Raw genomic sequence first — 126,587 nt, forward strand, 5'->3', positions numbered from 1 at the left:
CACAGCTGTGCAGGCACACCTCTTCATCAGGCGGTAGATGGAGATTTGCAACAGAACTTCCCAATTCAAAGTCAAAATGGAACGTACTCACGTTCCCAATTATGTTTTTCCTGGACATTTCAGATACCTCCTCTCCAGTGGCACCATCAGACCATTTTCTGCTTTCTTCCTCCTGCTAGTTCGTGGATAAAATCTATCCTTCTGCCCTCTCTGCAGTTTTGTTTCCTCCTGCCTACTAAGGACCTGCCTGCCCTGGGTCTCCCTGGCAGCTGTCTGCTGGGTGGGAAGGGAGCCTTAGAAGGTGAGCCCATGGATTAGGTGTCCTCCTGGGACCAGGAGGGTGAAGAGACACAGAGAAGCTTTACCTCGTCATTCATTCTTGGCACATATGAGATGTCGTGGGACTTTATGAGTGCTAAATCAGTTGTATTGCCCATATGATTTGATCGATCTTGTTAGACCTGACAAGAAATCAATTGGCAAAAAATATATGTACCTTCCCAGAATGGGTTCTCCATCTTAAGGTAAAAGAACAGTCTAACAACCACAGAGGAAGATCCAAGAAACAGTCTTGGTAAAATATCACTGAGCCCATGGTCCTGGGAAGACGCTACTTTCTGACTTCCAAAAACCAGAAGTAAGTGAAGAGGGAAATGGACAAAAGGGACGCAGTAAATTCAGGGATGTCACCACCAGATGACCCTCTGAGCCTCAGAAAAGGCAAACTGTGTGCCCAGACATGCCCCAGGCTCTGACCACAAACACTCACAGACGATAGCAAGGCAGAGGAGCCATTCTGGAGACTCAGGAAGGTACCTGGCCATACCCAAGTCCAAGGTCGCCTAGCATGATAAAAAGAGGAAGACTGACTCGGATCCGAAGTATCCTGACTCTGCCTTTCTCTAGCCGGGTGCCCTGCAGCCTGCAATGTTCCTTCCCTGACCCTCACAGTGCTGGTCTGTAAAACAGGGGTAAGAGGACCTACCGTACCAGACAGTGTGAAGAATGGCATGAGGCTGACATGAGATAATACACGCAAAGCACTTGCACAGCCCTGGGCACTTGTGGGCACCGTGCAGGCTCCTGATCTCCTTCCATCCCCAGTGAGAAGGGCAAACCCAGTGTTGGATCAGCACAAAGGCGGAATGACTCAGTGAAAGAACCCGGGCCACACACCAAGGTTCACCTATGGATTCTGACAACATAATTAGCTGTGATAGCCTTGATTCTTTGCCTATAAATGACCCTGCATCAGAATCACTTGTGGTGCTGTACCAGTCAGCTCTGGCTGCCATAAAAGAAAACCATAAACAAGGTGGCTTAAATACGGAACTGTATTTTCTCACAGCTCTGACACTGGAATTGCAAGATCAAGGTGCTGGCCAATTTGGGTTCTGGTGAGGGCCCTCTTCCTGGCTTGCACATGGCAGCCTTCTCACTGTGTCCTCCCACGGTGGAGAGAGAACAAACCATCTCATGTCTTTTCTTACAAGGCTACTAATCCCACGTGATCAGGGCCCCACCCTTTTGACCTCATTTATCCTTAATTACTTCCTTGAGGGCCCTATCTCCAAAAACAGTGGGTGGCTAGGGCTCCAACATATGAATTTAGGGGAGACACAATTCAGTCCATAGCAAGTGCTTAATAAAAACACAGATTCCTGGGCCCCATCGAGGCCCATAGAATCAGAGCCCATGGGGGTGGGACCCAGTAAGCTGAATGTTCAACAAGCCTCTCTTCCCCCCTCCAGGTGACCACCCTGCACAGTTTGATTTTGAGAACTGCTGGGTATGTCACAGGCAGGCTGGGGCTGCTGTGTCACTTGCTCACAGAGCAATGGAGCCCTTTATAAGAGTGACTTAGCTACCAAAGTGTCCCTTGTCGGCCCAATTTAACAGCAGCCCATATATGAGCAGCTATGGCTGTTCTGCCCCCACTTCCAACCACGGGCCTCTTTATGCTGCTGCTGGGGAGCCTCTGTGGGTTTGAGAATAAAAGTCAGAGGGAACTTTTAGAGACCCTGTTGTTTTAGAGGAGAAAGATGGGAAGAAGCTGAAAAGCAAGCGTGGTTCAGAGGCCAAGCACAGAACAGGCGAAGGCAATGCCAGCCTGCTCTGTGGCCAACACCCATCACCTACCCCTACGACGGTCAAAACTCTGCCAGGTTTAGTCAATGTTTTCTCACCTTTAATCACTTTGGTCAATAAGACTTTAGATATTCATCCTTAGAGTTCAAGAGGAACATTTTACAGGGGAGGAAGCAGAGACACTAAGAGATCTAGGGATTCTGGTTTTAAATTAATTTGGGTCTTTAGCAGCAAAATCCACACTGAACGAATGAGAGACCCGTACTTTCAGAATGGGAGTATCTAGAGAATTCGAGGGTTATCAATCCATTAACATTTCTGTGAATTGAGCAAACTGAGACTCTTCCTTTCTAACAGCCCCCAAAACAACTGCATGGATGGAAGGGGGTCTGGGTGGGGGAGCATCTCCCTAGAGCACAGGGCGCCTCTCATGACCACCAGCCTGAGTGGAGGCTCTCCAGGGGTTGGCAGACCCTTACGGTGTCCCGAGGGTCCCAGGGCTGTGTGGGCTAGGAGGGAAATGGGCTGGGAGGTGAAATGAGGTGCAAGGAAAGAGGGGAACAGGTGAGAAGGAGAACCTCACCTAGATTTCTTTAAAACTGCCTTTGGCAACAACGAGCTGTCACGACACACCAGATGCTGGCGAGCACGGGGAGCAACAGGAACTCGCATCATTGCTGGTGGGAACGCAACACGGCGCAGCCAACGGGGAAGACCACACAGGGGTTTCTCACAAAACGAAGCCCTCTCACCCTGTGATCCAGCACCAGCCCCATCTCACGCGGAGGCCCCACTGCTGCCTGCGCCCTGGGCGCTGTCGATTCTCTGTGGAGACGCAGCCCCTCCTGAGAGGGACCTAAGAGGCAGGAGGGCTGGGTTCTCCACAGACAGTCAGGCCCACGGCTGAGTCATGACCCTCTTTAGGGCAGCCCGTAAACGATGATGGGCCAGCGTCCTCTGCACCCCTGCCCCTCACTCCAGCCCCCAGCTCCGCGTCAGCGTCAGCGGCTACACTAACCCACAGCCTGAAGCAAACCTCACACACACATGTCTTCACACACACATACACACACCCCAATTGACACACCACCTACACACACATACCATCACGCACGCACACGTCCCTCTGGTGACAGTGGGCCGCACGAGTGATCTGGGGGAAGGCAGACCTCTACAGAGTAGCCCTAAGGAAGCACACGGAAAGGGTTTCCACGCCTCTGCACACCCCACACACGAGGGTGTTTGGAGATCAGAGAAGGGGCTGACATAGCTGAACGTATACACAAAATACACAGTGAAGCTTGTCCCCCTTTGCAGCTAGCCTCCTGCCCCCAGGCCCTGCGGCCAGATGGGGAGCCAGCCCAAACCACAGGGAGGGAGGCCACCTCCTCTATGTCCCTGGACGAGAGCTGGCCCATCGCCGAGTGACTCACAGACCCCAGCTGCTTTCTCCTGCGGGCCCGGCCTCCCGCCAACAGCCGCCTGCTCGGGGTGGCCCTGACCGAGTGGATTTCATTCTCAGTCAATGAGCTCCATCACAGAGATATTCTTCACTAGGTGACAACACATTTCAGGCAAGGGGTGGTCACCCATTTAGTATACTAGCGCTTTGGGTCTAAATCAGTGGCCGCGGGCCCGGGCGAGGCAGTGCGGTGTCAGACCCGGTGTGTGTTCTCTCTGGTTCAGCGGGTGATGTATTGGAGTCAGGCTGATGAATCTGCTTTAGCAGATGATCTATTTCCATTTCAAGCCAGTAATTATGTTTTAATGTGTGATATATCCCTTTCTGGATGACATGCATTAAATCCCTAATAACTGTGTATTTATTTCACCGCGTTATGTATGCACACAGCCATTAATATACATTTCGACGTTTAGCGCATCCACTCTACCATGCCATGTATATCCCTGACTCTCTCTGAAGTTTAGAAATGAATGGCATCTCATAAAACACCACTTCATTAAGAATCAACAGGAATAAACCAACCAGAAAAATTTTTTATTGATGAAGGTTGAACAGAGAAATATCAAGTTCACTTCTCACAGGAGAACGAGACAATGAAATCTTTCCTGGGAAATTCTGGATGTCAGGAATGCACTTCATCTTGTCAGCGGTAGCACAGCCAGGAAAATAGATAGCCCGCTGTGAATCACTGCCCAAGAAGCCCTCACATCTCAACAGCTGGCAGTGCCTCTGTGTCAAACTGCCTTGATATTTCCATTCCTGAGCAGCCTTTTTGTAGGTAAGTCCTGCATTCCAGTCCCTTCTGGAAGCCCTTGGGTGTTGAGCTTCCGGAATCCTCTCTTCCCCATCACAGCTGGCTTCCCCAGAGCCGATGCTGTGATGGAGTCTGAGCAGGGGTACCTGGCAGGCATGAACGCCTGTGGAGGGCACGATGCTGCAGAGTTGCCCCACGGGGCCCGCTGGCCAGCTTCCACATCCCTGCCCCACATGGAGGTGGTACCCAGGACGGCAGCTGAGGCAGCTCTGTGGGCAAGATAGGTCCTGAAGGCCTCCCAGCATCTGGGGCTGCAGGATTCCCCCCCACGAAGGGGGACCGGCTGGCCACCTCCACACCCCCCTACAAAATACACAAAATACACCCCAGCTCCACTCCCTCTAATGAGGCTCTCTCCAGGAATTTCTCCAGCAATTCCCTCCCCTGTTGACCTTGTCATCTACAAGGAGAATGCTGCAGATGCTCTCCTAGTGAGTGGGATTTAGATCAAGGTCAAGCTAAGGTTTCCTGACAAATGCCATATGATATCACTTATATGTCGAATCTAAAATATGACATATGGGACTTCCCTGGTGGCACAGTGGTTAAGAATCCTCCTGCCAATTCAGGGGACATGGGTTCGAGCCCTGGTCCAGGAAGATCCCACTTGCCGTGGAGTAACTAAGCCCATGCGCCACAACTACTGAAGCCCGTGTGCCTAGAGCCCGTGCTCCGCAACAAGAGAAGCCACCGTAATGAGAAGCCCGCGCACCGCAATGAAGAGTAGCCTCCGCTCGCCGCAACTAGAGAAAGCCAGCGCACAGCAACAAAGACCCAACGCAGCCAAAATTAATTAATTAATTTAAAATAATAAAATATGACATATAAGTCATATTTTAGACCTATCTATGAAACAGAAACAGACTCACAGACATAGACAACAGACTCGCGGTTGCCAAGGGGAAGAGGGGGTGGGGAAAGGATGGATTGGAATTTGGGGATGAGCTGATGCAAACTATTATATGTAGGCTGGATAAACAGCAAGGTCCTACTGTATAGCATGGGGAACTATGTTCAATATCCTATGATATAGCATAATGAAAAAGAATGTATATGTGTATAACTGAGTCACTTTGCTGTACAGCAGAAATTAACACAACATTGTAAATCAACTAGACTTCAATAAATTTTTTTTTAAATGAAGAGCTTTTCTGCTTGTTCCCCAGGAACGTGCCATTCCCAGGTACCCCCAGTCCTGCCTGTCACCGAAGAAAGATGTGATCGCTGGGAGGAATGAAGAAAGAGCTCCTGTGAAAGCAAGTGCAACCCTTTGCAGCAGAGGGAGGGTCCCTGGGGATGGGGAGCTGGCTGCATACGTGGGGGTCACCCGAGCCTTCACCTTCCCTTGGAGGTCTCGAACTGTGCCTTCCTGAGGTCGTGGGCTCCCGGGACAGAAATCCTTCCTCCTCTACCCTCAGGCCAGGCTCCCATAGCACTGCTGGCACACAAGCCCGACAGCTCTTGGTTGCTGGCTTGCCTGTGCCTTGTAGGGTGTGGGCACATCCCCAGCCTCTACCCACCAAGATAACACCCCCCAACCAGCCATAACAGCCAAAAACATCTCCCAACGTGGCTAGATGTCCCCCGAGGCAAGACTGTCCCTGGTTGAGAACCACTGCTGTAGGCGTATTGTTATCAAATGGAACATAGCCAAAAGTGATTTTAAAAAAACATAATAATTATGGAAAATATGAACAGCATGAAAATAACCAATCTGAAAGTCTAGATTTACACTCTAAGTACCTCATTCAAATCCTCCAAGAACTGCACGGCACCCAAACAGCCTTCTTCCGGGGCAGCTGCCACCAGCTCGGGCTGCACAGCCTGGCGGGGTCCCTCCTTCCAGCTCCATCTCCACCCACGGGATCAGCAGATTCCACTCATCTTGCCGTTGCCATAAAGAAATGCCTACTTCCCAGTTCCTGCAAAAATAAAATAGGAGGAAGAGGCGAAGAAGGAGAAGAAGAAAGAGGAAACTATTAGAATCATTTCAAAGATTTTAAAGACATTTCAAAAACAGTTGTTTTTGTTTGTTTGTTTGTTTGTTGCGGTACGCGGGCCTCTCACTGCTGTGGCCTCTCCCGTTGCGGAGCACGGGCTCCGGACGTACAGGCTCAGCGGCCATGGCTCACGGGCCCAGCCGCTCCGCAGCATGTGGGATCTTCCCGGATCGGGGCACGAACCCGTGTCCCCTGCATCGGCAGGCGGACTCTCAACCACTGCGCCACCAGGGAAGCCCAAAGACAAAGGGTTTTTTTTCATTTGAATGACTCATCATCCCCATCACCTTTAGACAAGTATTTTCACTTTTATACATTTCTATCCAGTGTGGGCCACGTGTATATTTTTCAATGACTATATATCAACTACATGTAATTTTGTAGCCTGATTGTTTTACTTAACCTTGTATTATAAGCCTTTTCCCAAGATGCAGTATAGTTTCAGAATTATAAGTAATCATGGTTAGCAATATCTCAACAATGGCAAATCAGTTAGGAGAAGCTCGGTTTCGTTGTGATTAGAATCAATTCCAGACTATCCCAATGAGGTTTATCCTGTGCTCACTCCAAGTCCAGTGAGGGTCTGGATAGCTCACTCACTGTGACACAACCTGACTGTGATATCAGAGTCCCTGCATCAGGGGAAGAGCCCATGGAGAACCCCCAGCAGCTTTACCTGCTCCCCCCAGGTGACCCAGACCACGTCTGCTCCCAGCCCAGCGGCCGGGATTAGTTATTGCCATGGGGCTGGGAAACATTTCCTGTGTATCCAGGAAGAGAGGAAGTGCTGAAACTTCTGTGCGCCCTGATGGTATGTAAGGTACCGTTAGTAAACCGTTCACTCCCATTGCTGAACTTTATTTCCAAAAGCCAACGTTTTATAACTCAAACTCCCTAGTCCTCGTAGGGGAACTCTCAGTTACTTAAATCCTTGATTGCAAACGTCACTGATCGTCAGGGGTGAAACTCAGAAGGTGGTTCTGTTATAGCCAGGTTGGGGACCACGACATTTAAGTCACAAGTAGTTTTCAAGGCAAGGGTGATAGATGCCTCAATTTCCAATGATCTATGACAGGGGTTCCCAAGCTCAGAGCTCTGGATCCTTGCTGGGAGCCTGGGAAATCATTACAAGGGGCCTACAGATCTGTACTCAAACCAAGCATTGATTGAGCACTGAATAAGTAGTAATGATTGTGCATACAATTTGGGGAATATATGTGACGCTACTGTGACTTACAAAATATAGATGCACTAAACACATTCCTACAATATTTCTGACTTTATGAGTTGGCTCAAGATAGACTATATCAGTCAAAGTCCCAGAAGGAAATAAATGGACACTCAAAGGGGGTGATTGAGGAGTTTACTGAGAGGACTATTAATCCAGGGAAATCAGGAAAAGACGGTGATGCTCCCCAGAGCTAGGAGGAGTGGAGAGCCTTCCACCTCTAGATGAGGGGGCAGCGGAGGGGCTGTAGCCAGTCGCAGCTCCACAGCTGAAGGGGTCAGAGAAATTAGCACCACGACCTCATCCTCCTCCGGGCTCTCCCCACCCCCACGGGGAGCCTAGGACCCAGGACCTGGTGAGTCAATATAGGGCAACCTCTCAGGGCTCAGAACAGATGGAGAAGGCCAGAGAGTGTGTCTGGAGAGGCAAAGAAGAACTTTGGCACTGATGTTAAACATTCATCTGTCATTATGTGAGCACCTACACACTTCTTTACGTTAAAAAGTGTCCTCATACCCTGAAGAGCTGGGAAGCATTGAGCCACTTGCCAAGCCCAGGTTACCCCTGTAGCACTCATTCTGTGATGACTCGGACAACAGAGCCATGTCTCTCAAGGAAGGCAAGTTGTTCTGCAAAATTCCATTCACCGCAACTTCCTTTAATCCATCCCATTATCATAGCATGCTGTGTTAGCCAGGATTCCCTATAACACAGCCTGAGCAAAGATGATGTGCTCACGTTTGATTGCAGGTGCAACCTTAAGGAAGCAAGAGCGACAGGGAAAGGAGAACGAGGTAGGGAAGAGGGGAAAGAAGATAAAAGGTCATGCTTTTCAGAGCTGGCTACACTTTCACGAAAAACACACCTAGTTGCTTAGTCATAAGAGATGTTATGGGAATGTCTAGAACCTCTGCATCTCGGAACCATTCATCTGGGAAGGAAGTGGGAGGATGCTGGCTACTTGCATGTACCTTCCCTCGTTGATCAAAGTCATCCCACGGGGCATTTTCTCCTCACGCATCAAGGCTGTGTCACCAGCACTTCTGGGCAGCCACGGGGGAAGACAGATCTCACGCCCACAGCCTGGCACCTCATCAGAGTTCTGAAGTGGGGGAAGGAACCAAATTCTCTATGGATCCATTGGTCAGCTCCAAGCCTTGGATGTTACCTGCCCCTGTGCCCACTATCACAGGACAGGAAGAGAGATACCTATAGCCCATTGATAGACGACCACGTGGCCACCATCACCAGGGAAACAAATCTCAGCCCTCTCATTCTTCCTCTGCTGCAGGACCAAGACAGAGCATCACCTGGACCATAGAGCTGATGCACCCAAGGCCAATTCTCTTGACACTCCCATTCCATTCTCAGCACCCAAAACACATTATCATCATGCACTACCCAAGCAAAGACTATAGACGTTCATCATTGCCTAGAGAACTCCATTTTCACCCAAGATGTGTGTGGGGGTCTATGTGATATATCCGTGTCAGTGGGTCCCCAAGACTACTCTCGAACTTGATGATTCACTAAAAGGACCCACAGGACTCAGGAAAAGCTGGTATCCTCGTGGCTATGGTTTATGATAAAGAAAAGATACAGATTAAAACCAGCAATAAGAAAAGGTCGTGGTTGGAGGAACCAGCCCCAAGCTTGCAGGTGTCTCTCCCAGTGCAGTTACAGGGGAACACACAACTCCCAGCAAGTGTGTGACAACACAACGCATGCAAAGTGTTGCCAACCAGGGAAGCTCACCTGTGCCGTGGTGTCCAGGGTTTTATCGGGTCTGTCATGTAGTCCAGGCAGCACACCTACAAGGCAAAGAACAGCAGAGATTGCCAGCGAACTACCAGCAGCCAGGAGAGGGGCCTAGAACAGCTTCTCCCAACCAGCCTCAGAAACCAGCCCTGCCAACACCTCGAGCTCAGCCTCCAGACCTGTAAGACAGATCCTCTCGTGTAAGCCACCCTGTCCACCTAGCAAACCAACACAGCTAGGATGTCTACTGCAGGGTCCCCGCCTTGGACAGATGCTTTTTCTCATATAAAGTTTTCTCCCTGTATGAGTTTCCTATGGCTCCTGTAACAAATTATCACAAACGGTGAATTAAAACAACACACATAGCTTCTTTTACGGTTCTGGAGTTTAGAAGTCAAAAACCAGGACTGGGTCAAATCAAGGTGCTGCTAAAGCCATGCTGCATCCCTGGCTCTAGGGGAGAATCTTTCCCTTGCCTTCTCCAGCTTCAAGGGCTCATTCCTTCTGGAATGAGCCACAGCAACTGCCTTCAGCGTCAAAGCAAGCAGCATAGCACCTGCTTCCACTGTCACGTTGCCTTCTCCTGCAACCTAAGAGTCTCCCTCTGGCTCCTTCTTACAAGGACGTTTGGGATACATTTAGGGTCCACCTGGATTATCCACGGTAACTGCCCCATTTTAAGATCTTAACTTAATCGTATCTGTAATGTCCCTTTTGCCATATAAGGTTAACATCCACAGGTTCCAGGGATTAGGAGCTGGGCATCTTTGGCAGGCGTTATTCAGCCTTCCACACTTCTCCCCTGAGCTTGCAAGGAGATTTTATTATGGATTAAAGACCTAAATGTAAGACCTGAAACCATAAAACTTCTAGAATAGAACAGAGGCAGAACACTTTTGGCATAAATCATAGCAATTTTTTTTTTTACCTGTCTCCTAAAGCAAAGGAAATAAAAGCAAAAATAGGGCTTCCCTGGTGGTGCAGTGGCTGAGAGTCCGCCTGCTGGTGCAGGGGACACGGGTTCGTGCTTCGGTCTGGGAAGATCCCACATGCCGCGGAGCAGCTGAGCCCGTGAGCCATGGCCGCTGAGCCTGTGCGTCCGGAGGCTGTGCTCCGCAACGGGAGAGGCCACAGCAGTGAGAGGCCCGCGTACCGCAAAAAAAAAAGAAAAAAAAAAAAAGAAAAAAGAAACAAATGGGATTATGTTGATTTTTAAATGCCAATCTCACATTCCTGGGATAAATCCCTTTTGGCCATGATGTATTATATATTTATATATTTTTAGATTCAAACTGCTAAAGTTGTGTTAAGAACATCTGAGTTCATCATGTCTATTGGTCTGTGGTTTTATTTTCTTGTATTGTCTTTTTCTGGTTTGGGTAGCGATGTAATACTGGACTTTGAGAATGATTTGGAAAGTATTCTCTCCTCTTCAGTTTTCTGAAAGTTTGTTTAGAATTGGTATTACGTCTTCCTTAAATTTTGGTAGACTTCACCACTAAGGCTATAGTTTCCTTTATGTGAAGGTTTTTAACTACAAATTCAATTTTTTAATAGACGCAGGGTGATTCAGTATATCTACTCCTTCTTGGGTGAGTTTTGATAGTTTGTCTTTCAAGAAATTTACCCATTTTTATCTAAGTTGTGGAATTTGTGGATGTTTTTGGCATAAATTGTTCAAAATCTTCTTTTATCCTTATCATGTAGGATATTTCCCTTTTATCCCTGACACTGCTAATTTGGGCCTTATCTCTTTATTTCCCAATCAGTCTTGCTAGAGATTTATCAATTTGGTTGACTTTTTCCAAGAAGTAACTTCCAGTGTCATTGATTTTCTCTCTCGCTTATCTGCCGTTTCCATTCTTGTCTTTATTGTTCCCTTTTCGTCTGCTTAGCTGGAGCTTCCCGTGCTCTTCTTTTACTAGTTTGCACGCTAGGAAAAATCACGGATAAAAACGTGACTTCTGCACGATATGGAAAACACTCTTCTGTCGGCCGCTTGCACTTTGTTCATTCATTGTTACAGCCACATGCTTTGCAGCAGAACAAAAGATATTCCCTGCCAAGGCGGACAAAGTTTCCTTTAAGGTCAAATTGGACATGCTCTATGTCTGGTCATTATCAGCCTCCATCTTCAGAGAATTTGTCCTCATTACCTACCTATAACCTTAAACCTAGATTAACTCAAGATCCCCTTAAACGTTTGTTAGAAGAAATCTTAGAATATGCTTTTGCAGAAAATCATGCCTGTCCCCTTAGAGTTAGGAACAATGTTTGCATAGAAAATTGAATTCACTTACCAACTTGCTATAATTAACCCAGTAACTTTGACCTAACCGATCTCTTCCAAGTAACATTGCCTCTATATAAACTGAATCCATTCTCTTGCTAGCTTACAAAATCTCTCATATTACAGGTCTAGATCTTTCTTCTTGCCAGCTATGCAAGTAAAGTTAAAATGGAAGCGTGAGCATTCATTTTGGAAAGCAGTGGGAAATATTCTTCACAGCTCACGCCTTGCCAACAGGCCCCTGGGAGAGGCATTCGGATCGGATGGTAAAGAGTCCTCCACTCGTTGGGCAGTTTTCATTTAAGCTTTGGAATCCTCTGAAGCCCGTGCACGTGGGCTGATCTGCGGGACGGCAGGGAGCTGCCCGGGCTGCAGTGCTTAGGGCGCGACAACACTCCTGGGTGTGCCCTCACCCCTGTGAGACCCCCTGCTCCTGTGGTCCCCGGCTCCCTGGGATTCCCGGTGCTGCGCGGTGGGACTGGCTTCTCTCCTGTCCTGCTGCCTGCCTGAGAAAAAGTCAGGAGATCATCAGGAAGCTCTGGTTCCAGGAAATTACACAAGGTTTTCTCTTTGCTTTAAATTTGATGTTATAAAGAGATGTGAGCAAGGAGAAATCAATCGGGCAGCCTTTGCCGGGAGTCAGGGGGCCAGGGAGTCACGTGATGAGGAGACTGTGGCCTCATCTCTGCTCTGTGGGTGCGTCGGAGCTGCAAGGAGTCACAGCACCATCTCCTTCTGCAGCCCAGCTGTTTTTTTGAAGTACAGTTGATTTACAATGTTGTGTTAATTTCTGGTGTGTAGCAAACTGGTTCCGGTATATGTATACACACATTCTTTTTCAGATTCTTTTTTTTTTTTTTTTTTTTTGCTGTACGCGGGCCTCTCACCATTGTGGCCTCTCCCGTTGCGGAGCACAGGCTCCGGACGCGCAGGCTCAGCGACCATGGCTCACGGGCGCAGCCGCTCCGCGGCATGTGGGATCTTCCCGGACCGGGGCACGAACCCGTGTCCCTGCATCGGCAGGCGGACTCTCAACCAACCACTGCGCCACCAGGGAAGCCCTTCAGATTCTTTATCGTTATGGTTTATCACAGGATATTGAATACAGTTCCCTGTGCTATACAGTAGGACCTTGTTGTTTATCCATTCTCTGTATAATAGTTTGCATCTGCTAATCCCAAACTCCCAATCCATCCCTCCCGCTCTCCCTTCCCCCTTGGCAACCACAAGTCTGTTCTCTGTGTTTACGAGTCTGTTTCTGTTTTATAAATATGTTCATTTCTGTCATATTTTAGATTCCACATATAAGTGGTATCATATGGTATTTGTCTTTTACTCTTTCTGACTTGCTTCACTTAGTATGATAATTTCTAGTTGCATCTATGTTGCTGCAAATGGCAATATTTCATTCTTTTTTATATTCCACTGTAGATATATACCACATCTCCTTTATCCATTCATCTGTCAATGGACAATTAGGTTGCTTCCATGTCCTGGCTATTGTGAACAGTGTTGCTATGAACATAGGGGTGCATGTGTCTTTCTGAATTATAGTTTTGTCTGGATATGTGCCCAGGAGTGGGATTGCTGGGTCACGTGGTAGCTCTATTTTTAGTTATTTCAGGAGCCTCCATACTGTTCTCCATAGTGGCTGCACCAATTTACATTCCCACCAACAGTGCAACACCACTGTTTGATGATGTCATCGTGATGTGTCAGTGATGTCACAGTGGCCCTTCTCTCCTTCGATTCCCCCTTCCTTTCTCTGTGATGTTTTCCTTCGTCCACCACCAGTCACCCCCGTCTTCCCCAGGGTCGTCTGTTTCTTTCCAGCAAGCCCTACAGGCCTCTACAACCAAAGGAAGCCACACGCACATTTCTTTATCCCTTTCATTTTATAGGGAGCACCTCTGACTAAAGGTTATCGAGCGCTTACAATGGGCCAGGAATGTGCACCTTTTGAATTCTCAGACAACCCTATGAAGCAGCAACGATTAGGACCTCCATCTGACAGGTGGGCAAGTGAGGCTCAGAGGAGGGGAAGTAACTCACCGAAGATCTCTTGACCAGAAAAGAAAAGGTTGGAATTTGATCCCAGCCCCACTCCAGAACCCCACCTCTTAGCGCCCACACTGTGCGTTATGCATTTTCCTTGTCACTTAATGTATGCTATTGTTACAAATAACAGTGGGAAATGTTATATTGATTGTTAGTAGAAACATGCAGAGGGACACACCTAGGACCGCCTCACCTGCCATTACTTTTCATGGGAAAATCTGCAATGTGTGGCTTTCCAGGAACACGCCTGTCTCCTAAAGCAAGGGCCAGCTGTGTCTGCGTTTCAGCCCCATGGCCACCCTGCAGGTCAGGGCCAGCCAGGGCCCTGTTACGGAGACAGACCCGGCAACACTGGACTGTTGGAATAGCCAGGCGTTGGCTGACACGGCACACGACAATTGAAATACAGAGAAACCAAGCCAATTCGCAGTCGGGCTGACGTCCCAAGTCACCATCCTGATGTCATAACCCCAGATCAGAAGGTCAGTGTTGCCCTGAGTCTGTCAGACGGCTAACTACCCACCTTGCAACATCCTCGGGGGACAGGGGACAGGTGGGTTTGGAAGAAAAGGTGATGGAGAAGACCTGGAGGAGGTAAGCCAGCCAGGGCCTGGGGTGGGGAATGTCAGGGTCGCTCAGGGCATGGGGTCCATCGAGAGAAGCCACCACGTTCCACGTCATTCATAACAGGCCACAAACTCACAATGGGGTATGACTGCTCCCCAAAAGTAAGGGAATCCATGGACTATATTTTTGGAATGGTGGTCCATGCCTGCTTTGAACGTGACCTCCTGGAATACGCGAGCACTTAAAAGCAGGCCCCATGCATGGGGGACACGCTGACCCGCCCACAGCCAGGAGCCCGGTGCCCGGCCACCCAGCGAGGGTCCAGGAGCTCCGGCTGGGCCAAAGCTGGAGAAAACCCTCCCTTTCTTCACCACATCACCACGAGCCCCTCAACCCCGTCCTCCCATCCCCTGCCCCGCAGCTGCCTGCAGATTCCCCAAGGCCCATCTCCCCACCCGGAGGGTGGCAGGGCTCGACCTCCCCTGGGCACCTGCCCTCCCCCGTTCCCTCCCCTACCAGCCCTGCCCCTCCTGCCTCCTGAGCAATCACTGGTTCCCAGGACACATCCCTCACCACCAGGTGTCCCGAGGCCTTCTCCATCTCACACCACCACATTCAGATCGCCTCCTCCCCCTGCCGACCTCTGCTTCCCCCATCACACTGTCCCTCTCCCTCCCCAAAAGTAGAAGCAAATACAGTGATGGGGACTCAGGTAACCTGGTGGCCAGTTTTAGGGACATAAATAAAATAACGAATCACAAGAGGGGGCAGTGGGAAACATGCTCTTCGGTGGCCTTGTCGGGGGGCAGGGGGAGGGTCTCTGAAACCACCTTCTGAGTGACAACTGCCCAGTGACTGAGCGCTTTAACCAGGTGACTGTAGCCAGACACATGATCGGCTCTAATTTTATTCCCGACATACTTCATGGGGAGAGAGAGAATAAATGGTCTGATGAGAATCTTTGCACCAAGAAGCTGTTTGTTCTCAGAATCTCTTCAGAGATTTCCAATAGAAAATGCTAGAAGGATGTAATTCTACAAGGAAGCTGCACGGTTGTCTTATCTGAGAGCTGGTCAAGTAGATGCACAGTCTGGTCAGAAACACAGGCTCTGTGAGCTTCTCTGATACTGCCAGTGGTCCCCAGGGTCCCGGGGCTGCGGGTGATGGATGGGGCGGGAGCTAGGCACACACGGCTGACTTCACTCCCGCGCCTGGCCTGCCCTCCCAGCTCGGCCTGGCTGCTGCTTACAGATCCAGTTCTGAGTAGATCATCCTGAAAAACAGCTTGAAACCAACACACCGTCTGCGGCTCTAAACTGGAAACTTTGGACAGAATTTAATTTTTTAAAACAGTTTAGGGGCTTCCCTGGTTGCGCAGTGTTTGAGAATCCGCCTGCCAATGCAGGGGACACGGGTTCGATCCCTGGTCCAGAAAGATCCCACAGGCAGCGGAGCAACTAAGCCCGTGCACCACAACTACTGAGCCTGCACTCTAGAGCCCATGATCCACAACTACTGAGCCCACATGCCACAACTACTGAGCTCATGTGCCACAACTACTGAGCCCACATGCCATAACTACTGAGCCTGCGCTCTAGAGCCCACGAGCCGCAACTACTGAGCCGCGTGCCACAACTACTGAAGCCCGCGTGCCTAGAGCCTGTACTCCGCAACAAGAGAAGCCACAGCAATGAGAAGCCTGCACACCTAAATTAAGAGAAGCCCGCGCACCGCAACGAAGAGCAGCCCCCACTCTCCACAACTAGAGAAAGCCCGCGCGCAGCGACGAAAACCCAACGCAGCCATAAATAAATAAATTTTTAAAAAGAAGAAAAGAAAACCATTTAAGTTACACTGGCAGACAGTTGCCAAATGTCTGCAAGAAAACCCGCAACTTATCCCTAAAGCTCCACACACCCCTCGCCTTCGGCAGCTGCCCCCCACTCCCTCCCCCTCCCGTGGGGGAGATCTGTGGGGAAGCCCGGTCCACGCTGGGTCCTCGCTGGGGAGCCGGGTGGCTCAGCCCCAAGCGGGCTCCCTGAAGAAGGCGGGGGAGGGGCTGCACAGCACAGAGCGCGCGTTAGAATCACAGATGTTAGACGTGGTTTACTTTTTTCCACCAGAAAAGATGTCATTGACTGCAGGCTTGACCAAGAAGTTTCTTTTAATTCTGGAAAGGACACAAAAGAGTGATCTGGGTCGTGCTTAAGAGCTTGGAGCAGAGGCGCTGAGCACGGGGCCTCCAGCTCCGGAGAGAAATTAAGGTCCAAGGGAGGGACGTCCTTTATGAGGGAGACTCTGGCCGTGCATGTGCATCTGTGGGCAGAGGCCAGGCCGGCAGCCTGGCAGTGCTGGCCACCCAGACTCCGCTTCTCTCTTCCTGGGCTTATGGGTCACGATGCTGACCTGTTACAGGAATGAAATTCCACACGTCTCTTGCATGGTTTGGGGAAGCATGCATACGCTCTTGCAAATTATAGGGATTTAGGCATAGATATAAATATAGACCAAGACACCCTCAAACATGGGGCAAAGGGGAAAGAAGGACTTCACACCCCGCCAACTGTTGGAGATCAAACTGGGTCCTCCCTGAAACGCGTATTTCGGAGCCCTGACCCCAGTACCTCATGACGTGGTATTATTTGGAAATAGGGTCTTTACAGAGCAAATCAAGTTAAAATGAGGTCAGCAGGGGAGCTCTCATCCAAGATGGCTGGTGTCCTTATCAAAGGCGGAAATCCGAACACAGAGTCAGACGTGCATACAAGACAGGCAGACATGCATTTATGTGGCGATCAAGACCCGTGTCTACAAGCTGAGAAGAGAGAGGCCTCTGAAGGAACCAACCCAGCAGACACCTTGATCTGGGACTTCCCACCTCTAGAACCAGGAGACAAGAAATCTGAGTTGTTTAAACCACCCAGTCTGTGGTAGTTTTTTGTGGCAGGCCTAGAAGACTGATACACTGGCATATAATAGGCCCTCAATAAAATCTGAAGATGAAATAAATCATATAATGGTAACTACTTGGAAAACTCCCAAAAGGGACGGAACCCCCAACTACTACGTAATCCTTTTTCCTCCCTCCTGGAGCAAGTGACACCAACAGAGCTGATGGCAAGGTCCACCCAGGTGCCAGCCTTCTCCAGGAAGACAGGCCCTCATCCAATGGAAAATACGAACACATGCTTATCTCCTAATTACCGGCCCTGAGGAAGGAAACCCTGCTTGCATGCTCTTTCTGATATATACAGATTAGAGAGAAAAGAAAGCGGTAATTGGATTTCTCCAACATCGACAATCTCTCCCGAGAGATTAGGGAGAGATGCACCCTTTGTGCTCCGAATAAGGTAAAGAGGTTGTCCTTGGTTTTCACCTCAAGTCTCTAATGGCTAAAAACACGACAGAAATGGAGAGAACCCCTCTGTGGTGTTGCTGGTGAGGGGGCCAGGCTTCTGTCTGCCCGTCCTGTGAGAAAGCCCCTCTGCCGTTGCTCTGTGTGCCTCTGCGTGCACCCCCAGGGCAAAGCACTGCTCAGACAATTCTTTTTTAAAGATTTTTTTTTATGTGGACCATTTTAAAAGTCTTATTGAATTTGTTACAATACTGCTTCTGTTTTATGTTTTGGTTTTTTGGCCACGAGGCATGTGGGATTTTAGCTCCCCGAGCAGGGATCGAACCTGCACTGTCTGCATTGGAAGGTGAAGTCCTAACCACTGGACCGCCAGGGAAGTCCCTGCTCAGACAACTCTAAGTCACCCCCCCCCACCAGAGGCAGGGCCGAGAAGCAGAACAAGCTGGAAACTCTCCGACCACTGCCCTTGGTAGAACATATAGGGCCTTCCAAACACATGAGCCAGTTTCTATATCTTGGTGTCTTAAAATTTCTCTCTGTGATTAAAAGAAGTCAAAGTGTGATCTGGTCCAGAGAACAGAGGCAGCCTCAAATATGGCGCACCCTAGAACAACTGGCATACCCTATGACCGAGGCATACCTTATAACCACTGGCACAACCTATAGCCAGTGGCATATCCTATGACCAATGGCACACCCCATGACTGATGGACTTACAGGGGCTGTATAGGAATCCACAGGAGAACGTGTGGAGTTTTGTGATACACACCAGGGGGTCTGGTAGCATTAAGGAAAGGAGACATCCATTCACAGGAGATGGCATCCCAGTTGTATCTTAGAGGCCTGGAGGCATTTGAATCGGCAGAGAGGAGCGATCTGGACCTCCAGCTCTCGGTGGGAACCCTGCCTTCCCACCCCCAGTTGACGCTGTGCTACAATAATGGCCTTTCTTGCAGAGAAATATGCTCACATTCCTCTGCTGCTTGCAGTCCTACCATGGCCTCCACTGGCTCCAGGGTGAAGCCCCGAGCATGGCAGCCAAGGCTCCATGGGTCCTGCCTGGTCTCTCCACACCCGTGCCGGGCCATCCCAACCTCTGGCTGCAGTGCTCACCTCCCTCTGCACACCAGTCTCTGTGCCTTTGCCTCTTCATTCCAGGCCACCTGGGGAACTCCTACATCCTTAAAAATAATAAAGTCCCATTCAGATTGATGTGACCACCCCCCCCAAGAGGGGAAAATCCTCTCTCCCTATTTTCTGGCATGCACACCTCTGCACTAGCAGACCACACACCTATCACGTGATCACAGGGCTGTCTCCTTTGTGAAACCATAAGCCACTTTGTCAGAATGGGTCCTGGGAGGCCAATTCTGAGATAGAGATAGAGATGGAGATGGGGATGGGGATGGGGATGGGGGTGGGGGTGGGGATGTGGTGGGGGTGGGGATGGGGATGGGAATGGGGTAGGGGTGGGTATGGGGTGGGGGTGGGGGTGGGGACAGGGGTGGGGGGTGGGGATGGGGATTGGGGTGGCGATGGGGGGGATGGGGGTCGGGGTGGGGGTGGGGGGGATGGGGGTCGGGGTGGGGGTGGAGTTGGGGGTAGGGGTGGGGATGGGGGTGGGGGGTGGGGGTGGGGTGAGGTGGGTGTGGAGTTGGGGCTCAGGGTGGAGTTGGGGATGGGGGTGGGGGTGGGGATGGGGTGGGGATAGGGATGGGGGTGGGGGTGGGGATGGGGACGGGGACGGGGGTGAGGGGGTGGGGATGGGGATTGGGGTGGGGATGGGGATTGGGGTGGGGGTGGGGATGGGGTGGGGGGATCGGGGTGGGGGTGGGGGTGGGGGTGGGGGTGGGGTTGGGGATTGGGGTGGGGACGGGTGGGGGGGGTGGGGATGGGGATGGGGGTGGAGTTGGGGGTGAGGATGGGGATGGGGGTGGGGATGGGGATGGGGTGGGGATGCGGTGGGGGTGGGAGTGGGGATGGGGTGGGGGTGGGGATGGGGATGGGGTGGGGATGGGGTGGGGGTGGGGGGTGGGGATGGGGTGGGGATGGGGGTGGGGAGGGGGGTGGAGTTGGGGATGGGGTGGGGGTGGGGATGGGGCTGGGGGTGGGGCTGGGGGTGGGGATGCGGTGGGGATGGGGTGGGGTGGGGATGCGGTGGGGGTGGGGATGGGGATGGGGATGGGGTGGGGTGGGGGTGGGGATGCGGATGGGGTGGGGGTGGGGGTGGGGATGGGGATGGGGTGGGGGTGGGGGTGGGGATGGGGATGGGGGTGGGGTGGGGATGGGGATGGGGGTGTGGATGGGGGTGGGGATGCGGTGGGGATGGGGTGCGGTGGGGATGGGGTGGCGGTGGGGATGGGGGTGGGGCTTGGGGTGGGGATCGGGATGGAGATGGGGCTGGGGGTGGGGATCGGGATGGGGATGGGGTGGGGGTGGGGATGCGGTGGGGATGGGGATGGGGATGGGGACGGGGGTGGGGGTGGGGATGGGGGTGGCGGTGGGGATGGGGGTTGCGGTGGGGGTGGGGATGGGGGTGGGGATGTGGATGGGGTGGGGATGGGGTGGGGGGATGGGGGTGGGGATGTGGATGGGGTGGGGATGGGGTGGGGATGGGGTGGGGCTGGGGGTGGGGATGGGGTGGGGATGGAGGTGGGGGTGGGGTGGGGAGTGGGGGTGGGGGTGGGGGTGGGGGGGATGAGGGTGGCGGTGGGGATGGCGGTGGCGGTGGGGATGGGGGTGGCGGTGGGGGTGAGTATGGGGATGGGGTGAGGATGGGGATGGGGGTGGGGATGCGGTGGGGATGGGGGTGGGGATGGGGGTGGGGATGGGGATGGGGTTGGGGTTGGGGAGGGAAGGGGAGAGAAAGGAAGGGAAGTGGAGGAAAGGGGAGGGGAGGGGAGCACTGTCAAGAGGGAGGGGTCAAGCCGGATGCAGTCTAAAGAAGACTTCAGCTGACCCTGCGTGGAGGCTGTGAGCCAGGGATCACCCTTCAGAGTTGATCCAAGTTGAAGCCAGAGAGCAGTGACTCTGTTACCTCCCTCCCCCCACTTCAGCGAGTCACTGGAGGGGGAGTGGGCGGGAGAACAGGGGTCCATGAAATGGATGTGACCTTGGGGAGGCTGCAGCCCAGGCATCCCCATAGGGGCTGCCGGCTGAGAGGTGTCTGCTGGAGCTAAGACCTCCATCACTGGGGGCGGGGGGGAGGGGGATGTATGTGGTGCATCGCAGCATCCACCACACTCCCTGAGGGAACAGTCCAACTCTCACTCATTACTAGGCACACTATCTCTAGAAAGGGCATCTAACAAGTTCTATTATCTTTAGGACAATAGAACTACTACTCCATTCTGCCGTCCAACGTGTCCCCTGTGGCCTCAAGGAGCTTTGCGACCTCTTATCTCCAGTGCTAACCACAGCCTGCTGGTGATGAAGAACCTTCCAATTTCTCCAGATCGCCAAGGACAAGACTGCACAACCCAAGGGCATAGATCAGGCAGTGCTGTATGTATTTGAAAAGCCATAGCTCTGTGCCTAAGATGTGTATACAGCATAAGGTCCATAGAATATAGCCCACTAAATGTTCTGGTTTTCATACTTAAAACCTGGTATGGATTAGATGCTCTTTTGAAAGAACTTCAGTTAAATCTGCTGGTCAATCTTAGACTCCTATGAAGACAAGTGAAACAGCCAGGTGGGATCACAGTCCTATACCTTGGCGCACTGGTCTGTTCTCTGAGAAGCGGTGTTTGCGTTCTCAGCTCTCCTGTCAGATAAAAACTGCCTTATGTAAAAGAAGGTCATTTCTCTACATCATCCTGCTGGTGGGGTGCACTGCGGCTCACCCCCAATCTCTCCAACTGAGAATAATGCCAGCTCCAGCACCCCACCTGGGCTCCCCTCCAAAATATTTCACCTGACAGCGAAAGCCCAGCCAAATACCATCTTTTCACTCTCATTTCTCCTCTGAAATCCTGCAGCATTTGTAGATAGATCAGAGGCTTAACCTCGATCACATATTAACGTATATAGTTTTCCTAATAAGACTACAAAATCTCAAGGGTCGAGAAGGTGCTGAATATTTCCTTCTGGGCACCTGCGCATTCAAGGTGAGATGGTAAGGCAGCTCCAGCCCATCAGTGCGGCGGTGGGCACCTTGGGTGTAGCAAGTGAAGGATGGGGTTTCTATGATCCAGGCTCACACACCACAGTGCAAAGCGGATGTTAGAAACGGGATGGATGGAGAAGGGAGAGGAGGGGGAAGCATCTCGGGCGGATGGAGAGGGGAGGGACCCTCCTGCCCTCTCTCCATCCCCACGCACCCACCTGTGCCCACTCCCTGATAACACTCACTCCCAGAGGCACTGCGGAAACGTTTTCATCCTTACCATCCATTAAAGCCGGCAAAGTACAGAGGACCTTTGTCTTTATGAATCAACACAGCAACTTCTCAGCTATGGTCCCTTATGTAAAATTTCTAGATGACTCAATTAGTTCCATTTATTCATTCACCAAAACCTTATTTTATCCATTTTAAGCTAAAAGCTTTCTTAAATGGATGACACACCTTCATGCCTTCTTAAGCAGTGAGTACTGATCCTCTACCCTCTTCCTTATTCAGAATCACCATCGTGCATACGAACTCCTGTGCTGAGCTGACCTTTCTAACCATCGGGGTCAATCCTACAGTTGGGGTGCAGCCCCTTGCCCCCCTCTGAGTTGCGGCTTCTGGTGGGTGAGTCACAGGGGGGTGGGGTGGTGAGAGAGATAGAAAGAGAGAGAAAAAAAATTGTAGCCCTGAGACAGGGAGGCTCCTGGACCCCCCCACCCACCCACCCAGCACGAGGATTTGGTGACAGTCACCTCAGCCCTCCTGGGTTCAGGCATCTGGGCACACCTCCCGGGCGAATTCCGCACAGTGAGAAAGTTGGGTGTGTGGCCAGCAGGGAGGGGGGGGTCCTTGGACCCAAGCTTGGCCCATGGCTCTGAGTTCTTGTTTCCAAAGAGCCAAGAGGGTTTTAGGGGCACACTGTCTCTGAAGGTAAAATCGTAAAATAGTTTGCTCTCTGTCACCCAAATCCCATTTGGTTCATTACCACTCCGTGCTGTGATAAGGTTTTTAAATAACCTGGAAGCGTTAATGCATGTAATCTGTCCTCCCTTCCCTCAGATTTCAGCTCGGAACTGCCCTCTGAGGATGGATCGTGAGCGCAGCACTTTGCAGCCACGCGGGCCCCGCACACTTGGCGCTCAGCCCGGAGCCAGAATCCGCGAGCCGCCCAGGACCAGAGCGGACGGCGGTGCTAGGACGCCCTCTGGTGTCCGCCTATGGGACACGCGGCCTGGAAACCTGCTTCCAAGGGTCAGACTGACCGCGGGCATCCGGAATCACACATCTTGACGGGTGACGCTCCCCCAACCCCCGGAAACCTAAGCAGTCGGAAAGCAAAGGCAGGGAAGAGAGCGAAGGACCAAGTACCCAGAGACGGCCCATCTCACACTCTCGCATCCCTATCAGCTTTCCCCCTCCCGGCAAACTCGACAGCTCAATTTACATCCTCCGTTTGGGGACCAGGAAACTGAGGGTCAGAGGTTAAGAAATACACTGAGGGGCTCCCCTGGTGGCGCAGTGGTTGAGAGTCCGCCTGCCGATACGGGGGACACCGGGGCAGGAAGATCCCACATGCCCCGGGGCGGCTAAGCCCGTGAGCCGTGGCCGCTGAGCCTGCGCGTCCGGAGCCTGTGCTCCGCAACGGGAGAGGCCACAACAGTGAGAAGCCCGCGTACCGCAAAAAAATAAATAAATAAATAAATACACTGAGGTTCACACAATAAGTGAGGACCCAGGATTGAAATCTTGGCCTCCAGATTTTCAGCTCAGGTCTTTTAAACACCGTTATGTACTAATTAATGGAAGGCATGAGTGGATTGCACCAAAAGAAAGCTTCCTATGGTTTGGAGAAGCAGGATGTGGAGAACAGGCACTTGACCTTCTTGTGTGCTCACTGATAAAGGAAAAGAGACACGCCTCTCACAAGCACCGTCAAAGTGTCCAGCGATGTCGTGTACAGGACAGCATTCTCCACAGTGGGCTTACCATTCATATTCTTGTTTTCACTAAGAGATGATTTTGTTGTTAAATTATAAACCAAAGATTAACTTACCCAACCGAGCAGTCATTTATACACTTCCACCACAAACACACATACACACACCCACCTTTCTACCAAGAAATTACTCAAAATCACTACTGAGGTCTACCAGGGCAAGGAAAGTCGCCAAACGTAACAAAGTTTAAGGTAAACACTGAATAACGCTTTAGTGTAAGTTTGTCCCATACAATGTTTGGAATGTGCTGCAAATATTGCATGGGACATAGTTATGCTAAAAAATTATTTGTTGTTTATCGGAAATTTCCATTTAACTGGGTGTCCTGTATTTTTTTCTGGTGACCCCATGTGAAAGCTGACTGGGGCAATCTTCAGGGTCATAAAAGCAGCTTTAGGAAGCCAGGTATGTGAGGAATAGCAATGGGGGGGTCTCAGAATGTGGAAGGTGTACAGAAAGAGAGGTAAGAGGGCACATCAACACAGACACTGCTGGGGGCCAGCCCAGTGCACTGTAAAACAGAGCTAGACAGAGAAATAAAGTTCTGCCCAGAAAATTAGGACTATGATGCCCCTTCAGAGCAAGTCTTTAACATTCGACCAGTGTATATTTACCAAAGGTGGAAAGAAATGACTTTTCTATTAGTAAACATATTATATCTCTTTATGTTCCAAATAAGACATTCATTAAATGCCTTGAGCATCATATAGCATTTTACCCTATTTGGAGTGGACGGCAATGAATTTTTTTATGAGTCTATTATCACATGAATGGGGCTAATAATTTACATTTTGTTCATTATGTCAGGATACGGGGAAGCGGGTACTGTGTTTCTGAGTTACTTAAATATTGTCTAAATATATATTCTAGATCAGCACCCCAGTCAGGTTCCTGGCAAACCCATCCCTTAATCCAAATGTGAACAGCATCTCATTACGTACAGCATAGCTTATGTTTTTGCTGGGGCAAGGTACTGAAGAATATGAATACGGCAGATGACTTGAGCTGGCTTTCCAAGTTCTTAATTGATTTGTCTCCACCCAGTTTCCTTTCTATCACCATCCCTAATTTTAAAGTAAGTATTTTCAACTTCTATGCATGGAAAAATGTGAGTATATATCCCCCTCGGCCCACAAAATCATCAAAATATCAATGAGATGCCAAACCTCCCACAAATTTTGGAGATGAGGGCCAGAATTATTTTATCTGAATAGTGAAAACAAAAACCAAATACTAATCTTTAAGGCCTTTCAGGTGCAAAAAACTAAAATCAACGTTGTTTATTAAAGTATATGCTAGTCAGGAAGAGCCTCTTCATGCTTCTGTTTGGCCATGACAATAGCAATTCACAAGGTTTTGTCAGAATTAGAGGAATTGATCACAGAAAGCATTTAGAACCGTGCCTGGCAGAGTATAAGTGCTTAAACCAATCCATGTCATTATTATTATTGGTGTTGTGCTACGTGAAATAAGTCAGACAGAGAAAGACAAACACTGTATGACATCACTTATATGTGGGCTCTAAAAAATACAACAAACCAGTGAATATAAAGAAAAAGCAGCAGGACTCACAGATATGGAGAACAAACTAGTGGCTAAAGGTGGGGAGAGGGAGGGGGGAGGGGCAACATAGGGATGGGGGAGTGGGACGTGCAAACTACTGAGTGAAAGACAGGCTACGAGGATGTATTGTACAACGCGGGGAATAGAGCCAATATTTTGTAATTACTGTAAATGGAGTGTACCCTTTAAAATTATATTAAAAAATAAAAAATAAAGCCAAAAAAAATTTTTAATAGAAGGCATCAGATGACATCCAAGGGAAGATACTTGTTCTAGGTTTAAGCATAGTTCCAGTCTTCTCCCTCTTTTCCAAGCTAGTTGGGCAGATATTGAGAACCCTCCACCCCCAGGGTCGCCGGTCAATTCAAGGAGAAAGTTCATGGAAGGTTCTATGAAGCAGCCCGGCATGTGACTCCACGGATCACAGGCTGCTGTGGTCAAAGTCAGCACACAGGCCGTTGGGGGTGGTTTGGAGGCACCAGCGTTTCTGAGCACCTGAACCGTGAATGCTGTGTTCGTTTGCTAGGGCTCTCGTAACAAAGTACCTCAGACTGAGGGGATCGCACGACAGCAATGCATGGTCTTCCCGTTCTGGAGGTCCCTGGGGACCGGCCGTCTGTGGTTCCGGGTCGAGGACCTGGTATATTTAAGTCCTCCTCTTCCCCCACTTGCTCCCTACCTGACGGGGTCCCACCCCCAGCCCCCCGTGTGAATAAGAACACTAGGCCCAGACAAAGAAAGATAAATATCAAATGATATCGCTTAGATGTGGAATCTAAAAAAAAAAAAAAAGATACAAGTGAACTTATATACAAAACAGAAATAGACCCACACTTACGGTTCCCAAAGGGGAAAGGAATAAATTAGGAGTTTGGGATTAACATATACACAGACTACTATATATAAAATAGATAAACAGCAAGGACTTACTGTATAGCACAGGGAACTATACTCAATATTTTGTAATAACCTATAACGGAAAAGAATCTGAAAAAATTGATATGTGTATATATATGTATAACTGAATCACTCTGCTGTACACCTGAAACTAGCACAACATTGTAAACACCGTAAATCAACTTTACTTCAATTTTTAAAAAAACCACACACTAGGCCCTCCGTAGATCTGAGGATGATATAATCAAACTACCGTGAATGGCCTGGTTCAGCGCCTGGCACACAGCAAACATTCAATACATGCAGGGCCTGTCCTCACTTGTAATAGGATTAAATGGATCCATGTCCGGACCTGGCACACTGTAAATGCTACCTATGGCCATCATTACTACTTATTATTGAATTTTACAAAGTAGAGTACGATTGCAACCATCAAGGCATTTAACATACAGCTCGAGAGTTGAGCAGTAAACCCACAGGAAGGTGAATCAGGCAGAGATGGCCATGACGAGGGACCAGTATCAATGTCAGGGGTCCAGGAGCTGAAGCAGGATTTGTGCTGAAGAGGAATGGGTCTGAGGACATCAAAGCTAGAGGCCAAGGTCCTTTACCCGTGTTTAAACGGTGTGCTTGAACAACTTAAGATTAAGGGGAAGGGGGGAGGAGGTTGGGGGAAGGATGGAGTGTGAGGTTGGGATTAGCAGATGCAAACTATTATAAGTAGTATGGATAAACAACAAGGTCCTCCTGTAGAACACAGGGAACTATGTTCAATATCCTGTGATAAACCATCATGGAAAAGAATATGAAAAAGAATGTGTATATATATATATATATATATATATATATGTATGTATGTATAGTTGAGTCACTTTGCTGTACAGCAGAAATTAACACAACACTGTAAATCAACTATACTTCAATAAAAAATATTATTTAAAAATGAAAAAAAAATTACTAAGGAAAAGAAAGATTAAGGGGGAATTTTCATGAGTTTGTGCTTTAGATCCAAAACCCCACAGGAGCCAGCAGCCCACGGTCCGAGTGGTCCTGGTTTGTGATGTGTGATGATCCAAGACCCACTGTTCACTTTTTCCAGTCCCAGGAGCTCCCCGCGTGTCCAGGCTCCCGAGTCCTTTGCTTCCCATCCACGTTTGCAGCGGCCCCATCACATCTGCCAGCGGTCAGCAGCCACCATCCAGGAGGTCAGCACGTCCCAGGAGCATCAGATGGACACAGACCCAGCCCGTTACCACACGCCCCTAGATGCCCCATCAGAGCCGCCGGGCTGGGCCGGGTGAGGGCGCAGTGGGTGTGGGAATGCAGCTTCCTCACCCAGATTGGCTTTCTCTGCACGTTCCCTGAGATATTTCAAAGATGACGACTTGGGTTCAAAAGGCAAGCAAGCCAATTCCCTTAATGCCTGGAGACACATGTATCCAGGCCTTCAGAGCCACCACGAATTCCCTTATCTGCCTTTGGCAATGAGCTCTTCTTAGAAGGTCTTCACGAATTCCTAATGGTCGGAATTGATTTGCTACATTTTTCGTGTTAAAAAATACTTAAAAAATTAATCTCCAATCTTGGGCTGCTATTCATTTCAAAGCTCCTCCTCCTTTATTACAGGCATCATTTGTTATTTCAGTCAGACCCCCCAACCTCCACAGCCTCCCACACGCCAGAGCACAACACGATCACTGCTTTCTACACCCTCCTCGGCCCGCTGTCCTTTCTGCTTAAAGACTTGACTCCCTCATCACCCAGTGACTGCCGTCACGAAATATCCAGTTGGCTCGAAGAGGTCATTTGACGATCACTAGCATTAAAACGGGGGATGGGGTAGGCGCGTCCTCTGACGCTGTGAACCCAGGCTTCTCTGGCTTCAAGCTCACAGGTGCCTACGCGGTCCCCTCCCTCTGCCCATCATGCATCCCACCTTGCCTCCCTCCCGTATCTGCGGTTTATCAAAGGTAGCAGGTGGTGGAGGTCATGGGAACTGGTGATGCCTCCCTGCCCTGGCCACTCCCTTGCCTCTGCCCCCAGGAGCTCCCAGCTCAGCCCAGATCTTTCCATGCTCTGTACCTTGTCCATCTCTTTTCCCTTAAACAGAGTACTGTGGCATCAGAAGCCCACAAACATTAGCTGAAAACTTAATTAACTGGTGCTTAATACGAGAGCACTTACTGATTTATTAGTCAACATCCATGAAGAATGTCTCCTACAATTAGAAAAGCAAACAGGTTCCCTCTCTAGCATCCTCTGGGTGATTCTGAGGCCGGGCCCGGGCTCTGGAGGAAAGCATTGCCGGCAATTTCCCAGGATGCCCTGAGCCCGAGAGAGGGGGTTGGAGGTCAGGTGTGTCAGTCGGGGCTCCAATAGCAGGCCCAACAGGAGATGTGCATGGACGTGAGGGCAGGGGCCAGAGAGAGATTTATTTTAAGGAACTGGCTCACATGATTGGAGGGACTTTGCGCATCTGAAACTTAAGAGTGTTGGCTGACCATTTAGGAAGTCAGGAAAGAGTTGGTGTTACAGTCTTGAGTCTGAAATCTGCAGGGCAGCCAGGCTAGCTGGAAACTCAGGCAGGACGTCTATGTTAACAGGCTTGCGGCAGAATTCCTTCTTCCCCAGAAACCCTCAGTGTTTGCTCGTAAAGCCGTCAGTTGATGGGATGCAGCCCAACCACATCAGGGAGGGTGGTCTCTTTAATGTCAGCTGATCGTAGATGTGAATCACATCTACAAAACACCTTCATGGTAACATCTAGACTAGTGTTCGGCCAAACAACTGGGCACCAGAGGCCAACCAAGTGGACACATAAAATAACCATCACAGGTACCATGACTCTTCCTTCCGTTTTAGAAAGGGCTGCTCATCTAATCTGCCAATGCCTTTGGGTACGCTTTGAACAAGGCTTACGCCATTAGGTTCTCAATGGGACCATTTCTTTTGGGTCTGACATCTTTGTTTACTTTTTTTATTGAAGTGTAGTTGATTTACAATGTTCTGCTAATTTCTGCTGCACAGCAAGGTGATTCAGTTAAACATATATATACATTCTATTTTTATATTCTTTTCCATTACGGTTTATCACAGGATATTGAATGTAGTTCCCTGTGCTCTCCATTAGGACCTTGTTGTTTATCCATTCTCTATATAACAGTTTGCAACTGCTAACGCCAGACTCCCACCCCATCCCTCCCCCAGCCCCTCTCCCACTTGGCAACCACAAGTCTGTTCTCTGTCTGTGAGTCTGATTCTGTTTCATAGATAAGTTCATCTGTGTCTTATTTTAGATTCCACACATAAGTGGCATTGTATGATATTTGTCTTTCTCTGTCTGACTTACTTCACTTAGTACGATCATCTCTAGGTCCATCCATGGAGCTGCAAATGGCATTATTTCATTCTTTTTTATGGCTGAGTAATATTCCTAAATGGGACCACTTCTTAACAGACTGTGGAATTAATAAAGTTGATGCTTGATTGTAGAATTTTAAAACCTTGAGGAATTTAAAAACTCAATCGGAAAGCTCTGGGAAGGTCCAACATACGTCTAGTGAGCACCTGGTTCATTCCTCTACTTCTTGGAGGTCCCGCGTTCACCATTTTTAAAGTCACAAGAGACTCCTCCCTGATGCCTGAGAAAGGGGAAGTGGGAGAGGGATCTGACGGAAAAATGGAAGGTAATATCCAATATGCACTAAGAGCTTAATACACAGGAATAAATGGATGTTCCATTAAAAGCCAAAAGGCAACAAGTTAAATAGGCCTTCTCCTGCTTATGGCCTGTACACGTGGTGATATATAGATGCAATAAGACTTAATTGGTTTTGTCGAGACGGCACAGAAGAAAAAACTACAGATCCCAATTGCTGCCCCTAATTAGAATTTCAGAGAAACTGATTACCCACTCCTCCATCGTGTTCTAATCTTCTCGATCAAATCTGTGCACCCAGCCTTCCTGGTGAGTCCTCTGATACCCCTCCCATTGGGTCTGAATGATTAGGTCACCCTTGCAGATCGCCACAGATGCTCAGCCCGGGCTGACTGGAGCGCCTGACCCCTAGCATCCTCCAGCACTTACACATGACCTTGTGTTATTTACGATGTCATGTGGATGTCTTGTCTCTGCATCAGAATTGCAAATGTTTAGAACAGCAGCCATATCTTACCACCCACTATTGTGGTCAACAAATGCTCCACGAATGATGCTCCTTTACACAGACGTCTGCAAAATTTTAGACACCATCATGACAACAGTGATTGTGCAGACAGCCAACAGAGCACTTCTACGTGTTCCCTTATTCGATTCTCCCCACATCCCTGTAACATAAGTGACTTCATTTCTCATGTGGTCAACAGGAAACTGAATCTCTCATGTCTTCAGTTACAGACAGTGCTGGAAAACTGCACAGCTACATGTTAAAAAAATGAAATTAGAACATTCTTTAACCCCATACACACAAGTAAACTCAAAATTGATTAAAGACCTAAATGTGAGACCAGACACTATAAAACTCTTGGAGGAAAACATAGGCAGAACACTCTCTGACATAAATCGCAGCAGTACCTTTTTTGATCCACCTCGCAGAGTAATGGAAGTAAAAGCAAAAATAAATGAATGGGACCTACTGAAACTCAAAAGTTTTTGCACAGCAAAGGAAACCATAAACAAAAGGAAAAGACAACCCACAGATTGGGAGAAAATATTTTCAAATGATGTGACCGACAAGGGATTAGTCTCCAAAATTTACAAACAGCTCATGAGGCTTAATATCACCAAAACAAAAAACCCAAGCAAAAAATGGGCAGAAGACCTAAACAGACGTTTCTCCAAAGAAGACATACAAAAGGCCAAGAGGCACATGAAAAGATGGTCAACATCGCTAATTATTAGAGACATGCAAATCAAAACTACAATGAGGTATCACCTCACACTGGTCAGAATGGCCATCATCAAAAAATCTACAAACAACAAATGCTGGAAAGGGTGGGGAGAGAAGGGAACCCTCCTACACTGTTGGTGGGAATGTAAGTTGGTACAGCCACTGTGGATAACAGTATGGAGGTTCCTTAAAAAACTAAAAATAGAACTACCATATGATCCTGCAGTCCTGTCCACTCCTGGACATATACCCAGAGAAAAACATGGTCTGAAAGGATACATGCACCCCAATGTTCACTGCAGCGCTGTTTACAATAACCAAGACATGGAAGCAACCTAAATGTCCATCGACAGAGGAATGGATAAAGAAGTTGTGGTGTATATATACAATGGAATATTACTCAGCCATTAAAAAGAATGAAATAATGCCATTGGCAGCAACATGGATGGACCTAGAGATTGTCATACTGAGTGAAGTAAGTCAGACAGAGAAATAAACATATCATATGATATCACTTATATGCAGAATCTAAAAAAAATAATAATACAAATGAACTTATTTACAAAACAGAAACAGACTCGCAGACTCAGAGAACTTATGGTTACTGGGGGGAAGGGTCAGGGGGAGGGATAGAGAGTTTGGGATTGACCAAAAAAATTGTATATCCCTATATTGTACACCTGTAATTTATATAATATTGTAAGTCAACTATACATCAATAAAAAAGAAAGAAAGGGAAAAAAAAGGGGAGAAGAGGGAATTCCCTGGTGGTCCAGTGGTTAGGACTCAGTGCTTTCTTTGCCATGGCCCCGGGTTCAATCCCTGGTCGGGGAACTAAGATCTCACAAGCCGCACAGCTCAGCAAAAAAAAAGAAAAGGAGAAGAGACGCAGGAGAAAGCCATGTGAAGACAGACACCAGAGGGCAGGTGGCCATGGGGTGGCAGAGACAGAGGCTGGAGTGATGCAGCTGCGACCCAAGAAAGGCCAAGGACGATGGCCACCACCAGAAGCCAGAAGAGGGAGCCTGGCCCTGCCAACACCTTGATCTTGGACTTCCAGCCTCCAGAACTGGGAAAGAAGAGATGTCTGTTCTTTAATCAACCCAGTTTGTGATAGTCTGTGCCAGCAGCCCTGGGAGACTCACACAGGCGCTTTGTTTTAATTTGTTTTATTTGCTTTAAACAGTAGGCAGAGGGAAAGGGGAATAAGGAAGGAGACTGATAGTATAAGATAAAAATGAAGGATTCTTCTTGTTATTTCTATCACCTCATTCCTAGTCTCAACGGGCCGAATAAGACAGAATCGTCTGTGTTCATGGGGAATTAAAAGCCAGCAACGAGCATCTTCCGGGAAAGTGTCCTATTTCCTTAGGCTAAGATCAAAGAAAAGAGGCCTGAAAACCCCGTCAGTGCTCCTTGAAGCGACCAACCTGACTCTTGGGAAATGGAGACTGATGTCAGCACATGTGGGATCTCGGGGCAGGGGCAGCTCTGAAGCACTTAGGCCAGGAGAGGAGGCCCTACTGTCCTTGAAGCGTCAGTCCACCCTCTTTAAAAAGAAATCTATAAAAACTGATCCTTCAGCTCAGCTGTGACAGAGACTGCTCATCAATGCCCAACATCCACTCTCCTATTTTTCAGTCATGGAACACTGATTTTTAGCTGAGCCCACTGTCCCCCGGCCACACGACTCCATTTACCACCGTCGCTGGCAGGTGGTTATTGCCATGCAATCAAGTTCAAGAAAGTGCTGGATGGTGCTTCCGTGAAATACCCTGAAGAGGGAGGAGTCACTCCCTTTCTAGCCACTTTCTTCTTCCTGCTGGCTGGAGAGCATGTGTGTCAGCTGGCGCTCCAGCCACTACTATGGGCTATGAGGACCAGGGCCACAGTCTAGGGACTGTAGGCCAGAACGTTTGGAGGAGCATGTCCCCGAGGCCCTCAGGGAAATCGTGATGCCAGCCATGGAGGGCCTGCCTACAGGAGAAAATAAAACCTTATGTATTGAAACTACTAGTGATACTAGTTTTTTCCACAAGCAGTCAAGTAAGTAGATCCTTTTATTTACAAATAAAAGCTCCCCTCTTACATTAGACCGATAAAGATATGAAGGGGAAGAAAACAGGCTTCTACACTAAGTTGTGGGGGTTTTTAAAGATTTTTTGATGTGGACCATTTTTAAAATCTTTATTGAATTTGTTACAGTATTGCTTCTGTTTTATGTTTTGGTGTTTTGGCCCCGAGGCATGTGGGATCTTAGCTCCCCGACCAGGGATCAAGCCCGCACCCCCTGCATTGGAAGGCGAAGTCTTAACCACTGGACCGCCAGGGAAGTCCCTACGCTAAGTATTTTTAACCAACCTCCTCTACCCCTGAAATCTTGTTTGTAGATAATTAGATGCATGAAATGGGAATATTTTCTTACTTGCCTGACGGGAATCATTATTCACCCTGAAGAAGAAGTCATAGAGCTACTACAAGAGCAGTTTAAATTCTTTCTTTCTGTTTCTTCCCTGCTCTTATCCTTAGTACATCTCATGTTCCAATCTAATAGTAAAATCGAGCCTCTGTCTTCAGCTGACCTGGGGAACTTCTGCTCCCAGTTCTTCATTACTGGATAACATTGTCATTTCTAAAGTGATTAAAAGAATTTGATCCTATTAAAAATACAACTTTACCAAATTTGAAACTAGCAAATCTATGTCCTTGCATCTTCTGACAAAGGGGATAGAGGGTCCAGCATGTCCTTCCCACACAATCGTTTCTCTTGTTCTTTCAGTTCTTTGGTCCCTGAGTTCAGCCTCTTCCACATATGTGCTGCTTCCAGAGAGGAACTCAATTTGCTTTCATTTTAACAGCTTCAGAGACACAGTTCAGATGCACCGACGAAGGAAATAAATCACCATATTTAGGATCAGACTGGTAACACATGTACGGAGAAAAAGAGCTGGAGTCTGAGGAAGCCTGAAGTGAACTGGGCATTGCAACTGCCTTCTCCCAGACACAGCACCATGAGTCACCCACCCAGGACACATCCACCCAGGGGGACGTGTCCACCCAGGGGGACACATTCACCCCGGAGGACACATCCACCCAGGAGGACACATCCACCCAGGGGGACACGTCCACCCAGGAGGACATATCTACCCAGGGGGACACGTCCACCCAGGAGGACACATCTACCCAGAGGGATGTATACACCCCTGAGGACACATCCACCCAGGATGACACATTCACACAGGGGGACATGTCCACCCAGAGGGACACATCTACCCCAGAGAACACATCCACCCAGGGGGACACATCCACCTAGGAGGACACATTCACCCAGGGGGACGCATCTACCTAGGGGCATGCGTCTACCCCAGAGGAGACATCCACCCAGGGGGACGCATCCACCCAGGAAGAAACATCCACCTAGGGGGACACGTCTACCCCAGATGACAGGTCTACCCCAGAGGGTGCGTCCACCCAGGCAGACACAGATGGCCTTTCCCAGATGGCCTTGCAGCTGGCGTTCCACATGTGACCAGGGTCTGCCCAGGCAGGAGGCAGCAATGGGAAGGAGTAGCCCCATCCTGAGAAGTCATCTTGGGCAGCACAGGGTTGCAGCCTTGTGTTTTCTTCAGGCTGTAGCAGCAAGGGCAGGAGCTACGTGGTGGGCTGGGCCAGTGCTTCCGCATTTCCGGTTGGCTTCCAGGCATTTCTCCTGGTGATTGTGTTCTGGCCCTCCTGGGTATTCTGAAGCCACCAGCACTCGTTCTTTTAAAATCTAACTTGGTACAGCCATTATTTTATAATAATTTTTTTTTTTTTTTTTTTTTTTTTTTGCAGTACTTGGGCCTCTCACTGTTGTGGCCTCTCCCGTTGCGGAGCACAGGCTCCGGACGCGCAGGCTCAGCAGCCATGGTTCACAGGCCCAGCCGCTCCGCAGCATGTGGGATCTTCCCGGACCGGGGCACGAACCCGTGTCCCCTGCATCAGCAGGCGGACTCTCAACCACTGCGCCACCAGGGAAGCCCATATTTTATAATACTTTTAAGTGGAGTATACTCTATAAAAATATTGAATCACTGTGTTTTACACCTGAAACTAGTATTGTAAATCAACTGTACTTCAATTAAAAAATAATTAATATAAATAAATAATGAACTTGCATTCTGTGGTCTGTAACTAAAACCCTGATACATGGGAAAGTGGAACATTGGGATGCTGTATTTTGTATGCAAACCCCTGCTCATTCCCTCAGGAATTCTATACTAAACCTATGTATTATTCTTCAAGCTCTCTGCTGCTGAATATTATTTAAATTTGAAAGTATCAAGAGCAGAAGCAAGTTTTGATGCAGGTATTTCTTAAAATCCCCTCCCAACCTAACTCTGTTGAAATAACTTATCTCGTTTTCAATGTATCCTATCTGTAGGTAAACTACACGCTTTGCAAATGGAAAACGAGAATAATCAGTTCTGAAGGACAACCTCAATTTGGCCAACCTCTAACATTTATTAATAGAATACACTTTGGGGGGAAAAAAAGACAAGCTTGAGAAAGTGAAAGATAGATGTTGTTTGAATTGATCAATAGTTTATAAAAACTCGAGCATGAAATCTGTGGACACGGTTGTTCTTACAATCCTGTGCTTGCTTCATTTCAAGGAGAGACTCCCTTTGGAAGTGATACCCACAGTCTATGCCCACCGGGGGCCCTGCCAACTATGCTGAGCATATGATACTCATGACACCTTTCTGCAAATTTTTTAATTCTCCACTTTCTTACCTGTCTGACACAAACAACAGGTTTAAGCTGGATAATCAGTTTGTGCTTGACCAGAAGGAGGAGATTAGGTGGAGAAGCAAACTGGTCCGTCAACAGGAGTGTCCTTGTTCTGTCCCAGGGCTGAGCCACAAGCCACACGGCTGCCCACCACGCTCAAGCTTCCCCCTAAACCCTGAACCCAAGGATACCACGGCGACGCGCGGGCGGGAAGAGCCGAAGGCCCTTCCAGGCAGCCCTGCGGCTGCTCTACTTTACTATTCAAGTGTAAAAGTTTCATGGATGCCCTTAAGAAATCAAAACGTGTTTTCCGGCACGTAACTGTTTCTTTTCTCCTCTGCTTTACAAGAAGACTCATGAACCAATAAATACCACGCCCGCCCCACCCCCACCCCGCCCCGTGGCAGGTCCATCCCTGAGCTGTCTCACCACCTGCTCCTCCGGGAGGGACACAGCCTTGTAATAAGAGGCATCCTTAACGAAGGACCTGGAGGAAGTCGGGGTATTAACAGCAGCGTCCTCTCCCTCCAGGGAGGGGCTCCCCCTCCAGCAGTGGCCCCTGCGAGGTGGGCGGTCCTCACAACATCCAGCCGCCTCTCCCTCCTGCGCGCCTCTGCTTCCCGGCATGTCAGTGGTCCTTTGAATGTCTCTTCCTGGGAAACTCTGGCGGCTTCGTGGACAAACAGCCACACAGTCCTGTGATCACACAGGACTCCTCACCCAGGCAGAAAGACCTACACCTGCCGTCCTGAAATTCTGAATAATTTTCGCACAGGGGTCCTGCCCCCAGTCAGCGAGGGGCCTGGTGATGAGACGCGGAGTCCAGTGTGCAGAGAAGAGCCTCAGCGAGGCCCTGCCCTCAGGAACAGAGCCCCGGGCGTCGGGGAGCAGTAAGTCCTTGGGCCGAAGGAACACAGGAAGATTGCCAACTGCTTCGAGGAAAAGCGAGCCCTGAGCTGGGCCTTCCATGTCTGCAAAAGTCAGACTGGCTGAGAACGCAGGCTGAAGGAAGCAGGTTCTCCCCTGAACCTGGACACCCAATCCCTTAGTGAGAGACACGCTGTTCCCTTTCTCCTCATGCAGATCCCTGCATTCCTGCAGACCGAGGGGCTCCTGGTTACATTTCTTTTTTTTTTTTTTTTAAACATTTATTTATTATTTATTTATTTATTTTTGGCTGCGTCGGGTCTTAGTCACGGCTTGCAGGATCTTCATTGAGGCGAACGGGGTCTTTCCTTGTGGTGCGCAGGCTTTTCTCTAGTTGTGGCGTGCGGGTTTTCTCTTCTCCGGTTGTGGCTCGCAGGCTCCAGGGCACTTTGGCTCTGTAGTTTGCAGCACGTGGGCTCTCTCACTGAGGCCCACGAGCTCAGTAGTTGTGGCGCGCGGCCTTAGTTGCCCCGCAGCATGTGGGGTCTTAGTTCCCTGACCAGGGATCGAATCCGCGTCCCATGCATTGTAAGGCAGATTCTTTACCATTGGACCACCAGGGAAGTCCCTGGTTACATTTCTAACAGCTATTCTGTTCCAGGAATTGTGCTGAGCCCTTTCCTTTCCATGTATTCCCTCTTTTAATCCTTCCAACCACACGAGGTATGCATCACGACCCTCCTCTTACAGGTGAGGAAATTGATTGGGTACCAAGCTCACAGCTGCCCACTGAGACCCCAGGAGCACTGTAGATAACCTATCAGCTCCAAGGAACCCAAGGCCTGTGTGTTCACAGGGTCTCGTTATGCATTGAATGGCCTCCCCGCAAACCTGTATGTCGTAGTCCTAACCCACAGTACCTCAGAACGTGACCTTATTTGGAGATAAGTAGCTTTGTGTTTTTCAGTTTTTTGGGCCACGCCATGCGGCATGCGGGATATTAGTTCCCCAACTAGGGATCGAACCTGTGCCCCCTACAGTGGGAGCGTAGAGTCTTAACCACTGCATCACCAGGGAAGTCCCAGGAAATAAGTAGTTTTGAGGATGTAAGTAGTTGTGATGGTCACCCTGGAGCAGGGTGGGCCCCTCCTCTGAGATGACTGGTGTCCTTAAAAACAGGGAAAAGGTGGACCCAGACGCGCACAGAGGGAGTAGGCCATGGAGACCAGAGTTCTGCTGCCACAAGTACGGCCCTGCCAACACCCTGATCTCGGACTTCCGGCCTTCAGACCGTGAGACAGTGAATTTCTGTTGCTTTAAGCCCCCCTGTTTGTGGTACTTTGTTACTGCAGCTCTGGGAAACTGATACAGGTCTCCTCAACTGTTTCCAGGGCTTCACTATATCATCACAACACCCCAGAGAGAGTCGTGGGACCTCATCATATCCACGCCAAGGCCACTGGAGGCCCAGGGACTCACAGGGACCACACAGCACAGCAGGAACAGAGCAGGGACCAGAACACTGGCACAGCAACTACGTTTGAGGTTCTTTTCACCATCACTTGAAGTCTTCTAAGGAAAAATGTATTCAGTGGTAGAAATACTTCAAAGGTTTTATTGAAATAAAGTGACAGCAGCACAGCAGCATAGACTCAGGGTTGGGGCTTTTGTGCTTTGGGGAACGGAAAAATGTAGATGGGACTTCCCTGGAGGCCCAGTGGTTAAGACTCTGCGCTTCCAACGCAGGGCGCGTGGGTTCGATCCCTGGTCGGGGAACTAAGATCTCGCATGCTGCGCAGCACAGCCAAAAATTTAAATAAATAAAGCATATGTATTCTTTAAAAAAAAAAAAAAAGAAAGAAAAAACTTAAAAAAAAATCTAGTCTGGATCATTCACACATCACTCAAAATTTCATTTTTCCAATTGAGAGACTAAATATGTGAACAGACAGCAGCCAGACCACATGTGACAACCTGCCTCGGACCCACAACCTGCAGCGTGTGAAATAAAATTCATGTTTTATGGCAAGACAAGAAAAATCTAAACATGAAAACTCTTCTCTGCCCTTTGGCCTCCTCTCTCCTCACACTGTGCACTGTGTACCTGCACCACGCATCGATCAAACCTCCCCCATCAGCAGAAATACCTGCTCAACCAAAAAGAGCCACGTTCTCCCAGCACCAAGACAACCCCTTAAAAGAGAACGTTCCTCCTTGAGCTCGTAAGGGTCACGTGACCCCCCGCGAGGGCACTTAGATCTGGATTACGCAGGCTGTCGATAGTACATCATTTAATGTACACTCTGCTCTGTCTCAAGAAAACGCTTCTATAACTATGCCGTGACTTGTAAAGGGCAGAACAGTTCTCAGAGCTTTCTGAGATGCTCTTCCCGGGTTATCCTCCTCAAATTTGGCTCAGATAAAATTTTCCAATTCTTTCTTAGATCGACTGATGAATTTTTCATCGACAAGCATCATCAGCCCAGGAAGCCAAACCGCACGAGCAGCAACCAGCCCAAGACAGCCAGGATAACGGACAGCTTCCCTGATTTCTGACCCCACTTCCAGCTCCGGACCAACTGGGGGAAACCCAACATGCTCCCCTAACCAATCACGTGGGGAAGCTGGCTGCCCTAGGTCCCCCGCGCCCACAGTCTCCACCAGGGCGCCCCGGAGCCCCCTTCCCCTGGATGGACCCCTGCGCTCCACCGGCGCTAAGTAAGCAGCCTCTTACTTACGCGGTTCTTCATTTACTTCCATACAACGAAGTTTTATCTTCTTTACCACCAACTAAAAGGAAAGCCGTTTTCATCTTTAATGTTCCTCTACGTTCTCCAGAAGAGGGGCTGCCATGAAAAACAGCCGGAGGGCAGGGCAGGGGGACAATCACAGTCCCCCCTGGATAACGAATGGGCAGAGCCCACGCGATGGAAGGCTGACCACAGTCTCCAAAGTTCTGAACCAAAAACGTCTGAAAGTAAATGACCTTTAGAAACTCTTTGCCCTAACCACAAATAGGATGCCCACTAAAACTATTAAAATGAATAAAAATTACTTTCCTCTTTAAGAATATCCACCCCACCCCCGAAAAAAAAAAGAATATTCCCCAAAGCACACAATTGTGACTGGAGATTAAAGAGAACTGGGGGTTCTCACTCAAGAACAAAGGATGTCGGCATAACATCATATCGTTCTTATTTTTATCATACTTGTTAAAAGGAATCTGTTTTCCCTAAAAAATAAAAATTGTTGTCCCAGTGACCAGCACACTATCAATCCCCCACCCCCACCCCAGTTAGCACTGTAGGAACCCCTGGCATCTCTCAATCTTTTCCTGTCAGGGATTTTGTTCATATTTGAAATCAAACTCCAATGGATAGGAATTATGTCCTGGCAGAAAAACTGCATAAATGCAGCCTGCAGACTGTAACACACTGAACGTGTGCATCCTCTCAGATGATGAATGAGAGCATAAGAAATGAAAAATTACGGAAAGAAATGCCCAACAGCCCATTTTCTTAATTACAATCTTCCTGCAAAATATACCAAAATACTTGCTGTAACTTCAACTTTCCTTAATTTTTTTTATCACCAATGACCATCAGAAGCACAATTATCATTTCTCTTCAGTTCACAGTAAAATAAAAGTAATTATTCCAAAGTAAAAACAAAAAACATCCTTTTTAGAAACCTCAATTTCCCTCAGTCTACCAAGAGCAAGATGAGAGAGGGCCCTCATCCGACAACCCGATCCGAAGGCGGCTCTCCCTGGGGGATCCCAGTAGGAAGGATCCCCCAAACTCTGTCCTCTGGACCACTGGTGCCGAGAGGTGTTCCTGTTTCGGGGGGCAGGGTGTAGACACGGAACGCAGTGCACTATATTGTGCTCAGAAGGACACGACGCATCCCAGCATATCAAAAGCTCTCGTCAACTGAGTAAAGAAAGATGCGTTCTAAAAAAAAAGAAAAAAGAAATGTGCTTTCTTTAACACAAGGTTTCCTAAATATATCTGAGCTTGGAACTTGTTTTTCAGTTCTCTGCTATAACAAGCACATCGGAAGCAGTTGCTTGGTATTAAGCCACAGTTCACTTGTGAGCAGGCCTGAGTAATTTTTGTTGGTCTCCATGGGGTCTCTGGTTCAAGTCCTGTGTCATCCAGCAAGCCCGACTCTGTGTGGTGGACACAGACCGGAATTCTGCTCATCATCAGTCACTTCTCATCCCACGTGGTCAAGAGGACCTGGTCGTGGGGAGGCCGGGGAGACGCAAACTGCTTGGTCTAAAGGTCTGTAACTCTCATCCCCACAAACCCATCTCTGATGTTGGGGAAAGAACACCAAGTCCCTTTCCCATTCTATTCACACCAGCAACAAGCATCCCCCTTGGGTAAGGAACTGAAGAAGCAGATGTCCAGTATTTACAGCCCCAAGGCTTTCTAGAGCAGTCCGCTGGAATGGCAGAGTTTAAGATTTAAGAAAAAATATATACGCTCAAAAATGTATATCCCTTTGTGTGAATGTATCAGTGATTTTTTCTTTTTTTTAAGAAAAAACAAAATCCTGAAAAACTATCCCCAGGTGTGCTTTTTAAGCCCTATCGACATCATTATTCCGTTTTTATGTAGCTGATTTCCTAATGTGACATTGTGAAACCAGGCACCTACTTTACTATGCCATGAATATAACAACTTCTCAGGGCACTGGCACAACAAACTTAGTACACATATCATTATGAGTGGTTTAGTGATCACCACCAAATTACAGAGGATGGCTTCCTCCTTGGAAGGGACACTGTTCAGAAAGGCTCGGCACAAGTGCTGTCAGTTCTTTAAAAGTTACTCAACTGTAGATCAACCCGGACATGAACGGCATATCACCAGGAAGTTCATAATGCTATTCATCTTTGCCAGTAGGGGACGTTTAAGTTACATATACTACTGTAATCACGTTCTTAAACTCTAATTCAGAGCACTGTAATGATATCACGCAATAATGTTTTGATTACCTATAACGTTTAATTTATCATAGACTAAGAGCTAATGAATAAATGTTAAAACATACTAATTCAGCTCAAGAAAATGACTGCATAATCAGAAATGCAAGTTCAGTATACCATCCTAATTAAGATGAGTCATGTCAGTGGAAAATACCAGTCACTTGTACCTTTATAGCTCACAAACATTTCTCTTGATAGCTTATTTCTAATTACTCTTTAGAGCACTTTTTCTACACTGTGCTGTATCATAAGTCCTTCTATAACAGCTCTCAAATACCACTGATTATGGACGAATCATAGGAGCTCTTTTTCTACAAAAGAAACAAAGCACAGAGCTAAGAAGAGTGAAAAACACCTACTGCTTCTCAATTCAGCAGGAGCAACTGTCTTTCAGTTTTAAAACTGAAAACTAACTGCATCCACTGGCCGTATATTCTATTATACTAAAACCCCAAAAGCCCACTCCCCACCTTCATCTGAAGATCGTAGGCGCTGGCTGCTCTGATTCCTTTTGCCCACTGTTCCACAGGGTAAGGCTCGAACTTTCTGCCAGTCTTCCCTGGCTGCCTCTGCCAGACCGTCTGGTCTCACGAACAACTTTCCCAAGAGAACTCTCCAGAGCAGCCCTCGCGTCTGGCTGACTCTCCTCTTTTCTTCCACGTCTGCTCAGACTCTAGAGAAAAGCTACAGCTCTTGGCTGAAACTTCCAGGCACGGCTGTACCAACCTGACCATCCATGTTTAAAATTGTTTCACGTGCCGGAGGACTTTGTTCTCCAGAGAAAGACCGAGTTCTGCAGCCAGCCCCACCTTGGATGCCTCTACTCCATCCGAACCGGGCCTGTGTGTTAGTGAGGCATTTCATTGCCATATCAGCCCCTTCTGGCTGCTTCCCCACACCTCCACCCGGCTGGCGTCTCTCGTGGTCTCAGCTGGGTGTCACTTGCTCGGGAAGCTGCAACGCCACCCAGGGCCCCTGTGGTGTGTCTCAGCGCACCCCGCACTTCTTTCTCTCGTGGCCCTTCCACAGTCTGTGATAATCTGCGATTATCTGCTTAATGCACAGCTCTCCCACTGGAAAGGAGACTCCACCTCAGACTGGCACATCCTGGGGCTAACAGGCACTTAGCAAACGTGCGTTGATGGAACGGGGACTTAGCACAGTACCCAGAACCCAGCAAGCACTCGACAAATGATGGCTTTTCCCAGTTTAAAAAAACAAAAACCGGAGGCAACCGCACAAACCCAGAGGGTGTGGTTCTATAGACTACAGTCTGAGAAGTGCAGTGAGAGCTAGACCACAGCCTCCTGTGGTTTCCTTGACAATGTCCCCATCCCCTCCTAGCTCATCTTTCCAGGAACTCTGGTCATCGGAGTTGTCCAGTAAGGTGGGATTCCTGCGGCCACTGGCTCCCCTGGAGCACATAACCCCCATCAGCAGGTGAGCAAGAGAAAGAAATGAACTGATATTAACAAGGACCAGCAACAAGCCGACAGCAATGCCAGGGTCTGAAGGCAGGATTTCAGCTGGCCCGTTCTCTGCTCAGTCGCCAAGTTCAGCCACACTGCCGTGAAGAGGGACACCAAAAGCACCCCTCAGAACTCGTTCTCATCTGGTCACCACGGCCAAATTAGCTATAAGCACGAGGACAGACTACTCAGGCCAAAGTGTGTCTGATGGGAAACCATTAAAACTGTATCTGCAGTAGGTGCTAGTGCAGCCACGAGTGACTTAAATGGCGCTCTGATCAATTACTACAGTTGATCTGACCCCTTAATATTGAAAATATAGCCAATGCCGTATCATTTAAATTTCATTGGCCATCATAAACTCTTGGGTTTGTAATTATTAATTTTTAACAATGTATAGCTATATTCCTCTTTTATCAATCAAAAATTTTTGAAATTCTTAGTAGCAAATACTGTTAACTTATATATATATGATTGTACACACACACACATAACCAGAAATAATCTGTCGCATCCCAAGCTAAAAACAAGGGGGTAAAACCTGAGAAATTAATCTTCAGAGAATAAACAGCTGCTTACTTTTGAGACATAAGACAGGGTAGAAAGAACTAATATTTTAACATGAGAAAAATCCTTCCGTGATACCAATATCAAGCGATAGGTCTTTTCCTCCTTTTAAACAAGATTTATTTCCATCCGACCAAGTGAAATTGATATAATTGCCAGTTAGAGCCCCACACAATTATTTTGCCAATCAATTTATATTTCTATTTAACAAGCGTGACAGTTACTTTTAAAAGAAACATTATGAAATAGTCTTTAATCAAGTAAAGAATTCTTTAACAGATAAATATTCTTAATGGCGCTCTCTTGTGGTTTGAAATAAGCTACACGCTTGATTGACCTCACAAGCCTGTTCAGCACAATCGTACTTTTTACAAATGAGATAAAACGCAGGGATCATAAAAAATGAATTCATCACAAAACTGTCGGTACTGCAGTCACACGAGAGCTCGTCAGGCGTATTAGTTAAGTTGGAGAATGAACTGGCCATCGCTACCATAAAATATACTTACGTCTTCAAGATTGCTGCGGGATCATTTCTTCCGCTGGGCTCTCCCGCTGACCACACTGCAGACGGTGACACAGCGGAGGGAGGTCCTCTCACACACGTGTGCTACGGCATCGCACACCCACCTGTCAGGTATACGGAACACCTACTGGAGTCATGGCTTAAGAGCCAGATTTTTTTTTCAGAAACCTACTAAGTTCTTAACAGCTTTACTGAGATAAAGTTAACTTGCTACAGAATTCACCTACTTAGTGTGTATAACTCAATGGCTTTTAGTGTATTCCCAGAGCTGTACAATCCTCACTAGGATCAACTTTGGACACTTTACTCATCCCAGAAAGAAACCCCGTATACCTATTGGTAGGTACATTTCCTCCTAACCTTCCCCACCCCCCAACCCTCTCCCAGGCGACCACTGATCTATTTGATATAAGAGCTAGATTGGGGGAAGGATGTTGTGTACAATTTTATTTTTTATCTTTTTAAAAAATGTTTATTGGAGTATAGTTGATTTACAATATTGTGTTAGTTTCAGGTGCACAGCAAAGTGATTATTATACATATACATATACCCACTCTTTTTTAGATTCTACTCCTATATAGGTCATTACAGAGTATTGAATAGAGTTCCCTGTGCTATACAGCAGGTTCTTATTAGTTATTTATTTTATATATAGTAGTGTGTATATGTCGAACCTAATCTTTCAATTTATCCCTCCCTCCTTTCCCCCATAAGTTTGTTTTCTACATCTGTGACTCTATTTCCATTTTGTAAATAGGTTCATTTGTACCATTTTTTTAGATTCCACATACAAGCGATATCATATGATATTTGTCTTTCTCTGTCTGCCTTACTTCACTTAGTATGATAATCTCTAGGTCCATCCATGTCGCTGCAAATGGCATTATTTCATTATTTTTTATGGCAGAGTAATATTCCATTTTATATATGTACCACATCTTCTTTATCCATTCAAGAGATACATGTTATATCGTTAAAAAGTCTTAAAGTTATGATGGGTAACACCCCAGACACCCAAAACCCAGCTTTCATCCAAGGATACCCAAACACACAACACTTCTCACTATACAGCATACCCAGCCTGGAAAAACCAGGGATGGAGTCTTCCTGTGAATAGAAATTTAATTCAATATTTAACGGGCACCCACCACGTGCCACGCACTGCGAAGGTCCTGGGGGCACAAAAATCAGTCCCGTTTTCCAGAACCTCAGCCAGGTGAGGGACAGAGGGCATAGCTGGTGCGTGGGTAAGAAGAGGCTGACTCGGTGGGGAAGGTCCAGGAAGGCTTCACACATCGATGATGCTGGAGCCGAGGGCGAGAGCACTCAGGGAAAGAAACCCCTTCTGGGGCTGATCCCTTCAGGATGCTGTGCACCAACCTCCCCTTGAAATAACACCGTGATACCAAAGGGGAACTTTCAGATCCCAGTGTGTTCAACTAAACATGTCTATGGAACACGCATAGCCAAAACTGAGGCATCCTCACACTGGCCATACAGCAGCAGCTCCCAGCACAGAGCCAGGTGTAGTGTGCACCTGTTAATCCCAAACTCCTAACTGATCCCTCCCCACCCTCTCCCCTTTGGTAATCATAAATTTGTTTTCTGTCTGTGAGTCTGCTTCTATTTTGTAAATCAGTTCATTTGTATCATATGTTTAGTTTCCGCATATGAGTGGTATCATGTGATATTCCTCTTCCTCTTACTTCACTTAGCATGATAATCTCTAGGTCCATCCATGTTGCTGCAAATGGCATGATTTCAGTGAATGCATACTTTAGACCAAATAATGACTTCTCTGCTTCCTAACTGTGTGGTCTCAAGCATGTGATTAAATCTCCTTGAGCCATAGTTTTTAACCTGGAAAATGGGGGAATAATAGTAATGCCAACTTCACAGGCTGCTAAGATTAAATAAGGTCACGTGCACTCAGCACTTGGCCAAGTTCCCCACACACTGTGCTCAGCTCGGGGCCACAACCCAAATGGACTCGGGACTTTGGCGACTGGGTCACAATCTTGCTCTCATCTCCAAGGCCCCACCCCACCTGGATGATGCCAGCACGCACCAATCTATCCAACACGCTCATCTCAAAATTCCCTCATCTCTCCCATTTCCAATGGCCTCTACACCATGCCCACTCACTTCAGTGATCCTGTTCTCACTGAGAAGTGCTCCACCTCTGAAATCTTAAACACTTACATCTTCCCTATGAGCCCACCCCCCTGACCTTGAAACTCAGGACCTTCAATACTCCCTTTCCTTTACTCCCCACCCACCCGGACTTCATAGACTTCAAGGACAGAGAAGCCCCAGGACACCTGCCCTGTCGCCACACTTGCCCAGCAAAACCCCACCCCTAAGGAAGCCAACTCGCTGCCTTCCTGCCTCTTCCGTCCGGGCTCCATGGAAGTTCCAGTGAAGGGCGTCCCCTGCCTGCCCTGTGGATTTGTTCCACTAGAAGGATCGGGTGCATCCTGGGCTTCTCCTCCCCTCAACTCTGGACCACATCATCTCCCACCTCTGCGAGGACCTTGATCAAGGAGTTACCTACCCCTCCCCCATTGGTATCTTTTTTGGTTTTTTTTTGTTGGCTGCATTGGGTCTTCGCTGCTGCGCGTGGGCTTCCTCTAGTTGCGGTGAGCAGGGGCTACTCTTCGTTGCGGTGTGCGGGCTTCTCATCGCAGTGGCTTCTCTTGTTGTGGAGCACGAGCTCTAGGCGCGTGGGCTTCAGTAGTTGTGGAACGTGGGCTCATTAGTTGTGGCTCACGGGCTCTAGAGCACAGGCTCAGTAGTTGTGGCGCATGGGCTCAGCTGCTCCGCGGCATGTGGGATCTTCCCAGACCAGGGCTCGAACCCATGTCCTCTGCACTGGCAGGCGGATTCTTAACCACTGCGCCACCAGGGAAGCCTCCCCACTGGTATCTTGAACTTCCCTCTCCTGTTTTCTTCTCCTACCCTTCACATATTTAGGAAAAAAATCATGAGCCTCATGTTCTTTGATCCAGACTTGGCTAGAAAATTAATCAAAGCAGAAGTGGAAGCCCTCAGGAGGAGGTGATAATGCTCCCTCCGCAAAAACTGAGAGGCTGTTCCCACAGGTGGGCTGTAAAGAGCAACCCAGAGCCAGCCACCGCATCTTGTTAGAAAGGGAACGTGGGCAGATACTCACACACCAGTTAACCAGGTTTTCCTTAAGTAAGGCGTTCCTGTTATATTATCATCATCATAAAGTTATGTTTACATCTGTCAGATGGGGTAAAGTGCCTTCTTGTCATATCTACAGGTTTAATAGTTGTAAAAACTACTGACTTGTAATTTTAGAATGTTTTGTTAAAGTGTGCATTGGTTGAAATTTTTTATAGAAAACTGTTCGCTGAGAGTTATAAGGCATTTTATAAGGCATCACAGAAGGTTGATTTTACCCATCGACTCCATTAATACTTAACTCATTGCTACATTATGATCTAGTGCTAATTCAATCTGAAGAAGAGGTATGTGTAGATTTTCTTAAAATTACTAACAACTCTAAGCGTTTTTCCTCCTTATAGAATGACCAATGCACACTGCAGAATCACATCCCATTTCTACATACAGTATCTGGCAGGTTTATTGAAAAAACCAAAAAAATTATAACTCCAATCTACTAACAGCAACGAGGCCACTGCAATTCTCAGCTAGATGAGGAAACAGAAGAGAAACCATCTGCATAAGGAACAGCCAGAATTTAGATTCAGATCTTTCAGATTCAAAAGTCCTTCCTCTGCTCACCAGGGTTTTCAGCCCCAGCTACAGACGGGCATCACCTACGGGGCTTAAAAACAGAAAGTGAAAAATGAATGCCTTCCTTGTTCCCTCCCTCTCCCTGCATCCTGATGCACGTGATCTGGGAGGGGTCTTGGCCGGAGTTGAGGGCCCCTCATCACACCAGTCACGTTCTCATGTATGACTCTGTCCCACCAATGTTATGTTAAAACAAAATGCTCTGATGAAGATTCTGTAAGACGAGAAACAAAAGTACAGTCTCAGATAATCTTGTCCCAAACAAGGGCAACGGGAGCTTTACAAGTTCTGTGGTTGAAGGACGGGTTACAGTAGTTCTAGCTCAGCCGACGTGGGTGATACTGGGCTCCTGACACAGGGTCACTTGAGGGGCAGCTAAAACAGGAAGTGGGCACGACCCCTCTGAAGCCCGGGGCCGGCACTGGCACACAGGAGCGCATTGCTCTAGGAGTTTGGGGGAAATGCACCTGCTAGCAAGGCACCTGGCCAATCAAAGCAAGGGGGGACCAAGCAGAGGCAGAAACAGTGCGTTCTCTGTGAGAAGCGCAGAGACGGTGAAGCTGGGGAGGCAAAGAGCCCCAGTGGGAAGATGCCCACCAAGACGGGAGACAGGAGGGGCCCCGAGGGCCCCACGGTTCCTGAACAGAAGAGGAAGGCGGCGGAAGCGGTGTTAGGGGAGGTGACTCCTGCCAACACGCAGGGTGCACAGGGCGCCTGCATGGGAGTTGGGAGAGTTGGGATACAGGGGCTGGAATACCAGGAGGAAGCAACCCGGCCCCGGGGCTCTGAGCAGAGCAGACCCCAGTGGGGTCCAAAGCAGAGTTTGGACAAAGGAAGAACCAAGTGGCCTGAGACTCTCCACCGCGGAGCTGGAGGGCCCAGGGCTGCTGAGCATCAGGTGCAAGTGGCAGGGCCTGCCTACGGCCCGGGAAAACCGACTTCACAACACTGAGCGGAAAGATTCCTGTATCACCCCAAACTTCTTAACCTTAAAAAGTAAAACCGGGCTTCCCTGGTGGCGCAGTGGTTGAGAGTCCGCCTGCCGATGCAGGGGACACGGGTTCGTGCCCCGGTCCGGGAAGATCCCACATGCCGCGGAGCGGCTGGGCCCGTGAGCCATGGCCGCTGAGCCTGCATGTCCAGAGCCACGGGAGAGGCCACAACAGTGAGAGGCCCGCGTACCGCAAAAAAAAAAAAAAAAAAAAGTAAAACCAAATGTTTCTTTACAAAGGCAAATTTTCAGAGAATAAAACATACTTCATGACCTTGAAGAAATACCATAAATAATAGTTTAAAAAGTAACCTAAGTATTATATGAAGAATGGGGTAAAACTAAATCTCCTAATTTAGGAAATTACCTTTCAAGCCAGCAATCCACTCAGCAGATGTCAGAGTAGCTACTCAAAGCTTAAAGCCATGAATTCTGAATTCCCAGGAAGGGGCGGTGGGAACCACGAGGCGCGTCCCTCCACCCGGCCCCCGACGCTCACAGGCCCATCCACACCACTTTCGGCGGCCGAATGGTCACTGCAGGACAGGCAATCCACATCACTTCAGGAAACTTCCTCCCCAAAACTTGGTGTCAATCATCAGAGCCTCCACAGACGTGAAACAAATTTCAGTATTCTTTGAAAGAAGTTCAGGCACAAAGGGGAAAACCAAAAGACCACTACAGCACAAGAGGAGATCTTTATAAAGAGTCTAACTGCTTTTATTACAATGGTGCAAGGTAGTATTTCATCGAACACTCACCAACAGCAAACCGGCATCTTCTATAAAACAATTCCAGTAAGTTCAAACAAGAAAATGAAAGGATACGTTGTCTATACTAATTGTCACACAACACTGCTTAGTGTTTAACCTCCCCATCCTCCAATAAAGCGTAACCATTTCCTAGCAAACACATGACCAGAAAAGTGTGCTCTGCTTTATTTTGTTTGCCTACACACACATCAGAACATGCCTCACAATTAGAAACGTTTTATGACAACACTCCATGACATGGACATCTACGCGTGCTCGGGATCAGCCAGTTGTACCAAATACCATAAAATACAAAATGATAGGAAATATAAACATCAATTTGTATTTCAAGTTTATAACATTTTATTTACAAAAATAGTCTGGGAGGAAAAGGGTTGAGAGCCCCATACTCGGCCCTGGGTGGGGAGCTATTTTGCGCCGTGTTCTAGGGTTTTCCGTAACAAATCTGAGAGTCGCAGCTGAATTCCTCCAGAATTGGATCTGTGGACTCGAAGCTCGGGTGGAGAGGAGAGCAGGGCGGGGGGGCGGGGGGAGGCTGGGCGCGGAGATGGCTTTGCTGGGCTGCCCGGCACCACGGCACGCGCGCTATGTACAGGAGCCGGTCTCCTCCGGGTCTGAAGGACACTTGCGCACCTGCCGCGACACCACTGGAAGGGCGGTGTCAAAGCCGCCACTAAGACATGACTCCAAAGACGGGGTTGTGGCGGCAGATACTGGGGCCGTACTCCTCGTAGCCCTTCTTGGTGTGACAGACCTGGAAGAACTCCGGCTGCGAGAGGCAACCAGCAGAAGGAGCATAAATGCTCCAGAAGGGAAATGAAACCAAGTCAACGACCAAGCAAATGAGAAACTCTCCTCACCCCAAACCTCCATCCTCTCCCCGATGGCCTCTGTCACAGATTCTGACCTCTTCAAAGCGGGAGCTTATTCCATTTTTTCCAAACTTATTCAGCTTCTATTTAGGAACAACTACGTGCTCGCCCTAAATCAGCAGTTTGTTAGCTAGTCCCAAATTTGAGGCAAGAAAGTAGTAATTACTCGGAAAAGTCACTGGAACTAATGATTAATGCAAGATGTTTTAGGTTATTTTTGGATTCTCTTATCCATATTCTCTGTAACCCCTAATTGGCAAGGATGCCTACGAATTAGCTGTGCAGTTTAAATGGTCATTAAAGTTATTTCTTCTATCTCCGAATTAAACGTGCGGCTGTTTAGAGCCACACACAATTAGAACACACATAATTTAACCTCCAGAAGACAGTATTTATTCAAACTCAGCAGAGAACATAGAGATGAAAAGACAGCACAATCTAGAAAAGGACTTACAGTTGAGGCCAGCATCGAGCCTCCGAACCACACCGCATAGCGCTGCATATGATGTGTTATCACCTGGACCTCCACGGGCTTGGGCTGGAAGGGGAAGTGATGTGTGCTGACTCACCTGTGCAGATGCCCTTCCACACCCTGACGCCCTTCCACCTACTGGACGGGGCTCCACTCTGAGGGCCTCCTCCCATCCCGCAAGCCCTGCCCTCAGGTTCAAGCACCTCTGCACTCCGCCCTAAAAGGAAGGTTCTCAGCTGCTCCTGCTGCCAAATCCACCTGGCCCCCAGCCCCCAGCCCCCTCCCACCCCCCACCCCCGCCCGGCCCCAGGAGGTGAAAAGAACAAAGCACACAAGTCAGGGCAGGTTACCTCTATCTAAAGGCACTTTAAAAAGTAAAATATCCAAGCAAATAACCCAACTGCTTTTTTTTAACTAAACAAATTAGATGTTGTAGCATTTAGAGAGAATTCCAAATAACACTAAGTGTCCCAAAAATACTATAAAAATTACACTTTGCCAACAGTGTGATCCCACTAGGTGAGGACACACAGGTTAGCTCCCATTCACCCCACACCAAAGCCCAAGCTTGCTTGGGTAAACTGAGTAAATTCACCAGCTAGTCAAGAATTATTATCTTGGAGGAACAACACAGCATGAATGCCCTGCTCGTGTTAGTTATCTGAGTTTAATGAGAATGTTCCCAAAGGACGTCAAAGTTCCTCACTGTGAACTGACCCATCTCCTTGGGATGCTGGTCATTACACTCCACACCTGACCTCTTACACAAAGGAAACTGCTGGCGTGCGTGGGCCGGTGGGCAGCGTAAAGCTGCGCAGCTGCCTCACGAGGTCCGTACCCGCCCTGACCGCACACCTGGGGTGAGTCCAGGTGACAAACCTCTGAAGTCACTTCACACGGTGGCTGAGAGTGGCTGCAACTTGCACTTCTCCCTCGCTGCCCAGACGGGCACGCCCGCCGGCCTGTGCTGGCGAGGGGCCTCACCTTTATTCTGCCGCCACTGAGCTCCTCGCTGAGTCTCAGTCTGGCGTCCACCACCCTTTTTAAGTCTCTCTGCAGGCGACGTCCAAAGTCCCTGAACATCGTCGAGCCCCCCGAAAGAACGACATTCTAAAAGACACAAAGCAGAGGTTTCCTTGCATGAAATCACCCGCCCACGCTGGCCTAGTGACCTGCCCACGACACACCCCACGCGCCCAGTCGCTTGTTTAAATAACACACTTCAATCTATGTGAAAAGATGATCACCGAAGCAGAGCTAATGCTATCGAGAAAGTATAAACTGTACTTTTCTTCCTGTGTCACAAATTCTTTCTCTTGGTGCTCCTCCTCAATTATAACCAAGTGAAAACACACTGCCTGTTCCATTTCTCAAAGGGCCATCTTCTACCAACACCCCTCCCCGTTTTCTCTTGACAAACTGCAAATCTAGATCTTTCAGACAACATCCTGCCCCAGGATCAACATCACGAATAATCACTGCTGCACCCGGTCACCCGTGGAGAAATCGCTCAGAAACAACAGGAGACGGTTCGGCTCCTATCAGGGTCAAGGGGCCACCAACCCATGCTGCTCTCAGGGGTCACCCCTGCTCACCGACACTCCTCCTCGACCTGGCCAGGAGCTGAGAGAACCAGGACCAAGTCCCAGACAGGTCAGGTGGCAACCTTACTAGAGTAAAACAAGGGCATTCTGATCCCCACCTTCTTGAAGAGACAGGTCTCTTCACCTGCTAACACCTTCACATAAACTGTGTATCTGTTTGCTACTGAGAATCACCATTTAAAAGCGTTCTTGATATTCTGGGCATCATATCTTAGAATAAGCCTCACAGTTCAATTCTCGACTTCATAAATTATATTGATAAAAAAACTTTATCTAAATCCATCCTGCTCTTCCAATTCTGTCACATGCACTGCTAGCACTCTTTCTAGCATTTTTCTCTCCAGTCCAGGATACAGTCTTGGGTCAGTTGCTGCAATTACTTCTCATATCTCTGTAATGGATTTTTTAATTTAAAAATTAACTCACCAGGGTATGAAAACGATTGTTCATTAAGATCAGAAGCATTGCATTGCTTTCAAAGGTGCAACACATAAGATTCATTTTTTCATTCATTCACACAACAATAAAAACGGTGCTGTGGGGCTTCCCTGGTGGTGCAGTGGTTAAGAATCTGCCTGCCAATGCAGGGGACACGGATTTGAGCCCTGGTCTGGGAAGATCCCACATGCCACGGAGCAACTAAGCCCATGAGCCGCAACTACTGAGACTGTGCATCTGGAGCCTGTGCTCCACAAAGGGAGAGGCCGTGACAGTGAGAGGCCCGCGCGCCGCAATGAAGAGTGGTCCCCACTTGCCGCAACTAGAGAAAGCCCTCGCACAGAAACGAAGACCCAACACAGCCAAAAATAAATAAATAAAAATTTTAAAAAAAAGGTGCCGTGTATACACTGTGTATACGTGGTCAGATGATTTTAGACAAAGTAGCCAAGATACTACAACAGGAAAAGAATAGTCTTTGCAACAAATGATGCTGAATAATTAATATCCACAGAGGAGAAATGAACATTTGCTCACTTGCCTTACTTCACACACACAATTTAACTCAATATGGATCACAGATTTAAATGCAAGGGCTAAAACTTACAGAGCTTCTAGAAGAAAATATTTTCTTAAAGTCTTCATGACTATGATGTAGGCAAAGATGTCTTTGATCGAACATAAAAAGCGTGAACCATAAAAAATAAAAACTGATAAATTGAACTTTATAAAATGAAAACTTCTGTTCTTCAAAAGATACCACTAAGGAAATGAAAAGACAAGCCACAGACTAGGAAAAAGTATCTGCAATACATACGTCTAACAAAGGACTTATATCCAGAATATAAAAAGAACTCTTACAACTCAATAATAATATAAACAAGCCAATTGAAAAATGGGCAAAAGATTCAAGCAGACATTTCACAAAAGAAGATGCACACATGACCGATAAGTACGTGAAAAGAGAGGCAACAGCATTTGTAATCAGGATCATACAAACCAAATCCATTACACACCAAGTTTAGGTTAAAATACAAACAAATGAAACTCTTGCACATCGCTGGTGGAAGTATGAATGATACAACCACTTTGGGAAAAGTTCAGTCGTTTTTATAAAGTCAGTGGTTACTGTTTTCTTTCCTAAAGACTTTGGCACTTCTCAAATTTTCTAAATGCATTTTAAGCCAGAAACGATCATCCTCTCTCACCTGTAGAGTCTACGTTTCCTACACTAAGACGGTGTTTTATGGTGCTGTCCGCTGACCTGCTGAAAGGCCGCAGAGCCCAATTTGCACAGCACCTCCTCACTCAGTGCGGCTTGTGCCATCTGCTTACCCAGACCACCGTGTGGACTGGGTTCTTCTACAGACTGCAGCTTACTCTGCTGCGTAACTGTTTATCCCATGATGCCAAATAAAAGCCTCAATCGTAAACTACCTCTACAAAAGCAAGGGCCCTGTCTTTATGCTAGTAAAGAACATCCTAGCACACATCATCATGAACACTACACACAGCCTGTTAGCCACCTGACGTTTAAGCCAGAAAGACAAAGTCTATGTTAATAATAAGCTCGTTCAATACCTTATATAGTATTAAAAATAACAAAAACCGCCAGTCCTGTGACGCTAAGTATATTCTGTGCTGGAGACTCTATTCGTACTCTTATCCTGTCTGACAGACACGCCGTGCCCCTACCCACCATGCTATTCCTCCGTTAACCAGAGGCACAAAGTAAGATGCTCACAGCGAAGTCTCCACCCCCACCGCTCGCTACAGGTTAAGATGACAACTCTCCCAGCAACCACCCCTACGTGGAAATTTTGAAAGGCTTATACCTCTTTAGGGACAAGAGCTTTTTTTAAAATAAAAAAATTCACAGCTTTTTAGGGAAGCATGCAACTTACTCTGTTACAGCACTTCTGAAACTTTTTTTAAAATATTTATTTTTGGCCACGTTAGGTCTTAGTTGTGGCACGCGGGCTCTCTAGTTGTGGCGCATGGGCTCAGTAGTTGCGGCGCAAGGGCTTAGTTGCCCCACGGCATGTAGGATCTTAGTCCCCAACCAGGGATCGAACCGGCGTCCCCTGCGTTGCAACACGGATTCTTAAGCACTGGACGGCACAAGAGCTTTTTTACTCTTAGACGGAACCCAAAGACTGCAATCCCAGCAAAGTTTGAACAAACTTACTTCTCAAAGATGGGCCGTATGATGCCCCGCCCTGTCCTAGAGGAAATCCAACTCCAAGCTGGCTCGAAATGGCTGCCTGACCGTAGGAGACGTAACAACCGACGACAAATGTCTTCCGAGAATTACCTGCATGTCTCCTCCCCCAGTTACTCCTCTTCTCCCCTCAGCTGCTGTAACCTGGCCTCTGCCCGCATCCTCACCTCGACCCTCGTCCTGCGTGACCTCTGGGCGTCACCTGACACGGCTGATGGCAGCTGTCTCCCCTTGACTCCCAGAGTGTTCTTTCTCTTCTCTCTTCGACTGCTCCTTCCTGGCTTCTTGGATGGTTAACTCTGTGTGTCAGCTTGGTCTGGCCACAGCACCCAATGACTGACCCACACGGCAACCTCGGTGTCGCTGTGAAGGTACTTTGCAGATGTGGTCAACGCTAAGAGCGTCCTCCCTAACGCGGACTGGGCCTCTTCCAAGGAGCCAGAGGCCCTGGGCGCAAGAATGAGGCGCTGGCCTCAAGCCCGACACACTCCCGTCAGGGTCTATCCTGGTGCCCACGTGAGGCCGGGCCCTCCTTGGAGGCTCAGTGCACATTTGCTCAACGTTGTCAAAACGGTGTCAAAACAGTCACCATCGGCCCCTCCTCACTCTCTCATAACAATAAGCCTCTGGAAGTTCCTCTCCACCTGGCAGGTCAGTGCTCAGCTGTGACATCACTCTTCCCTCCCCAGCAGCACACGGATCCTGCCATTCCTGGACACCTGGGCAGGAAGCATCAACTACGGGGCTGCGCGTGGAGCCGGGGCTGGACCAGCAAGCCCTGGGCCTGCTCTGTCCACCACCTGGCCCCAAACCACCCGCTCATCTGCTCACACGTCACACTGCACTTGGGAATCTCACCTGAATAGAAGGCCTACTGTGAAAAGGGTTGAACAAACCAATAACGTCTTAAAACGTGTATTTCGCTCTCTCAAGTATTAAAGATATTTCAACTCGTTCACCATTAAGAATAAAAATACATATATAACTCACTTTGCAATAGCTCCTCCGATTTAAAAGGTATTAACATACTTACATAGAACCCAATTCAAGCAATCTGTTCCAGAAAAATAATTCCTTGAACCACATCAAGATGCAGTCACGTCTGCTTGACAACACAACGAATGAGATGTTTTAACAACCCCCAGCCCACTGCCAAAGCAGGTCTAAAAATATTTATTTGCCAGCCCCGCTCTCCCTCCTGGACTTGGTGCCCACCACCTTCAGTACCACTCTGGGCTCCACCCGGAGCAGGGTTCTGCAGCCTCTGCCCTGCGCCTGCGCTCCCACCTATGCCAAGTGGCTTGCACCCCCACCTCATCTCTGCAGGCCGAGCCCTCAGACCAGCTCCCTGCCACCTTCTCCAAGCCCTCCTTGAGCCCCTCTCATTAACTTTCCGTGACACCTCAATAAACGACATTTAGCTTGTGGTGGTTCCCGTGAGAATTATTTCGGTATTATTTTTAGCGTTTTTATAAGCTCTTCAAGACAAGATCCATCTCTCATACATACTTAAATCCTCTAAGTTAACAACAATAGTGTCTTGTATTTAGTAGAGACCCAGCTGCATTACAAAGCAACTCAAAATTGGCTTTGCCCTCGAGTAAAGCATGAAAGCTACTAAACGCTGACTAACCCCAGAGCGAACTAGTTGCTAACAGTGGTTCTCAATTTAGCTGCACATTAAAATCATCTGGGAAGCTTTTAAAATCCGGATGCCCAAAACAGTTACATCAGAATCTCTGGGGGTGGGACCCAGACATCAGTATATTTTAATGCTGCTGGGGTGACGCCCATGGACAGCCAGGGCCGAAAACGTCTTGTTTCAAGCAGCACCTGCTGCTTGCAATGACTTGGCTTCGTGGGGAAATCACAGGCCTCCCAGACTTGGCTCTCACACACGAGTCCCCTCCAGACCCGACCTCCATCATACTTAGAGACTGAACAGAAAAAGGGGGCATATGAATACCCTTCTGATCTACAGGCCAGACTGAAATAGAAATTAGATTATAACTCCTTTTGTCCAAAATAACTGTTTTACGTTTTTGAAGATTCTAAATTTTCAAAGTCACATTTCATTCTCCACCGACTTCTTTCCCTTGTGCACCAGCCTGAGGAAGGTGTTAACTCAGGACCAAGAAGGTCTCGGGTGCTTCCTCCTGCCCGCTTCTCTGTAAGCAACTCCACCTACAGTTCCCAAGACTGAGCCTGGGAAACATAAGAGGTCCAGGCCCGACTGGTCCAGACAGCGCCTTTGGGAGAAGGTGAGGCAACGGGGAGACCCCTTCCTCTGAGGCTGAGAAGCAGAGCCCTTCCCGCGGGGCCTGTGGCTTCCCCTCTGGCTGGTTCGGCCACCTCGGCCGCCCATCTGAGCCTGTGGGCACTACAGGGACAGTGCACCGAGGCAGGAGTCAGGAAACCAGCCTCCTGGAGGGGCACCTTGCCCGGCCACGGAATCCAGCAGGGCACAGCAGACGGGCTGCTTCCCGTGGGCAATCATGAGTTTCTTCGGGTACGAACCTGCTTCCTACTTCTTTAGTGGTTACTGAGTACTTTTTAAGCCCCACGGCACGTGTCTGGGACACTGACAAAAGGGGGCCCAGCAGGTAGGAAGAAACATCGGTAACAGAGGAGGGAATGACAAAGTAACGGTAAGACTGGAGAGGAAAGACGTGCTACCTAAAGACACGTGAACGCAGCTCTCCAGAGCGAGACGCCCACGTGCTCTGCAGAAGCACTTGTATGTAGTATGTCTCTAATTACTTTCAAAATCCCACAAACTGTACATCTGTGCATTTCATGAACACAGATGTCGCGGTGGAAGGTTCTTTCCACAGCAAGCTCACGGCTAAACTCTGGAGGGGGAGGAGGAAAGCGGGACCAAAAGTTCACAGTGAATCCGAAGAACAAGGCCGCCCGCCCGGGATGCTGCCCCCGGAGCCCGGAACACGCGGTGACGGCCTCTGGACACGAGGGGGCAGAGCAGTGGCCGGCGGGGGCCACAGGGCCCTGCGGTGAGAGGAGACTTTCCCAACAGCAGCCCTGGCTGCAGTCAGCGAATGAGTGCGTGAGGCCTGAGCCGGAAAGTGTGAGAATCGCGCTTCCCACCTACATCCCCAACGCCTGTTTTCACATACAAAGTTCCTGGGAACACAGACCCTCCTGGTCACTCACGTGTTCTCTGGCAGCAACACAGACCGAATGGCCCACAAAGCTGAAAATACTTACCATCTGGCCCTTTGCAGAAAGAGCTGGCCAACCCCTGGTCTAAAACCACCACGGGGAAAAGCATGACGACAGCCATTATTACCCAGCAGGCAAGCACGCAGGAAAGGGCATGTTTAGGCTTCGATGTTACACCTGCATTCACTCATCAAGCCCTTTGTTCTGGAAACAAGTCCCTTTCGTGGTGGCCGTGGCGGAGGTGCCAGCAGACAGTCCTCACCCTCCCCACGCCCAGGGCTGGCAGTGTGGCTGGGCCACGTGGCAGCGACGGGCCACAGGCGGGAGCCAGGTGCCTGCCAGCCGGCTCCCACGCAGGGGTGACCACCAGCGTGACACTCCAGGGGAGCCGCCTCACAGGGGACAGTCCGTGAACACACAAGTGAACGTGTGCTGCGAGCACCGAGACGCCAGGGCTAGCTTCTCACCTGCTGGGTGGCAGCGCAGACCGGGCCCCGCTGTGTCCCTCCTTCCCCACGGGGTACAGAGCCCAACAAAGGAGAAAAACACGGCCCACCCCCAGTCAGCCCCCCACCAAGCCTACTGAGATCCTAAACCACTCGCAAGCCTACCGTAACTCGGCCAAGGTCCCGCACAGAAGCACTAACACGGCCGGCGGAGCAGGGCCAGGCAACCAGGGCCAAGCAGAAAGCCCTCGAACACCTCAGGGAAGAAATGACTTTTCCAGGGGGTGAAGCAGTCGAGACAGGGTTTCCCTCTTTGAGGAATCGTCTTCCTGCCACATTTTACATAATCTTCAGTGTGATGTGGTGGAAAAAGCACGAGTTTTCAAAGGTGTGGCAAGTGGACTCAAAATCCAACCCTGCCACTTAGCTAAGTGATCCTACCCGGAGCTTAACCCCTCTCAAAACTCAACTGTCTGTCGGACAGCTACACATAAAAGAATGAAATTATAACACTCTCTAATCCCATGTACAAAAACCAACTCAAAATGGATTAAAGACCTAAATGTAAGACCAGAGGCCATAAAACTTCTAGAAGAAAACACAGGCAGAGCACTCTTTGACATAAATCATAGCAATATTTTTTGGATCCGTCTCCTAAAGCAAAGAAAATAAAAGCAAAAATAAACAAATGGGACCTAATTAAACTTAAAACGTTTGCACAGCAAAGGAAACCATCAATAAAACGAAAAGACAACCGATTGAATGGGAGAAAATATTTGCAAATGATACGACTGATAAGGGGTTAATATCCAAAATATATAAACAGCTCATACAACTCAACATGAGAAAAAACAAACGACCCAATCAAAAAATGGGCAGAGGATCTGAACAGACGTTTTTCCAAAGAAGACATACAGATGGCCAAAAGGCACGTGAAAAGTTTCTCAACACCGTTAATCATCAGAGAAATGCAAATTAAAACCACAATGAGCTGTCACCTCACACCTGTCAGAATGGCTATCATCAAAAATACCACAAAAACAAATGCTGGAGAGGGTGTGGAGAAAATGGAACCCTTGTGCACTGTTGGTGGGAATGTAAATTGGTGCAGCCACTATGGAGAACAGTATGGAGGTTTCTCGAAAAGCTAAAAATAGAACTACCTAATGATCTAGCAATTCCACTTCTGGGTATTTATCCAAAAAAAATGAAAACACTTGGGGCTCCCCTGGTGGCGCGGTGGTTGGGAGTCTGCCTGCCGATGCGGGTTCGTGCCCCGGTCCGGGAAGATCCCACATGCTGCGGAGCGGCTGCTCCTGTGAGTCATGGCTGCTGAGCCTGCGCGTCCGGAGCCTGTGCTCCACAACGGGAGAGGCCACAGCAGTGAGAGGCCCGCGTACCGCAAAAAAAAAAAAAAAAAAAATGAAAACACTTAACTCAAAAAGATATATGCACCCCTAAGTTCATAGCAGCATTACTCACAATTGCCAAGATATGGAAGCAACCTAAGCGACCATCAACAGATGAATGGATAAAGAAAAATGTGGTGTGTGTGTATATATATATATATATATACATACACACACATATACATACATACACACATACACAAGGGAATATTACTCAGCCATAAATAAGAATGAAATGTTGCCATTTGCAGCAACACGGATGGACTTGGAGGGTATTATGCTAAGTGAAACAAATCAGAGAAAGACAAATACTATATGAGCTCACTTATATGTGGAATCTTAAAAAGAAAACAAACCAGTGAACATAACAAAAACAAAGCAGACTCACAGACATACAGAACAAACTAATGGTTACCAGTGGAGAGAGGGAAGGGGCGAGGGGCAAGACAGGAGTAGGGGATTAAGAGGTACAAACTACTATGTATAAAATAAACAGGCTACAAGGATATACTGTACAAAAACAGGGAATATAGCCAATATTTTATAACAACTAGGAATGGAATATAGCCTTTAAAAATTGAAAATCACTAGGTTGTACACCTAAAACTACATAATATTGTACATCAACTACACCTCAATAATTTTTTTTAGATGTCCAAGACCAGTTTGCTCCACTTGACCCAGGTCCCTCTAGCTTTGCCTCCTTTTCCCATCTCTGGGGCTCAGGGCCATCATCTAATAAACAAGGAGCCCAGGTTACAAGGCCATCTCTACTTCCTGTAAATGTACTGAAAGTGAACTAAACTGTCTGATGAGAAAAAATCTCACCTATGAACAATCTGTAACTGCTGGCAGAAGTTTCTTTTCCGTTAGGATGAAATAAAGACTAAAGAGTGGGGCTTCCCTGGTGGCGCAGTGGTTGGGAGTCCACCTGCCGATGCAGGGGACACAGGTTCGTGCCCTGGCCTGGGAAGATCCCACATGCCGCAGAGCGGCTGGGCCCATGAGCCATGGCCGCTGAGCCTGCGCATCCGGAGCCTGTGCTCCGCAACGGGAGAGGCCACAACAGTGAGAGGCCCACGTAACACACACACACACACAAAAAAAACTAAAGAGTGCACACCTGTTCCTTGCTTTCATGGACAAGAAGACACAGCTGATGTTAAGTGAGATTTAAGAAGTAGGGAGAGCAAGGCATGTATTTTACTAAACTTACTAATACTCCCACCTGTCTCTAGTTTCCCTTTCTTGCACATTTTGTTGGAGGACAGAGCTGTTTAATTAAGCACATGTAACAATAAAAATAGAATTATAATTTGTTTTCACCCATAAAAAGTTGTCTACATAGGAAAATGTTTTCCAATAATAAGAATAACATTTGTTAACTCTAAAATTTCAATCTTAAAACACAAGTAGAAGGTAAAAGTTATGCATCTTCTACCCCCAAAGATATGTTATTTTCTTTAAGAGTTTAGCATTCATTCAAAACCTTTTCAATATATATATGCAAACTATATTTTTAAATAAAGTAATACTACGTGTAAACTTTACAACTTGCTTTTTCACTTAACAATGTATACTACAGACATCTTTTCATTTCAGTTTACACTGATTCACCTCATTCTTTTTAAAGACTGCGTAGTATCCCACTGTGTAGATGAAACAAAATTTATTAAGCCCTCACTCCTGAGCCTGACACGCTCCTCTTTAAACTCAAGTCCCTGGGCTGAGAAGGTAAGACAGGGCAGAGGCTGAGGGCTGAAAATTACATGAGTATTTCCTACCTGACTGCTTCACTTCAGGCTCTGACCTCTTCCTGGCAACAGCACATTTGGCACAAACCTAAATATGCGTGAAGCAAGACCAGTGAATTCATGGGAACCATGAGGGGAAGGATGCCCTTCATCTTTCCATCAATACGTAAGGTTAAAATTGTCCAGTTTAAAATACAGCTGGCCAGGTAAGAATAAAGCCATGAGAATACTTAAACACTTCTGCTGAGCTGAGTCCTATTTCCAAACATTTAAGTCATCTCCACTCCAAGAAAAATATTTCACCAGTATGCTGGCCTTTAACAAATCCTGTAAGACAGGAGTGAAACAGGAACATCTGCATACTGACGTTAAGAACCTATTATTCCAAGAATGCTGGGCCTTTAACTGTGCAATGAACCCGAGCACCTTACCCTTATAAGGTATAAGCTTATACCTTATACAGCGGACGACGGACATCGATGGGGCAGCTCTGAATGACTTCATCAACAACGTCCGAGATGGACTCCATAAAGTCTGGGTTGGCAAACTGATTTCATATAAATATAAAAGAAACATTACACATTTCTCTCAATAACCTTTTTAAAAAGTAACTAACAAATACAAAATGTACTATACCGTTAAAACCATCACACTAGAATGACTACGTCAAATGTTCATATGTCAGAAGAACCCAAGTGACTGTGCATGGGGTGATGGTGACATGTGCCCTCAGGAGATGACATGTGTGGGGTCAGCAAGGGGAAAACATCAAAGAGTAGCAAAAACAGACCAGCTCTGCATTAGGACACACGGTGAATCCTGCTGTCAGAGTGTGAAACGCGTGTGCATGATGTATGTGACATGTAATGAAAACGCCACGAATACACAATAAGTATACCACTTATGAATATTAACATCATGATAAAACTAGCCATGATATAAGAAAAAAACACAGTCAATGAAAGATCACACTGTGAACCTGAGCTAGAAGCCTGGGGAGGGTTCGGGGCGGGGGGGTGGCTTTTAAATGAAACAGTCAATATGGTAGCAATCATGTCACTGAGTAAACAGTCTTGGATTCAATTCTGTAAGTTAAATAAGTTAAAGTATAAATAATTCAACTTAAAAAAACTTTAAATACACTTTAAAAATCAAGGAAAGCTTTAACGTACTCAAGGGGAAGAAGGTAACATCCAGTTGCTCACCGGCTGTTCACTGGACGTTTTCGGTTTTATGTCTATTTTAAATCAGTAATATCAAAGGCATGATTATTAGATTATAGTAAGGCATACATTGTGTGCCACTTCCCTATACAAAATGGTCATACACATCTAAAAACAGGCAGCCGCTTGTAACCTACCTATCAAATGTAAACTGAATTAGGCAGAAAAATATACCAAAATACAAATAAAATCCACTTTATTTAAACCTTAAAATGTTGCCTCTTGATGACTGCTTCTGCAAAAGTAATAATAATTCTTTGTGACTATAGTTAAAATGATGATATCTGTAATTCCTAAAGTCCATCTAACTAATGGAAAGGTTAGTCCTCAGACAGAAGCTTTAACTAACTTGCAGCAGGGAACACAGCAGGACCAACTGTCTGGGGTTAAAAGCTGCAACTAGGATGAACCATCACCGAGGATGGAAAGGTTACATGTTACTCTACTCCCATACAAAGGCAGATTGCATTCGGTCCCCGGGATTAACTAGTTTTCATATTACTATGGATTAATTTCATTTCCATTATCTTCTATTGCTCTTAAAGCTTCTCCCTAATCACTCATTATCTCTAACGGAGAACCAAGTCTAAAGAGGGGCATCAGTCAAGCAGGCAACCTGCACAGGGGCTGTAAGAGCTGCAGAGGGTGCAGCGTGTATCCCAGCGTCCTCACGACAGCGGCCTGAGAGCTGCTCAGGAAACCCCACTGGGGACTCTCCGTACACACATGAGGTGGCAGTATCGCTCCACATGTGCCATACCTCACACTCAAAAAGCTAACATCTTACCTCCGGGTGAAAGAAAATCTCAGGGCCCAGGAACCTTTCGTAGCCAACATCTATGATGAACTTCTTCTGGTTGACTGCATTGATCCCCGTGTACTGTTTGATCCACTTCTGAGGATCCACATCATACTTGGCAAATTCCTTGACGATATCAGGGCAAATGTAACAGTATTTCTCCTGCAGACACACACACAGAGATGCCACCAGAGTCTGCCCTCTGACAAGTACCCAGCATCAAACACCCTGAAATGAGTCCCACACACACACAACTCCAGTATGGACGTGTGGCCAAGCCTCACAGACTTTTCATGACTATGCTCTGGACTTGTAAATCTGCTTCCTTTGCAGCTTGGCTATGAACCTCAGCCTTACCCTATCAAATTTTGCTGCATATCATCTGAAGTGATGTCTAAAGGTATCCCTCTCCGCTTTCCTTATTCCTCCTGGGCCCCTACACAGCGCCTGGCCGGGCACACACCGCCATCCACCCTGCACCAGTAGACCGCATTCCCCACGATGAATGCGGTGGATCTCACCCCCATGCCTACCACGGCCCACCGGTGGGTCGTGAACCTGCTGTGCAGCCCGACACAGCACGGTCATCAGCTCCACGACAGTACTCACTGAGTGCCTAGGCACACGGGATGCGCAAGTGAACAAAACACACACAGACCCCTGCCCACTGGAGCATACGCTCTGGCTAAGTCAAGAGAGTAAAGTGACAGCCGTGATATGTAAGTAAGTGACACAGCACGCTAGAAGGCGGCAGGTACCACGGACAAAAGAAAAGGCCCACTTAGGCAGGATGGAGCTGCCGTACGCCCATACACGAGAAGCCACTCATGGTTTCCACCCCAGCACCGGACCAGCCTGACAGGTGGAAAGTGTCTCCTCAGCATCTGGTGACGCTCGACTGGGGATCTCTGGGTCGATCATCTGTCCTGAGAGCTAACCTCAGCAGAGCAGCAGGTGGCACTTGGGTGGCAGATTCTGAAAGCAAGCTGCCTGTGGGCAAGGTGGGCTTTGCCCAACACCAGGCACACAGCTGGAGCTCACTACACATTTTAGAAGGACCTCTGACGGTCTTTTCATGATACTAAGTTTAAAGTTCCTGAGAATCCCTGAAACAGATCCTAATACCATCCTTGATATACTTTGTCGAATTATAAGCTACACAACCCTGCTCACTGACAACAGAGCGAGTCAGTCCACATGACTTTAAATCTACAGACTGGAGACAGAGACGTTACGTTGCCTCAAGAGGCCTGGTCAACTTCTTAGGGCACCTCAGCTGGCTCAACTGATGGCATGAAACGCCTCCTTGAAGCTGGACGGAGAGCAGCCCCGTCAGCCCTAAGTTCTGGACTCCCACTGCAAGGACAGTGTGTGCCAGAGCCCACCAGCCTCAGGCCCACCTGTGACCCTGGGAGTGACAGGATGCAGGGGCTCTAACCACCCTTTCCAGGATCTCCTCCATCACAGAGAGAAGTGAGGCGAGAACGAACAGCAGGGTCGGGGCAGCTCACCTGCGAGAACACAAGGAGTCTCTCGCACGCCCGACCTTCACTGCTGAGCGACACACTGTCAGGGCCGGACTGGGCCAGTTCCGGGCTCAGGGCCAGAACCGGACCCCAGAGAGCCAGCAAGTGAAGGAAATGCCTCCCGATCATCACACTCAGGGCTCTGCTCACCCCACATCCACCCCGAGGGTCGGGTCCCATTTGTGAAAGAGAGCGTGGTGAGGGAACCTGGATCAGAGATCCAAATCTCTTTCCTTGAAGAAAGGCAAGGAGAGGAAGAGGGAAAGTTGGGGAAATATTTTATTCTAAAAAGGAAGTCTTATGTTGCTTCTATAACCTTCCCACCAGAAGGAAAGGACGGGTCCTGATGCCTTGGCTGGGCATTCGAGGTGCTCCCGTCCTGGGCACACGGGGCAGCAGGCCCCTCCTCACAGGAGCCCTGACCACTGCCAGTGTGCCTGGGCTCAAAACACCTCTGTTCACCAGGAGTGGCGGGTGAAACGCGGAAGTCCCGCCCCCGCCCCATGCTTCCTTTCCTTTTAGCCAGCCCGGTCCTGGGTGCTTAGTGCGAGGAAGCCAGGGAGCAGCGATGGGGGCGCAGGAGAACAGGCTAGACTCCCCTGCGGCTCAGAAGCTAAGTGTATGCTCAAGGCCATGTGTCGTCCCCACGTTTAAATTCTTCTCCAGAAGCAAACAAAACCCTTGCTCCTCATCTATATGAAGATCACGCTTGTATTACTAAGAATCTCTTGCATTTTGGCTTAAAAAAAACACAATAATTTGTCCTAATTTTGCAACCTGAAAAGAAAGCTCCTTTCAACAGGGTCTGTCAACTGCTACATACAGAGTCGTACAAAGACCAGACTGATGGATCGGGTCAAGCAGGCATTTTAAAAAGGAACAATGAGCCATTTTTCTTCTACTCTTACGGATTTAATTTTAAAACCTCCTGTAACTTTTCCGGCATGGTAATTACAGTCTGGAAACTACATGTGGATTCTGCTTTATGATCCCACCCTAGAACAGCATTACTCTGAACGGTAATTCACAGGGCACAGAACCACAGACTACAGGTACTGGGAGGTCAGCCAGTGTGAATACTGGCTGACCTCACAGGATTCCTAACGGTCGCTGCTGCTGCTGCCTGTTCCTTATTCTAGAAATGAACTTGAAGGGAGACATGGGAGACACGTCCAGCTAACTGAAGGTTCTACCTGCTCAGGCGCCAATGAAACGATGCTGTACTGTGTAGGGCACTCAATCCCAGCGATCGGGCTGTTCGCATGCGTAGCTGGAAGCTCCACAAGCATAAACAGATCGAGACCCACATTCGTGGGGAGTGGGGAGAAAGGAAGGTGAGGGCGGGGGGTCTCGGCAGCGAGGGAAGCACCCAAACACCTCTCTCACCCGCAAGCCAGCCCCGTTTGCTCCTGCTCTTACCTTGATGGCTTTGGCAGTCTCCAGCGACTGCTCCGGAGGAATCCCCACCTCCCGCTCCCTCAGCAGCTGTTGCATGAAATACGTAATATCTCTCCCTGCGATAGGGATGTGTTTGATGCAGCTCCCAATGACATACCCTTCTGCCTAGGAAGAAGAGGAGACAGACGGTGTGTGAGCGACTCCAGGAGAGAAGGGCTCCCTGGGCGCTAAGTCAGTCTCCCGCCCCGCCCACGTCACTGCATTTACTGAGTCCCCACTCTGTGCACAGCTCAGGCCTGGAAGTCTTTTCAAACGACCACTGGCACAATTCCGTTAGTAGAACCGGAGATGCCCTGTAAGCCACCAAAATGACGTCTTCGTCAGGAATGTGAAGAGAAAAACCACATGAAATGGTTCATTTCCAAAAAGTACTGCCGTTTGTCAGAACAATGGATCATCATTTTTTTCTTCCTCTAACAGAAAGGAAGAAGTTTATCTATAAAATCATTAAAACGACTATAAATGGACCTGTATTTAAAAGTCAACAATTTGGTTAGCAGGCAGGACACGGCTTCTAACAACCTGGACTCAATCCGGTTCCACGTCTGTGGGCTGAGTGACCGTGGACACATCTGGCAACATGTTTCATCCTCAGGTCCTTCATCCATAATATGGGGCAAACGGGGTTTATAATACAGAATTCATGAAACAGAGTAAGTCCCGCTCACAGCCCTGTTTGGGACCAGTAGTTAGGTACTCAATAAATGGTCCCGTTTACTGTACAAAGAGCGGCACTTGTTAGGAGTGATTCTGGCCAGTTCACCCAAATGCTCTGCCGTGTGAGACCACGCTGGGAGGAGCTGCGATCCTCTTGCTGGGCCGCCCCCTGCCAGCGCCAGGAAGGGAGCTACAGCTCTTTGCCCACCGCCCGCAGCTCGGCCCGAGGGCCCACACCTTTTAAAAGGAGGTATACACACACACACACACCCCATATGTGCAGAAAATATGCCTGTAATATACATAAATAACTAGTAACAGGGCTCTCTGAGCAGGGGGCCTGGAGGAGGAAGATGAGAAGGAAGAGGAGGTCTGACTGTCCACTGTGTGTCCCGTTGCAGGCAGCTTCGATTCATCTTCAAAAAAGCAAACTTCAGGGGCTTCCCTGGTGGTGCAGTGGTTGAGAGTCCGCCTGCCGATGCAGGGGACACGGGTTCGTGCCCCGGTCCGGGAAGATCCCACATGCCGCGGAGCGGCTGGGCCCGCGAGCCATGGCCGCTGAGCCTGCGCGTCCGGAGCCTGTGCTCCGCAACGGGAGAGACCACAACAGTGAGAGGCCCGCATACCGCAAAAAAAAAAAAAAAAGCAAACTTCAAATAATTCATTTAAATAGTCCACTGGACCGAAAGAAAAATATAGACATTGTCTCTTGAACCTGAATTAGGAATAATTTCTCTAATATTTTGAAAATTAAAACCAAAAAGTGACACTGCAGAGCATTCTGCAAGTCAAAAGGAACAATCTCCCCTTCTTGGCTCTTAAATTAATTTTGAAAAACAAGAAGCGATTTCTCTAAAGCATGAGCTGGGTAAAGCCGTCCACATCTTGTCACAGAACACAGAGCTCATCCTTCAGAGCGGTCACGCACCACACCTACTGATACCCAAGCTGACAGCTCAGAACGTAAGCCAGGAAGGCCCTCCTGGTGATGTACCCCCGGTGATCAAGCAGAGCCCTGGAGACCCCGAATGACTGCTGACATCCTGATTGCAGAAATTTCCCAGCATGAATCCCAACTTGCCAGCACCGAAGACACTGGTTTTCTTCTTCTTTCTCACATACCTGAGTTTAAAGACTCTTGTTACCTTTGCTAAGTACAGTTACGGTTTCTAAAGTGGTATTTTAATTACAGAAGGGTTTTTTCCTTTAATCTCTCCCCTTACCTCCAGTCGGGGGAGGCCTACAGAAAGTGAAGCACTGAACACTCTGCTTACCACTGGGATAGCATGGGTGACCCCATCCCCACTGTCGATGACGATCCCCGTTAACGTACGTTCGCCCACTTGTCGCGAGGTCCAAGACGCTGCTAAGGCCAGCACTGCCTGCACCAAAGACACGGAGACCATCAGCATTCGGGGAAACTCTTCCCAAGGACTGCACCTGATTGTTCTCAGGTTCAATCAATAAGACTTTTCTTACGAGTAACTCTTTCCCTTCCCTATCCTCCATCTTCCCCCCAAAATTCAAATTCCAAATTGAACAACTAACACACAAATTTTGTATACTTCATCTGGAGGGGTCAAGTTTTCAATAAAATAAATCAAAGTTTTGCAAAGAAAAGCCGGAGAGAATCACCAGAGGCAATAGCCTGTGCTATCTCCCAAATTAATTTTCTGTGCAACTCCTTCTCCTTTTTCTTAGAAGGGACTGGAATATGCAGAAGACATTTTAGGAGATACTTTTTAAAAATTTATTCCCCAAGATCCCAGTCAATTCCCTTATACAGGGTGGCAGATAAATAACGACATCCAAAACCAACAAAAATCCCCACACTAAGAACAAGTAGCTTCAAAGGAAGTCCTACAAGCTCATGGAACCACAGGAGCCCAAATCCCAAAGGCGGAACCCTCTAGAGACATATGTTTTGTTTTAAAAAGAACCATCATATCAATCTTGTCATCCAGAGAAGAATACATTAGACTCTAAAGCATGTAAAAAGACAAAAGCTGGACAAGCTCTATACCAGCAGTAAAAACATGAAGATATAAATCACAGAACATGGTCTGTACAGTGTTTGAGTTCAAACCTGAATGGGGTGGGCGTGGTGTGTGTGTGTACGGTGTGGAAAAGGAAGAACGCACAGCACAATCTTACAACAGAGGCCTTGAGAATCACCATTTCTTCCACTATTAGACAGCTAAGGTCATTTGGGAATCATAAAAATCACTTTGTTTTTACCTGAACTGCAATGTAGAGTCCTGGTACATTAAATGATTCAAACATAATTTCTGCAAGATATTCTCTGTTTTCTGGTGTGTTCAGTGGAGGTTCTGTCTGTAAGAAAACATTCACTGTATTTAGTGTTCACCCAAATTTCATGTAACTATATCAGAATCTTAAAAAAGTTAACCTAAAAGCATGTTATAATTAGGATGCTGTACAACTTCCTGATTTGACAGGTAGCGCACACCCAGAGCATCCTCTAAAGAAATTTGTACTTAAAGAAATTGTCTTAAAGAACTTTGGCTGCGGGGCTTAAAAGCTTTGACACAGGGCTTCCCTGGTGGCGCAGTGGTTGAGAATTCGCCTGCCAATGCAGGGGACATGGGATCGTGCCCCGGTCCGGGAAGATCCCACATGCCGCGGAGAGGCTGGGCCCGTGAGCCATGGCCACTGAGCCTGTGCGTCCGGAGCCTGTGCTCCGCAACGGGAGAGGCCACAACAGTGAGAGGCCCACGTACCACAAAAAAAAAAAAAAAAAAAAAAAAAAAAAGCTTTGACACAGCAGAGTAAAGCCCTCTCTGAACACTTCTGCTCTTATTAACCACCCCAAAACAGGAACAAGTTAGAGAAAAGTGAACTCTACCTTCAATAACATAACAGCCAAACACCCTGAAACTGAAGAGCCCGGCAGCAAGTTGCCAAGGGTAGTAATAACCCCACCAAGACGAGTGAGGATGCCAAGAGGGAACACCAGTGACTTCAGACCCCAGGCAAGCTACACAGGTCTCCAGAGGGAGGAAAAGCAGTGAGCCTTGCTTGGAAAAAGACCAGTTGAGCAGAACAGCTGAGAAGCCTCCCTCCACAAGCCCCACCTGCCATCAGAGCACAGGCCGCAAGGTTAGACGAAGCATCTTTGCCATCAGCTGCGAGGCAGAAAAAGCTGGGCAGAAGCAGCTTCACCCAGACACCTTCCCCCGCCCGGCCTCAACTCACACACACACCCTGTCCAGGAAGAATTCCCCTCATTCAAACATGAGGAAAGAACACAAAGAAACCAGCCAAAGGCCATATAAAGACACTGAAAGAAAAAGAGAGGGAAGAGGGGAAAGTAACAGGAAAAACAAACGGCAGGCAAAAAAACATGTACCCAGAAAAATGTAAAAATACAGCAGATGAAAATCATGATAAAGACATTTCAAAAAATTCAAATATCTATTTTAAAATAATAACCATTATCAAATAGGAGGAAATTAACAGGATTACAGAAAGATAAAAAGAATAAATAAACCTGCTTTTTTGTCATTCAGCAATAGGTTGTGAACATTTTTCCATGTCAATAAATATGGTTATACATCACATATTTAAGCTGCAAAACAAAGAAAGAAAGAAAGAAAGAAAGAAAGAATAAATAAAAATTCTCTGGACCTTTTGGCAAAAACTCCCACATTACCCTTTGTTATGGACTGAGCTGTGTCTCCCAAAATACCTAAGTTGAAGCCCAACCCCCAGTGTGACCGCATCTGGGGACGAAGCCTCTGGGGAGGTAATCAAGGTTAAATGAGGTCATGGGGGAAGCCCTAATTCGAGAGGACCAATGTCTTTGTAAGAAAAGGAAGAGACACCAGAGAGCTCTCTCTCGCACACGCACAGAGGAAAGACCGCATGAGGACACAGCGGGAAGGCGGCCATCTGCACACCAGGAAGGAAGGTCTCACCAGAAACCAACCCTGACAGCACTCTGATCTCGGACCTAAAGCCTCCAGAACTGTGAGAAAACAAATGTCTGCTGGGTAAGCCACTCAGCCTGTGGGATTTTGTTATGCTTAGTTCGAGCACCTAAAACACCCTGAAAGCAGGAAAAGTACAGCCAGCCTTGGCCATCAACACAGATACATTTGTAGCACTGGGACACATGGGGCCACACTTACAGAGTCTTCAGGGCAGGAAGGTGTGACCCAAGAATTCTACATCTGGCCACACTGCCAATCAAGTATGTTGCAAAAACAAAGGACCTTTAAACATGTAAGAACTTGGGAGAATTTGGTTCCTATGAAGCCTTCATGAATTAACTATTAGAAGATAAGAATGCAGAAAGTATGGCCAAAGACTCACAGTGAGCAATTAATCCATTTAAGATGTAGGAATACAGATTCTTCTTTCCAGGGAATAACAGCTATAGAACAGAATGCAAACATTATAAATTAAAACAGCAGAACCAGCATCAAGTTGAGAGGTACAGATGGAAGGAGAGGTATAGATGGAAGGAGAGAATATAGACATTGATATCCTCGTACCATGGAATCAAAAGATAATTGTCTTATTATAGAGTATCAGAGACATCAGTAAACCTAAAGTTGTAAATAGCAGAATAAGTTTAGTAACATGATCAATCAAAAGCAGGTGACAGAGGAAGAAAGAAAAGGTAAGAAAATGTGGAAATGTACCAACCTGATCACTAAGCACAGTAGGAAGTAATCACACCTAAACAAACACAGGTAAATATACAGAAGGGTAGTTACATTAAATAGTTTTAATGAATTATTATGAATTATTTTTATAAATAATAAGTCTTAGAATACTAATACATAAATAAAACATATTAAAACCAGAAAGCAAAGCATATAGTAGAACAGCTGAACTAAGGCCACACACACCTGTCGCACACTGGCAGGCCACACCAGCCCGGTTAAAAGGAGAGCTTATCCCACCTTCAATTTTACTAAGTTTAGAAAGTGATTTCCTGTCTCAGTGTGTAATGAGCACTGACCTCACAGGAGTCTAAATAAAGTGCTCATGGCAGCACACAGCATGTGGTGAGTTACTGTTACTAAAATCATCAGCAAGTACCAGTGAGAAACTCACTAAAGACTAAAGTCTCTTAGCTAAGACCATGAAACAAAATCAAATTACATTCTCTAGGCAAGAAAAAACAAGGTGCCTCAGAGAGGTCCAAAGTCGGCGTTGCTTCCAAGATCAGAAAAAACCTTGGGACTTCCCTGGTTGCCCAGTGATTAGGACTCCATGCTCCCAACGCAGGCAGCCCGGGTTCGATCCCTAGTCAGAGAACTAGATCTCACGTGTGTGCCGCAACTAAGGAGCCCGCAAGCTGCAACTAAGGAGCCCACATGCCGCAACCAAGACCGGGCACAGCCAAGTAAATAAATAAAATATTAAAAAAGAAAAAACCTAAATGCCCATCACTAGGAACTGATTAAACAAATTATGCCACATCCATAAAACGCTACACTTTGCAGCAATTAAAAAGGATGAGCTTTTTGCGTGCTGGTATGAAACAATCTCTATGATAAACAGTTAAGTGAAAAGAGAAAGGCATCTCCACACTTTACACATTCTTAAATGTTCTTCTGTATCAACGACTTTTTTATAAAAAATCAAGGTGTATGGGGGCGAGGAATAGGGAGCTGTTCAATGGGCAGAGCTTCAGTTCTGCAGGATGCGAAGGTTCTAGAGACCTGTCACACAACAATGCGAATACAGGTAACACTCTGAACTACACACTTAAAAAAGGTTAAGGGAGTAAATTTCATATGTTTTTAATCACAATTTTTAAAGGTTTTACAATAAAAAACAAGGTTACCACCATATGTGTATTTCATTACCATTTTATAAAACAAGATTATGTATAATCCATATGCCTGCACACAATTATCTCTGGTTAAGAACCGGTAAAGGTGCTTTCCTCCAGGAAGGGGATCTGGGGGGCAGCACAGAGCTGGGAAGGAGACACACGTGCACTGGAAATCCTTCTGCACCTTTTGAATTCTGTGCTGTGCATGTCATCACTTCAAACAAATAAGCAAGTCTGGCTGTCAGCTCGCTGGGGCCTTTAGCTTAGACTCTTGTATAGCAATGATGGAAAGCTCAAACGCAGCACCCCAAGTTTTAATTACTGTGATTAGAATCAATATATAATATTCCCTGGATGGGAGAGAGAAAGCAATCTTAAGACATATGTGAGAAATAATAAAGTCATCAAAAGCAGATTGTAAATAAGGGATCTGAAAGTCACCCAACAACAACATAACTTATTTTAACATTCCTACCTCAGGGTGTTGCGATTAAATTTGTTAATACCTTAAAGCGCCCAGCACACAGCTGGCACTGTGTTATGATTACTATTTTAGATTTCTTGCATTTAAAGCACATGAATAATAGCTGCACCTTCCAACAGTACTGGCTACAATGTGTTTCCTTAAAGCACCTCCTGTCCATCTGAAAAAGAGGCCTAATAACTACCCCCTCCCAGGGTTGTTGGTGGGATTAAATAAATGAGTGAATAGATGTAAATACTTGGTGAGGGGAGGGGCAGGGCACATAGCAAGCGCTGAATAAATGTCAGCTATACCATCAATAATGTAATTCACACCAGAAGAAATTATATATATTAGCTACAGAGATCTATAAAATCTTTTCTCACCATGAAGAGAAATGCAAGCACCTTAATAAGTTAACTTTAGAAACAAAGCATTTAAACTGAGCAGAGAGGAAAAAAGGATCAAGAGAAAAAGACTAAAAAGGCATGAAAAGTGTGAGCACAGTCGAGGAACATTTCTTCCCCACTGGCTAAGAGCTGCCTATTTGGTTTGAAGCAAAAAGTGAGCCTACAGGAAACATTCCCAGCAAGAAGTAGATTGACCCTGGCTCCTGGATTCTTCCGGGTTTAAGTCCAGTGTCAAATGAAGTTCCAAATATATCCCAAATGGATGAAAATTATGTATAAACATCAAAGGAAAACAGGTTTACTACATAAAAACTTACAGATTCGAAAACATAATCTACAAAGGGAAAAAAAAAATCAATTGAAAAAAAAGTATCTGCTCCTGACAAAAGCTTCCTATTATAAGGAAGAGTTCACAGTATAAACAAAGTGTGATACATATAAAACAGAATATTATTCAGCCCTGAAAAGAAGGAAATTCTGACACATGCTACAATGTGGCTGAACCCTGAAGACATTATACTAAGTGAAATACGCCAGTCACAAAAGGAAAAATACTGTAAGATTCCACTTATATGAGGATCTAGAATAGTTACAGTCATAGACACAGAAAGTAGGATGGGGGGGGGGTGCCAGGGGCTGGAGGAAGCAGGAAGAGGGAGCTATTCTTCAATGGGGTCAGAGTTTCAGTTTGGAAGACGAGAAAGTTCTGGAGACGGATGGTGGTAACGGGTGCACAGCAATGTGCATGTACTCAATTCATCAAACTGTACATTCAAAAATGGTTAAAATGGTAAATTTTATGTACATTTTATCACAAAAGAAACTTTTAGGTAAAAAAAAGATCATAGAAATCACAGCAATAGGAAAAGCAATAAAACACTGATATGTACAAAACACAGGACATGAATAGGCAATTCACAAAAGAGAAAATACAGCTAATAAACACATGAAAAAATGTTTAAGGTCAAAGTTATTAAAAATGCAAGTTGACAACAAATAATGAAAAATATTAATCAATTCTGACAAGAGTTCTAATAATGTGGCCTCTAGTACACTGAAGATTTCAGCGTGAAATGGTATGCTAAAGATTCAAAATTATTAATACTTCTGTACCCCCAAATTATATATAATTTTTATACTTTTAATATAAAAAATGCTAATATAGAAACCACTGTGCAAAGATTACTTCATATTACTTCTTAGAAAACCAAGAAATTGGAAACAAAAGTAAACATCTAAAAATAGTGAAACTGCTAAACAGGAAATATTCACTGGATAGAGGATTGTATAGCCATTAAAATGAGGATTATGAAAAGAGTGTAAGAAAATGGGGGAAGAGGGACAGAGGACACAATATTAAATGCAAAGTCATACAAAAACATGGGTGAAAAGATTAAATGAAGATATACTAAACGTTAATATTTATGTTAATGAGATGTAAAAAGTCCCACAGATATCTTTCAAATTTTCTAAATCACACTTACAGTTCTATAATAAAAAAAAATCTTTACAAGAGTTGTGAAACCCTGGGTTACAGCCTGTGTGTAAAGACCACAGAAACTCCCAATACAACTTCCTGATCTATTTATCCAGACGGAGAAACTCACAGAGGCAAGACGGCAACACAGAGCAGAAGCAGCTGCATCTCGACATGGCTTTCCTGGCCTTCTGGCTGCCGATGGGGATGACAATCGCCACATCCAGCCAGAGTTGTGAAGACAGTTGAATGAATTCTCGTCTTGCCACTGTCTTCATACCTGTAGTCACATCATTATGGAAGGCACTGCAACTTGCCTACCCTGTACCCATTCTCCCTTCTGCCTTAATGACAGACCACTGATCAATCACAGGCCCAGAGGAAAAGCATTTCCCAGACTTCCTCATGGACAGGGGTGGCTAAGTGAGTAAGTTCTGGCCAATAAGAAGCAAAAGCTGATGGATGTGGCTTCTAGGAAAGCTCCTTACAGGGGTGAAGGCAGACTCAAGCAGGAGACTCGCTTCTGCTTGCTCTTAATGCCTTCTTTCCTGGAATGCAGAGGTGATGATGGAGCTGCAGGAGCCAGCGTGGGGTCACCAGGTAACCGTGGAATGAAAGCCATACGCTAGAGATACTAGAGCACAGAGACCGCTAATGACAGACACCAGGATGCTGCCCTGCCAGCACTGCCCTCCCTACTACAAATGTATGTAAGGAAAATAAAACCCTTAACTTGCTAAAACCAATATTTAATTACCTGCTGCCAAACGATTCACCATCTGTGAAGAATTTACATTAAAACCTACATACTTTTATTTAAGGGAATGTTTACAATGTAATTAGGCTCTCCTGGCTCCTGAATCAAATTCAGCATTATTAAAGGCATATTCTTATGGGTTCTGAGAATCATAATCATAAACCCATTTTTTCCTCAATCCTCCATTTCTTTTATGTTTACCACCAGTAACTGTTCCTTTAGGAGACCAATTTAAATGAAACTTTCCCCAAACCATTATTTACAACAAGATCTAAATAGGAGATATCAAGTTTTTCTTATTTTTTTTTAATACTGAAGCATATGATTAAAACATCACATGAATGCAAGTTACACAAACAAATTTATTCATAATAATGGTGAAACATCATCTGGTATGAATTCAAAAATAAAGAATTAATCCGTTCCATAAAACCAATCCATATTTCTGGATAAAGACAGCAAACTGAACACATGTACCTAATACTGTTCCACCCCCAAGCCTCTCTATAACTGCAGTAAAGAAACCTTTTTAAAAATATAAATCCTGAAGGGAGGGAGACCAGGAGAGGAGATAAGGTACTGTAAGGTGGAAAGCACGTGGGCCAGGGGTGACGGACTTAGCATACCCAGGGCTGTCAACCTTCGCACTGGCTGGTGGCTTCCGTACTGGACACAGCAGGTCTACTTCATTCTCAAGAGCCAAGAAGGCAACTATTACGGCGAGTCAGGACTTACCACATGTCATGGACCACATGTCATGGTCAGCTTGACTAGGCTAAGGGACACCCGGAGAGCTGGTACATCATTTCTGGGTGTGTCTGTGAGGGTGTCACTGGAAGAGATTAGCATTCAGCGGACTGAGAACAGAGACACGCCTTCACCAATATGGGCGGGTGTCATCTGAGCCACTGAGGACCCGAATGGAACAAAAGACGAAGGAAGGGCGGTTCTCTCTCTCTCTCTCTCTCTCTCTCTTTAAGCTGGGATGTCCGTCTTTCCGGCTCCTGGCTCTCAGGCATTCTTGATCAGCACGTGCTGCTTGCTCTTCCTCCTTGATTCATATTCAAAAAGTCTGCCAATCTCTTCTAAAGTTGTAACTCGATTTCCACTCAAGAGCACTGCAATTCTTTAAAATATATGCTTCTGTTTTGAACTCTGGGCACTTCAGTGTTGGAGAAAAGAGTAGGATTCCCATTTGCCATCTGTTCAATCCACATGACCGATACAGCCAAGTCTCCGAAACGTCTTGAAAAACGTGAGCTGTAATGAGCTCATTCTCACCTATATGCTCAGGCATCTGTTCACCGCAGCCAGAAAGAACAATTTGGGGGGCTACTGAGGGACCTTTAATTTAACCCCTTTAGACTCTCTTATACCAAAAAGCATTATCTGATACAGCAGTTCAGTAAATGTCTTCAACTGACTTCTAGACTCGGCCATAAATCTCTATACCTGCTTTACTCCCCTTGAACTATTCCATTAACTGACGACTAAGGGCATAAACCTGAAAGCAATGTACCATTCTCATTACTTCCTCAATCACATCATGCAATGAACTGACCTTGCAAAATTCAAAGCACAATACACAGAACACGATATCTTCTCTGTTTAATTTAATAAACTTGATTATTTCTGAATATTCATTACAGGTACTCATTTTTGGCAAATGGACTTTTTCATATTCACACCAAACACCTCCAACTCCTTCCGAGAAAGTGGTTTTATCTTACTAGCCTATAATGCCAGCGAAAGCAGAAAATAATTTCCTGTAGGAAACAATTCCTGTGGGCTGTGTCCTGGTGGTGTGTGTCTGCTCCACAGGCTAGGACTAAGCGTCCCTCTGAGTGAAGCGAGAGGGGACCACCTGGCATGGGAAGCTGAGGTGGACAGAAGGAAGCTGCTGGGCGGCATGCGCTCCTGAAGTCCTGTCCAACAGGTTGTTGCGCAATGCGTGAGAGATGGAAAGACGCCAAATGGACAGGTAGGAATCTGTGATCTGCTGAGGCTTTAAAGACAAAGCCACTCAGACACACTGTCAGTTCCTGGCTCCATTTATTTTACATAAACCACTGTAGACGCACAGGAGAGAAAACACATGGTGGCCTGTAAAACACAGTATTCACGCTTGGCAATTCCTAGTTACGGCGATATAGCCAGAAAAAAAGATCAGGGCACTTTCAAGAACTTGTTGTAATAGATTTTAAATATACAGATTCCACTAACTACCATAATAGCCTTGTAGTTAACATATTTTAAGCCAGATAATTCTAAAGAACACTCCATATTTAACATTAGAAAGAACTACATAATTGGGGATCAGGGACCTTTTGACAATATACTTGCATGGAAAAAATCCAAAGCTAAATTATGGAGGTTGTAATGTACAGCTTATGCTATGTGCAATTGCTCTCCACAAAGCAAGTGTTCTGTACATGTAATTAGTTTTAACTCAAAAAGAACACTTCATGGAAGGAAACGTGAAGTTGAGTCGAACAATCAGAACAGATTCCATAACCAAGAGATATTTCTTTTCATTTCTCTGTAATGCTTTGTTTTGTTTGAACAAGATCAATTAAGTACCACAATATCAGGGCCCATAACTCAGCTCAATTTTATTTTAGAGTGCGATTTAAACCCTGGCAAAATATCATCTTGACTCAGTTTCCTCTGCTATAAAAGAAGCAAAAATCAGAGTCATCCGGTTACTTCCCGAGGACATCCAAGTGCACAGTTGGTTTCCTACCCAAATCCATTCCTCCTTCCACCTTCCTTGCTGTTAGAGGCCTGTTTACGTACCTACCCTCTTGGGGCCAGGTGATCAGACATCGTCCCCTCACCAGCCCAAGGGAGAGAATCTTGATCAATCTAAACCTGTCAAGGTAATTCCATTCCCCTTGCAAGGCACCAGGCTAGGCATGGACGGATGGGGTAAATCTGCTGGGAAGGTTTCTAGGAAAGGGATTCTTAATTCCTAAAAAGTGCTTCTACCTCTGACAGCAAATACACCAAGAGGTGGTAAAGGAACTTGGGCAGCCATTCTGGGGCTTGAGGGGAACCAACACAAGAGGCCAAACTACTGAACTAGGCTGGTCCTTGCCTCCGTCCCTGAGCTGCTGAAATAACGAGCCCTGGAGTGGCCTGACTCTGGCCTTTCTGTTTCATGAGATAATAAGTCCCTTTTGGCTTTCAGGCATTTTTGTTGAGCTTTCTGTTATTTGCCCAAAAAGCATCCCCATTCATACAAACAGCTTTAGCAGGCATTAAAAACTCCCCAGGGAAGAACACCTTGGGTTTAAAATCTACGCAACTTGGAATTGACAGGGATATACCCTTCTTAGGTCCAGTTACTCACCATTAAAAAATAATGATCCTCAGGCTCAGCTCGAAGATATTTAAAAATCACTTGTTCCATGAACCTTTCCATTAGATCCCAGTCTTCAATTATTCCGTGTCTTATTGGCCACTAAAGCAAGAGAAACCAAACTACATCAAGCTTCAGTTCACATCAGTAAGAGCAACAGTTTAACAACAGCACTGGCCCGGAAGAGATGGAAGACAGCGAGTTGTTGAACAGTGTTCCTCTGCATGGAGTGAATGTTAATTTATAGAAAGAAACAACAGGCACTTTACCAGAAAGAGTCCATGACATTACTGTTTATATTCTACTCCACCCATTTCTAAGCACAAAGAATCATCTTAACAATGGGATAACAGATGGAAAAGCAGAGCTAATCTACAATACCATTCGATCTGGAGTTTGGGGAGTGGTTTTTTTTTAGAACAAATGTCTAGTTAAATAACTTTAGTGTTTCTTTTTAACTGATCAATCTGCAACTCTCCACATGACAGGTTAATTAGTCAACCTACAGGTTTCCACAGGAGCAGACCTTGCTTTCCACATAACCCAGCGGTCCCTGAGTCAACTCTGCATTTGTAAATTCACTGGATTCCCCACATCAAAAGTACCTTCATCAAAAACAACAACAAAGCCTCTTTTCAAACATAAGAATAAAATATATTCTACAACTCACAAGTACAGTTTCTACATAAAGCACCACTTTGCATCACTCATCCTGCTGCTCTGCTCTTGGCTGTGCACTTACAGAAGAGAATCCCAGCAGGCGTTTACCTTTGTGGCATACGTGGGTTTATCTATGGCTTCGTCCCCTATGAAGAAGTCCAGGTCGTCGACACCCCTCAACACCCTCCTCTGGGCTTGGTCGACCACCTTTGCAGACTCTCTGATGGCAATACCTTAGGAAAAACAATACAAAGAGCCCATTACCATACTCATTCATTTCAATGGTCAAGAGAGGATGATAAAATCCCTATGTATGCACAAGTAAATTTTCAGTATTACGGTTTTATTTGGAGTCGAGTGTGTTCATAGAAAAGACTCTACCAATGAGTACGTAAAGTAACACAGAAACAAGTTACCATGTTCCAGCATTATTTTCAGCATGGCACAAAAGAACTCAGCTGGTCTGCTTTTAATGCTGACAAAAGCTACATTACTAAATTTCTCAGTTTCATCTGAAAAAAATTCCTCAAGATAGTAAATGAAATGCCCATGGAGTATCAAATAGATTACAAATTTTAAAATATAAAATAGGAGACAAAATTTAAAATATAATACAGAAGAAAAGAGTAAACTGAAAAATGCCTCATGTCATTTTCATGAAACTCTGTCAGATTTAAAACATATTTTTAGTCTTGTTACCAAAAAAAAAACCTGATTTCCCATTAAAAGAACAATTAAGAGGTTGCTGACTAGTATCTGACAAAAAGAAAAGTACAATAATCAAACAATTGTATTATGTAAAAATATTAATGGCTTTTTTGAAACATTATTTTAATAAGAGCTTAACCTTGATACTTAGGAATATACTTAGTAGTAAATAATCATATAAAACTTAACTCCAGAATTAACATCTAATGAAATGTGGAAAGCTTCACAAAGATTCAATTTTCCATTTAAACTCCTAACCCCTGGTTAAACTCTGAGTTCCTAAAAACTACTCTTCATCAAATTTGTTCCAGAACAAATTAGAAAACAAATACAATTATTTTTAAAGGTAGATTATCTGAAATCCCCAATTTATTACAAATGAAGAATAGCAAGAAAGCTACGGGAGTGAATTTTAATCCTTTTTCTCAGAAAGCTATCTTTAAGTAACAGGCTAAAGAGGTGGAAAAAAAAAAAGGACAGAAATCACTTTGCCCATCTCCTTTTCTCACTCCAACTCATTGCCACATTTAGTCTCGAAGCTTTCAAGTTACGAAAGGTGGCACAAATCTAAAGGACAGAATTTCTGCAGGAAATGCTAGGGGCTGAGCCTAGAGAAAGCATCCATGTCGGAAGCAGTGAGCCCATCAGGGCCATGAGGCTAAGAATGGGGCCAGAAAAGGAGGGCCAACACTTACTAAGGCAACCTGTGGAAACCAACACAACCCATCTCTGAACACCGACCGCGCCATCCAGTGGCGCACTGACACAGAATCATCCGATGCGCCAGTTAGCATTTCAAGGGCCCCTGGAGAGAGGGCTTGCAGCAGACCTCAAAACTCCTCACAGTGTGGCAGTGCCAGATTCCACCCTCTGGGCAAGACCAAACTTCACTATGCCCGAATTTAGAATTAAACGGCCAAGTCAACTTAAAAGACTGTAAAGAGACAACGACAAAAAGATCCTTCAATTCATGACTTCATTCAAGTTTGCCAAAAATTTGAGGGCAATATATCGAACCAAGTGAAAACTCACCACCTTAAAGAAAACAATGCTAACCTTAGTGAGAATGAAGCTACCACGCTCAAAAATTCACCTGAGAACAAAGTAAATCTTATCCCTCCCAAAAGGGAGATGTAAGTACTCTGACCCCAAAGCACAGGAGATCTATGTTTTAGTGGCCTTTAGCAGCAGCAGCAACAACAAACCATAAAGCGTGCTTCTTTTAACTATTACACGGAAGCAACTACAGCCATGAAAGAGAGTAAAGCTTTATAGAGCTTATATTCAAAATCTTTTGTTCATACCTATGAAAAGCAAGATGTGGTCCAAATAGTCCTTGAGAACATGATGGAGAAATGTGTCTAAAGAGTAGCTATCAGTGAGCACCTCTGAGTATTCACGGAGTATACACATGACTCGCTGTAGCACACAGATCTAAATCACCCGCAGCTTTCTCCAGCACACCACAGCTTCCTACAGGACCCTGACTCAGGTGTAAACAAAGACAACAAGTGTGCGGAGAACATTAAGATGGAAAGGACAACAAATATAACAGATAACAGGAGCAGCACCTAAACATTCCAACTGCTTACATACATGTGGCATCTCCATGCAATGGAATATCATGAGGCCACGAAAATACAGGAGTTCACGAAGTGACCCACAACGTTCTCAGAGATGGAGCGTCAGGAGAAAAAAAGCAAGGTGCAAAATGGTGTCCGTGGTACGCCACCACTTAGGTAAAAACACGTCTGTGTATATTCGCCGGTACATGTACAGTTACCTCAGGAAGGAAGAAACCAGAAACTGTAGTTGCCATCTAAGAGGGGAAGTGGGTGGTAGAGAATTAATTTTCGCTGTACATCTTTTTACAGCATTTAATTTGTATGTCACATGAATGTATTACCTATTCAAAGTTAATTAAATTTGGACTTCTGCTTCTGGAAAGATGGAGTAAACATACTTTTCTCTACTCCTCTCACTAAGCACAGCTAGAATCCCTGGACTTTATATTTGAAAGAAACATAAAAATGCTGAGAGGTGAAGAGAAAGCAGCAGACTGGCTAGGGACCTCAGGACCCAAGGAACAACACGCTGGTGACTTCCAGGTTTTCGTTTGTTTCATGTGTCCTACGCTGGCTGCCAGGGAAGCCAACAACCCAGAAACACCAGTGGGAACAAACAAACACAGTCCCCAAAAGCCTGCTGTCTCCAGCCAAAGGAGGTGAAAGGGGCAGTGAAAACATACAACTGCCCGACTCCAATCAAACACGACAGAAAAACAAACCCCCCACGTGCAGTGTAGACACCACGCAGGAGCCAGGACTCATCCCACCCCTCTGCCTCCACACCGGGGTCCTGCCAGAGGAGGCCTGGTGGAAAGTCAGCACTTCCACCCCTCACCCTTCCGGCGGATGGTACCTGCAGAAGCCTAGTCAGGGGTCTGATCCCCCGCCCACACTCAGCAGCAACATGGAGCCCCTCCCCAAATGAGTGTCAACAAAGGCCAAGAGGAAAACCTGAACTTCAGCCCCAAACTGGCATTAACAAAGGGTATCCCCCTTCCCCTGCTGGAGCGATATCAGAAATGACTTGCCAAAGCATAAGATTTAAATAAGATCTGGAATCTCATAATATAATACCCAAAATGTCCAAGTTTCAATAGAAAAAAAAAAACTCTCACCATAGCAAGAACCAGGAATACCTCAAGTGAAATGAGAAAAGATGATCAATAGATAGCAACACTGAGATGACACAGATAACAGAATTACCAAACAAGATTTTAGGAGCCATCATAAAATGCTTCAATGAGCAACTACAAATGCACCTGAAACAAATGAAAAATAAAAGGAAGTCAGCAAAGGAACACAAAGTCACAGCAAAGATAAAAGATATAAAGACAAAACCCACAGAAATTTTAGAACCAGAAAACACAATACCTGAAATTAAAATGTCAATGGATGAGCTCAGCGGCAGAAAACGACAGGGGAAAGAGTCAATGAACTTGAAGACAGCAACAGAAATAACCCAACCTGAACGACAAAGAGAAAACAGACTGAAAAACAAATGAACAGGGCTTCAGGGACACGTGGGCTGGACAACAGCACATCTAATATTCATGTATTCCGAGTCCCAGATGAGAGGAGAAAGGAGGTAGGGCTGGAAAATCATCCAAAGAAATTACGGTTAAAAATTTGTCAAATTTGGGAATTCCCTGGTGGGCCAGTGGTTAGTACTCCGTGCTTCCACTGCAGGGGACCTGGGTTCGATCCCTGGTTGGGGAACTAAGATCCTGCAAGCTGCGTGGTGAGAAAGAAAAAAAAAATTTGGCAAATTTGGCAAAAAAAATAAAACAAACCTATAAATTCAAGGTTGAATAAACTCTAAAGAGGATAAACCCAAAAAAAAAATCCAAAAACTAAAGAGCAAAGAAAAAATTCTGAATGCCTCCAGCAAATTTCTCATCAGAAATCAGGTAGCCCAAAAGGAAGTTGCATATTTTCAAGTGTTGCGAGAACTGCCCACTCAGAATTCTATATTCAGCAAAATTTCCTTCAAAAATGAGGAGCAAATCTAGACATTCTCAGATGAACAAAAACTAACAGAATTTGTCACCAACATCTCTACTCTAAAAGACTGGCTAAAGAAAGTTCTCTAAACAGAGAGGAAATGATAAAAGAAGGAATCCTGGAACATCAGGAAGGAAGGAAGAACAAGAGCAAAAATATGGAAATTACAATTACTTTCCTTCTCCTCTTGTGTTTGCTAAATTATGTTTGGCAGTTAAAGCAAAAATTATAATGCTAATGTGCTTCTCAATGTATAACCTCAATTAAAACAGAAAGGGAGGAGGGTAAAGGGACATAAAGGGAGATAAGGTTTCTACATGTCACTGAAACTGGTAAATGCTGACACCGCAGACTAAGAAAAGCTATGTACATATAAGATAATAACTAGACCAACCACTTAAAAAGCTACACAGAGAGAAGCACTCAAAACACCACGGATATGGGACTTCCCTGGTGGTCCGGTGGTTGGGACTCTGCACTCCCAATGCAGGGGGCCTGGGTTCGATCCCTGGTCAGGGAACTAGATTCCCATGTGCTGCAACTAAAAGCCTGTATGCCACAACAAAGATCCTGCGTGCCACAGCTAAGATCCAGCGCAACCTAAATAAATAAATAAGACACCACAGGTAACTCAAAATGAAATTCTAAAACATATTCAAGTAATCCACAGGAAGTTAGGTAAAACAAAACAAAGAAATTAAAAACAGAAAGAACAAACAGAAAAAGAACTAATCAATAATCACAATAAATGTAACAGTCTAAACACACCAGTTAAAAGACAGATATTGGTAGAGTGTATTAAAAAAACGTGACTGAACTCTACATTGTCTACGAGAAACTCTCTTCAAATCTAACAATATACGGGCACACCTGGTTTTACTGTGTTTTGCTTTTATTTAGTCTTTTTTTACAAATTGAAGGTTTCTGGCAACCCTGAGTCGAGCAAGTCTACTGGTGCCACTTCTCCAACAGCATTTGCCCACTTCATGTCTCTGTGCCATATTTTGGTAATTCTCACTATATTTCAAACTTTTTCATCATTATTATATTTGTTAAGGGGATCTGTGATCAGTGCTCTTTGATGTTACTACTATGACTTGCTGAAGGCTCAGATGATGGTTAGCATTTTTTAGCAATAAAGTATTTTTTAATTAAGGTACCTACACTGTTTTTTTAGACATATGCTATTGCACACTTAACAGATGGCAGTACAGTGTAAACATAACTTTAAAACCGACTGGGAAACCAAAATTTCGTGTAACTCGCTTTATTGTGATATTCACTTTATTGCAGTGGTCTAGAACCAAACCCACAACATCTCCAATGTATGCCTGTATGCAGGTTAAAACTAGAAAGATGTAAAAAGATACTCCACAAAAATATTAATCAAAGAAAGTATGAGTGGCCATACTGCTATCAGAAAAAGTACACTTTATAGCAAAGAAAATTGCCACTGATAGAAAGGGACATTAAATAGCAAGAGTCAATCTGTCAAGACAGAGCACTCCTAAGTGTGTATGTACCAAAGAATGCTGCAAAATATGAAACAAAAACTCAAAGGAGAAAAAGACAAGTCCACAATTATAGATATAGACTCTACCTCTCTCTCAACTAGTGATGGAAAAAGGAGAGAAAATCAGCAAGGATACAGAAGAACTCAACACCATCAACCTACAGGATCCAACCGACATGAAGAGAACATTCCACCCAACAAGAGCAGAACACACATTGTTTTCAAGTGCACATGGGACCAAAATAAATCTAATACTGGACCATAAAACGAACCTCAACAAGTTTAAAAGAATTAAAACCATAAAAGTGTGCTTTCTGACTACAATGGAATTAACTCAGAAATCAATAACAGAAAGATAATGAGAAAATCCCCCAAATACTTGGAAACTAAACAACATAGTTCTGAATAATCCATGGATCAAAGAGGAAGTCTCAGGGAAACTAAAAACTGCATGAACAGAATGAAAATTAAAATACAAAATATTAAAATGTGTCGGACATAGCTAAAGCGGTGCTAAGAAGGAAATTTTTAACACTACATGCTTACATTAGAAAAAAGAAGTCTCAAATCAATAATCTAAGTTCCTACCTTAAGAACCGAGAAGAGTAAAATAAACCCAAAGCAAGAAAACGGAAGGAAATAAAGAGCAGAAATTAGTGAAATTTGAAACAGAAAAATAGAGGACAATCAATGAATCAAAAAGCTGATTCATCAAAAGTTAAAACTTTTGCTCTGCAAAAGACCCTGTGAAGAGGATGAAAAGACAAGCTAAATGATAGGAGAAATTACTTGCAAACCACATATCTGCAAACGACTCATATCTAGTATATACAAAGAACCCTGAAAACTTAACAGTAAAAATACAAGCAACACTATTAAAAAATGAGCAAAAGACACGAAGAGACATTTCAAAGATGATATGCAGATGGCAAATAAGCACATGAAAAGATGTTTGCCATCACTGGCCGTTAGGGAAACGAAAATGAGGAGAATGAGACATCACTGCATACTTACTGGAACAGATGAAGTAAACCAGTGACAATGGCAAACGCTGTCAAGGTGAAGCTGGCTCTCTCATACATAGCTGGTGGGAGTGCAAAATGACACAGCCACTGTGGAAAGCACTCTGGTAGTTACTGAAAAACACTAAACACAAACTTGCCATACAACTTGCGCTATGCACAGGATTTATCCAGAGAAATGAAAAATTATGTTCACACAAAGACCTGTACACAACTGTTCATAGCAGCTATATTTGTAATAGCTAAAAACTGGAAATAACCAAGATGCCCCTCAAAAGAAGAATGTTTAAACATCTGTGGTACACATCCACACACTGGAACAATACCACTCAGCAATAAAAAGGGACAATCTACTGATACATGCAACAACCCGGATGGCACCCAAGGGCTTTATGCCAAATGAGCAAGCTAATCTCAAAAGGACACATACACTGTATTACTCCATCTCTATAACAGCCTCTAAACAGCAAAATTATGGAGACGGAAACAGATTAGTGGTGGTCAGTGGGCAAGGACGGTGGAGGGGAGGGATATACGTGTAATTATAAAGAAATAACATGGGAAATAACACGTGTAATTATAAAATAATAATACGTGTAATTATAAAGAAATAACACAACATCTTTGTGGTGATGAAATAGTTCTATATCGTGACTGCAGTGGTGGTTACAGGCATCTACACATGGGATAAAATGACAGAGAACTGCACTTACACTGCTCCAATGTCAAACTCCTGGTTTTGATATTGTACTATGATTGTGTAAGATGTAACCTTTGGAGGGAACAGGAAAAAGGGTAAACAGAACCTCTCTAAACTCTCTTTACAACTTCCTGTGACTCTATATTTCAAAATAAAATATTTTAAACACAAATAAAATATAGTTGTAAGGTATGTATGAGCTTGTAAATTATTTAAACAAATTAAAAAATAAAGCACCTCAGTTAGCTATAATGATGAATCAAAACTAAGAAGATTAAACTTAAACAATGTAAAAGTTCTGCAGATCAAAAAAATATATATATGGGTATAGAATGTGTATAACCAGAAGACATAGGCTATTCTCCAAGTGCTAAAAAGTCATCGGAAGGCAATCTAAGGAAGATTATCAGGGAGAGTATATCTAAGGAAGAATACACCTAAAGATTGAGATAAAAATTCTATACCTCAATAACACTTGCTACAGCAGTTGACAGACAACAGTAATTATTTTTTAACATTTATTTATTTATTTGTTTATTTGTTTGTTTGGCTGTGCCAGGTCTTAGTTGCGGCACACAGGATCTTTGTTGCTGCACGTGGGATCTTCGTTGCAGCATGCGGGATCTTTAGATGTGGCATGCAGGATCTTTTAGTTGCAGCATGTGGGAACTTTAGTTGCAGCATGCAAACTCTTAGTTGCGGCATGTGGGATCTAGTTCCCTGACCAAGGATCAAACCAGGGCCCCCTGCATTGGGAGAGCAGAGCCTTAGCCACTGGACCACTAGGGAAATCCCGACAACAGTAATTTTTAAAATAAAAATATCCAGTATATTTCTCAGAAGAATGTCAAACATTTTACTAAACCTTCAAACAATAATTCCTAACTTATATAAACCATTCCAAAGAACAGAAAAGAAAGCTAACAACCTCATTTCATAAAGCCAGTATAATTTTGATGTACAAACCAAACAAAACTGGTACAAAATAAAGAAAATTATAGACTAATCTCACTAGTGAAACAGTAAAATCATTCTTTTTAAAATCAGAAAGACAAAAGCACCAGCTATCCCCAGTTCTAGTCACTGACAGAAGTTCTAGCCAGTGCAGCCGGATCAAGGAAAAAAATATGAAGTATTGGGGTTGGAAGAGACAAAATAACCATTATTTGCAGTTAATACAATAGCTTGCATAGAAAACTTAAGAGAACCTGCAAGCTATTCGAACAAATAAGACAGGGCAGCAGGACTGTTGGATTCAAAAACAACTTTAAAAATTCAGCAGCATTCCTACTATGGTGGCGACAATTAGAAAATTTAATTAAAAAAAAATTCACGACAGCAAAAAACCATAAAGGTACCTAAAAATAAATATGGCAAAAGGTATGTATGAGCTTTTTAAAGAATACTGAAAAACATTACTGAAAAACATAAGAAACATGAATAAACAATAAAACATATATACCATATTCCTGGATAGGAAAATTCAATTCATAAAGATATCAAAATTTTTTTAATATTTATTTATTTAGGCTGCGCCGTGTCTTCGTTGCGGCATGCAGGATCTTTAGTTGCTGCATGCATGGGGGATCTAGTTCCCTGACCAGGGATCGAACTCAGGCACCCTGCATTGGGAGTGTGGAGTCTTACCCACTGGACCACCATGGAAGCCCCAAGATATCAAGTTTTTCCCAAATTAATCTACAAATTCAATGTGTCTCTAATCAAAATCCCATCATAATTTTTCACTGACCTTAAACTGATTCTAAAATTTATGATAAAGAGTAAGGGCCTAAGAATAGCCAAAGCTACTCTGAGAAAGAAAAAGGAGAAGGAACCAGACCCACCTGATATAAAGAGACATGCCAAAGTAATAGTATTTAATACAGTATGAATTTGCAACAGAAAAACACCATAAATATTCCCAACCATATACAGCGCCTCAATATGATTGAAGAGGCACCCTCCAATAAGTGGTGCTGGGGCAACTGGCCTTCCATTTGGAAAACAATTAAATTAACTCTCTCCCACACCATAAAAAAAAAACTTTTTTTCTTAGAAGAAAATACAGACAGTCTTTATGACTTTAGACTATAAATGCATTTTTTTAATAGAAACAAATTATAAAAAAGGTAAGACTGAAAAACTGAACTACATGAAACTTTTAAACTTCTGGGATTAAAAAATAATTTTAAAGACATCTTAAAATAGGAGAAGAGGGACTTCCCTGGTGGCGCAGTTGTTAAGAATGCCCCTGCCAATGCAGGGGACACGGGCTTGAGCCCTGGTCCGGGAAGACCCCACATGCCGCGGGGCAGCTAAGCCCGTGGGTCACAACTACTGAGCCAGCGTTCTACAGCCCAGAGACACAACTACCGAGCCCACGTGCCACAACTACTGAAGCCTGCACACCTAGAGCCTGTGCTCTGCAAGAAGAGAAGCCACCGCAATAAGAAGCCCGCGCACCGCAACGAAGAGTAGCCCCCGCTCACCGCAACTAGAGAAAGCCCACGTGCAGCAACGAAGACCCAACACAGCCAAAAATAAATTAATTAATTATAAATAAATAAATAAAATAGAAGAGGATATTTACAAGACATTAGTATTCAAAGTATACACAGAGTTTCTGTAACTCCATAAAAAAGACAAAAAAATGCAACAGAAAAATGGGCAAATACACAGACAATGAAAGGTGCTCAACCTTCCTAGTAATCAGAGAAACGCAGACTTATAAAATAAGACATCATTTTACATTCATTAGACTGGCAAAAATTTAAGTCAAATAAGATCAACTGTCGTCAAGGATGTGCAGAATCAGAAACTCCCATCCACTACTGATGGGCATTTAAATCAGTCCAGGCGCTTGGAAAAGCCGTTTGGCAATACCTGACAAGGCTGAAGAGGTGCATACCTGAGTGATGAAACACCCCATTTCTCATATTTTCTCTTGGGAAACTAGCACACGTGGCTAAGAAGATACTTACTGTATCATTTTGTACAACAGAGAAAAAACTGGAAAATGCCCAAATGTAGATTCACATCTTAGATTTTTGATCTAGATCTGTATATAGCAACACTGATACATCTTAAAAACAAAATATTGAGGATTTAAAAAAAAACAATGCAGAAAGTTATTTACAGTATAATTATCATTTTTGAAATGTTTAAATTCACAAAATACTACATACTGTCATTGTATCCTGCATCTGTAACATAAGGATGAAGCGTGGACTGAATACAGCTAATGTCCAGCAAAGGAGGGAGAGCAGGGAAGGACTGGAGGAGAGGAAAGGGGGCTGGCACTCACAGGGAGGTATGCCTGTATTACGCACTTACAAGATGCAATTGTGTTAACATTCGTTCATTCTGGGTGGTAGGTAAATGGGTCTTTGTTATATTATCTTTCTTTCTTTGTTTTCCAAAATAAAGATTTAAAAGACATTCAGAAACAAAAGCATCTCTGGGCTCAATCCCTGTCTCCAGTCTAGACCTTTCCCCAGAGCATCAAACCTTTTACCCAGTTGCCTACAGGACGTTTACACCTGAACTCTTCAAACATCAACTGTCTGAAATGTACTTACTTTCTCCTGACCCCTCCCACATCCTCTTTCTATGGATGTGATCACCACACATACACTCCTCTGCCTGAAACTTTTCAATGACTCTCAACTTTCTCCAACAACTTAAAGGAAAAAAAAAAATAGGTAGAGAAAACCTTTCTTCAAACAATCAAGCAAATTCTGCACAGAAGCTCAAATAAATAAGATACAGGCAAGGCTGCCCTGGTGGACCAGGACAGGGCCCCGCGACTCTCTAGTCTGGGACAAGGCCCCTGAGGGAGCCTGGAAAACAATGCGAAGGTTCCCCATTTGCAAAATAAAATGACAATTCCTTAACATACAAGTGCTGGCACTTCTCCACGTTCCCAGCCCGCTCTCCCACCACCCTCTGCCTGGGGGGTGCCTCCCCTCTGTGCCCACCAGAACCAGAAAGGCCCTGTCCTGGCACTCTCCACACAGCCACACACGTACAGACAAGCTCCCTTCTCTCTTTGGAAGCCACTTTGCATCTTGAACTTCACCTTGTGAACAGAGCCTCTGTAACGACAAACAGGGTTCGGTTGCCAGGACTGAGAGTGCAGCAGGCCTGCTGCCCAAGGTACCCGAGGCCCTCTGCCCACCTGTCCCAACGCACTCCCTTCTGTCCCCCACGGCTTCTCTAACTCTTGCAATAAATTCAGCCAAGGGTATAACTCTTCCTTTACTCCTGCCTCCTTGACCTTTTTCTTTCTAGCTTCCACCACTGCTGTTCTCAGCACCAATGTGAGAGCTGCCGCGCCTGCTGACAGTGAATGGAATCCTGCTAATAGCTGACTTCAATCCCCTCTCTGTTAATGATGACAGGTGAAGTGGTGCTGCCAACAACTGTATTAAAGCAAGAGGTGCAAAGTAATCCTCTTAGAGCTGCTGCACTTCACAAGGTTAAAACTAATCTGCTTTGAAAAATCAGAAAGTCCAATTCCAATTTACCAATTCAGCATGGAATGATCCAGTTCTCTGGCATTCACAATATAAAATTCACAGAAGACTGATCTACCCTTCAGAATGCCAATTGTTATGGACTGAACTGTGTCCCCTCAAAATTCCTATGTTGAAGCCCTAACCCGCAATGTGACTATATTTGGAGATGGGACCTCTCAGGTTAAATGAGGTCATAAGGGTAGAGCCTCAGTTCCACAGGACTGGGGTCCTTATAAGAAGAGAAGAGATACCAGAGGTCTCTCTCTCAGCCATGCACACAAACAGGAAAAGGCCATGTGAGGACACAGTGAGAAGGCACCATCCACAAGCCAAGGAGAGAGGCCTCACCAGAAACCAACCCTGACGGCACCTTGATCTTGGACTTCAAGCTTCTATTCTGTGATAATGTCTGTTGGTTAAGACATCCAGTCTACGGTATTTTGTTATGGCAGCCCTACCAGACTAATAAAACAAATCATGAATTTAAAATGAGGACCAGCAGACCAAGCGTGCCTATTGTCAAGGACACCCCATCATAGTAACCAAGTATTTAGACCTAGAAAATCAAGTTCATGATCAGTTATCCAGCAAGCAAGGACCTGGAATGAGGTGAGTTAAATGTTCTCAAGGAATGAGGGCGCACTTTCTAGCAATCTGAATACCCGTATCCACCAGAAAGGCTTTGGTCTCCCTTGAACAAATACTAAGAACTCAGCTCCTTCCCCGTCGCTCTGCGAGGCTGCTCACGCTCTACCGGGGTCAAGCAGCCTGTTGCTCAGAAGTCCCTGCGCCCACGACAGCTTACAGTTTCTAAGATCGTGACTTATCTTACAAGGGCTACATTTAGGAGACAGAACTTCACTCCACTCTTGACTGACATACCTGCCTCTTTGGTAAACGGTCTCCAAAAAATAACCCGGAAGTTAAACAGTTTCAAAGAAGAATTCTACCCTGTGGACAACCAACCTGACCTTGGGGTCTCCTGTGAATAAAGAGTGGGCAGGATGCACTCTGGCCAAAATGTGGACATTTCTTCCCTTATTATGCTCTACTGACTAACATTTAAACAAAAACAGAACACTTCAGAACATAATAAAACAGGCCTCTCCTTTCAAAAAAAATAAAATATCTTTCAATAAAGTGAATAGTGTAATACAATAGATAGTCCACCAAAGTGCTAAGTTAATAAAACTGTACTTACTTAAAATTACAAATTAACCTTAAGGAACCACATATACGTCTTTTAAGTAGCTGAGACATGTATGACTGAATGAAGGCCTCTGCCAACCACCCAAGCTGAAACTCCAATGACTGTGACAAAGGACTGTATCAGAAGAGAATCAAAGGACTAGAAAGTTGGGAGGGTTTAGGTGACAGCTACGGCCGATAGCAATACTCAGCAGCCAGATGGCAACATAAATAACTCCCCAGTAACCAGAACAATCATCTAAAAGAAGACGGCAAGTAAATTCATATACCGTGAAAAACAGAATTAGAATGTTTAGAACAATTATAAGAAACACAATCCTTTATAAACCGAGGGTGGAGCTTTACTTACATGAAGGAATAATGAACTGTGGCTCAGTGTTGCCTGCGTAGCCAAGCTTGGTATACCTAAAAGCACAAAGTCATCAATACATGTTTAGATAATAATACTCTCTTCTATATCCCATTAATGTCTTTTATTATAAGCTCTCCAAGTCCTAAAATATCAAGACTGAAAATACACCCGTGAAATTAAAGAAAAAAAAAAAACAAACCTCGTGATGACTAAGAATCAAACGCTAATTTCAGATAAGCAAGCAGTTACAAAAACATAAAATATTATGCCTGTTTCTACTGGAAAAATTCATATATTAACACATGAATTACATTTGTGTATCCCTAATAATTTTAAGGTGCTTTTATATTCTTTTAATCTTTACAAAAATCCTACAAAGGAAGTAAATATTATCCCTGTTTTGCAGATGAGAAAACTGAGGCACTGAGAAGTTCATTAAGCTGCCCAGAGCCAAACAGCTAGTGAACAGAAAAAGACCCAACTCTAAATATGCAGGCTCCAATTCCAGAGCTGCCGCTCAAAAAAATGTACTTGCTTCCCAAACTTCACGAACTTTTGGGGGGGCTAGGGAATTCCATAATTTTCTTAAAGTGTCATGGCACATGTCTAGAAGAGCTACTGCCAGGTACTGAGAGTATCCGACAGAAGCAGCTCTCTATCATCTCATTTCAGAATGAGCCCATCTTCTGTCAAGATACTCTTTATGATGGATTCCAAAAGTCTTAACTAAAATGAATGCCAAAATACTACCATCTGTTCCAAAAGCATTTGCTTATCTCCTAAATTTAAAAAAAAAAAAAAAAGTGGGGTGGGGACCACCCCCCGGAACCATCTGCTGGAAATGTGAGGCTGGAAAGACTCCTGAGTGCCCCCCTTCTCAGCAGGCCCTCCGTACCAAGCGGTCAGGTCGAGACAAGGAGCCATCATTCTGCAGTAATGCTCCCGAGGAATACAAACGCTTCCCAGCAGTGCTGAAAGCAACTTCATTAATTCATGCTATTTTACAAGTTATTTCAAGACGCTTGATACTAAATTTTTTGATGTAATTAATACATTCCAAGTTCTAATAAATTAATTTTATGATTTTTAAATGTATTTTAATCGTATGCTAATTTTACTATTTTTGAACACACATTAAATAAATAAGATTTAGGGAGACAAAAAAAGCAAGTCGGGTCCACTTAAATCATGCCTTACTGCTCAGTCTCCAAGGAACTAAGGTCTTGGTGTCACAAGAGTTTGGGCAAGGCCAGGCCCTGAGACCCGTCAGGCCCAACAAGGAGTTTATAAAAGGCAAGCCCCATCTGAGGGCACTCCCAAGTTCTACCGAAGTACACAAACCAAGTGGACCCACAAGTCCTCGACTCCAGGGCTCGCCAGACCCAAAAGCAGAGTCGAAGCCAACCCAGAGTCCAGGGGAGGCAATATATACTGAACTTTAAGAATTCTGGATCATCTTCAACTGAACCATTTTTCTGGAAGTAAATTCCAAATAACAAATATAAACGAAGTGAATGACTGACCCAAAGCTAAAGAAGTCCAGAGAAGCTAACAAGCAGGCCAGAAATCACTAGAATCACTGCACTGCACCTAAGTCTGTGCTTTTAACAGGGGCCACTTCGCTCACCAGCCACACCACCCACCTCGTACTTAAAGAAGCCCACCCTACCACACTGTTAGATTATAAATTGCAGGATGACCAGAACAGGGTCCTTCTTTTTTTTTTTTTTTTTTTTTTTTTTTTTTTTGCGGTACGCGGGCCTCTCACTGCTGTGGCCTCTCCCGTTGCGGAGCACAGGTTCCAGACGCGCAGGCTCAGCGGCCATGGCTCACGGGCCCAGCTGCTCCGCAGCATGTGGGATCTTCCCGGACCGGGGCACGAACCCGTGTCCCCTGCATTGGCAGGCGGACTCTCAACCACTGCGCCACCAGGGAAGCCCCAGGGTCCTTCTTCTTGATTTTATCTCCACCCTGGCACAGTCCTGGCTGTGGCAGACACTCCATAAGTATCTGCTGAAAGAGTTCTTACCAGGTGTAAGGAAAGGCAATCACTGGCAAACTGCTGGGGAAGGAACCAGTGTTTGAAAGGGGGGGATGCTGACAGTCAGAAAAACAATTTGATGGGACAAGAAAAGACCAAAGACCATTGTCTAATACAACCTCTCACACTTGGTTTTGTCTAATAGGGTTATTTCAAAAAAAAAAAAAACCTGAAACAAATATTAATACCACTGACCCTCTGAACAACACACGTTTGAACTGCACAGGCCCACTTATGTGTGGATTTTTTTCCAACAAATATACAAAAATATATGTGTAGAAGATCGTGTGCAAGACTTACACTGAACTGGATAGCCTATCCTTACACAGGCGCAAGTTTAAGTGATATATAAAATTAATAAATGAATCAACTATATACTTCAATAAAAAATAAAATAAAAAAATAAAATAAAATTAATAAAATTAATAATGTGTTCATTTTCTTACTTTGCTTTCAAAGAGTTACATTACAGTATGCCTCCCTCTCTCTCTCTCTCTCTCTCTCTCTCTCTCTCTCTCTCCAGTACTTGCAGAACCTGCAGATCAGTCTATCATCACAGGTAAGTGGTGGTGTTTAAAATGCAACAATGTTTCCAAAACTGTATTATGAATATGACTGTAATACTGTTTACCATAAAAATTCTATAACAATTCATCCATCAGTGTATATAGGCTGGGCTACCGAGAAGCAGATGTATCAATTACACTAGGTTTCCATCATACTGCTGCCTCTTTGTTATTAATGCTTGAAATGCATTGTAAGTAAATATGAATTCCTTTTTCACATTTTCTTTTCATTTTTGATGTCTAGTGTTAGTAACACATATAACATCTACAGTGTTTTGTATAATACTGATATAGGTACTGACAGATGATTCATCTTGTAAACAGATGATGTAAACTTATGGTACCAATAAATACAGTACAGTGCTATAAATGTATTTTCTCTTATGATTTTCTTTTCTCTAACTTACTTTAAGAATATAGCATATAATACATACAACAAAATATGTGTTAATCGACTGTTTATGTTGTCAGTAAGGTCAACAGTAGGCTATTAGTCGTTGTTTTGAGAGAGTCAAACGTTATACACGAATTTTCAACTGTGGGGCGAGGGGGTCGGTGCCCCTAGCCCCACTGTTGTTCAAGGGTCAACTGTACAGAAAAATGCTAACATTTATTAAAATTAGGCGCTAAGTATCATTCATGTCCTTTATATTACTTTTAGTATTTCTGAAAGGCAACAGAGTGTATTGTATTGGTTGTGACCATGCACTTTGGCACTAGACTGCCAAAGTTCAAATCCGAGCTCTGTTATTTGCCAAATGTGTAACTATCTGTATCTCAGTTTCTCCATCTGTTAAAAGGAGGATCATAATACAACCTACCCTCTAGGATTAGTGAGTTAATATATTAAAAAGATAAATAGAACGAGCACTACAACAATGCTAGCTATATGTTTCAGTTATTTTTTACTATTATTTTTCTGTATCTTTGAAATATTTCCTAATTTAAATTTTTGGAAAAAAAATTTAACTTATTTATTTATTTATTTATTTACTTTTGGCTGAGTTGGGTCTTCGTTGCTTCACGCAGGCTTTCTCTAGTTGCAGCAAGCGGGGGCTACTCTTCGCTGCGATACGCAGACTTCTCACTGTGGTGGCTTCTCTTGTCGCGGAGCACGGGCTCTAGGCGCATGGGCTTCAGTAGTTGTGGCACATGGGCTCAGTAGTGTGGCTCACAGGCTCTAGAGTGCAGGCTCAGTAGTTGTGGCGCACGGGCTTAGTTGCTCCGCAGCATGTGGGATCTTCCCGGACCAGGGATCGAACCCACACCCCGTGCGCTGGCAGGCAGATTCTTAACCACTGCGCCACCAGGGAAGTCCCTGAAATTTTTTTTAAAAAACAGGACGTTCTGTGTCCCAAATCATATTACTCAGTCTTTCTGCCATGCCCACTCTAAACACCACAAACTAATTTGTGAAGTGATGGAGATAAACTGCACCAGAAGTGAAACTAAAAGTACCACGTGTCCTTCAACAACCATGGCTCAACTCCATCCCAAGTTCTGTGCCCTGAAATCATAAACAATGGCCCACAGCAGCAAAAGGTCAGGCTGCAGAAGTGCATGGGGCCCTTTTCAGGCCCACGGCTCTAAAATTCAACTACATACTGATGATGCCACTACCACATGCCACTTGGCATCAGTTGCTAGAGTGTTCAGATTCTGAAGTCACCATGTTCTGAGACAGCACAGCCTTCACAGGAGGGAGGCTTTCTGTCACAGAATCACATGAGTACCTTGCAGCAGTAACATTCGGCAAACAATGATCTTCATGACTGAGACAAACTAACATTAAACTATATTAATATTTGTAGGCACTAACAACTAACTATGAGGTCTTCCCTTCCTTTGCTAGCAAAACTGAAACAATTAAAACCACTGGCGAAAGCAGAAATTACTCAGATCACTTTATGGTAATTTAATGTCTCTGAATCTTCCTGTGCTATTTTTTATATAGCATCAAATACACTTAGGTTTTCTCACTTTGAATAATCACAACGTAAGGAACATGTAACAATATTTTTTAAGAGACATTCAAATATTAACAAAATCTTCAATACAGTTTCATATACAACTTCAACAAGACCCTATTAAACAGAACACTGTAAATATAACTAACAAGTGTTCCTCCTACTACTACTACTACTATATATAAAACAGATAAACAACAAGGTCCTACTGTATAGCACAGAGAACTATATTCAATATCTTGTAATAATCTATAATGAAAAAGTATACATGTATAACTGAATCACTTTGCCATACACCAGAAACTAACACAACATTGTAAATCAACTATACTTCAATTTAAAAAAAAGAAAAGTGTAATGTAAAAATAAATAAATGAAAGCCGTACAATAAATGATGTGAATTATACTTTTTTTAAAATGGTCACCTGTTAGAAACATGATTTCAGATTTGAGTTTTTCATGGTAGCATGGCCCACATTATCTGGCAGGTGAGTTTAAGATCATCTGGGTAGGCATCTAGAAAGAATGTACCAAGCCTGACTGATGAGACCACCTGGGAAGCTTCTGAAAATACACATTCCCAGGGCCTGTCCCAGAATCACAGAGAAGGAGCCTGGGTGTCCATATTTTAAACATCCCCTGCCCCTCCCCTGCCATGGTTCTGACGATCAACCAGCCCAGGAATCACTGACTAAACTGTACCACATGCGATCACCTGTGAATTTTTAGGTAACGCAAGCTCCCCATCCTCACGCTCACGTTCTAACAAAACCATCTACACCTACCACATTATCAGATAAAATGTACCTGTAATGTTGAAGTTTAATACTGGCTAGAGGCTCAGAAGAAAGGACTCAGATGTACCAAGTCTGTCTTATTTAGAATACTGTGTGTTTAAGTATTCTATGGAAAAAAAAATGTAGGAAATGCTTTTCAATGCAAACTATTTATGTAATTAGGGTGTGATAAAAACAATCTAGTAGTGGGAAAAAAAAAAGGCTCAAAACAGAAATAGTTAATCCTTAGGAAGAGATCATGGGGGGGCGGGAATCTCTCAAACCAAAAGACAGTGAAAAACTAGAAGCATTCCTATTGAAGACAGAATGAAGCCAAGGAGACCCACCACCATAACTCTCATTTAACATTGTTTTGGAAGAACCAGATAATACAAACCACAAAGAACTAAATAAAAGGAACAGTACTGGGAAAGAGGAGGCAAAATTTATTTGTAAATCATAATTACAGACCTGGAATATCAAAGGAAATTAAGTGAAAAACTAAAAGCAATAGGGAATTCAGCAAGATGGCCAGTTACTCAATGAAGAGGCAAAAATCAGCAACTTTCCTACCAGTAACAAGTGAGACTATACACTGGATGAAAAGATCCCATTCACAATGGCAACAACACAGAAAAATATTACCCTTGAGAATAAACCATATGTGAAGAACTCTCCATATACAAGGAGACAAACAGAGACACACCTTATTCATACAGGAGGAGTCAAGAGTTTTAAAAGAAACATCACATATCACTAAATTCATCTATAAATTTAATGCAAAAGCATTCAAAATCTGGGCAAATACGGAAGAAGGTGGTAGTAAATTATACATGGGTGTTATTAAAAGGCTGAAGTGTCATTACAAAGAGACGTTTCACATTACCTATCAACATTATAAATGCATATACCATATTATCCTAATAGTTTTAAATGCATACACCCTACTGTCCAAATAGCACATTTCTAGGTATTTACCCCACAGAAGCACTTTTACATGTATGAAAAGATATGCACAAATAATGTTCTCTACAGCATTATAACAGCAAAACAATGAAAAAACTGGAAATACTCAAATGCCATAAACAGAGGATAAACTATATTGCAATCATTCAATAAAATGCAACACAACCAACAAAAATGAAGCAGACTTGTGTTACTGGCCACATATAGATATAATTTGAAAAGTTGTGCTAAAAAACCAATGGGTCAACAATGAAACCAAAGAGGAAATTAAAAGATACCTTGAGACAAATGCCAGTAAAAACACAATCTTACACAATCTATGGGATGCAGCAAAAGCAGTTCCCAGAGGGAAGTTCATAATAAAAATAGTTGCAAAACAGTATATTTTCATATTGTGAGGGAGTTAATGGGGCCCACAGTGCTGGGTTCAAAGCACAGCACTAGCTCTGTGACTTTAATCCCTCCTATTTTAGTTGCTTCATTGGTACAAGGTGAGTAATAACAATCCCTACTTCAATGTTAAACATTACCATTTCTGGAAAATACCTCCTAATTCAAAAAGTAAAAGGATCTCACAGTCAAAAATTTTATTTTACTACTGAATGTTATCTGATGTGTAGTCATGATCTGTATTTCTTCCATGAATTGTCCTTGATAATTTTTCTACTAGACTTTTGGATCTTATCAATTTGTGTAAACTCTTACATACTGAGGATATTAATGCTTGCTCATATATATTACTAATTTTTCTGAGTTTGTTGTTTACCTTCAGTTATACATTTTCTGAAATATAATTGTTTAGGGGCTTCCCTGGTGGCGCAGTGGTTGAGAGTCCGTCTGCCAATGCAGGGGACACGGGTTCATGCCCCGGTCCGGGAAGATCCCACATGCCACGGGGCGGCTAGGCCCGTGAGCCATGGCCACTGAGCCTGCGCATCTGGAGCCTGTGCTCTGCAATGGGAGAGGTCACAACAGTGAGAGGCCCACGTACCACAAAAAAAAAAAAAAAATATATATATATATATATATATATATATACATATAATTGTTTCAACAATTTAGGTGATCAAATCTGCCAGTTATTTTCCTGAATAATTTCCTTTGCAGTTTCTACCTTGAAAGTCTTTCCCTATACTAAAATTCTGTATCGTTTCTCTTCCAGTTCTGTGTACATCTGATATACCTGATACATGAAGAAACACATCAATCAGATTTTCCCAAACATGTGTACATAAGGAATTAAGATCAACAACTTTTATATTAAAAGGCTTTGATTTTTGGTTTGTTTATTTGAACACCATCTTCCCAAAGGATAGCCAGCATGGTGGGGGCAAGCATCATTCTCAAAAATACATAAACTAAGCTTACAGACTGCCAGTCATATTCTCACACTCAGTGCCACCTTCCACACATCCCCTGACCTGAGACCTTTTCTCATATGGAAATCAGGACAGACAGAAGATACGGAAACAGATCAATAGCTGCATAAAGCAAGACCAAGAGTTACAACTCTGCCTGTTAACCAAATATGTTCTCATAGTTCAAACTTCCAAACACTCTAAAAAGGTACCTATAAAAAGTCTCACTCTCACTCCTACACCCATCTACCCCATTTCACCTTCCATCCTATTCTCATGTGTCCTCCAATGTCTCTTTCTGTAAATAAAGTATATCCTTATTTGCCCCAAACATTTTAAAAGGTCCTTGTGCAAAACTTCTTTCGCTCCTCTTGTTAAAGGCCCCTCTGCCCACAGCAGTAACTGCCTGCAGTGAGGAGGATTAATCTGACTACCGTCAACTCAACATACTTATATATATCCCGCCTACAACCATGTGTCTAGAGCAGAAGGTGACAATGTAAGCTCGATTAATTTATGTTTGAAAGTGGAAATGTCACATTTTAAAACAATGTTTTTGAAACTGTATCCTGCAGGGAGGTTTTTTTGATTGAGACCTCTTATGAGGTCCAGTCTCAAACGCCCAACTTCAACCAGAATAGCTCTACTCCCTAAGATGTTTTCAGTTTTTAAAAAAGTGACTACACTGACTCAGAATATGATTTTTTTTCTTTTTTTTGCAGTATGCGGGCCTCTCACTGTTGCGGCCTCTCCCGTTGCAGAGCACAGGCTCCGGACGCACAGGCTCACAGCAGCCATGGCTCACGGGCCTAGCCGCCACGCGGCATGTGGGATCTTCCCGGACCGGGGCACGAACCCGTGTCCCCTGCATCGGCAGGCAGACTCTCATCCACTGCGCCACCAGGGAAGCCCCAGAATATGATTTTGATAAAAGCTAAAATTGCTCCCAGATCCTAATGATAGAGTTCTAAATAATATACGCTCCCCACACTGTACACTGTATATTAACATATGATCAAGTTCTTCAAACGTTTCTTGGGTTGTCTGTCATACAGAAAAGGGTAGTCTTTGTTTATAGGACACAGTTAAACATGTAAGTTCAAATTTATTAATTATTTTATCTAAATCCAATATCCTTTCTTTTCTTTTTCTCTATCTGATCTGTAAATTTTACGTCACCCTATATACCTGTCCATTTCTTCTTCTACAGCAGCATTCTTTGCCCTATGGCTAGTAAATATAAGATCATGATGTGTGGCCTCTTTGTGGGTTTGGCGCATTATCAAGTGAACTCTGACTTCCAAGGTAAAACAGTGGACTAAGCATGATCTAATTTCACTCTGTCCCGAAGCCCCACTAAAACCAAAGCAAAATGATTTTTTTAAGATATATAAACCACAACAATAGGGAGAAAAGAAGAGGAGGTAACAGCAAAATTCTGGCCCTGGATAGCAGAGGACCAGTAGTAAGTGGCTTTGGAGGTATATAAAATCCAGCAGTGGGCAAAGCTGAGAACCAGCCCAACACACCCCAGACCCTGAAAAGCCCCGGAATGCGTGGCTGCACAGGCACCTGTGGAACCAGGACTGAAGGGCCCAAAACACGAAGCTGAGGTGATACTGCTCCCTCCCGCCCCACACCTCAGGGTGACCACCCTTCCCTGACCCCCGCATTCCCACAAGCAGACTCTAGAGAGTGTAAAGCCAAGGGCCTCTGGACTCCCAAGTCACCTGGCCTGGGCGAGTCCGGGAACCATTCTGAAAAGAAAGGGGTTACCTGACTGAATACAGAAAAAAGTTGACGGCTCAGAGGCCCTCTCCCACGCCCTTCTCTGCCCCCAACTCAGCTCTCACACAAAACACAAGCACCCAGACCCCACCCTCCAAGCAGATGATCAGAAGTATATCCTCTGGGGAAAATGACCAGCTCAAAAGGAAAGAGCCAAAGACCATAAGACCAGGAGATTTCCCAACAAACAACCCACCTATATCACCCCTGGTGAAGTTCAAAATCAGTAAGTCAAATCTACACACGCAGGCACTCAATAAGGCAGCAGTAACTTTCACAAAGCAAGAAGAAATAAACAAGAAACACACTAGTGATAGGAGCACTTAACACACCATTCTCAGTTAAAGAGTAAGTGGACAAAAAAACTGGAAGACCTAAATAGCATCATTAATAAGATAGCTCATACAGATATACACTGAACTCCTATCATACCAATAGGGAGTATTCCTCTTTCCAAGTACATACAGAACATTCACAAAATTGACCATATCTTAGACACAGTGAAGTCTAAAGAATAGAATATAAACAGCACTCTGACCATAATGTAATAAAACTAGAATTAAAAACAAAAAGGCCCTTTTACCTGAAATTTTTAAAACATACTAGTATAGAAATATTGAGTTAAGAGGGAAATTCAAAAGAAAAATACAGAAATGCCTTGAAAACGATAATGAGAAACTATACCCAAATCCCTGTACATAAGGAATACATGTAGTTAAAGACATAACAGCCAAAATTAAATACTTTTTCAATATAAAGGGAAAATTAAAATGAATTTAATATCCAACTCAAAAACAAAAAAAAACAGGAAGGCAGAAGAAAGAAATAAAAGTAGAAATAAATTAAAAAACAGAAAAATAGGGCTTCCCTGGTGGCGCAGTGGTTGAGAGTCCGCCTGCCGATGCAGGCGACATGGGTTCGTGCCCTGGTCCGGGAAGATGCAACATGCCGCGGAGCGGCTGGGCCCGTGAGCCATGGCCGCTAAGCCTGCACATCCGGAGCCTGTGCTCCGCAGCGGGAGAGGCCACGGCAGTGAGAGGCCCGCGTACCGCAAAAAAAGAAAAAAAAAAAAAAAAAAAAACAGAAAAATAACAACTAATAAATAAACCCCAAAGCTTATCTTTTAAAAAAAAAAAAGATCCACAACATAGGCACATCATTAGGTAAGCCATGAAGAAAAAAGGATGGGGCTTCCCTGGTGGCACGGTGGTTGAGAGTCCACCGCCGATGCAGGGGACACGGGTTCGTGCCCCGGTCCGGGAAGATCCCACATGCCGTGGAGTGGCTGGGCCCGTGAGCCATGGCCGCTGAGCCTGCGCGTCTGGAGCCTGTTGCTCCGCAACGGGAGAGGCCACAACAGTAAGAGGCCCGCGTACCGCAAAAAAAAAAAGAAAAAAGGATGAAAACAAAATAAATTTGAGCAACAAAGGGAAAAATAGCCATAAAAACAAAGATTTTTTAAAATCATGAGACTAGTACATAAATAAATTTGAAAAATCTAGATGAAATAGAATTTTTCTTTAGACAAATACAACATACCAAAATTGATTCCACTTGAGGGAGGAAGTCTAACCAGCCTTAGAAGAAATGTAAAGGGCAGCAGGACTCTCCTCTCAAGAAAGCACTAAGCTCAGACAGTTTCACTGGGGAATTCTACCAGGACTTTAAAACTCGGATAATCCCAAAATTACTTAAACTATTCCAGAGCACAGAAAAAGAAAGAAAACTTCTTAATTTGTTTTATGAAGAGAGTGTAACACTGATCCCGAAATCTGACAAAGAATGCACCAGAAAACTAAACTATAATTCATACTAATACTGACATGAAAATCTAAATAAAATATTAACAGAATCTACCTACACATCAAAAAATGATGCAGCATGATCAAGTAGGGATTATTACAGAATGCAAGAGTGGTTCAATATTAGGAAATCCACCATATTAACTAGCTAAGGAAGAAAACCACATGTTCCATTTATTATAAAGAAATCATACAACATGCAACACTCATTCATGTTATAACATTCCAAAATATAGCAGTTGACAGATACTTTCTTAACATATTTGTATAACTTTCTTAACATATATTTGTATACGTGTGTAAGTATGTACATACACACAGCAGCCCAAAAGCCAGCATCTTACTTATTTTAGAAACACCAGAAACTATTCCACTAAAGTAAGGAACAAAAGGATAATGCCCACTAACTCCACTCCTATTTAACATTATTTGGAGGCAATGGCCACTGCAGCATGTCAAAATAAAGAAAAGAAAAGGCAATCAGAGCTCCTAAAAACAGCAAGGAAGAGGGAAAGCAATCTCTATTTGCCAATGACAAAATTCTGTATCTGGAAAACCCTAAAGATCAAGGGAAAAATTCATACAAACAATAAGAGCATTTTGTAAAGTAGCAGATTATAAAATTAACACAAATACAGTTTATGCTGAACACCTGCCTTCCTTCTGGGACTCTGGAATTCTGGTCTGTGCTAGGCAGGAGGTGCCATGACCAGCCCCCAATAAAAACTCTGGGCACTGAGAAAGGATTCCGGATGCTTGCTCCTGGTTTCCTCCAGACTCTGCCCCATGTGCCTTTTTCCTTGGCTGTTCTTGCTTTTACCTTTTCACTATCATCCTGTGCTTGTTCCTAGCAAATCAATGAACCTGCGGGTGGTCTGTGGGACCCTCACCACACCCCAATCCATAAAGAGCTTCTAAAAATAAAGAAGCAAAAGACTTAAAAACCCACAGAAAAACTGGCTAGAGAAACGAAGAGACAGAAAACAGAAACGCAAATGCCTCTTAACCATACGAAAAGATGCTCATCTTCCCACATAATAATATAAGAAATTCAAATTAAAACTACAATAAGATATCATTTCCTACCTTCTAGATTGGTAAAAAAAAAAATTTAATTTGGCAATTACTCTGCTGGTGAGTCTGTAAGAAGCCGTAGGCACTCTCACACGTTGCTGGTGAAGACACACACTACGGAGTGGGATTTGACACTGTCTAGCAAAATTACACATGCACTTACCCTTTGACCCAGAAATCCCACTTCTAGAAACCTATCTCAGAGATGCTCCAGAAAAAATGCAAAAAGACAAATGCACTGCACTGGCTACGTTGCAGTCTTTTAGTAATAACAAAATGCTCAAAAAATGACGGGGACATGTCTAAAGAACTCCAGAAACAGCCTGAATGGGCTTCTGCTGGCCACATCTGGACAATTTAAGCGTCAAAACAAATAATGGCAATAAGAAATCATAATCCACTGAATACAGTAAGAATGACATGAATAACTCTTTGAACAAGATAATAACCCATACAGACGATAAATAAATAAATGGGAACCACAGAAAAGTGCATCCTTACAGTAAAATGTTAACTAATAAATGTACAAGATACTAAAGTTTAAAAACCACAATATTGCAACCATCACTGTAATAATCCATTAGAAGAAGAATCACCACCAATGGATACTAAAACTAATGGCTGAAAGTTTAAGGAAGAACAGGGCATCTGCATAATCTCATAATATCTCTCCACAAATGACATTAATTACAAAGGGGAAAACAGTAACCATACAATGAAGAAATCTAGTCGACACCACCGTACCCAAATAATCCAAATGAATGTCATCAACTGTCTTCAGCCTTCTGATGGGATGAGTAAGTTCTGGGGAGCTAACGGGCAACACAGTGATCACAGTTCATAATAATGTTTTATACTTGAAAGTTGCCAGGACAAGTGGATCTTAAATTATTCTCCCCACAAAAAAAAAAAAAAGTAATTATGTGACGGGATGGAGGTGTTAGTATCGTAATGTGATAATCATTTTGCAATATGTAAATGTACCAAATCAACACGTTGTAACCTTAAACTTACGCAATGTTTGTGTCAAGTACAGCTCAATAAAGCTGGAGGGGAAAAGCCTTCTGATGTGATGCACTGAGAAGCTTTGACATCACTTGTGGTACTCCTGACAAAAATACACACCCTGTATCTGTCAGAAAGAAACACCAGACAAGCCTAAATTGAGGAACATGATCTATAACAACTGACTGTCAAAAATGTCGCTGTCCTGAAAGACAGAAAAAGGCTAAGGAACTGGTCCAGTGAAACGAGACTAAAAAGACACGATGACAGGCAAACACAGTGTACGGTGCCGGATGAGGGCAGAGAGCTGCACGTCCAGAGACATAATGGGACCATTCATGGGATCCAGACTTAGTAGACAACTCTACTGCATAAACGTTAAATTTTCTGATTTTGATCACTGGTCTGTGACTAAATGAGAGAAGGTCTTTGTTTTCATAAAGGATACACTGAAGTATCTTGGTATAAAACAGCACGATGTCTGCGACTTACAAACAGTTCAGAAAATAATAATGTGTATAGTATATAGAGAACAATAAAGCAAATGTTAATAGTTGGTAAACTGGATAGAGAATATACAGCCGGCTTTTTGGTACTCTTATTGCAGCTTTTCAGTAGATCTGACAGTTTTCAAAGTAAGTTTAAAAATATAAAAATCTTCAAAAATACGAAAAGTTCAGTTAAGACAAGTAACACTATAGTTTTTGTGGGATATTCTCTGAACACTAAGCAGCCTAGTAATTCACTTAAGTAAATGAAGCCTCATCTCCGGAGCAGGCAGAGCCGTGGTCCATATTATCATGGCTCCCAGCTCACCTGTGCTCACTGAGCTGGTCTCAGGGCTCATTAGAGGAGGCCAGGCTCCCAGGATGAAATTTATTTGCAATTAAAAAATACTATTTAGTACACTGTCTACTCAGTCATTAAGGTCCACTATGTATAATTCAGTGTGAATTTTTCTGTTAGAATTTAGTACTAGGAAAAGTTTTTTCACCTGAGAAACAGGTATTTCTCTTCCTTCCCGATGACAGGAATTAAATAACTGATGATGACCCTCTTATAATTTTGTCAGACAGGAAAACTAAGGCCAAATGTGAGGCCGGTCGGCTGCACCACTGGTCTACAGTTTAGGGTGACGCCCCAGGCCCATTCTTTTCCTTGGTCCTAGTTATTTTTAATCTGCATTTTACCCCTTTTTATTGTATTCTGAGGTAAAAGTCAATCCAAAAACCACTTAGCTCTATGGGAAATATAAGAGCTACTAACAAGCTTAAATAAATTTAGGCTCTTCCACGCTGCTCCATCTGGCCACACACTGGACACTGGAAATTTATCATTAACCACTGTTGTTTCCACAACAGAACATGTCCATGTGAAACCCACTGGGAAGATTCCAGGCCACTGTTTCTAAGTCCTGACACCAGAGCCTACGACGGCCTGAAGACAATAACATAACTGGGCCATAAAACAAAGAGATTCTGAAGTTACATCTCCAAGTGAGATACCACCTACCTCAAAAGGTCAAAACTGAGCACCACATTTTAGATATTTACAGCAAGAATGATGAGTAAGGTCCCCAGCTTACTATTAGTAGAGGTATGACAAACCCTGTGGGCACATGTTATTGCTTCTGCCAAGAAATGCTTTGCATTTCAATAGTTTTACAAGACCAAAACCACAAAAACAAAAAATCTCACGTGCAAATGTGAGAAGGAAAAATTCTTTTACCTGCTTCCTGCACTCTTGACACAAACAGACCTCAGGTGGGTGTGGGGTGAACACCAGTTCCTGGGAGGAGGGGTTGAATAAGGAAGCCAACAACTGGGCGGGGGGTTAACATCAATACTGGTTTGGGCTTGGGTTTTGGATAGCAAAACAACTTCTAAAATAAAGAGCCCTGGAACTTCTGGTACAATGTGTATTTCAAAAAGGAAAATTAGTACCAGCAAAGAGGCAGTTTTTTTCCAGCCTGTAACCACCACCGGTGGCTTCAGCAGCAAAAGGAAAGAACGATCCGTAGGAGACGGACTGAAGCAAATTAAAGAGACACCCCTACAAGGTTGTCAAGGAAACTAAACCACGTGCATTTCTCTACAGAAAAGAATCAAGGCTAAGGTGAACATACCATGGAATATTTTGTGGAAAAAATGATTAAAACCCCATCTTGAAAGACCTTTAAGCGGCTAAATTTACTTCCAGCCTACTTTATTAGGTACTTCACCTACACTGCAAGCAGGCAAGCTTGAATTTCTAGACCACCAGCTAGACGGATTCGGTGAGCACCTTCCTAAAACCAGCGAAGCGGGGGCCACTGAAAGAAAGTACAGGAAATTTCCTAAGGTCTCTTTTGCATATCCCAACAACATCAAAAGAAACAATCACACCCCAAAAGTAATGCGAAATAAAAACTATACCACAAACAGGCTTTCCCAAATTTAGACTGTTTTTCAAAATGGAGTCTTTTTGGGTTTTTTTTTTTCAAGTGAAAAGGCAACTCTATGCAAACTGAAGCAAGAGCTTAGCCCGAGAGAACCATTCACTCCTGGAAGAGAGCAGAGTAGGCTGCAAAAAAAGGTGTCAACTTGGTAAATGAATATAAAAACCTCCACAAGTAAGTGAGACTCATGAGCAAGGAGAAATGGCATGCGTTTGCGAACCCAAAACGAGGGCCCCTTTTAAGAACGTGAAAAGGCAGGGGCACCGTCAGGCAGGCAGAAGGCAAGTGACGGCAGCGGCGTGTGCAGCCGCCTGCCTGAAACCTGGCATCCCGGGAGGCCCCGGCCGAGCGCGGAGAGAGGAGGCGGGAGGCGAGGCGAGCCGGCCCGACTCCTCCCCTCGGTCCTCTTCGCATCAAGGGGAGCGAGCTCCGCGCGTGGCCCTCGCGGGCGTGGAGGAGAGGAGCGGGGCGCGGAGACGGGCCGGCCCCCCGAACCTGCCCAGCTGTAGGCCGAGACCCGGGCCCCGGGCGGAGCGCCTCCAGGTGAGAGAGGGGGCGGGCCGCGGGCAGGTGCTCGGCGCCGGGGCTAGAGCGGGGCCGCGCTGGAGCGGGGTGGGCGCCCGCAGCTCTTACCCGGTGCCGCAGTCCACCACGCAGGGAGGCAGGGAGCCCGCCATGCTCGGCACGCGCGCCGCTCCGTCCACGCTGGCTGCCCGGGAGGTCCCGCCGCTGTCCGCTTGCCGCGCTAACCCCGCGCCGCCCGCTCCCGGGAGCCTCCGCAGCGCCTCTGCCGGGAGCCCGGATGCTCTCCTCAGCCCACGTGACGCCTCTCCTGACTGACCAATCACGGCGCGGGCACGCCCCGTTTCCCCGTCCCCGCCCCCTGTCCGCCATCTTTAGTGCTGGCGGCGGAGCCTCGTTGCCCATACGCCCAACCTTGCTGCTGGAGAGCCTGCGGGCTATTTTTAACTGACTTACGGTGAACGTGACCCCGTTTCCGAAGGCTGACTCCTTCTCATCCTTTAAGTCTCCGCCTAAATGTCACCTTCTTAGATTAGTTGTCTGTGATCACCCACTAGGTGCCCTCCCTGCCCCTTACTCTCTTATCTCAACAATCTATTGCTTTCATTCACAACATTTGGAGTTTATATTTTTATTTGTAGTCTGTCCTCCCATTGGAATATAAACTCCGCTAGGATAGGGCTCCTGAATATCTTACCATTGATCACCGGATGCTTAGCACAGTATTTGGTGCATTCATGGGAGGCACCCAAATGTTTTTTGAATGAATAAAGAAAAAAATTGCCGTTAGAATTCTTATACCTACCAGAACACTGCATGCCTTCCTCTATAAAAGAAAAACCTATAAAACAAACGCATGGTCAGCCTTTAGGAATGAATGACCTTAGATTGGGTTAACATTACCCCAAGATCATTATGGAAAATGTTTTCAAGTATCAAAGATGGGACGATGTCCAAAAGTTCTTACTGGAACCCTGGGATCAAAGTAGGCAACCACTTACCGACTATGTTATAAAGGTACTGAAAGTCCCACTTCCTTCCTCCTCCCTCCCTATAATAAATTCCTGACATTATTTTTTAGGAGCTTTCTGGAGACATAGTTCCATGTAGTTTAACTGGTATTAAAAGCACATGGTTTTTTTTCCTGTTTTTTTGGAGGGTCTTGCCAGACGGCTTGTGGGATCTTAGTTCCCCCGACCAGGGATGGAACCCATGTCCCGTGCAGTGGAAGTGTGGAGTCCTACCACTGGACCAGCAGCTTTTAAGTCCCTTAAAAGCACTTTTAAACTGCTTTTTCCCTAGGAAAAGTAGTAGATTAGTTGGTCATGCTAGGTAACCCATGATCATTCCTTTTTTTTTTTTTAACCTATTCAGTTCAAATAAGAGCCAGATCTAGAAATTTTTAAAGGGAACTAGAAAGAAAAGTAGAAGGTGGGAGGAAAAGGAAAGGTCAGGAGTGTGGAGGAATCCCAGTATAGGACCCAGAGGCTGGGGGCAAAGGCTCACTCCTTTGTATTTTGCCAAAGCCCTGCCCAGCCCCACTTTTCCACGGCCATCATCAGAATGTTGTAAACTCTAGACTGCAGACTGCCAGCACTGCCACGTCTTTCATTCGCTTAATACATATTTATCAAGTGCCTACTATGAGACAGGCCTTGTATTAGATTGGGTATGAAACAGTAAGTGGGACATTTACAGTGTCTGCCCCCAAGACTTTAGAGTCTAGTGAGAGATAGCAACAGTAAACAGGCAGTTGCAATACAGTGTAATCCAAGTTGGTGTAAGTCCAGGGTGACCAGAAAGCCATTAACAGGGCACCTAAACCTGTCTTGGGAGTCAATGAAATCTTCTCAAAGCAACGGTGTCTAAGCTGAAAGCCAGAAGGTGGGTGGAGAATAGCTTGATGGTGGAGAGGGTGGGGTGGGAGAATGTTTCTGGGGTGGGAAACACATACAAAGGCCCGGAGGACCTCAAGACTCATATATGGGCCCGTCCCCTTCACCAGGGAAGAAGCCTTAATGGAATTTGGAACTGGCTCGTAATAAAGGATGTGCCTTTTGGGGGAGTGTCCCTTTTGCATAGGACTTATTGGAAATGGTGACCATGGCCAGTAGCTGGTAGTAAACAAAAGACTTCCTGACTTCAATTATTTCCTCTAGACACCACTAACCCTTGATGTATGAGTTAAGGTGTTTTCCCTTAAGATGGCACAGGAAATAGCAAATTTTATTATTTCATATAATAGAAAATCCAGAAATCCCAGGATAATTCAACCATTCCATGACATCACTGTGGGCCTGTACATTCTGTTCTACCAGACTCTGCAGATTGGCCTTGGTGCTCAGACAGATCCCCTTGCTGTTGTGGAAATGGGTACAGCCGCTCCATCCACCATAACTGTAATGGGCAAAGACAGAGGGAGAAATGCCCCATCTTGGTTCTTTTCTAAGAAGGAGAGGGAGGAAGGTGTCCCTAGAAGTCCGTAGCTGCGTTCTCTCATTTCATTATCCAGCTCCATGAGTTTCCCAGGGCTACTGTAACAAAGCACCACAAACTGGGCAGCCTAAAGCAACAGACATTTATTATCTCACAGTAGGGTAGAAGGCCAAAATCAGGATGTCAGCAGGGGGCTTCCCTGGTGGCGCAGTGGTTAAGAATGTGCCTGCCAATGCAGGGGACACGGGTTCGAGCCCTGGTCCAGGAAGATCCCACATGCCGCGGAACAACCAAGCCCATGCACCACAACTACTGAGCCTGCGCTCCAGAGCCCACGAGCCACAACTACTGAGCTTGAACGCCACAACTACTGAAGCCCGTGTGCCTAGAGCCCATGCTCCACAACAGGAGAAGCCTCCGCAGTGAGAAGCCCGCACACAGCAACGGAGAGTAGCTCCCGCTCACCGCAACTAGAGAAAGCCCGCGCACAGCAACGAAGACCCAACGCAGCCACAAAAAAAAAAGATGTCAGCAGGACCAGCCCTCTCGAAAGACTCTAGGAGGAAAGTCAGAAAACCCTGGTGTTCCTTGGTTTATAGTTGCATCTCTCCTGTCTCTGCCTCTTCATGACGTGGTGTTCTCTCTGTGTGTTTCTGCATCATCAGATGGTGTTCTCTTCTTATAAAGACCAGTCATATTGGATTAAGGCCCACCCTAATGACCTCATCTTACCACGATTCCATCTGCAAAGGCCTTGTTTCCAAATACAATCACATTGGGCTTCCCTGGTGGCGCAGTGGTTGAGAGTCCGCCTGCCGATGCAGGGGACGCGGGTTCGTGCCCCGGTCCGGGAGGATCCCACGTGCCGCAGAGCGGCTGGGCCTGTGAGCTGTGGCCGCTGAACCTACGCGTCCGGAGCCTGTGATCCGCAACGGGAGAGGCCACAACAGTGAGAGGCCCGCGTACCGCAAAAAAAAATAAATAAATATATGATCACATTTACAGGTACCAGGGTGAGGATTCCAACATATCTTTTTGGGAGACAGTTCAACTCATAACACCAGCCTATGCCAAAAACAGTCATTGGTAAGGGGAACTGATAGACTGTGATTGGTTTAGACTATTAAAGACCATACTCTTGGGCTGGAGCGGGGCTTCAAGTCCTCAGAAGCATATGGTACCAATGCCTGATGGGAATGGGATTTAATGAGCAATAAGGGGAATGACAACAGTCTCTGCCTCACTCGCTATTTTCCTAATTAAACCGTATATTCTAACTGATTCTATGCCTTTTCATTCCTTTAGCCTCTGCTTGGAATTGTCATTTAAATAACTCATCCTTAGGGACTTCCTGGCAGTCCAGTGCATTCCAGACTCTGTGCTTCCACTGCAGGGGACACAGGTTCCATCCCTGGTCGGGGAACTAAGATCCCCCATGCCAGGCAGTGTGGCCAAAAATATATATAAATAAATTAAATAAATAAATAAATAAATAATTCATCCTTGCTGACCCAGGTGGAGATCTGCTCCCTCTCTGAAGCTTTCCCTCAACTTCCAGAAAGAGTAATTGCTCTCTCCTCTGGGCTCCCAGAGAGCCTCCTACATCTTTCCACATTTTCACTTATCTGATGGCATCATTATGGTTATGCTTCCATAGCCCTTGGTACACCAGGAGCTCTCTGAGAGTAGAACTATGTCTCGTATAATTTTATGTCTCCAGTTCATCGGACACTTCCGGCATTTTGTAGCCACCCAGTGAATGGTTACTGAATAAATGAAAGTCATCCAGCAATTTTTAAGCCTCTCAATTATACATGACACTTGCTTTTATTTGCTGTCATCATCAAAAGCAAATAAAAGCAAAGGTTATGTAATAATTTCTGTGTTCGTGTTTTTACTGTTTTTTCTATACATTACAGCCCATTCTTCTGTGTTATTCTTCTTATATCATAAACTCCTATAGATCAGAGACTGATGGCATCCCTTTTGACAAAGGTCAAAACACCAACAGAGAAATAAACGTCCCATTCTGTAAGTAGCACTTCAAGTACAGTCTCTATTAATTATATTGCTAAGGTTTGCTCCCTCCAACATACTTAGCAAAATTCTACCATCTCCTTGTAATGAGAGGAATGTTTTATCAGTAGCTGGCTTTCCGTGGCAGGAATGAGCATCTCTCTATGGTGCTTCTACCCAACAATAGCCTTCTACTCCCCTCCCCCAACCCGCAAAAAGGCAGAAACAGGGGAACTGGAATGCTTCCTGTACAGAATTCAGCATCACTTCCGTGGCAGATGATGTGACCGTTTCCTACTCTCCTGAGGGCTGCATAACCCAGCATCACTCTCAAGTGAACTTTTAATAAACATCTTTTGATGGTGGTTACAATGCATTTTTATGCATATGAAGACAACTTAAAAACAAAATAATCAGGACTTATAGAGATTGTCAATCTAATGGAATTTAGTCAGGGCACACTCGGACAATGTGATCTTAATTTCCTGCATTTAACTAGTCGTGCTGGGCCAAGAAGGGAAAAGAACACAAAAGCTAAAGGCTGTCTTGAAAAACTGCCCACCTAGCAGCTCTGTGAATCTTAATTTGCAGAGCTGTGGGTAGGAGCGATCTGTGTGTTCTCTGTTGCCATGAGCATACAAATAGAGAAAGGAGTACCCAAAAAGTAGGGCCCGTTCCTTTGAAAGCAGCTGGCATTCTCCTTTAAGAGGAAGGGCCTGTCACTGCACTCAAAGGACCTCCCAGAGGTCTTGGCAATAGTGTGAGAAAATGGTCCAAGCTGGAGTTGATTGGCCGGAGTGTGCTGAATTGGTAACAGACATAAAACCACAAGACTGGTAAGGAAATCGCCTAAAGCTCTGACCTTATTCAGACCGACTCTGCTGTTTCTGCCTCCACCCGTGGCAATGATTCCGACTGGAACACTGCATCCCCTACGCCTCTTCCTGCTCCCCTCCTGTGCCGTCCATTCAATCCCTTGTGTCTATGACCCTGCTTTTTCTCCTACTGTCACTCTTGCTAAACTACTCCATAGCTTCCTGCCAGCCAGCCTATCGCCATGTTTTGCCCATCCAAGACATCTTGGGGTGAATTATGCTGCTAGGAGAAGCAGCATGGCAAAAACCCAGAAAGTTTGTACATCATGTCAGTCTCCCTTCCCCACAACCTTCAATGACTCTTTATTGTTATGGAATTTGATCCAAACCCTCAAGCTGGCATTCAGGGTCCTCCGTGATCTGTTCCCAAGTCACCTTTCCAATCTCATCTCACATGATGCCCTTGACACGTCTGGGCACAGCCGACCGCGGACCAAACCATTGCTATTGTCTGGTCTTCGTGCAGGCTCCTCAGTCTAGAACATTCTTCTTTACCTACCCCATCCTCTACATCCATTCCGTTCAAAGCTCATTCGTCCTTCCAATTTCAGTTCAAATCCACTTCATTTATTCATTCAACAAAACAGGATGCGTGCTTCCTCACGGCTCTAGTCAGAATCAATCACCAATTCTGTGTCAGAGTCTACAGATGAAGTCTGCAGATGTGCATTTTAATGAGGTCTTCTGCTCTACTAAACAGTCTTATGGTTTTATTTGTAACTACTCCCTATCCACTTCTCATGGAGAAAACTAAATTATAACAGTATCTTAGTTTACAAAGCATTTTCACTCCATCACACATTTAATCTTCATAACAATCCCATGAGGGAGATATTATAAAAACCTCTCTGAAATAAAGAACTGGAGACTCGTACTTTTCAAATTAGGATATATTAAAAGTTTAATTTTGTTCTGGGCACTTTCTTTAGGCGCCCTTGAGAAAACAGGAAAATGCTAAAGTGTTCAAAGCCAGCATCTGGTATGCATAGGTTCAATATATGTTAGAGCCAGAAGGAATCTCAGCAGTTGGTCCTTCAGCCTAACCCAGTCCTTTGATAATTTCAAATACACTTTGAAATTTTTGAGCTCTTCACCTTGAATGTTTTCTATTTCCAGTAACAAATGCCCATGAACTCCCATTAGGCAATTACTATATGTTCTAGAGACTGAGTAATATCCAATAAAAATCTAATTCTTTTGCCAATCGGAATGAAACTGCTGAGTAGCGGAATTGGACGCCAAGCAATCTGGACGGAATGTACTGCCAAGAGCTCTAAGTACAAACGTTTCTCGCCATTGTGCAATCTCACAAGCAACAGGTTTTGGAGGAGTTGTCTTCCCAGGGGCCTCTCCTTTCCTTTTTGATGCTCATTCTAGAACATTTTTTAGAAGCATCACAGAACTCATATAATTATAAGGGAATAAAGGAAGCAAGACTGTTCCATTTCAACATGTCTTCACTGGGTATTGACTTGGTCCCTTTGGGCAGGAAAAGATGCGCGGGGAAACTTAAACAATTTCTACCCGAACAGTGACAGGTAGGAGGGTGCAAAGTGAGAACCCATACCTGCTGAGTTTGTCTTTTCATCCAGCTGAAACTCTGGTTGCAACAAAGTGTATCTGAAACTGGACACACAACCACAATGTTTCCATGTCTTATCTTACTATTTCTTGTGCTTCTTACTTATCAAGGTACAGTATGAATTCTAAGCAAGAGTAGTTTGCAGAGAAACATTTGGTCACTGTGTTCCCAATAATTATAACTGATAAGAAATAGCTATCAGTAGCTAGTGGGAAGCAGCCGCATAGCACAGGGACATCAGCTCGGTGGTTTGTGACCACCTAGAGGAGTGGGATAGGGAGGGTGGGAGGGAGAGAGACACAAGGGGGAAGAGATATGGGAACATATGTATATGTATAACTGATTCACTTTGTTATAAAGCAGAAACTAACACACCATTGTGAAGCAATTATACTCCAATAAAGATGTAAAAAAAAAAAAAAAGAAAAAGAAAAGAAATAGCTATCAGTTAAGATAAAAATTATACTGTATTCTTAATCCAGGTATTTTTAGTTGTATTAGTTTGTACCAACAAAAAATGTATAAAATTAAATTTACTTGTTTATTGGAGCATGGAAAGAGGCTAAATTTTGAAGTCTTTCAGAACTGTGTTCAGATCTCATCTTAGAAACTTAAATATGTTTCTGCATGAGTTAGTTAACATCTCTAAGCTTTAGTTGCCTTATCTGTAAGGAAGGATTTTTCTGAGTTTTCAAATTAGCTTATAAAAATACCAGGCATTGTAACATGTAAAGTGTTCAATAGCATTACTGCCCTGATTCTCAGTGACTGCTTTCCTCTGATTAGTAATTCTCTTAACCTTAGATTTTTGTGGCCACAATCACAGCTCTGTTCCAGCTATTTGGATTATAACTAAGGGATTAAAAAAGAAAAGGATTGACATAGACCTATCGTCACTCATACTTAAGATTTGAGACATTTTTCCATTAGTGGAGATGAGCTACGTTGAATCATTCATGTCCTCTTCCCAGCTCTCCCTTGTGACCAAGGACACTTTATTGTCATGGTGCTAAAGATTTTGTGATTCAGAGATAAATAGTCTGTATTGGTGAAAGGTCCAGGCTTGGAAGCCAAATTCCCTTGGTTTGAATTTCAGCTCTGACTTTATGCATTTATTAGCAAGTACCTTTTAGATGCTGGCAGTGGGCTAAGTGATTGGGGTCTAAAGATGAACGCCTGTGCGGGGACGGGTAGAGGAGGAAATGTATACATGTCAGCCTCTGAACATGCTCGGATAGACGGGGACATTGTAGGGAACGCCAAGAAGAGAAGAATTAATTCTCATCAGGAAACCTAAGACAAGCTCCACAGGGGGAGAGACATCTAAAAATAAAACAATGAAAAGTGGGAAAAGAAGAACAGCATTTGCAAAGGCACAGAGGCTTATTCCAGGAAATGACTAGTCCAGTGTGAGCCAACGCAGGATACGTTCGTTGGTTGGGATGAAGTTAGAAAGAAGAGTCTGAAATCAAATTGCGCAAAACCTTCAGCACTATTGTATGACATTATAGTTTATTCTAGACAATAAATATCCAAAGATTTCGCAGGAGGAAAGTGTGTGTGTGTGTGTATGTCTGGAGGGAATAGAGAGGATGAGATTGAATGCAAGGATGTTAACTAAGGAACCAATGAAGTAGTTGAAATAGAGGGTCATGATGGCAGTAGGAATAGAAAAGATATTTCAGTGGTAGAAATATGGAAATAAAAGGTCTCAGGGACCAGTTGGCTTTGTTTTTTTTAAGTGAGGAAGAGGAAGACAAAATAATTGCTATATTTAGCTTGTATGGTTCTGTTTATGGGGAAGCCATGAACTGAGGTCAAAGAAGGACCAGCAGGTTCCCTTTGAAGCACTTCCTGGACATCAAGGGAAAGGTGCTCAGGAAGCAGTTGGAAATGCTGGTCTGGAGCTGAGCAGAGAGGGGAGATGCTCTTCATTCCTCCAGTGCCATAAAAAGGATGTCACTAACTCTCTGTTATGTTTGGAAGAGGCAAGGTGGGGCTTTGGGTTATTCATCTTTGTCTTTGCCTATGGCACAGGGACATAGAGATGTCAAAACTCTTCCCACTGCACCACAAGACTACTCTCTCCAGTTATCTGCCCGGCTCTTTCAGCTATCATAAGTTTGACGTGCATCCCAGTTTCAATTATTTGGTCCCATTGTCTCCATAAATTTATTTATACTTAGATCATGTGTCCTAAATTTTAGCTTGGACAATACAGGAACCTTACTCTTCAGCTATCTGTCACCCACACACTCTGTCACTGGTTTGCATATCCTTCTTGTGTTCCGCTAACACAGCAAAAATCTTAGTCACTGAACAAGCACATACCCCATCAGAGGTCCCAGTTTTTACTAGAGTCCGTCTACCTTACAACTATTTATTTTTTTTAATCCAGGAGCTCTTAGAAAAACTGGTTTAAGGAATGGAAGAAGGAAAGAGGTGATAAAGAAAACAAGGTCAGCTTAAGAGAGATGATCCCAGGTCAAACTTCCAGGTTAAGCTGGTCTGCCTCAAAGTACCTTCCGTCATACAGGTATTATGTAAGAAAACAGATAGTGGACCCATTACCCCTGTCTGAGGGAACTTCATTCTCAAAACGACATTGTAAGAAGGGCATCATTAATATCCCAGTGCTACAGATTCTGGGATTGCTCTCTGTGTCGCTGCCTGAAACTCTAGATTCCATTTCTTCAAAAATGTAAACACCTCTTGGGCGGTTAAGAGGTTTAGGGCTTTCACAGATCATCATAAATTAGCGGTTGCTTTCCTGAGCCAGCTACTGAGGAAATAGGATATTTGATGCAGGACACAGAGGGCAGGCGTGGCGGGGAGAAGAGGATTGTTTGTTTTTTTTAAGGTTTGGACAACGGCCAGAGGCACTGAATATTTAATTACTACTGCAGGAAGAGAATAATATCGAAGCAGAAAACCTCACAGAACCATAGAAGAAGGGCTTAAGGCAGCTTGAGGGCTCTAGGACCTGGCCCCCCAAGGAGAACAACCCTGGGATAGAGTAGATTGTGCTGTGCTCCTTCCTTACCCTGCAGAGCCCCGGCTTCTGGGATGCAAATCTAAGTCCATACATTGCCAGCGACACAATAATAGTATTTATGGGTAATCAAATAGAACATCTAATATTCTTCATATGTTCTGAGTCCAAACAACTGAATGTAAAATGAACTTTTGGAACTCTTTCCATATTTACGTGGGGAACTGTCTAATAATAAAAATAGCTATCATTTTAAAATTTTGTTTTATTGAAACATAGTTAATTTACAATGTTGTGTTAATTTCTACTGTACAGCAAAATGATTCAGTTTTACATATATACATTCGTTTTCTTATTCTTTTCCATTATGGTTGATCACAGGATGTTGAATATAGTTCCCTGTGCAAAATAGCTAACGTTTAAAAAAACTCACTAATCACTGTGCTAAATGCTTTACATGAGTACTTTTATTTAATCCCTAAAACAGCTCTGGGAGGTTGGTGCTATTGTTAATATGCTCATTTTGTAGATAAGGAAGCAAGTTTAGAACTAAGTGGTGGATCCAGGATTCCAAGGCAGCAATCAGACACACTCATCAGGCAAGACACTTGTGTTCAATGATAGTCACTGGTTTTCTCATTCCAGAAAGAAGAAAATCGTGTCAATCAGCCCGGCAGTTCTGGGTGTTATCTTCACAAGAGATGGTGTGAGTAGTGATTAAAGGTGGGGATCTTGATCCAAGTGGACATGGGTTCCAGTTCTGACTCTGCCACATGCAATCTGAGTTACCCTGGACAAGTTCTCACCCTCTCTGAAACTTAATACATTCATCTGTAAAAGAGGGGGAAACAAGGCCGACCATGTAGAAATGGTGTGAAGATAAAATAAACTGACAGAAAGTGTGCCTGGAACTTCATAAGCATTCAATAAATGGCAACAACTCCTCTGTCTGCCATCCCTGCTTTGATGGCAGACATATAAGCTCTGGAGTATCTGGAAATATGCAATATCTACCAAGAAATTGCAAGGATTTCACCAAAACAGTAGAGGTAGATCATGCCTTCTAGTTCTTCTCTGGATTCTTACCTAGAATCCCCACCGTGACCGCGCCCCCCCCCAAGTAATATACAAACAGGCAGATGGTCAGAAGCATTTCACAAAGCCTATAGCAGTAGCCATCCTCATAGTGATGCAGTTATATCTATAACCCTCACTGAAATTACCTACAGTTGACAAAAGAGAAAAATGATGCAAGTTCTCAAGCTCAATTGGTTGGGCCGGTTAGATCAATTGCTAGGTTAAAAAACAAACAAACCACAACAAAAACCCGGCCACCTCTTGTATTTGCCTTTGCTACTTGTCCATGGAGTAGAAGGTACTGGAAAATAAGGGGGAAAACACAAAAGATGACAAGCTATTCCAGAAAAGTTTTGGTGGATTTCTACGGTTACGTATGCTAGTCTTAAATAGCTCAGTCTACAAGCCCTGCTCTGCCACTGACCGGCTCCGCTGTCTTGGACAAGTTACTTAACCTCTAGTTTCAGTTTCCTCATCTGCAACTTTGGAATATCGAAATGCCCTCTTTACAGAGTTGGAAAAGTTAAATGATCAGCAAACATTTAATAGCTCCTTCAACTGTTCTTCCACACACCTGTGCTGTGCTCCAGGGAAGCAGTGATGAACAAAAATAGACAACACTCTTTTGCACAGAGTGTATTGCCTCTCTAGGTGGGAGTGTTGCCCACATGTAAAAAAAGGTTGGGCAGGACCTTTCTCGGGAGTGGGAGCCATGGAGAGAAGTGAGTGTTAAGGATGCAGTAGACACTCCGGTTTTTTCATAAAGTCTACCTTATTTGAACCTAAACTTCAAGAACCCTCTGAAGATGCATAGTCATCACTTTATAAATGAGGGAGCCAAGTCCCAGAGAGGTTAAGAAATTGCCCAAGCGCAGAAGGCTGGTGAGCAACAGAGTAGGAATTTGAATAGGTCCCTCCCATCCCACACTTCACAATGCTAATGCATTTTAGCAAATGTAAACCCATTAAACTGTCATCTGTCTCTGGGAATATTTTTGCATTTTTTTCCAGATTGGTATTTTGGCGTTAATAACGAAAATGTTCAATCCAGCTATAGAGAATCAGGGTCAGATATCATCATTCCAAGGCAAGATGGGGTCAGAACCAGGGACACCTGCTGAGGGTACAGGGCAGGAGCTGGTTCTGGGGCAGTGGTCTCCAAATGCTTGATCATACACTGCTATAAAAAATGTTTGAACTTGCTTTGTGTGTGTGTGTGTGTGTGTGTCTGTGCATATATATATTGTTTTGTATATACGCTACTGCATTAATATTATTCTAAAACATACACAAAATTTAAATGTAAAAGAAAAAAATAAATAATATTTTTAAATAATTTTATTTCATCTATTAATGGAACAAAACACACTTTACTTTGTGATTAGTTGTGCTTATTTCACAAGATCTTGATTTAACACTGTGATACAGTTATTCAAAGTCTGATATCAAATTTGGTTTCCTTCTGTACTCGCTTCATTACTAAACCTTGCCCAACTTGCTGAAAAAGATACTTCACAAAAGCTAAGAAATGAATAGCTCCTCTTTAAACTCGAAGACTCTTTGAGCTACTCTGTGATGAAATAACCAATGAACCTATGTGTGGTACAAAATATTTCCAGGGTCATTCCCCATCTCATTACAAAACTTTTGTGAAGATCACACAATTTAAGATAATACATGGTACATATATAAATTGGAATATTACTCAGCCATAAAAAGACTGAAATAATGCCATTTGCAGCAACATGGATGGACCTAGAGATTATCATACTAAGTGAAGTAAGTCAGACAGAGAAAGACAAATATCATATGATATCAATTATTTGTGGAATCTAAAAAAATGATACAAATGAACTTGTTTACAAAACAGAAATAGACTCACAGACAGAAAACAAAGTATGGTTACTAAAGGGGAAAGCTGTGAGCAAGGGATAAATGAGGAGTTTGGGATTAGCAGATACAAACTAATATATATAATAGATAAACAGCAAGGACCTACTGTATAGCACAGGGAACTATGTTCAATATCTTGTAATCAACTATAAGGGAAAAGAATCTGAAAAAGAATATATGTATATATATATTTTGTATAACTGAGTCACTTTGCTGCACACTTGAAACTAACACAACATTGCAAATTAACTATACTTTAATAAAAAAATGATAAAAATTAAAAAAAAAATTTAAAGATACTACAACGTATAAAGCCACTTAACCCTGTGCAGGTAAACTGCCGTCTTCACGATGTGCTGACAGCAAGGAGGCATGGAGGGGTTGTGTCAGCCCCTTGGAGTGTCCCCTCTTCCTCCTTTTCCAGAAGTGTCACATCACCAGCTACAGTGCTGACCCCTGGCCACCAGGCTCTTAGATATCAGCAAAGCTTTGTGTCTACGTAAAAAGTAGATACAATCAGAATTCTATGTGCCCTGCAACCTCATGGATTTTCTTACATATACCCAGCTTGGATGTCCGAGCTCCAGGGAGGTGACAAGCTCTCGACAGGCTGTGAAGGCCCCGTGCACCAAGCTTCAGGCATGTAACCCAGCAGGTGCCCCTGAGTGGATGCCGAACCCTGAGCCCTGACCGCGGAGCCCCAGGTCTGGGTCCCAGGTCCCAGGGCGCAGGCGTGATGGCAACAAAACCAAGTCCTCACCCCACCCACCGGGGATGAAGGGAATCCTAATCATTTTTTATTTTGTCTTGTGCTGTTTTCTCATTAATTCGGGGGGGGTAGGCAGGACCAAACTAAAAGGCTACAGATGTTCGATTCTGCAGTTGGACAGGGCCATTTACAGGCAGCGACCTGATTGATAATAAGTCGCTGAGAAAATCATTTTGAATGTCCTCTATGGGTTTTGGTTTTGGTTTTAATAAATTTATTTATTTATTTTTGGCTCCATTGGGTCTTCGTTGCTGCACACAGGCTCTCTCTAGTTGCAGTGAGCGGGGGGCTACTCTTCATTGAGGTGCGCAGGCTTCTCATTGCAGTGGCCTCTCTTGTTGCGGAGCACGGGCTCTAGGCGCACGGGCTCAGCAGTTGTGGCTCGCGGGCTCTACAGCGCAGGCTCAGTAGTTGTGGTGCACGGGCTTAGTTGCTCCGTGGCATGTGGGATCTTCCCGGACCAGGGCTCGAACCCATGTCCCCTGCCTTGGCAGGTGGGTTCCTAACCACTGTGCCACCAGGGAAGCCCCTGCTATGGGTTTTGAAATACAGGACCTTAAGCAAAGCACGTAGCCTCCCTAGATCTTAGCTGCCTCATGTGTGAGATGAAGGGGCTAGACCAGGGGGTCCTTCTCAAAAAGTCTTTTAATTCTATGAAATACAAAGGAGGCCAATGTGAACTACCTCTGGAAATTTAGTATCATTCATACATATTATTTGTGCCTTCTTAATCCTTTCTTTTTAAAAAGCTAAGAGAAAATATTTAATACGTTTCTATAGTCCTTAATCCACAGCCTTTAGTTCCAGGTGCATTTCAGAATTCAGAATTTCGAGGCCTCAGAAAGGAAATGGTGCAGGTACAGATCGTCGGGTAACACCAGCGGGGGTCGGAGCAGCGTGCTGTAATCAATCATTCTAACGTTTCTGCAGTGAAACATAGGACTTCTCACACTAAGTAGTATAAAGACTAAAAATAGCCTCACGTTGGTTCAGGTCAAGTTTTACAGCCAAAAAGTTTGCCACATACTGAACAAAAACCCTTCTGTTTTCAGAGCCCTTTTGAACTTCAGAATTGTTGCAAGGAATCACAGCCCCGTGGTAGCTCATGCTAACCCCCAGGTAATCATTTTATGTGTGTGTGTGATGTAAATCAACCTAATATTAGTAAGTGCCAAATATTTCACAACCTACTAGGACGTGTATTATTCAGAATTTAAAGGCCAAAAATTCCCTAAAATTGAAATGTCTCATACTCATTCTAAGCTCTTCTAGTAGTTAATCACTATTGTAGAAGAAAATTAGGATTGGTCTGATAAAATGTGTCCTTTACAAAGCCAATGTTTGAGATTTTCGCAACTGGCTTTCTGAATATTTTTAGAATTAAAATTAAGTAGACTGGACTATAATCTCTAGTTATACCCTTTGTCCTCATTTTCTAAATATAGCCAGTGCATTTATCAGCTCCAGCTCTCCCCCCCTTTGGATTTCTAACAACTAGTGTCCTTCAACATCTTACATTCTACAAGTTCCTAGAAATTCGATATGTCAACAGCGTCTCACTCAGATGAGCAAAAACAACCTGGAGAAAATGTGGACAAAGATATTCCAGAAGTGTCTTATCCTCTTCTGGAAGAAACCTTCCCATAATTTGTTTCATTTCTGCCTATAAATAGTGAGCAAGGACAGTAGGTCTTGTCAAACGTTCCCTTCTACCAGGATTGTGTTCAGACATGTACAACCTTACCGCTCACTTTCCATTACCAACATGGGATGGGGAGACACGTGTATTTTAACTGACCATTTATTATAACCATCTGTTCTCAGAAATATTAAAAGGCAGCAAGATGAACTAGGTTAACTTCCCATTACTGTCACTGTATTTTCTCAGCTCACCTTCAAGTGGAAATCCTAATGACTTTTTTTTCTTTTTTGGCCATGCCGCGAGGCTTGAGGAATCTCAGTTCCCCAACCAGGGATCGAACCCAGGCCACGGCAGTGAAAGCACTAACTTCTAACCACTAGACCACCAGGGAATTCCCAGAAATCCCAATGATTTTAAACTCTCACCCCACTGGCTCTTCAGAGGAAGAGAAATGAAAAGCCTTAATCAAGATGTGTAACTATGAAGGGACCATTTACCCACCCACCCCTTACTTTATAATGATGTGACATCTAGAACAAAGATATGTACTCAGAGACATTACATATATAGAATATATATATTATATTT

At 44.9% G+C, this 126,587-nt stretch overlaps 1 protein-coding gene across 16 annotated transcripts; it reads right to left on the reverse strand.

The window, feature by feature from the left end:
- Nucleotides 1-4,235: 4,235 nt before the first annotated feature.
- On the reverse strand, nt 4,236-110,968 carry ACTR3B (actin related protein 3B). Of its 16 annotated transcripts, XR_014297205.1 has the most exons (17): nt 110,829-110,968; nt 94,413-94,468; nt 80,934-81,058; nt 80,157-80,267; nt 70,124-70,219; nt 69,160-69,267; nt 67,190-67,333; nt 64,233-64,406; nt 62,677-62,769; nt 62,253-62,310; nt 52,155-52,280; nt 51,153-51,236; nt 44,262-44,382; nt 9,351-9,406; nt 8,567-8,697; nt 6,111-6,289; nt 4,236-4,576 (listed from the first exon to the last, which is right to left on the reverse strand). XR_014297205.1 is itself a non-coding variant. In XM_082661831.1 (15 exons), exons 6-15 carry the CDS (start codon nt 80,226-80,228, stop codon nt 50,234-50,236), a joined length of 1,317 nt encoding a protein of 438 aa, XP_082517957.1. In that variant the 5' UTR covers nt 80,229-80,267; nt 80,934-81,058; nt 84,217-84,360; nt 84,473-84,565; nt 94,413-94,468; nt 110,829-110,843; the 3' UTR covers nt 49,776-50,233. The 16 variants fall into 16 exon arrangements, 12 of the variants coding, with proteins under 12 accessions (XP_082517949.1, XP_082517950.1, XP_082517957.1 ...); XR_014297202.1 differs by lacking the exon at nt 62,253-62,310; XR_014297204.1 differs by lacking the exon at nt 8,567-8,697.
- Nucleotides 110,969-126,587: the final 15,619 nt, after the last annotated feature.

The sequence above is a fragment of the Grampus griseus genome, assembly GCF_964374135.1.
Source record: "Grampus griseus genome assembly, chromosome: 9".
Taxonomy (NCBI): domain Eukaryota; kingdom Metazoa; phylum Chordata; class Mammalia; order Artiodactyla; family Delphinidae; genus Grampus; species Grampus griseus.

Bases quoted from the DNA above. Each gene is read 5' to 3' on its own strand.
- ACTR3B (XM_082661822.1), bottom strand. From the start codon at position 110,872: ATGGCGGGCTCCCTGCCTCCCTGCGTGGTGGACTGCGGCACCGG. The intron at 62,770-64,232 runs GTAAGATGTTAG...ATATGAAATCAG, and splicing joins AGATTTTCTTTCACCCGGAG to TTTGCCAACCCAGACTTTAT. The intron at 50,596-51,152 runs GTAAGTCCTTTT...TGCCTCTCGCAG, and splicing joins GCTCGATGCTGGCCTCAACT to CCGGAGTTCTTCCAGGTCTG.